Here is a 139,895-nt window from a genome sequence, read left to right as displayed (position 1 = left end):
ACCTTAGTTTTCTAACAAAACCAGTTTAAGTTCTACTGGGGAATACAAGATAACTTGCCCCATCTATTTAACATGGTTTGAATCCTGAACCGGAAGTCAAAGGAGATGTTAAGAATTGAATAAGAGATTGATTCCTCTGATTCTTTATAAGCTTGCAGTCTGATTTAAGGTAAGTGCGTGTATGTAACTTGAGTGAGACCCTTTGACACTCTGTGCTATTTCCCCTCAAAATGAACTAAGTTGTTACTGCACTTGTGTATTAGCAGATGGTTACAAGTATTTATGAAAAGTGACACTGATATGAATGAAAGCAATCAGTTGAAATAGTTATTGTGTTTACAGATAAGCTAATAAAGCATACATGAAACAGGAAAATACCTATTCAGGTAGTAATGATTGTAACCAGTAAAACATTGTATGATTAGTCTAATTCCAGAGAGTTTAAAAAGTCTTATAATGCAAGTGTCTTAAAATAATTTGTGGGGTTTAGTTTTCCTTAGCTCTTTGTTAATTTCATTCAATTACATTTTGCTTCCCTATAGCCCAGAAATTCTTTACTTATTTTTCAGCAATTGATTCATTTAGGGATTTTTGTTGATATAGCAGATTATTTTTGTTGACACTAAATGATTTAAAGGAAACTGTGCCTCAGCTCAAGAATATAAAAGTTTGCAAGATAATTCACTCATGGTGAGAAGTGCTTCTTAAGGAAAATAGGTATTTCTGATTCTAATGCTGAACTCAACCACATTGCTGAAAAGTGGTGAATTTAATTATGGTTGTATGACAGTGCATTGTAAGACTGTAAACTACTTGAGCATAGTATCAGAGGGGTAGCCGTGTTAGTCTGAATCTGTAAAAAGCAACAGAGGGTACTGTGGCACCTTTAAGACTAACAGAAGTATTGCAGCATAAGCTTTCGTGGGTGAATGCTTGCGTCTGATGAAGTGGGCATTCACCCACGAAAGCTTATGCTGCAATACTTCTGTTAGTCTTAAAGGTGCCACAGTACCCTCTGTTGCTTTTTACTTGAGCATATTTGACAAACACTTAAAACTATTATTTAAAACTCATCTTGGGACTTTTAAATAACTAATAAAGATTGATAATTGGTTTGCACTGCCCCTTTGACTGTTAGCCATCCTACTGAAAAATATTATGTTATATGTCCGGCTCTAGGATCAGAAACTAATTACACTAAAAACTTTAGTTGGGGCGGGGGGGAGAGGGGAGTCGAGAGCTAATTTATGTATAGTCACAAACAGTCCTTACCACCCTTTGAATTTTGTAAATTGGGTTGAAAGTGAAAATCAGTTTTTAATTTTCCTCTTTTTAAAAAAATCTGGCAATATTAGGATTATTTTGAATATTTTCTTCCTTTTTTGCTTGAGGTCTTTCTTGGAGGACCCAGACATGTAGTTTCAAAGCTTTCTCAGCCTTTAATGGAAGTGATGACAGTGGTAGGAAGCTGAATATTTAATAAACTTGTCTTCCAACTGTCCACTTTGTTTGTTTGACTTAATAAACACAAACCGCAGGCCTAAGTAAGCGTTTTTCTTAAATAGTTTTGCACAATGTGCAATCATCAAAATATGTGAAGCAGATTTTGAAATTGCACACTGAATAATTTTACTTAATTTATTTCATTAAAGGAAGTTAAAATCTCAACCACACTATTGTATTTAATTGATTGCATTTAAAGGAACTCTCCAATTAAAGCTTATTTTTAAAGCTTTCTTTAATACCGAGAGTACTAAAATGTAACAGATTTTTTAAAAACAACTTTACTTTTCATCATTTGTCATTTACTTTATACACTTTACTCAGAGTGGATAGTGAAAACAGAGAAGTTTTACCTTTTCTAGTGTGTTGCAGACATTACCAGTAAATGTTAAAGTCTAAACAGTTTTCATTGAAATTACACTAACTAAAACATTTTTAGATTTTGTGAAAACCTTTGAATTCCTTGAAGGGTGTTTAAAGAAACATTGTCAATTTGTCCAAAATTCATTATGGTTTTCCCAGCAAGTATAACTTGCTCGCACGGACAATGACGCATCCTGGAATTATACACCATCAGGATAGTCCATTTCTTTAGATTTGTGTTAAGTTTCTCAGGGCCACCAGTCCAGGGAGGAGGGTTTGGTCTGTGGTAGCTGGGGGAGAGCGCTAAATCAGGACTGCTGGGCAAAGCCATTCCCAATTTCCCCGCCCTCCCTCCATCTCTTGCCTACTTCTGCTACCACTGCTTGCAAGAAAGTGGTGAGAGCCTAAGGTCTGGCATGGATCTGCAGCTGGCTACATGCCATAAAAAGAGAGAGGCCAAGTGAAACACATCTTGGTAGGCTGGAATGTAACAAGCAACACCTGCGGTGAGATGTGCATTGGTAGATGGAAGCCTGCTGGGACCCATTTCTTCTTTTTTTCTCCCACTCCCTCCTCCAAAAAATTTTTAAAGGGGGCCCTTGCAACATAGTCAATGCTCCAGCCTCTGGGTGGAGTGGAGAAACTGCTGATGGCTCATTTGTATTTTCCTGTGCTCTTCAAACTGGTTCCTTCTTCCTTTTGTCGCCAGAGATGGCTGTTGTTTCACTGTCCTAGAAACAAAGCCTTGTTTCTACGTCCAATATTAGCTGAAGACTGTGGCTGTGGGAGCCACATAGCCTGTCTTTAGGTTATGGATGCTGACTCTACTATAGGCCAGTTTAATCAGGAGAAAGGGAAGTCTGGTACCTGGTACCCACCCACGCTGCCTACGTGCTAGGGACGTGTAACTTTTTGTAGAGGAAGGAGCTTCCACTCTTGGGCCTCTGCTTCCTGTCCCTCCCCCACCAGTGGATCCACTCTTGCTGTGAGAATTTCTACTTGCAAGGAGTATGTATCTGTAGGATGAAGTGACACCACCACGGAAGAGTGGGGGGCCATGTGTCAGTTTGCCTAGAAGCCACCTACAAATGAACAATAGCACTGTGGTTTCCTCCCCCTCATCTGCGTACATAAGGAGAGAGGCTTTGTCCCCAGTCTGAGGGTGGGAAGGAGTATAACACACCTCAGTATACACAGGGAATAGCCAATTTCACTACATTACGTTTTTGTCACTTTATCAAAGAATTTCAGTTTTCACCAGCTACAATGACCAAAAAATGCTCTTCACTGGCCAGGGAAGAGGCATGTAACTCAAAGATTCACAAAGTGACAGTATTCATGACTGTATGTGGGAGGCTTTTACTATATCATGATTACTACATTTCCCTGACTTCAGTCATGGCAGCAGTATATGAATCATTGCTAGGGAAAATGTGAGGCAAAAAGTTGTGCATATCATGTAAGCTGTGATATATGGAGGTAGAACGTTAGCAAGCAAAAAAGCTAACTGGCCGGAAGCGAACTATGCCTTGGCAGCATAATCCATGATGCATGTGCTACATTTTGTGCAATAACTGATTTCCATTGCTAAGAATTGGTTAGCACAGATACACCCTGCTGGGTTATGATTCAGTGTCCTTAAAGAACATCTTTAGAGAGCCAGGTCTTTTCCACTAACAGGTAATGCAACATTAAAGGTTCCAAGAGATTGACCCATTCAAATTCTCTTTCACAAGGCAGTATCTCATATCTATTTCTCTTTTCTGCTGAGCACCTGATAAATGTGTGTTTGAGCTGTTACCTCAAAACTGAGAACATAAAATAGTATTGACCTGAAAAATCTAATTTAAAGAATACACAAGCCCTAAATGAGGGTGGTGTTTGAGGTGGGGGTTTTTTAATGTTCATTATGCTGCTCTGCTGCTAAACTTACCAGCATTCTCTCAGGGAAGCACAGGCTGTTCAGACATTCGCCCCTCTGCTCTGCCTGTATTTTAGGGTCTGGTATCTCCATGCATTCATCTGTAGTCTACCTTCTAACATAGTGAGTTCTGAGACAGTTCCTTCTCCCTGCATATTCTGAGGAGGAATCTCTGCCACTCTATCATTGGGATTGAGGCAAGTGTTGAATGAAATCTTGTACGACAGGAGAAGTGATTGGCAGTGCTGTCCAATTTGGGGATGATGATGCCTGCTTGAGAAAACATTAATATCTGAGAGAATCCCATTTCTGTCTTGGATATAGGTACTCTGCCTTGCATCCATGTATCTCCTGTCCAGTCCACCACAAAGACAGTATTCTGTGATTTTAAAAATGGGAAGAATCGTGGGCATGCTAATAATAAGAAAAGCTCCAAAACAGGAGCTCTAGGAAAACATCTGTTTTGTCTTGTGGCAAACTTCTGCCCTACTCCGCTATTTTACACAAAGTGAGATGTACAAGGAGGGTGTGTGTGTGTGTGTGTGTGTGTATATGAATATGAACATTAGCATCTTACCCAAAAAGCAGTGAAGAAAAGTCAGCGTCCTTTACTGGCAACCTCTTGCAAGTCTTAAGGCCATATGTGGCTAGACACTACAGTAATGAGCATTAAAGATACCAAAGGTGTAGAGAGGAAGTAGAAATAGCTTGTACAAGCTCACCACCTATGAATAACTCTGACTTTTAGGAACCAAGTATCAGGATGATCATGATCTTTATATTATGAGAAAGGAATTTACATGTAAGTGGATGGTGCTGGGAGCCAGAGTACAGTATACCTTAGATAGCTTTATATAAAAGAACCTAATAATGAAATAGCAAAACATGAAAAAATAGAATTGAACTGTTATGATGCATCTTTCACAGTGCACCCATGACTATGGTGTAATAGGCGCACACAAGATACAATTCAGTTTCATTGCACCTTGCGCACTTCACTTGTCTCAGTTCTATGGCATATTAAATAGTGCTTCATAAAATAAGGAAGAATTAAATTCAGTCCTAGCATAAAAAGGTGCAACTCCTGTTGAGCCCAAATTTGATCTCCATTTACAAATCAGGGGTACAGTGGCGTGAAATTAGAATTGGGCTTCTTGGGGAGGGGGACGGGGGAAGGAGGGGATGTGCTTGCTTATCCTAAGGCTGAATTTGGTCAAAATCTTAAATGCTACTGTGTATTGTAACTTACGTTATCACCTCACAGACCAGGTAAATCATAATGGATTGAGATATCAGGCTAACCTCAAATAGGAGAGGACGTCACTCTTCAAAGTCACAAAGATGTATTGAGAGAACATCTTCACTGTGTGGAAAAGGGGACTTTCACTTATCTTACTTTCTTACACCACTCAAGTTTACATTGCCAGCTTTAAAGGTGATGCTGTGATCTTCAAGTTTCAATATACATGTTTTAACCACCTTAGTCTCTGTTCTCTCCTGTAAACTACCAATAAAGACTACAATTGTTTAATCTGAGCTGTACTCTGTTTTGACTGCTACTGAGGAAATTATTGGAGGATGTTCTTGAAGGAAGGATGAGAAAAAATGAACATGACAAACTAATGTGGGTCAGTGGCACTGTTGTCCAGGCCCTCATAACTTCCCTCCCCTGACTACTGCAGCTTCCTTTTTCTGACTCCCTTGAGTAGAGTGACCAGATGTCCAGATTTTATAGGGACAGTCCTGATTTTTGGGTCTTTTTCTTATATAGGCTCCTATTACCCGCCACCCCCTGTGCTGATTTTTTCACACTTGCTGTCTGGTCATCCTACCCTTGACCTCTACAGTGTACCCTCCTCGCTCCATCCAACATGCAGTCACTAAGACCTGGTCTACACTACGATTTTAGGTCTAATTTAGCAGCATTACCTTGATTTAAGCCTGGACCTGTCCACACGACGAAGCCCTTTTTTTTTTACTTAAGGGCTCTTTAAATCGATTTCTTTATTCCATCTCCGAGGGGATTAGCGCTGAAATCGGCCTTGCCGGGTCGATTTTACGGCAGTGTGGACACAATTCAATGGTATTGGCCTCCGGGAGCTATCCCAGCGTGCTCCATTGTGACCATTCTGGACAGCACTCTCAACTCAGATGCACTGGCCAGGTAGACAGGAAAAGGCCCGCAAACTTTTGAATCTCATTTCCTGTTTGGCCAGCGTGGCAAGGTGCAAGTGAGTGCAGATCTCATCAGCAGAGGTGACCATGATGGAGTCCCAGGATCGCAAAAGCGCTCCAGCAAGGACCGAACGGGAGGTACGGGATCTCATCGCTGTATGGGGAGATGAATCCGTGCTAGCTGAACTCCGTTCCAGGAAACGAAATGCCAAAACATTTGAAAAAGTCTCCAAGGGCATGAAGGACAGAGGCTATAATGGACGCAAAGCAGTGCCGCATGAAAATTAAGGAGCTAAGGCAAGCCTACCAGAAAACCAGAGAGGCAAATGGCCGCTCCGGATCAGAGCCCCAAACATGCCGCTTCTATGATGAGCTGCATGCAATGCTAGGAGGTGCAGTCACCACTACCCCAACCCTGTGCTTTGACTCCGTCAATGGAGAAGCACGCAACACGGAAGCCGGTTTTGGGGACGAGGAAGATAGCGCACAGCAAGGAAGGGGAGAAACTGGTTTCCCCAACAGCCAGGATATGTTTTTCACCCTGGACCTGGAGCCAGTAGCCCCTGAACCCACCCAAGACCCTGAAGGCGAAGAAGGGACCTCTGGTGAGTGTACCTTTGTAAATATTAGACATGGTTTAAAAGCAAGCGTGTTTAATGATTAATTTGCCCTGGCATTCGCGGCCAGTACAGCTACTGGAAAAGTCTGTTAACGTGTCTGGGAATGGAGCGGAAATCCTCCAGGGACATCTCCATAAAACTCTCCTGGATGTACTCCCAAAGCCTTTGCAAAAGGTTTCTGGGGAGGGCGGCCTTATTCTGTCCGCCATGGTAGGACACTTTACCATGCCAGGCCAGTAGCACGTAGTCTGGAATCATTGCATAACAAAGCATGGCAGCGTATGGTCCCGGTGTTCGCTGGCATTCAAACAACATCCGTTCCTTATCTCTCTGTGTTATCCTCAGGAGAGTGATATCATTCATGGTCACCTGGTTGAAATAAGGTGATTTTATTAAGGGGATATTCAGAGGTGCCCATTCCTGCTGGGCTGTTTGCCTGTGGCTGAACAGAAATGTTCCCCGCTGTTAGCCACACGGTGGGGGGAGGGGTGAAGCGATCATCCCAGAGAATTGGGTGTGTGTTGGGGGGTTATTTGGGTTTGTGCTGCATGCTAACCCGCAAACCGCAGCCCCTCCTTTTAAATTGCCAACCCTGGCCAGTCATGAAACTGGTTTTCAAAGCTTCTCTGATGCGCCCTCCTGTACTCTTCTAACCACCCTGGTGTCTGGCTGCGCGTAATCAGCGGCCAGGCGATTTGCCTCAACCTCGCCATAAACATCTCCCCTTTACTCTTAGATATTGTGGAGCGCACAGCAAGCAGTAATAACAATGGGAATATTGGTTTAGCTGAGGTCTATCCGAGTCAGTAAACTGCGCCAGCGCGTTTTTAAACGTCCAAATGCACATTCTACCACCATTCTGCACTTGCTCAGCCTATAGTTGAACAGCTCCTGACTACTGTCCAGGCTGCCTGTGTATGGCTTCATGAGCCATGGCATTAAGGGGTAGGCTGGGTCCCCAAGGATAACTATAGGCATTTCAACATCCCTAACAGTTATTTTCTGGTCTGGGAAGAAAGTCCCTTCCTGCAGCTTTTGAAACAGACCAGAGTTCCTGAAGACACAAGCTTCATGTACCTTTCCCGGCCATCCCACGTTAATGTTGGTGAAACGTCTCTTGTGATCCACCAGTGCTTGCAGCAGCATTGAAAAGTACCCCTTTCGGTTTATGTACTCACTGGCTTGGTGCTCTGGTGTCAAGATAGGGATATGGGTTCCGTCTATTGCCCCACCACAGTTAGGGAATCCCATTTCAGCAAAGCCATCCACTATGACCTGCACATTTCCCAGAGTCACTACCCTTGATATCAGCAGGTCTTTGATTGCATTGGCTACTTGGATCACAGCAGCCCCCACAGTAGATTTGCCCACTCCAAATTGATGCCTGACTGACCGGTAGCTGTCTGGCGTTGCAAGCTTCCACAGGGCTATCGCCACTCACTTCTCAACTGTGAGGGCTGCTCTCATCTTGGTATTCTGGTGCTTCAGGGCAGGGGAAAGCAAGTCACAAAGTTCCATGAAAGTGCCCTTACGCATGCGAAAGTTTTGCAGCCACTGGGAATCGTCCCAGACCCGCAACACTATGCGGTCCCACCAGTCTGTGCTTCTTTCCCAGGCCTAGAATCGGCATTCCACGGCATGAACCTGCCCCATTAACACCATGCTGTGAACATTGCCGGAGCCCGTACTTTGTGAGAAGCCTATGTCCTCATCACTCTCGTCACCGCGCTGCAGTTGCCTCCTCGCCTAGTTTTGCTTTGGCAGGTTCTGGTTCTGCATATACTCCAGGATAATGTGCGTGGTGTTTAAAGTGCTCATAATTGCCACGGTGATCTGAGCGGGCTCCATGATCCCAGTGCTATGGCATCTGGGCTGAAAAAAGGCGCAAAATGATTGTTTGCCATTGCTTTCACAGAGGGGGGGCCTGACGACATGTATCCAGAATCACCCGTGACACTGTTTTTGCCCCATCAGGCATTGGGATCTCAACCCAGAATTCCAATGGGCGGCGGCGACTGCGGGAACTGTGGGATAGCTACCCACAGTGCAACGCTCCGGAAGTCGATGCTAGCCTTGGTACTGTGGACGCGGTCCACTGACTTAATGCACTTAGAGCATTTTGTGTGGGGGGACACACAATCGACTGTATAAAAACGATTTCTAAAAAACCGACTTCTATAAATTCGACCTAATTTCGTAGTGTAGACATACCCTAAGACTTCCTTTCTTGCCACCTATTCTCACTTTGAATTGCTCTGATAACTCTCCCTTCTCCACTGTCTCAAATTCAAGCTTCTTATAATTGCCCTAAAATCCCTATAGAATTGTCCCTCCCTGCTCTCATACACTTGTTACTTACTCCCTCTGTAGTCTGCTCATGTCAGCCTTGACTTCCTGCTGATGTGCTTCTCTCAAAGCAGTCCCTCTGTTTCCTTCCGTGCTGCCCCTTTGTATGGAATGGCCCTTCCTGAGCTGCTGTGCAAAGCACATTACCTTCCTGAACACTGTCTACTTGAACGCTGGCTACAAGAAACCATAACACCAACCTGGTCTTGCCAGAGTCACATCTCAAGAGCTCATGGTGTGACCAATATGGTTTTATTTAGGAATATTCTCCAACTTCCTTCAGGATTTCACGCAGAAATAGCATATCCAAAACTTTGATGCGTGATCTCTGCTTATAAAATGTTTTATGGTGGAAATGAAGTAATATATTTTCTATATGATCCATCCCAAGAGGCAAAACCTATTGTTAATTAAAGCAATGCATACGTTACCAAGTTATACATTATGATACATTATGGAAGTAATGTTTATAATGGACTTGGTTAAGAGTTGCTAAATAAAATGTGATTTCAGTAGAATTATAACAGAATTTATTAGCGCAGCTTGCTGTAGATTTTAAAATGTGAGGGATGAAAAATTAGACATTTTATTTCAATTATCAATCTTTCTTCTGGCACAAGGGATCGTAGAAGGAAGCATTAGAGGTGAATTTGGCCTATGGTGGACAGAAGCCAAGAGCTTCTTCTATTTCTGTACTCAGAAGAGCAGCATTAGTGGCCCAAGCAATCGCTTCGGCGGAGGGGAGGAAGAGAATATAAAGATACAAAATAAAGACTTCAATCTTCTCTTGCGTCAGAGCTGGAAGCTCCGTCACTTGCTGCTTGTGACCTTGTATTCTTGTCTGCTTTTCCTGATATGCCATAAAGGATTTTAAAGACTAAGCAAACTTGATCGTTGGCTTCATATGCTATTAACATCAGACATTACTGCCTTGTTTCATTACAAACTACGTAAAGAATCCATAAGAGATGTAGCTCAAGTGCTCAGTGAGGGAGAAACCATGACCTGTAGTGTACACACCCTTGCAGAGCCATAAATTGCTACCTGCATTCCGGGCTACAGGACTGGTGTGGCTGATACTTCCCCCACGCCAGGCAGGTACCATATGGGAGTCATAGCTCTGAGAAGCCAGGGCAACTGAGCCAGCATGGTGGAGGAAGAAAGCTGTGCCGGGTAAAGGGCTGCCACACCTTATTTCCTTACCCTGCCAGCCCTGGAAGCAAGAGGAAACCAGGGACTCCCCCTGCAAGTCCCAGTAGCTAGTCTGCTATTGTGACAAGGCAACTACATGCTGCCCCTTCCTCAGGGGTTGTGCTAACACCATGATTTAGCCCTAAAGGAAAATACATCTATTATTAGCCCTGGTCTGGGTTCCATCTACAGAGCTGGAACTGAGTGTTTAGTTGCTAGCAGATGCTGTTATCACTCTCAGTCTAGCTTACTATTACAAGCGTGTGACTAAGTAGTACAAGGATTTTGCTAGGATTAACTAGATGTTTTGTAATTAACATCTATTGCTGTATTGCCTCTCTCCCCCTCCCTCTTGTATCATATCTTTACATGTTTATATTAGAAATTCCAGTGGTGGGAGGACTTTGTTTTATGTACAGTATTCCAGTAGGATCTAGAACTCTGAGATCAGTGTGCCATTGTGCTCGGCGCAGGAAAGGCACATACTAAGAGCATGCCTACATGGCAATATAAGCCAAGGGTTAGTGGAACTCGAGTCAGCTGACCCATGTCCTGGATCCATGGGTTTGAGCATCTACACTGCATTTTAACCCTAGGTTAAGGACTTTTTGACCTGTGCTCAAACCTAGGGTTCTGGCATCCATGCTGCAGTGCACAGACCTGAGTCAAAGTAACTGTATCCCACAGTGCCTAGCCCTCTCCCCACAGTGTCTACACTCTAGCTCTATGCATACATGGCAGTATGGGAAAACTACTGCCACCCTGTTCCTAGCTGTGGTGATGCTGTTGATGGGATGCAGCTGCCCATAAGAAGCACGAGTGCATAAACTGCATAATTAGCTCCTTTGGTGACTGTCTCAGTAAAATGACAGCAGTTTGAGAAGGCTTTATACTAAACTACCACCTAATGGGAGAATTGGGCTCTCCACCTCTAGGCTGAGTCACATTGGCAGGTAAATGCCCATGTGCACCTGTTGTGAGGATAATTAGGACATCAGTCTCCAGGGCTGTTAAACTATTACAATGAAACTTTGCAATTCTTAATTTTTAAAATGGGCTGTTCAATGAAAGGGTTTTTGTTGGTTGGTTTTTATTTATTTTTGTCTGTTTGGAAGTTTGACATAAAATGTAGGTTTCAGAGGAAAAACACAAACTCACACCCCAGCCTGGCTGCAGAGTGGTGAAGTGCATCCCCCGGGCTTGGGGTGCAGTCTGCTCCAGCACCCCCCAGGGCATCCCTTATCCCAGCCCCTGCTGCACCCTGGGAGGCAGGGATAAGGGATCCCTAGGAGGCTGTGGAGAAGTTTTGGAGCTAGTTCCCACTCACCCCCCTGATAGTGCACACTGACCAGGCGCCTCTGCATGTGCACCCCAGGAGAGTGGGTCGGGGCCAGGGAGCATGGTCGGTATGTGAGCTGCCCGTTCAGGGAGGCTAGCCCCCAGCCTCACCCCTTCTGCCTGAGGCCCTGCACCCTCCCCCACCGGAGCCCCGGGCCAGCCCCACCTCCCCCAGAGCCGCAGCTCCAGCCCCGGAGTGCCAGGCAGCCCTAGCGCCCCCAGTCCCAGAGTGCAGGGCACTGTGGCCCCCAGCACCTAGGGGCCCCAGCCAACCCAAGTTCTGGCCCCAGCCTGGCCCATCCTAGCCCCAGCCTGCTTCCAGGAAGAGGAGCAGCCTGTCTAGGCTGGGGCCAAGGGAGAAGCAGCAAGCAAGAGGGGGTCTTGGGGCGGAGTGTGGGCGAGGCCACGCAGGGCTGTTTGGGGAGGCTTAGCCTCCTCGGGCCTGTGATACCCGCCACCCTTGCCTGGGAGCAAGGGACAGAGAGTGGAGCGAGACCAACCAGCTCCCTTGCAGGGAAAGGCAGAGTTCCTGGCTCGGCTCAGCACAGCCAGGGGAGAGATGACTCCCAACATCCTGGCAGCTGGGAGCTGCCTCCCACCTGTCAGCTTTTCTCCCAGCTCTGGGCAAGCTCTTTGCAGCAGTGAGGAGGAGCTGGAGCCAGAGCCACTGATGCAGGAGGCTACAGATAGGTTTTGGGACTGGCTCCTATGCGCCATCCTGACACTGCACACTTCTATTTGCAATGGAGTACAATAGACTGCACCACAGATTGTTGGCATATAGAGGACTAAGGAAGTTGCCCCAAGGAACTCTGGGATACATATGGAGGACTTTTGGGACCCGAGTCAAGGTGGGATGGCATGCACACAGACAAGCAATAGGCTTGGACCCTAAATCCCAGCTTAACATGGGCTCAGACCCTCCAGCCCTGCAGGGACCTGGGACCCTAGGTTCAAGCCCTAGATTAACGCAATTGGTGTGTGGACACAAGGGGAGTTAGGCTTGAGCCCGGGCTTACATTGCTGTGTAGACATACCCTAAGAGGCAGCACTGCTCTGCAGAGTTTACACACTGAACAAAGAAGACTGAAAAAAAGTGGTAGGGGACCAAGGCATAGAGGCATGAAGTGACTTGGGCAAGGTCACACAGCACATCAGTGGCAAACCTGGGAATAAAACGCAGATCTCCTGACTACAGGCCAGGGCTTTAACCACTGGTCAACTGTTTCAAGCAGAGATAAGCCGCACTGCTGAAAATACTGGCTTTGCCTGTCCACACCAGGGGTTTTCACCACTTCAGCTACACCAATGGCTGTAATCAGGGCAAATCCTCAGTGGAGACAAGGAGTTACATGAGGAAAGGACAAGAGGTATGCAGATGAGCTGAGGAAAGTCATACCATGCATAGCAGCAGTGTGGAGTAAGATATAGAGCCATACTCTTAATGATATAGCTGAGACTCTACCTTCTGCAAAATTCAGCTACTAAAAGTAACAATTGCTCTTCCCTCACCCCTAGAATTTTTTTTCAAATGACAATGCATCAGCCAGTCTCCAAGTATTTAATAACAACAGGTTACCAACTTTAAGAGGCAAATACTTCAGGAGTAAAAGTCAACAAGAGACTCAACTGTGCTTGACCCTGAAGGATCACTCCCAGTACATGGTTCCAGACTGCAAGTCTGCTGCCTGGCAAATAATTAGGTGATGACTAAAACCATTGTTGTGGGTTCTAGTAAATGTAGCACAGATGGGTTCTTCTCATCTACAATTTTGAAACTGCCCCAGTGGATGGAGCTGCAAGGAGAAAGGGGAAGGGATCTCCATAATACATTTTAGGGCTCAGTAGGATTTATGAGCCAATCCCCAGTGCAAAGTTAAATGGCCCCCAGTCAAGGAAGACTGGGAAGGAAACAGCAAGGTGAACTCTGGGCATTTCCAATAGTCTTTTTTCCTAGACAATGGGTATTTCCATGGGAGAGAACATCGGGGGCCTGAGTTATTTAGTTTTATGCTTTTTAAACCAGTAAAGTGACATATTATTAAAATGGGTTTTCCAATCTGCTGGGTTTAAAAGCCAGATTACACAAAGAGCAGGAGGCAGTTGGGGCATCCAACATGCAGTTTGCCACCAGGGAAGGAAATATGTAACCAGGTTTCAGAACAAACAGGCCCTGTCCTGTAACTCAGTCACACCAGTATCCTTAATCAGGAGAGTAATCCCATTAACTTCAGTGAGGCAGGCTACTCAGGAATAATAACTAGCCCAAAGAGTATGGTGAGAGATGGAGAACAAATCACTTCTCCTGACCTCTTTTTCAAAGGAGAAGCGAGAACTAGAAAATCCCCTCTTTGTATTATATCCTTCAACGTTGGCTGCTGAAATGTGAGAATTTGACATATCAGTTATATGTGGACTTCATTGTGTCTGTCTGGCTGTGGTGTTCATAGGCCAAGAAGTACTGAGCTGTGGCAAGTCTGGTATGAGCTGCTTACAGATCTTCTCTCAGAGTTCAGAGAAAATATTATTCTCACCTTGAGATTTTTGGTACAGGGCCAGGGAATTACTGACCTTGGAATCCATTGTGAAATGTGGCAGTAACAAAACTTTATTGCATGCTGGTTATTCACTGTAGCAGAGCGATGCTCCAAGCAATGCAATAATCATTAAAAAGGTAATTTATAGAAAAGCTTTTTGAAAAAAGCCTCACTGTATGAACCATGTATGTAAATATGTAATTCACAGCCATGTTACAGCATGATAAAGTGCAATGTAGCCAGAGATTAACTTGCTTTAAAGTTTGCCCAGTCATAACCATATTTAAGCAGAGTTCAGAAAGAATGTCCTAGTGTCACGACCCAGGATCCTGGGTCTGCAAGGTTTATAGGAGCAACCACGCTCCAACCCTCCATCTGGCAGCCTGCTGATGCATGCTTACCTGGGACCCAAGAAGCCTAGCCCCAGTTTGAGGCTCCACACCTACAGTCCTATTGGCAGAGTCCCGGAGCAGCTGATTGGACTGCTGAACCTACTTAAGCCAGCAGCAGGAACAGGACGCTGTCTGAACAACTGGGATCCACCCTGTTCTGGACTGAGTGCTTCCTTCTCCCGTGGCTTGATTTCCTGGCATCCTGACCCTGCATGACTTCTGGTGTCTCATTCGTGGCTCTGACCTCCAGTTTGTCTCCTGACTCTGACCTCCTGGTATCCTGACCTGGTTCCTGACGTGTGATTCCGACCTCCAGTTTGTCTCCTGCTCTGACCTTTTGGTATCCTGACTCAGTTGACTCCTGTCTTGTGACTGCAGACTCTGGCTTTGACTACTAGGTCTGGCCACCCACAACTTGGCCAAGACAGCTTGTTTGGACCCCAGTTACCCTGAAGGGCTGAGCCTAGAGTGAGAAGGATGGACCCAGCAGTACCAGTGCAGTCACTAGAAGCATCAGACTCTCCCAAATAGGCCCACTGCCTTCAGGCGGATAATCAAACACTGCAGGCCCAAGTTGTGCAGCCGACCTCGGACAAGCAGCATCTGCAGGAGCAAATGAGGCAGCTCAACACTGAGAATACCGTGCTGCAAACACAACCTGCAATACCCTTGCCCCAGTGGTTTGGTCTTCATGAGCCAATGCCACCTTCTGTTTCTGATGTGCCTCCAAATCTATGCCTCTGACCAGGCCAAGGTGGCCCTGGTAATCAGCCTGCTGACAAAAGATGCATTATATTGGGCATCCAACTTGCTGGAAGGCCAGAGCTCGGTGCTGTCAGACTGGGAGGCTTTTCTTCAATCAACATCCACCCTCTTCGAAGACCTGCACCGAGCACAAACTGCAAAGACTGCCCTGAGGGGACTCCAGCAGGGGCAAGGCACAGTGGCCTCCTAAGCAGCGCACTTCTGTAACCCTATAATTTGGACCCAAGGCACTCCAATGCTGGCTTGCCTATAACCATAAATTGATTACCAGTTTAGTCGCCCCAAATGTGTAAAAGGTGATGGCCTGCCCTATAGGAATTGCCAAGAGGACTCCCCAGAGCAGGCTAATCCTGCTAACCCCAGTGAGGACGCGGATACAGCCCTCCCCTCAAAGGATTGACAAACGAGCATTTATTCTTTGAAAACAGAATCTTGTTTATTGAAAAGAAATAGGCAGGTACAGTATATTTAATAAAGCAGGAAAGAAAGCATAGTGTATAATAGATAGTAAAACACAATAATATTGTATGTAGAGATTATACATTAAAGCAGTTTAGTAGAATAGACACCAGTCATAAAGTTGCTACAATGTTGCAATATTGGTACACACTGACCCTTTTATACATATTTATAAGGCCCTCAATATAACATTAGGCTTGTTAAAATGTAACATATAAATTCCCCATGCATAGGTACAAAACAGTATTACAATGTAACACTAAAAAAACCCCCAAAATACATAATCAGCATAGCATAATAGAATAAATAGGAGACACAGATTATATATCTGTGATGGGTTGGGTCACAGAAACTCCCTCAAGACTGTCACTAGGTGTGCTGGGATACCACTGAAAACAAACCCCTCTGCCAGAGAAGGCTTTCCTCCACTCCCATCTTGCTGCGCTAGACACACCAGTAGGCTCCAGCACAGACCAAGAGGTTGGGCCATGCCCCTCTGCAGTTCACAGAAACTAAGATTCACTTAGCCCAGGGGCTTCTCAGTTAACAGGGACTTTCCCAGCACCCAGTATTCAGTCTTTCTGGGAGCCTAAACCCCAAATGAATCCATTTTACTCTGTATAAAGCTTATACAGGGTAAACTCATAAATTGTCCACCCTTTATAACACTGATAGAGAGATATGCACAGCTGTTTGCTCCCCCAGGTATTAGTCACTTACTCTGGGTTCAATAATAAGCAAAAGTGATTTTATTAAATATAAAAAGTAGGATTTAAGTGGTTCCAAATAATAACAGACAGAACAAAGTAAGTTACCAAGCAAAATAAAACAAAACATGCAAGTCTAAGCCTAGTACAGTAGGAAACTGAATATAGGTAAATCTCACCCTCAGAGATGTTCCAATAAGCTCCTTTCACAGACTAGACTCCTTCCTAGTCTGGGCCCAATCCTTTTCAGACCAACGTTGTAGTTTATGGCCTGGGTCCAGCAATCACTCACTCCCCCCCCCCATAGTTACAGTACTTTGTCCCAGTTTCTTTCAGGCATCTCTTTGGGGGTGGAGAGGCCATCTCTTGAGCCAGCTGAAGACAAAATGGAGAGGCTTCCAGGGCATTTTATATTCTATTTATATTACGGACCCGCGTAAGGTGCAGGCTGTCCACAACTGGGCAGCCCCCTGCAATGTTTTTTAGGCTTTGCAAACTTCCACTGGAGGTTCATTTTGAATTTTTTTCAAAACAAGCCAAGGCCCTCACTGCTCTACTCTGAAAAAAATCCAAGTTCCATTGGTTGCCCAAGGCCCAGCACACATTTGAGCATTTGAAGCTTGCCTTTACCACCTCTCCAGCACTGGCCCGCACCGACATGGCACAAGCTTCTGTTGTGGAAGCTGATGCCTCTAGTATGGTGATCAGGGACCCTAGCAAATACTGCAGCCCATTGCCTATTACTCAAGGAAGCTTAAACCTGCACAGTGAAACAGTGAGATCCTGGACAAGGAGGTTCTGGCAATTAAGACTGCCTTTTGAAGAGTGGCAACACTACTTGGAAGGGGCCCAACATCCAGCCCAAGTGTTTACTGACCACAAGAACCTGGAGTACTGTGCAGGGCAAGGTCCTGAACCAACAACAGCTCCGATGGGCCTTAGTCTTCTCCGAGTTCAACTCCTACCAGCCTGGAACCAGGAACAGCAAGGAGGATGCCTTGTCCTGAAGATATGGCCGAGACCCACAAGGCCCCAGTCTGGAACCAGCCCACATTTTCAAATCCCATAATTTTCTTAACGCAACTCACCCCCAGGACATGCTTGCACTCATTCACTCTGCCTCTGTTTCCAGAATTTCATCCGATGAGTTGGCCATTGTCAACCAAGAACTGCATGACACCCAAGAGGGGATCACATTTGTGAGGGACCACATTCCCCTGGAGCTGCAAGGGTGGCAGTTCTCTAACTGTGCCATGATTCCACCTTGGCAGGACACTTAGGGTGATATAAATCCCAAAGATTAATTTACCATTTCTTCTCATGGCCCTGAATGTGCCCCATGATAAAAATCTTTGTAGCTTCCTGTGAGGTGTGTGCCTGCACCAAGATCCTTTGTCAGAAACTCTGTGATCACCTCCTACCTCTGGACACCCCACTTTGGCCCTAGGAAGCCATTTCCTTGGACTTTGTGGTGGAACTACCAGAATCCAGTGGCTTAATGACCATCATGAGAGTGGGTGGTCATGAAACCATGAAAAGATAGCTTTTTTCTTCGAGTGCTGTCCCTGTGGGTACTCCATTTTAGGTGTCAGTGCATCCTGGTGCCATCAATCAGAGATTAATGGTAGCAGTGTCCACGCGGGTCGTGTGTGCGCAGTAGGCGTCTTGTGGTGCCGTTGGTGCTGCATCTAGCATGCACAACCCGAGCTCTCCAGTTCCTTCTCAACCGTCCTCAACTGAAGACAGAGCTCTGCGACAGTGTTTACCACTCTTCGCATACCTTTAGAAATAGCAGTTTATATAGTTAGTTAATCAGTTAGAAAGTTCTTTTTAGTCTTAGTTTTTAGTCCTGGTTTCCCCGCCCTGTAGTTTCCCCACAGCGGGGTCGGTTAACCGTTAAAGATGCCTGGCTCCCCAGGCATTAAGCAGTGCGGCTCCTGCTATGAAGCAATGCCCGTTTCTGACGGGCACTCATTGTGCATCTGCTGCCTCAGTAAAGAGCATATACCACAGAAATGTGCCCACTGTAGCAGCCTGAAGGCAAGAGCCCGGCATGACTGGGATTTCTGACTAAAAATGATCCTAATGGAGAAGTCTCTCCAACCAGAGACCGACCAACGGACCACCTCTCCAGGTACCCCCCTCAGGGAAAGGAGACATGCCTTCCTCTAAAAAACCGAGGAAGAGGGCACACATCTCCACAGACAGCACCGCAGAAACAATGGTGGTCTCCTGCCAAGTCGCTACCCCCAATGCCAACACACGCTTGGGTAAGCACCTACGACGCTCCAGGTACCTCCGGCACCGCCAAGTCCCGAGTGAAGGAGATGGAGTCGAGGCACATACCTCCTCCATGGCACCGACCTCACCTGTGAGGGACTTGGTACCGAGCGTCTCCTCAGGCACCATGCCTCCGCCCCCAGCACCGACATCTCAGTTGGCACTGGTAGAGAAAGTCAAATCGGTACTGACCGTGCTGCCTAAACTGCCACAACATCTGACAGCACTGGCACTAGCACCAACAAGGGCACCCCCATCGGCACCGACAGTACCAACAACTGAAACACCACAGAATCTGCCACAACAGAGTGACTTGGCTATCTATTCAGCACCGCAGTTCCCCTTACTCAGTACTGAGGGCTCTCCCGAACGTTATAGCGGTGATTCCCATACTCTTCATGCTGTTTTACATTCGTCCAGCAAAGACAAGGATGATGATATGCAGGTGCCATGCACCTTCTCACCAAACCACTCATCACCAAAAGATCAAAGACCACCTTGGATCCATATGGGGTCCAAACACCCTTATAACCAGATGGCTCACCCCTGGTACGGACTGCCATGGATGTACCCACTGATGGCCTTCCCAATGCAATGGGCTCATTGGGAACCCTGGGCAACTTACCGGGGCCCTCACTCCAGGCCACCCATGGCTCACAGAGGCGAACTGAGATCTCACCCCACTTCCCCCACCCCGCAGATGACAGAAGCTCAGAATGTCGGGGATGACACTGAGATGGGCACAGATCAGGAAGCTACATCTCCTGCACACAATTCTTCCTTCTCCCTGGATGAGGAGATCATGTCACCGCCACCTACCTCAGTGGATGACTTCAAGCAGTTCCAAGAATTGTTTAAGAAGATTGCCCAAAGCCAGGAAATCCCATTGGAAGAAGTGCAGATAAACCAGCACAAGCTGGTACAAATTCTACAACCTTAATCTAAGTCCAAAATCGCTCTGCCCATCAACAACGTGATTTTGGAACTAGCAAAGACAGTCTGGCAGACACCAGTCTCAATTCCGCTGACATGCAAAAGGGTGGATAGGAAATACTATGTCCCCGCCAATGGAGTGGACTTCCTCTTCTCACACCCATTTCCCAACTCCTTCGTGGTCAACGCCGCTAATCAACGCTGTAAACAACAACAGTTTAGGTCAGCCCCACAAGATAAGGAACACGAGGCTCAACCTCTTCGGACTCAAAGTCTACTCCTCGGAGACATTACAATTCCAAGTCACCAACTATTCAGCCTTGCTGGCTAAATACGATTATGATAATTATGGGAAACTTAGCTTGTTCACTGCGGAGCTTCCCAAGGAGAAACAATCACAATTTCAGGCCATTGTAAACAAGAGTCAACTCATTGCTAAAACAGCCCTGTAAGCATCTCTGGATGTCAAGGACACCATGGCCGTTGTGATGCACCGGGCATCCTGGTTGCAATCCTCGGGCACTCCTAAAGAATTCCAAACCAAGGTTGAAGACTTACCTCTTGACCAAGAAAAGCTGTTCTCGAATAAGATGGACGAGGTGCTCCATTCGATAAAAGACTCTCGAGCCACTCTTCATATTCTATGGATCTACACCCCACCTGCAAAGAGAAGGCAGTACCAACCTTATCAGAGGTCCGAGATTCCTCTTCTAACCAGCAACGGCCATACGAGCACCAAAGACAATGCCAGTGTTTGCAGTGACGGAGAGCACCTCAATCTCAACCGTCATCTTCTCAATCGGCTCTGCCCAAGCCACAATTTTGAAGTTTTGGTCAAGGGTCTGAACGACCTCCCTCACCAGGCAGTGCTTATATCCAATTCATCCTCATGCTTTGGTCATCACCTTTGCCCTTTCTACCGTATCTGGCATCAATAACCACAGACTAATGGGTGTTAGAGATTGAACAATTGGGATATACCATCCCTTTTACCTCCCGACCACCTACCCTACCCTTCTCACAAGCACCTGTTACGACAAGAAATCGATCATCTTCTACAACTGGGGGCCGTGGAACATGTAACTTTGCAATACAAGGGGAGGGGCTCTACTACTCTGTGACCCAGAAGAAGAATGCAGGATGGAGACCTATTTGGATCTCAGGAAGCTCAACAAGTTCATATGCACTCAAAAGTTCAAGATGGTCACACTGGGCATGATACTTCCAGCACTGCAAAAGGGGGACTGGTTTTCAGCCCTCGACTTCCAAGATGCTTATATTCATATTACCATACACCCCGCTCACAGGAAATTCTGCGGTTCACAGTAGGACATGAACACTTCCAGTACAGAGTACTACCATTTGGCCTGTCCACTATACCAAGAGTTTTCTCCAAAACCTAAGCAGTAGCAGCACAGCTACGCAAACAAGGAATAATGATCTTCCTGTACTTGGACGATTGCCTTCTCAAAGGCCCAACCGAACAAGAAGCATGGGACACAGTCCAGACAACAATCACACTATTCAGGGATCTAGGGCTACAGATAAACGAACGAAAATCCACTCTAATCCCTGTCCAACAACTGGACTTCATCTGGGTACATCTTGATGCCACAGAAGCCAAGGCATCCCTGCCCCTGAACAGATTCACAATGCTGACAAACCTTATCTCAGAGGTAAGAATCAGCCCTTAAGTACCAGCTCATACTGTCCTGCAACTGTTAGGACACATGGCAGCCACAAGATTCATGGTACAACATGCAAGACTACATATGTGCTGCATACAGGGCTGGTTGAGCTCAGTATACATACCCAGCAAGCACAGCCTACACAAACGATTGACAGTACCACCCTGTGTCTTGGACTCTCTATGCTGGTGGACAAGACCAGAAAATGTGTGCATGGGCATCCCGTTCCAATAGGAACCCCCATCAATAGTAATCACAACAAAAGCCTCGCTGCTAGGCTGGTGTGCCCACATGCATCAGCACATGGTTCAAGGCAAATAGTCTCTTGTGGAGACTCAGTTACACATCAATCTACTAGAGCTACGCGTGGGCTGCAATGCCTGCAAACATTTCCTACCTCACATACAGAATGAATCAATTCGTATAATGACCGACAACATTGCCTGCATGTTTTACATCAATCGCCAAGGAGGCGCTCGATCACACTCGCTATGCACCAAAGCCATGAAACTGTGGAACTGGTGCATACACCACAACATAAACATTTCAGCCTCCTACCTTCCCGGCTGTCAGAACGCAACGGCGGACACACTAAGTAAGTACTTCTCTCAAGACCACAAATGTGAAATGAACTGGGGAGTCCTGCAATCCATATTCCACCAGTGGGACACTCGCCTCATCGACTTGTTCGCATCCCCAACAAACCACAAATATGCAATGTTCTGCTTGAGAGCGGGGATGGGACCATGGTCACTGGGGGATGCCTTCCTCATCACATGGGATGCACAACTCATGTATGCATTCTCATCGATCCCTCTGATATCACACGTGATTCACAAGATACGAATAGACAAGGCCAGGGTCATCCTCATAGTTCTGATGTGGCCCAGACAAGCATGGTATCCTTACTTAATGTGCATGGTGATATGCGCCCCTTGAGTTCTCCCTCGCGTCTGGACTTGCTGTCTCAGTACAACGATCGCACTCTTCACCCCAATCCGGAGAAACTCCACCTTCAAGCATGGCTACTGTATGGAGCTAGCCTGCTCGGAACAAGTTAAACACATATTACTGAACAGCAAAAAAGTGACCACACATAATACTTACCTTCAAAAATGGAAGAGATTCTCCTCCTGGTGTCAAGAAAAACACGTGACAGCCTCCACTACACCACTGCCACTAGTGTTGGATTTCCTACTGGAGCTGAAATGCTCCAGTTTAGCAACGTGTTCAATCAAAGTCCATCTCGCAGCCATTACAGCATTCCATCATGAGATTGACGGGACCTCGATCTTCGCACACCCCATTACTAAACGCTTCCTCGTGGGCCTTTGGCACATTTACCTTGACGTTCACCAACCTATTCTGGCCTGTGACCTCAATCTGGAATTGAAATGCATCACCAGACCACAATTTGAACCTCTAGCCACCTGTTTCCTCCTACACTTATCCATGAAAGTGGCCTTTTTGGTCACTATTACTTCCGCCAGATGGGTGAGTGAGAGAGTCCATGTGGCCGATCCTCCCTACACAATATTCTTCAAAGACAAGATCATGCTACGTCCCACCCAAAATTTCTACAAAAGGTAACATGATTCTTCCATATGAACCAACCAATCCATCTTCCTATGTTCTATCCCAAGCCCCACGGGACTCCAACAGAGATGGCCTTGCATACATTGGACCTCAGGCGGGCATTAGCGTTTTACTTGGAAAGGACCAAACCTTTCTGGAAACCTCCTAGACTTTTCGTTTCAACTACTGAGCATTCGAAAGGATGCACAATATCCACTCAGAGACTGTCTAAACGGATCGCCACATGCATCCAAACTTGCTATCGTATTTGGAACATGGACCCTCCTGCGCACATCAGAGCATTCTACATGATCAGTTTCAATCTCGATAGCTTTCCTAAACAATGCTCCGATATTAGAGCTTTGTGGAGTGGCCACTTGGGCCTTTGTCCACACATTTACTGAGCACTATGCAATCACTCAAGACTCCATGGCTGATGCCATAGTTGGCCTAACCGTACTTACCTCTACAATTCAAATGAACCTGAAGTCCCTCCTGCCTTCCGAGGGGCACTGTTCTACAATCAGCTGAAGTGGAGTACTCACAAGGACTGCACTAGAAGAAGAAGAAGAGAAAGTTACTCACCTTGAGCAGTAACTGAGGTTCTTTGAGATGTGTGTCCCTGTGGATGCTCCTCTACCCATCCTCCTCCCCTCTACTTTGGAGTTTGCAGTAAGGACTCTGCGGTAGAGAAGGAACTGAAGGGCTTGGGTCATGCGCACATTAGATGCGGCACCATCTACCGTAACTGCATCTACTGCGGACACTGCTACCGTCAATCTCAGATTGATGGTGCTGGGATGCATCAACACCTGCAATGGAGCACCCACAGGGACACACATCTCGAAAAACCTCAGTTACTGCACAAGGTGAGTAACAGTCTCCTTTCTAAGATAGCTCACTTTATTCCCTGCATAAGTTTACCCTCTGTAGACGAAGCCACCCAGCTCTGGATAAACAATGTATTCCATCTTCATGGCATCCCAGATCATATCACCAGGGACTGCCCGTTTCTGGCACAAGGCCCTATGTTTATTAGAAGTCCATGTGCACCTGTCCTCTGCCTACTATCTGCAGTCAAACAGCCAAATGGAAAGAATCAGCAAGATCCTTGAAAAATACTAAAAAAATTAGGGCTGCAATATGAACCTTAACATAGGCACTGACTCTGTGGGTGCTCCGGGGCCGGAGCACCCACAGGAAAAAAACAGTGGGTGCTCAGCACCCACTGGCGGCCCTACCAATCAGTTCTTCCCCCTCCCCCCCACCATCCCCCGCCTGCTGGTGATCAGCTGTTCAGTGGTGTGCAAGAGGCGCTGGGAGGAGGGGAAGGAGTGGGGGCAGGAAGAAGCGGAGTGAAGGTGAGGCATGCTTGGGAGAGGGGGCGGAGTGGGGCGGGAAGAGGCAGAGAGGGGGCGGAGTGGGGGTGGAAAGAGGCAGGGCTGGGGGGACTTGGGGGAAGGGGTGGAGTGGGGGGTCAAGCACCCATAGGGAAACCAGGAAGTCGGCGCCTCTGAATCTTAATGTCTCCTGAAACAAGGTTGACATTTCCTGTCAAACTTTTTGAATGGGAAGACATGTTTTAATGAAGCATGCTTAGATGAAGTATGGAATTCACCTTTAAGTTTTCCTTCCCAGTATACTTTTTATTGTTTGTTGTAAATAGGATTTTCAAATTAAAGCCCTTTGGTGGAGATCATTGAGCATGCAGAGGAATTCAGTTAGTTTTTTTTCTTTCATATACAGCTGAGATAGAAATTTAAGACAAATTAGCTACAAAAAATAATGCAAGGCAGAGAAACTAGATTTTTGTTTTGACTCTCACTTGTTTGTGTTTGGCATGTGGATCAATAGGAAAGGCTCACATTACTGAAATATATATTTTTAGGTCCATTTCTTGAAAAAGTCATATTTGCATATGCAAATAAATATTTATTCATAGTAAGACAATTGGTGCCAAGAATGCTGGACTAGGACAGGCTAAAAACGCAGAGATCATGTAAAAGTCCCTAATTATTTATGGAGAACCATATTTAAAGAAGTTGACCATAGTGAATGTACAAGCAGAAATTAAAGGTAGATAGCAGTTCTCTGTGCCAAGTTTGCTTTTTATTTGAAAGCCCCTATCCCGTACAGATATATGCAGTAAAGATGTAGCCCAAGGCAATTTGCATCTGGAAATACCTAGGTACCTTTCAGTTTGATATGCGTGTTGTAAATTGTAGAATTTGGTTCCCTGACAAGACTGATATCAATAAAGAAAGTATTTTAGGATCAGGCTAAAAATGCATAATGTAAAGCTATGTTCATTATCCTCTCTATGGCATGATACAGCTCTGAGTGAATAAGTTTTAATCTTTCTCTCACATGAAAGTTTAGAAATGTAAAGTTGGGGTGTGAATACAAAGGTCCTATACTAGGAGGCTAACTTTAGTCTGTGTGTGAGTTAATACAGTAAAAAGACAATTTCGGCCTCCTCTATACTCTGAGTTGCGGGATGGGTGGAAGGGTAGCATGAGAGAATAAACATTCATAGATTTAAAAATTCAGATTTGGAAAATCCTGATCCATTGAACCCCATGTTCCTGTTTTACAATATTTTACTATAATTGAAGATCTATTTTCACTCTAGTAGTCTGTCAGTGAGTAACTGTTGTACAAAATGGAAGAAACATTGAAAGTATTTAGCTCACAGATTTGCCTTATCTCACTCATTTTAAAGTCATTCATGTCTGAGCAGGAAACCATAGGATCAAATGAGAAATCCTGAGATTACCTGTAATTATTTGTATGCCCACATATGAATAAAATAAATGGGGCAGGCTGACTAGAACCTACCTGTGAACTACCTCAAATTACTGTAACATTTTGCAGACCTTTATTTAAAACTAATTCAGTACTCTGCAATGATGGCACCAATACAATGGTACCAATACAATGGTAATACTTTTATAAGATGAGATCTTTAATCATTACAGTAAAATATTATAGTATTTCTTAAGGTTTTTTCAGGTATGGAGAAAGGAAACAGAAAATCTGGGGCAGAACCATGGTCTAGAGAGAGCTATAGCATTGTTTTGCCTGATCTATTAATCACTGCTCTACAGCCAAAATGCTTCTGAAATAAATGTAGTCAAACTTTACTAATTCTGGGTCACTGAGAACGAAAATGATGCTTAAAATTGTTGATTGGCTCTAGTTTTCAAGATATGCTATTGGGTCAGTATATACGACCCTTGACTTGGGAATGGCGGAGGATAAGTGAGTTATAAAGGGAAGGGATCTCAATTTAAACCAGAAATGACTAAAATACATCTTTGACTGGTTCTATGAATAAATCTATGAATGGGTTTGGACAGTACTTGCTTTTTAGGCAAAACAATGAAAGATGCAATCTGAAGCTGGTATTGCATCATACATGATATGAATTGCATCATGTTATTCCTAGAAGTCATGGATGATGCAATCATAACGAAGCTTACATCACTCTGCTGAACAAATTGCCCTATATCAGCTCTAGAAATCATACAGTGTCGTGCTCTCTTATTTGTCAGTGTTTGATTTTGCAAAGGGACACATTTCTGTTTAGCCAAAGTGAGCAGAGATGCCTCGTACTTGTGTGAACAGTGCAGATAACTTCTGCTATGTTTGTGGTGAAGTGACTTTTGCATCACAAATGCGCAGTATAACCACTATGGTTAAGAAAGCCTATCACCTTTATTTTGGCTGCAAAATTGGAGATCAGGACAAGAGGTGGGCCCCACACATATGCTGCAACGTTTGTGCAACAAATCTTTGCCAGTGGTTGAACAGGAAAAGGAAATCTATGCCTTTTGCAGTGCCAATGATTTGGAGAGAGCCAACAGATCATACCAGCAATTGTTACTTCTGCATGGTGCCTCCAGTTGGGAAAGGTGTGTCAAAGAAGAAAAAGTGGACTGTGCATTATCCAAACATTCCATCAGCTATACGCCCAGTACCCCACGGAGAAGGACTGCCGGTTCCTGATGCACCAGAATCATTCTCACTTGAGTCAGAAGAGGAAGAGGATGAAACTTCTGGTCCTGAACCATCAATGTCACAGGACCCACATTTTCTCCCATCCTCCTCCTCTGAACCACACCTCATAACACAAGGTGAACTGAATGACCTTGTCCGGGATTTGGAACTACCCAAGAGTAAGGCAGAGCTGTTGGGCTCCAGACTACCGCAGTGGAATCTCCTGGCAGGTGATGTTAGGGTTTCCATGTTCCGTGACCGTCAAAAGGATCTTGTCCCATTCTTCTTCATGGAAGGTGATCTTGTAGCCTGCAACAACATCGATGGTGTGATGGCAGCCCTCAACATCGTTCACGATCCAGATGAGTGGAGACTGTTCATTGATTCATCGAAGACGAGTCTTAAAGCTGTTTTACTGCATAATGGCAATGTTTTGCCATCAATTCCAGTTGGGCATGCAGTCCATATGAAGGAAACCTATGACAACATGAAACAACTTTTGAGGTGCATAAACTATGACCAACATCAGTGGCAGCTTTGTGGCGATTTGAAGGTTGTTGCTCTCTTGCTTGGTCTGCAGACTGGATACACAAAGTACTGCTGTTTTCTCTGCGAATGGGATAGTCGTGCAAGAGATTCCCACTACATCAAGAAAGATTGGCCACTCCGACAGTCATTGGAGCCTGGGAGGAAAAGTGTTCAGCATCCACCACTTGTTGAATCAAGGAAGATTTTGTTACCACCCTTACACATCAAGCTGGGTCTGATGAAGAACTTTGTCAAGGCCATTGACAAAACACAAGCAGCTTTCAAGTACCTCCGTGGAAAATTTCCAAGTTTAAGTGAAGCTAAGATAAAGGAAGGTGTCTTTGTTGGTCCTCAGATTCGTGAACTTCTTCGAGATGATGCATTGGACCATGCACTGCGTGGCAAGGAAAAGACGGCCTGGAAAGCCTTCCAGTTAGTGGCAATACATTTTCTCGGAAACAACAAGGCAGACAACTACAGGTTGTTGGTGGAAAACCTCCTCAAGGCATACAAAAGCCTTGGTTGCAACATGTCACTAAAGATACATTTTTTGCACTCTCATCTAGATTTTTTTCCACCGAACTGCGGAGCAGTGAGCGACGAGCACGGCGAGCGATTTCACCAGGACATTGCAACAATGGAGAAACGCTATCAGGGCAAATGGAGCCCATCAATGCTTGCAGACTATTGCTGGACAGTGACAAGAGATGCTCCATTTAATGAATACAAGAGACAAGCCAAGAAGCGCCGAATAGACACTGAATAGGACTAAACTATGTACAGAATAGTTTTTTGCCTTTTGTTTCATAATAAATTTTATTTATATAACCCTTTTGCTGAAGTGTTACATAAACAGGACAGGTGAAATATTATCATGTAAAGCAACCATAAACACATGAAAAGACCTAGGTTTACAATTTATGATTAAAACTCTACTATCTACACAATATACATAGACATAAAATGTAAAAACTTAAATATCTTAGAAACAGTAGCCAATCAGTTGTTTTAATTGTCATATTTGAATTCAGCACATCAAAATACATAATAAATAGCACATTTTATCTCTGAAGCAGACGACTTCTCAAAAATTGTAGACCAGGGTTATATATTGATCAGATTACTATTTAGTTTCCCTAGTTAACACTCTGATATTTGGTAGATTCCTGTTCCAAGACCAAGCCCAGTATTATCAGAATTACTGTTCAGTTAGGAGCCCCAATGTGTACTGTTGCAACACTCACACTTGGGAAATCACACTATATTTATAATAGTTATATTAACACAGCAAAGTCACAAACACTCCAGCACAGCAAGGCAGGTAGAGAGAACGCAGAATGAGATGAGCATCCATATACTTACACCACTCCTTGCACAACAACCTGAAGTGTTTGTTAGTTAGTTATCATCTTCTCCCTCACCATCACCAATGGTTGTCATCCTGACATCTTCCCAGACTGGGATACAGCTTTTATAACATGTTATGCTAATGCCACTGTGCCTAATCATAATCAATAGGTGTTTCAGCCCCTTCTCCTTATTTGTAATTCTGTGCCCTTCTCCCATAAGTTATTAATCTTTTTACCTCAAGCTTATTAGCACATATATCAATTAGTTACCATGGCATTCTTGTGGTCCATAACTAAAAATATCCCAAGCTGTTTGTGACGATGTACCCCATAATGTTTTATGGGAATATGACATAACGGGATTATGTTTTATGCTACATGTGCCATGTAACATATCTCTGTAAAGGTTATGGTCTACTGAATCTATTCATCCTATTTGTACACATATATCATTTTTGTACTTGAAGTTATGAATATTGGCTGTATACTTGCTTGATTTCTAAGTAAGTTTGTAAGGCATTTGGTCAGCTTCTTTAGAAAGGAATTTGCAAAGTTAAGTGCCCAGTCAAGAAGCACTTAAGGAACAATGGATCTTGGAATGCTTCAATTCACATAAGAAGTCTACTTGAGGACGTTCAAGGTAGCATGTGAACAATGGCTGCTACCTGTAGTTCTGAGTCATGCATGGACATGTGGCTTACCCACGTGATTCCAAAACTCCATTTTAGAGCTGGACTTTGCATAGGAGAGAGGAGGGGGTCTCCACCCACAAGAGAAAGTCTATTCAAGCCCGTGGGAGACCCCTCCATTTTGTCTTGAGCTGGCTAAAGAGAGAGCCTCTCCACTCCAAGGATATCTGAAAGAAACTGGAACAAAAGACAATAACCACAGGGGGTGAGAGTGTTTGCTGGACCCAGACTAGAAGGAGACTAGTCTGTAAAAGGAAGCTTACTGGTGAGGTTTTTATCTGTACTCAGTTGTATTACTGTATTAGATTTAGATTTGCGTGTTTTATTTCATTTTACTTGGTAATTCACTTTGTTCTGTCTGTTACTACTTGGAATCACGTAAATCCTACTTTCTGTATTTAATAAAATCACTTTTTACTTATTAATTAACCCACAGAATGTATTAATACCTGGGGGGGGGGGGCAAACAGCTGTGCATATCTCTCTATCAGTGTTATAGAGGGCGAACAATTTATGAGTTTACCCTGTATAAGTGTTATACAGGGTAAAACGGATTTATCTGGGTTTAGACCCCACTGGGAGTTGGGCATCTGAGTGTTAAAGATAAGAACACTTCTGTAAGCTGCTTTCAGTCAAGCCTACAGTTGTTAGGAGACGTGGTTAAGACCCTGGGTCTGGGTTTGCAGCAGGCTAGCGGATCTGGCTCAAACCAGGCAGGGCACTGAAGTCCTAAGTTGCCAGGGCAGGAAAGCAGGGGCAGAAGTAGTCTTGGCACATCAGTTGGCAGCCCCAAGGAGGTTTCTGTGATTCAACCCATCACAGTGGCATAGTCGGCAGGATCTGTGCATAGCTGATTGCTTTGAGTTACTGGTAGTGATTTTAAGTGAGTTTTAAGTGTGGTGGCGGGAGAACAGACAAAGTGGTTACTGGTTTGTTGTTTTCTGTTTGCTTATTTCGGGTAAGGGAAGTATGGACAGAAAAGGAAGCAAAATAAATAAGATTGAAGATCAGAAGAAGCTAGAACTATACAAGTTGCAAATTGCCCAGAAAGGCTGAACACTGGGCACTGGGAAAATCTCTGTTAACTAAGAAGCCCCTGAGCTGAGTGCATCCCAGTTTCAGTGAACTGTAGAGGGGGTTTCAGAGTAGCAGCCGTGTTAGTCTGTATCCGCAAAAAGAACAGGAGTACTTGTGGCACCTTAGAGACTAACAAATTTATTAGAGCATAAGCTTTCGTGGGCTACAACCCACTTCTTCGGATGCATATGCGAAGAAGTGGGTTGTAGCCCACGAAAGCTTATGCTCTAATAAATTTGTTAGTCTCTAAGGTGCCACAAGTACTCCTGTTCTTTTTGTAGAGGGGGTGTGGCCCAGCACAAGAAAGCAGGAAAATGACTACCAGTGAAGCAGCTAACAAACTAGAGCTGGCTAGACTGGAAGCAAAAGAGAAAGAAAATGAACATAAAAGACTGATGGAGAGGGAGGGGGCTGCCCACAAGAGAGCTATGGAAGCAGAAACAGCAAGGGTGGAGGCAGAGGAAGATGCCCACAAGAGAGCTATGGAGGCCCAGAGGGAGGCCCAGAAGCATGAACTGGCTGTTATGGAGTTAAAGAGACAAAACCCTCCACCTGCTGGCTCCACGTCCCCAAAAATCCACAAATGGGAGCGACTATGTCCACAGTATGATGAATCCAGCAATATTGCTGAATATTTCATCACCTTTGAGATACTGTGCACTCTCCATGCGATCCCTGAAGACCAAAAGATGACCACATTGATAGCAAAATTGACTGGCAGAGCTCTGGACATATTCAATAAGATGCCTATTGATGATGCTTCAAACTATGGTAAATTTAAGGAACTGGTTTTGAAACAGTTTCAGGTTACACCTGAAACCTACAGGGTTAAATTCAGGAGTCTGAAGAGGGGATCTGGTTTGAGTAATGTGGCTTATGTAAATGAAATGAGAGATTTGGTAGATAAGTGGTTGAGGGGGAAAGGCATTACAAGCCTGGAAGAAATGTGTGATTTGGTTACTCAGGAACAGTTCCTGAATATGTGCAGTGATGATGTAAAACAGTATTTGTGGGACAAAAAGGTGAATGCAGTGGGTGAATTAGCTGGTGTGACAGACCCAGACCAGTGGGGTACAGGAGTCTGGTAGAGGGCAAATATACTGGTCAGTGGATGAGTAGTTTTCTGTTCCCTGAGTGACCAGAGCAGGGGCTGCACTAGAGTAATCAGGAACCTGCTAGAACCAGTTAAGGCAGGCAGGCTAATTAGAACACCGGGAGCCAATTAAGAAGAAGCTGCTAGAATCAATTAAGGCAGGCTAATCAGGGCACCTGGGTTTTAAAAGGAGCTCACATCAGTTTGTAGTGTGAGGAGCTGGGAGCAAGAGGTGTGAGGAGCTGAGAGTGAGAGGGTGTGCTGCTGGAGGACTGAGGAGCATAAGCATTATCAGATACCAGGAGGAAGGTCCTGTGGTGAGAATAAGGAAGGTGTTTGGAGGAGGCCATGGGGAAGTAGCCCAGGGAGTTGTAGCTGTCATGCAGCTGTTACAGGAGGCACTATAGACAGCTGCAGTCCACAGGGCCCTGGGCTGGAACCCGGAGTAGAGGGCGGGCCTGGGTTCCCCCCAAACCTCCCAATTGACCTGGACTGTGGGTTCTTCCAGAGGGGAAGGTCTCTGGGCTGTTCCCCAACCCACATGGTGAATCTCTGAGGCAACAAAATCCGCCAATAAGCGCAGGACCCACCAAGATAGAGGAGGAACTTTGTCACACTGGGTATGTAGACTCTTATGAGGAAGCACAAGCTGCAATTAAACATAAACCACTGGCAGAGGGGTACAGGGTTGGGGGAAAGCAGAATCACCATTTTACCCCTGGGAAAAAGGAGGCTGGGCGTTCACCTCCCCATTCCCCTGTTACTCATCCCAAATTTCCTGTGCAAGCAGAGGAGCCCAAGAGGTGTTATCATTGTAAGTCCACTGAGCACCTGAGGAATAAGTGTCCCTTGCTGAGTGGGAACAAGCAGCAAGTAACACATGAAACTGCTACTTCTCAGAGCCCAGCTGCTGCCTCTTTCCACACAGGATGTGTAAAGCTTGCTTCCACACAACTAAGCAGGGAGCATATGCATGCTGTTAAATTGAATGGAAAAGTGCTTCTTGGCCTAAGAGATACGGGTGCTGAGATTTCTGTGGTCAGGAGGGACCTGATCCAGGAGAAGGATTTGTTGCCAGGGAAAATGGCAGAATTAGAGCTGGTGGGAGGTTACAAAGTCCTTGCACCTTTAGCCAAAGTACACATGCAGACTGAGAGTCTGCAGGCTGAGCTGACTGTTGCAACGATGGCACACAATTTTGCACCGTTTCTACTGGGGAATGATTTCTTTAATGTGGCAGAATCTGTCCCAGAGTTGGTTAGCAGTGAGAAGGGATCTTGTGCTAAAAGCCCTGGAGGTGGGGGGGTGAAGTCACATGGACTACTGGGGAAATAGAAGGGTGGCTCTTGGATTCCCCTGTAACACAAAGCATGCAGCTTTGGGGGCGGGGATGGCTGTAGCCAGTTCCTGTGGCCCCAGGGCTCAAGGCAAGTTCCAGAGGGAGGGGCTGGATGAAGCCAGCTCCTGTCCTGTAATCATCTCCCCAGGGGAGGGGAATGATCCACCCCAGCTGCTGACTGCCAGGAAGTTGCAGGTCAGCAGGGGGCAGGGCCTGCCCTGGGGTGCACAGAGGCATGTGTCCCAAAGGTAGAAGTTGGGGTCCTGGTGACCACTGTGGTGGGAACAGACCCCAAGATCTCTGTAGCTGGAAGCAAGCCCAACCTGAGTGAAAAGGGTGGAATTTTGCTGGCCAGTGAAGGGTCTGCCATAGCTGGCAGCTGTGAGCCCACAGCTGGATCAGGGTCACCTTCCCTTTTAGGGGACACAGGAGTGTCTGACCCAGAGGGAAGCCCAGAGAGGGAAGCCCAGACGAAAGGTGAGGGGGGGGGGGCAGAGAGTCCGCCCACCTTTTGTAGGGAGGAGGTCCCTTCCAACCCTGATATTCTATGATTCTATGATTCTAATGGCTGCTACCTGTAGTTCTGAGTCATGCATGGACATGTGGCTTGCCCATGTGACTCCAAAACTCCATCTTGGAGCTGGACTTTGCATAGGAGAGAGGAGAGGGTCTCCACCCACAAGAGAGAGCCTATTCAAGCCTGTGGGAGACCCCTCTATTTTGTCTTGAGCTGGCTAAAGAAAAAGCCTCTCCACCCCAAGGATATCTGAAAGAAACTGGAACAAAAGACAATAACCACAGGGGGTGTGAGTGATTGCTGGACCCAGACTAGAAGGAGACTAGTCTGTAAAAGGAAGCTTACTGGTGAGGTTTTATCTGTACTCAGTTGTATTACTGTATTAGATTTAGATTTGCGTGTTTTATTTCACTTTACTTGGCAATTCACTTTGTTCTGTCTGTTACTACTTGGAATCACTTAAATCCTACTTTCTGCATTTAATAAAATCACTTTTTACTTATTAATTAACCCAGAGTATGTATTAATACCTGAGGGGGTGAGAGCAAACAGCTGTGCATATCTCTCTATCAGTGTTATAGAGGATGAACAATTTGAGTTTACCCTGTATAAGCGTTATACAGGGTAAAACGGATTTATTTGGGTTTAGACCCCACTGGGAGTTGGGCATCTGAGTGTTAAAGATAAGAACACTTCTGTAAGCTGCTTTCAGTCAAGCCTACAGCTGTTAGGGGACGTGATTCAGCCCTGGGTCTGGGTTTGCAGCAGGTTAGCAGGTCTGGCTCAAACCAGGGAGGGCACTGAAGTCCTAAGTTGCCAGGGCAGGAAAGCAGGGGCAGAAGTAGTCTTGGCACATCAGTTGGCAGCCCCAAGGGGGTTTCTGTGATTCAACCCGTCACACTGTTATAAACTAGCATCTTGTGATTACCTACCAGCAATTTGCAACACTGGTAATTATTACAAAACAATAAACAAAGCCTTATGCCATCTTGTGACTTAAGGTCACTGTTCGTTTACTTATTGAGCAACTATTTCTATTCAGGCTATAAGGCATTATACTCATGCTAACTGTTTAAGCTACTCTTATAGGGCTAGCCCTATAAGTCTCGTGTTCTGCTGTCAGTTCCTTACCCCTTTATCATTTACTTACTATATAACTATACTCAGTGCATGGCTATATACTCAGTGCATGGGCTACAACTGGACTGGGAATCAGGAGAACTGGGTTCAATTTCTAGCTCTTCCTGAGACTTCCTGTGTTACCATGGACAAATCACTTAGGGCTGGTCTACACTGCCGCGCTAGTTCGGCGGCTGGGGATCGAAGTTCCGAGTTCGATTTATCGCGTCTGGTCTGGACGCGATAAATCGAACCAGGAAGTGCTCGCCGTCGACTGCGGTACTCCAGCTCAACGAGAGGAGTACCGCGGAGTCGACGGGGAGCCTGCCTGCCGCGTGTGGACCGCGTCTGAACCGCGGTAAGTTCGAAGTAAGGTATGTCGAATTCAGCTACGTTATTCACGTAGCTGAATTTGCGTACCTTACTTCGACTTGGGGGGTAAGTGTAGACCAAGCCTCAGTGTCTCAATTGCCAATCTGTAAAATGGGTTGAATGATATTTCCTTGGTTCTGTGGATTTAAATCCTAAGAGGAACTATCTCTTATTTACATGTATGAACAGCCCGTAGTACAATAGGACTCTCATGTAGGGCCTCTAAGCACTCTTGTAAAACAAATACTAGTAATCTAGTTGGAATAGGAATGGGAATCAGGAATTCTGAATTCTATTCCTGCTATAATATTGCTTTGCGCTCATTTATTCTCTGTGTCTACAAAATTAGAATAATACCCCTCATCTATAGAGGAGGGGCTTTGTAGTGTCAGGCATTTGGGATCCATGGATAAAGGTTGCTACAGAAGTGCAAAATACAGCATATATTATAAAAGTACTGTAATTTAGAAATATAAGATTATTACGGTGAAATGGACTCAAACCACAAAAATTGGATTCTGAATCAGCTTTTTATCATGCCAAAGTTCAGCAGTATTATGGTACTATTATACCTGACAACAGCTGAGTACTGTGAAGATTAATGCATTTATAAACTTCAGCAAAATATATTGCACTAATAAAAACTTCTGGAGAATTTCTTTCTCTGAGCATGAAACGCTAAATATTTTTTCTAAAACCAAGGCCATGCCTTGCAAAATAGGGATAGCTGGCATATATATTCTTATTTAATACAATAATAGAAATATTCCTGTATCTCAGAAAGATTGAGTGCTTCCTTTAAGAAACTGAAATAAATTGTGGTAGTGGATCATTGATCATCTGTTTTTGTCAGTACTTAAATGCCTGTGAAATTTAATGCATCATCATAAAAACTGAAATAAACTTAATCTTGTTGCAGTGTGTAAAGGATCAGCTTGTGTGTGTACCTTTATGGAATATTCCGCATCAACTAAGTATGTACAGGAACACAGCTATTTAACATATCAGGGCATAATCCAGAGTAGTGGGGGGTTGCATCACCCCTGCCATGCAACCTTGGGTGCCTTACAATGCCTTGTTGTAGTAGCTCCCATCTGGGCTGCTCACAAACAACCTTCCAGCACGCAAGTCATACACGGACTGTCTATGTGTAACTGCAGGCTGCCAGCTACTCCGTCACTCTCACAATCTTCCCCCAGTACTGTATGTCCTGTACTGTCCAGCCCTCTCCTGAACAGTACACATATATTAAGTCCATTATTCCTTTAAGGGACTAATATGCCAGTTTAATATGCCAGACCCTTTAAACACACTGCATTAGATAAAACCATAAAATAAGTTTATTAGTTACAAAGAGAGATTTTAAGTGAGTACAAGTAATGAGGTATAACAGTTAGAATTGGCTACAAGAAAAATAAAGATGAAAATGCTTACTGCTGCCTAACTTAACAAATGATATTTGATTCAAGCAAGATTTCTTAGCACATGAAAGTCAGCAAAGTTACTGACCAAACTCTTCAGGTTAGGACCCCTCCCCCAGAGTCCAATGGCTGTTTCCTTTTGTTTTCTCAGCTGCAGAGAATAAGGGGCTGGAGGAGAGAGAGGGATCCCTTGGGGGTGTTTGTCCCTCCTTTTTATACCTTCAGTCTCCCCCCCCCCGAAAAACATTTCCAAGTGCGAACCAGGAGCCAAAGTGCCTATGGGGAAGTATATTCCCTGCTGGGTTTCTTTCTCACTTGTTTGATTCCTTTGTTTTCCCTTCCTGCTTTAGGACTCAATTTGCATTTAAGCAATAAATAAAGGCAAGCACTCATCCCTTTGTCTAGGATAGACCTGTTTGCTGACTTCTGCTCCCCCCCATACAGGGAAATCTTATAACTTCACATACAATGTTGCCACACACATTTTATCAGGACACTACTGACTGACAAATTATGAGTTTTCAAATGACACCTTACAGTACATACCAGTACATACCTTGTACAAAGCTTATAATAATTATCACAATAGCGTGCAGGGTGTGAACACAAGGGTGTATTCCATCACACCATTGTTCTACAGCAATTTACTGTAGTATCTTTATTAGAACAAATTGTTATAATTAAATAGCACCCAAAAGAAAGTGAAGTGGTTTACCTGGGTATTTCGATGGTAGAGGCTGCATTGTGTCTGATCCAGCCAAGCATCTACATTTCCTATTCCTAACAATGTAAACATGCACACGGATCAGTCAGCCACTGTTAGGGTGACCAGATGTCCCTATATTAGGGGCTCTTATACATGCAACTATTCCTCCCCCCCCAGTCCCAATTTTTCACACTTGCTCTCTGTCACCCTGACACTTACACTGACTGCATACAACGCGTTTTTTCAAGGCAGATGACTTGCTGGGGAGCATCACTGAGGGCTTTGGTCACGTCCCCTGGCCTGGTGCTTGGAACTGTCACAGCAATTGAATTGCAGGTATAAGGAGAGAGAGAGACACCGGAGTCAATGGCAGTTGCCTGCCGGCACGTGTCGTGCCCGCTTTATCCATGTGGGAAACCCCCCCCCCATCCTTCCGCCTGGGGCGCGCGCGGCCCGATGGGTCTCTCTCTCTCTCTCCCAGGGCTAGAGATTTGGTGACGTCATGGAACTGGGGGCGGGAGGGGGCAGCTGATGGCGCGCGCTGCCCACGCGGTGTCCCTCCCTCCTGCGCTCGGTGCTCAGCCGCCGCAGTGCTCGCGCGGCGATTCGGCCCCACAGAAGCTCCAGCAAGCGCCGCTCGCTGCGCCCCGGCACCCTCGGGCGGCCCCAGGGGGAAGCGGAGCTTTGCGCAGGGCGGCCGCGAGGCGATGAGGACGATGAGCTCCCCGTGGGCTCGGTTCTACTCCAACAGCTGCTGCCTGTGCTGCCATGTGCGCACCGGGACCATCATCCTCGGCGTCTGGTACCTGGTGAGCGAAGCTGACAGGGAGCGGCCATAGCCCAGCACGTTAGCCAGGGCTGCACCCTGCGGTGGGGCTGGCGTGGGTGTCCCGGGGCGGGAGCTGCCCCCTCCCCCTCCTGAGGGTCGGGCTGGCCTGGCTTGGGAATGGGCCCCGGAGCTTGCTCTCTTGGGAGAGGGGTGCAGGAGACGCTCCTAGGAGAAACGGGGCGCGTGGTGTGAGGAGGTGGGGGAGGCACAGGAGACCCCTGTGAAAATGCGCTTCCTTCCCTTGGGTTTGTCCCAAGAGTCGGGAGTGTTAGAAGCCGAACAGCCAAAGCTGGACGTGGGCCCTTGTCCTCTATGGTGCATGTGAAAGGGGCCATCGCTTGGGTCTGGGAGGGGAGCATGGTTGAAAGTTAGACCTGCCAGTTCTGGGCCCCAGCACCCCAAATTCCAGAACTTGGCAGGATCCAGATTCCAATGTTTGTGTTGTTGTTGGTCATGGGCACATCAGATTTTTGAGGTGCAGTAGGAGCCAATAAATAGGTTCTCTACTTAGCCAGGGAATTTTCAGAGTTGGGGACAAAAATTAGCTGATCCAGGGGCCAGATAGAGGATTTTGCAGTGCTGTTGTGGCAGGATGCATCAGGGCATCGGGGATTTGGTGCAAAAGCAGCAACTCGATTTGACATTAGCTCTGTTAAACAGTAGAATTTTTTTGGGGGGGGGGGGGAGTTGGGACCAAATATTGTCAGGGCCCAGATTTTCTCTTTTTTGTCCTGCTGGGGTCTTCACCAATGTCCAATGAGAGTATCTATGGAAAGGCTAGGCAATGTGGTCATTGTGGTTGCTTGAAAAAGGAGGTTCACTAAGTCCCTCAGTGTTTCATACTTATTGGCTTTCCTTTAGTAGAGACTTCATAGAGGCTGGCAAGTCAAAGCCCCGTTTTGCGCTTTGAACAGGCAATGCGCATTTGGGCCTGATTCTCTTTTCAGTTACACTGGTGTAAAGCAGGAGTAGCTCCACTGAAGCCAATGTGGTTCTGCTGGTGCAGGTGAGAGGAAGTGGGCTCAAAGATTTCAGTGCATGCTAATAAAACAACCCATGACACTGTCTAGTGGAAATATCAGTAAAATAAATAAATGTCGGCTTCATGTAAAAATAGCTCCTGAAATTGTGCCTACTACCAACAACCTTTTGCTTTGGACAGCGTAACACAAAAGTTTCCAGAACAACACTGTCCAAAGGGAAAACCTAACTGCTGTTCCCCTCTGAGCCAGTCAATATTTGTATAAAATAATTTCTGTTATATTGAAATGGAAGGTGATTCCATTGACTATCAAAAGAAACTGTTATAGTATCATAAACGGCTAACCACTAATGGCTTGACAGAGGGCTAGATGGGGATAACCGATTATTTAAAATTTACAAATTCTTCGTTGTCTAGGTTTCATCTCTCCCCTATTCTTTCATTTGTTGTTTGTTTCTTAGATTTTAAACTCTAGTTTGGGCTAGGGATTGTGTCTGTTTCTGGGTTACACCTTGCTACTGATTTTTAAGCAGCGACTTCAATGAGTTCTGCTTCAAAATGTCCAGAAAGGACCTGTTCATTGTGAGCACTGCTGTAACACAAATAATAAGAATCCCCAATCTCCTGCCTGAGTCCATGTTTATTTCCAGTGCTTTCATACTTTGCCTTTTATAATTATTGTTCTGCATCTTCGATTGTTGCTGGTAGCTGGTGTGGAATACTGATTTCAGCTGCTAATGCTGCTTTTCAGGAGAGTGGCTATTTCTGGGGAGAGAGCCTCTAAAGGGTTGTATTATTAGCAACATAATCCTTATAAAATACAGTAATTCCCTCTAGGCTGCCACAATCTGTAAATCTGCAAGCAGTTTCCTTCCTAGACTGACCATAAAGAACTCAGAGAATCCCATTTAGATGCTACCTAATTTAGAAATAAACAATGTTCATGACATGAAAAAAGTGCACTTTTAAACATTGCATATTAAATTGTCGTTTACGTGATTCCCTGTTTTAATTTGAGGCTGGATTGAATGGTCACATAGCACTAAACTAATGACGCTAGAGTAACATTAAACAAAAAGTAGCCCTGCTGTGCAATGAAATTATGATAGTTAAAAAAACCAACATTTGCACATTTTTAAATAAATTTCCAAAACCAGTGTTGAATGTAGGGGTAGCAAATGGTAAATTACAACATTAGCCAAATCAAGGTTTATTTTATTGATGGTATATATTAAACATATACTGGTATTAGGCTGGAAATCTTTCTGACATCCATGGTTAGTGTTCACATGAGGGATTTGGAAGGTTTTTATAGTCATTAGTAGTATTGCAGTTCTTTATTTGCCAGATAATTGAGTATTTGGACTTTTTGTATGTTTGATGAATAAATTAAAAAAAATACATGAGTGTTCTTACCAGAAAAGGTTCTTCATCCCTACCGCTTTTATAGGAAATTAGTGAGGCAAACTGCACTAGAGGCATGAATCCACTTTCTGACTATCATGTCTCCACTTCTTGGGTAGCAATGCAGGGAAATCAGCTACGCAGAGGTCAGTGCTGACATTGCAGGATTTGCAAACATGTTGTTATAATAAAGAAATCTGGTTCATTGCTTCAGACTATGCAGATGTATTTCATGCCATGTTCAGTCTTCTCCAGCTCTTGATACAAGAGACCAGAGTCTGAATCTGACTCCAAGACTATCCATTTTTTTTCAGATATGTGGTATTGCAGATTAGACCCAGACTTACTTACTAACCCCTGAAATTTCCTTTGGAAACAAGTGGAAATTGCAAGGCTGTAGTTGATGTAGGGCATCTTTGATGAATTTATTTAACGAGTAATTAAAAGGCTAAGTTGACATTGATCTGTTAGAATTCATATAAAACAGTCTGTGTCCTATAAAACAGATGTTATGCTGCTGAGTAAATTATACATTGATTTAGCTATGTATTGCTTTTACTTTAATATAATATAGTTAAATGAAATCATTTGCAGGCATGTACCATGGTATCTGGGATATTTATAGTGCTGAAGGAGAGTTCCTTTTTCGTTGTGGTCATGTGTTTTAATTTCATTTCCTAAAAGCTTTTGAGCAGCTCTTCCAGGACGCATGGCTTTATTCAGTCTGACTTCAGTGTGCAGGGTTGGATGAAGCCTCTCTATCCTGGCTTAAGAAAAGCTAGGTGAAAGACATTTTGGCTTTCAAATAATTTTTTAAAAGAACATTTTAGATAAGAAATGGGAACTTAAATGCAACAGTTAAACTTACATATGAATAAATATATACTTGTCATTTTAATTGAGACAATGCGTAAGACATATTATCTCCATACTATTGCCCTGGTTCAGCAAAGCATCTAAGCGTATGCTTAAGTCCATCTCCATTCAGAAAAGCATTTAAATACATGTCTAATTTTAAACGTGCTCAAGTCCTATTGACTTCAATTAGTTATAAGACCGTGCTTAAAGTTAGACAGGTACTCAAGTGCTTTGCTGAATCGCAGCCTGTATTATCTAATCCTCCCAGTGACTAAAACTTGTTTGGCAACTCTTTTCAGCAACAACTTTAGTTTTTATCTTATTTTCTTGAAATCTGGTTAAGGAAAATGTAGTTTCAAATTAGCTACTTCTTCTTAAAACTCACTAAATCATCATTTGTATACTGTTAAAATGTTTTCTTTTCTTTTTTGTCTATAAAACATTCCTTAACTTGCATTATATCCCTCTTTAGTTTCTTCTCCACTTTTTGCACAAATATCCTTCAACATGAATTTTGGAGTTATTCAAACTGATATTAAATCATGACATTCATGGAGGGGGGAGGGATAGGTCAGTGGTTTGAGCATTGGCCTGCTAAACCCAGGGTTGTAAATTCAATCCTTGAGGGGGCCATTTAGGGAATCTGGGGCAAAAATCTGTCTGGGAATTGGTCCTGCTTTGAGCAAGGGGTTGGACTAGATAACCTCCTGAGGTCCCTTCCAACCCTGGTATTCTATGCCATATGGTTGTAGATCATTTAAAATTAAAGTTGGAAGGCTGTAAATGCAATAGTAATTCTTGATGAATGGGGGTAAGAGTTCATGAAGAAATTTACCACTAGCAAATATACAGAGACAAATTACTTACTGATTTATTTAATAATCAGCTAACCTGGTTGAAAAGACACAGGTTATTGTCATTTATGAAAAGCTTTTTGTATCTCAGGATATCAACTGTGACTTTGTAATTCATAGAATGGTGGGTATATTTATAAATAGATGATGGTAGGTTTATCTGCCTGATTTTGAGACAGTTGTATTACTTATGAATAGCAAAGCCACAAGTGAATTAGGCAGATTATCTCAAATAAACACCAAAAAATGTTGATATTTCCCACATCGTTATGCACTCTGCAGGACAATATTTTATGGAAAATGGCTGTGGAAATATTTCAGAGAGCTGTAAAAATGTTTTTACTGTCACTATTTTTAATATCCCTGACCAGTAAAGGCAGGTTGCTTGAAGCTGCTCAGCAGTCTGGGATACTGGAAGTACCACTGGCAGAGAGTTTAGGGAGCAGAGTGCAGGTGATGTGGTCAAAGTGGCATAATCAGAGCATTTTGTTACATGATATTGCTAGAGCCTTATGACATTATTTTAAAGTTTTCATTTTGTTTTTGGGGCATTTTATTTTATCCATTAAAATGTTTTATTTTTTTATTACATTTAAATTAATAAAATACACAGATGACTGTATATAAATGAAAACCGTGTATAAACCCAGTTAATCTATGCTACATCATTTTATTAAGTATAATGTATTATTCCACGCATTGAGTTGTTTAACAACCCCCACCACTATTCCCCACCCAGACAGCTACTTAGGTTCCCCCCTTGAAATTTACCCAGTTCTGTAGCCCCCAGATAATCCCTACTTCTCCATCCCACTCAGTGACACAAACCTCCTGGGACACCACGGATCTTCCCAACCCCTACTGCTTCCTTTTGCAGTCCCCACCCCACTCCAGTCCCCTCTCTGTTTCCCCAGGGACCCCTTACTGGGCACTCCCACCCCCCTTAAGTTGCCCCCTTCCTCACTGAGACCCACCCAGCCACCCCTCCTCCCCCCCATTAGACCCAGGGAACCCTTCCCTATCCTCTTTCCTTAGTTGGGTGGGAGACCTGGGGTGTGGGACGGTTTGCAGAGTGAGACCATTCCACAGTGGCAGCTTCTGTCCCACAGGGCTGGGCCCAGCTCCCCGCTCTGGGCATAGCTACCTGCCACATGAGGTTGTAGTCCCGTTAAAATGTGGCCTGGCCACCCCCTTCATCATGACTGGGGAGGGGAGGGCAGGCCAAATGTGAGTGGTTCTGCAAATCTGTGAGCCTGGAGTGGGGAGTCAGGCCCAGCCCTGCTCGACAGGAGCTGCTGCTGCAGGGAGAGTTTTTCATTTTATGTAGTTTATGTTCTTTTTCATATTATTTTGTGGTGTTTCGCATTTGTGAAATGTAGAGGATATTACTGTCACATGAGGAAGGGGCAGTGTCTGTGCACACTCCCAACACACACACAATGCTGTACAGAATACTTAACATAGTTTCATATAATAGGATTAGCAGGGAAACAAATATGTAACATTGCCTTCTCACATTAGAATGTGATGGATCAGAGAACTATTATTTATTATTTGTGTTACTGTCATGAACCAGAGTTCCGTTGTGCTAAGCGCTGTACAAACACAGAACAAAAAGACTTTAAGTTTTTACAGCCACTGTGTCTCAATTTCCTTTTAGTAAAACAATATGTTCTATAGGTAAAAACAAAGTACTTTAATGTAAAAGGTAACTTGTGGGGAGTGGAGTGGGTAAATATAGTGGGATGAATATCAGAAAAACTTCCTGACAGCACAGTCTATTGGGCTGATGCTGAATAGATTCTATTTAATTATTTAATTAATAATACCAAATACATTTTATTTCCAGGACTGAATCATGTGCTGGGAGGGGAAAGGCTCGTGGGAGGAGTTGGGATGTTCAGTGCAAACATTATCTTCTGTAATAAAGTGGGGATGATTGTTTGGCTGTCTGAGCAGAGGGGAAGGGAGTAATGGCTATTCATAGTGTTAGCAACCAGTTCAGTTCAGAAGTTTGTTTTAGTTTTTTGCACTGCATGAGGGCTTTAAATTTCACCTGTAATAGCAGACATGAAATATGAGGTCAAATATAAGCAATCACACTTATTGTGTGTGCAAACTAGCTGCAAGTATTATAAATTAAAAATGAGAAAACGACTTCTGGGTAATTATTCCTAATTAAATTGTTATGACAGTAATCTGTCCAAAACTGCATTGGGACTGAAACCAATAGATTTCTATTTTGAAATTATCATAGCATTTTAAAAACGTAAGAAATGATGCTTGTACGAGTCCTAGTAGTCCAGTTAATGTTGACTAATCAGTAATAATATCCTCTTTGCAAAGCTCCGTAACAGCAATTATTAATGCAAGCTATCAGTAATCTGACTGTTCCTTGTTTGTTTTTTAAATAAATAAAACAGAGTCAGATGTACTGCCATTCGCTTTGAAGGATTTTTCCATTACCTAGATGCATAGTGAGGGATGTTTATGTAAGCACGAAGGACTTGATCCTGCACCATTCAAGACGGTGAGAATTTTTCCATTGCATCGAACTGGAACAGGATCAAGCCACAAGATGAAAATATTAAGCATGTGTTTAATTTTAAATTCAGTGGAGTTAAACATGTGCTTAAGTGTTTTTTCCATCAAGACCTAAAAGTCTATACTGAAACATAGATTCTAAAGGATGAGAGGCATGTTCCCCCCCCCCCCCCTTTTTGCTATCCTGTATATGCCATGCCCCTCCATGTAGCTTTAGCACTAATGCATTCTCATTCCTGGTCCCCTACTGACCCACCCCAAAGCTTTCTTTAATGTGATTGCTTCACTGTGTTGAAGGGAGCTGTCCAACAATTCAGCATCAGCCTTTTCTTTTTCCTGCAGGTGTGGTGCTTGCCAGCGGTCCGTTCCATTTTTGAACAGGGGTTCTAAGAGGAAAATGTCAAAGGAGAATATAATTTAAAAAAAAAATCTATAGTATTTAATGAAAAGCTAGCTATTAAGTTGCACAAATACCACAGTGAGGGACATGGCATAAGAACATAGAACAAATCTCTGAGTTTGTAGCTTTGCATACTTGTACTTGAATCTGTTATTTGGGAGAGACACTTAATATGAATTTTCAATCTTAACATTTGACTCTTGATTTTATTGCAGTTTATCACTAGTTGGAAACTTGAGGCAGTTCAGTCTAGTTCAGCATCAATTTTTTCACAGCAAAGCACAGTGCTAATTTTCTGAATTTTAATGGCACTAATATTTTTGTAGTTGGAAGGCAAAACAAGGTACTTCTCACAAAGGCCACATTGTGCCATTGATTTTTAAGCGGAGCACTCCCCATTGAAGTTAGTGGGATAGAAATCAAAGCCAAAATAGATGCAAAATATTTTCTTTGGGAGTGTATCATGTCACTTTCATTCTCGCTCCGTTTTTCAAATCCAGTAGAAAAATAGCATGAGTGATCCTGTGCTTAAATACCTATTTAAAGAGTACTATTGTCCTCATATCTTAAGAATTTGATTGTATTTAAGTCATAACAATATTATAGCAAGGAGTTCAGATAGATATGATCAATATTGAAGCTATATCCTGCGCTGGAGAACTTTCCAAGCAGCTATGGCCTGATCCTGCCGGTCTTAAAGTGGCAAATTTTTACTTATGAGTAGTCCTGTTAACTTTAATGGAACTACTCACACTGGTGAAGGTTTGCAGGATGAAAGAGACTTTTGTGAAAAACAGATCGGAGATTCCAAAATGAAAATGTCAGTAGAATTAGTTTTCCTTAAATACAAATAAATAAATATATTTAAAACTTGTAAAATGGGGGGCTATGCTGGATATAAGCAACGAACACAGTAAAGTGCTGTATTAGAAAATGGGGAATAACAGCACCCAGTGCTAATTCATGAGAGTTCCAGGTGCATAGTGAATGCAGTATGGAAGGGGTAATGTGTTTGTTACAAACCATAAGATTTCCATATTTTATATCAAGAAAATGGATTCTAGGACGGCCCTCCAGCTTCTCTCAGTTTTTATAAGCTTATTTTGATAACTATTGTGTGATGATGAAGGGCTGGATTCCCCTCTTCTGTAATCAGATCCATGGGAGGGAACCAAGGGAAGAAATCTCAGTAAACGTTGCCCATGGAGTTCCCCCTCATACTGTGGTGTTGGGGTTTCTTTGCCCCTGCTGAATGAGCTGTCTGTCTGGCCCTTTGGGATTTGCAGGACACACAGGCAATCCCTGTGGCTGCTCTGCCAGCTGTGGAGACCCAGTATCTCTTCCCACTCCTTGGCAGTGTGGTGCCAAGAGATTCTCACTGTTAGGTTTCCCCCAATGGTCACAGCTGCCTCCAACAACTCCCCTAAAGAGGTCTCTTCACCCCAGAGCGAGCCTGTGGATAAGCTAAGAGAGCTCGGGGCTGTATTACTTTTTCCTGAGGAAAGTTCACAGGACTGGAACCAGTTTGTGCCCACCAAGTGGCTGCCTCTCCCTAGTGTATGGTAGCCCAAAACCCAAGGTGAGCCCTCTGCAGGATCTTGGGAAGAGTGGAATGGAGCCAAAGAGGTGGCTAATTCCCCATTCAGTGCGTGATGTGGTCCACAGGCAGATCCGTGGGCCATGATTTGGCCTGAAGGTAGGAGGAAATACAAATAATTGTAATGATGATGGTCACAGTGACTCAATATTTGTCTTTAAAATTCTGTGTACATTTAAGCAACTTAATAATAATCTCTCCTGCTAGGAACATGATTTACAAAATGAACACTTAGATTCTGCAGAAAACTGGAAAATCCACAAAGACCCTCAATCCATGGAGTTTGCTTGTTTTCTGTGAATGCTGAGTTCTGTTTTCCCAATGTATGTTTTTTTGAGAAAGGGAATTAAATGAATACACCTAGGCCTGCCTGTTAGCACTGTAGAGAAACAGTTTAAAATACAAAATTACTTGCTTCATGAATTGCCTTCCAGTGGAAAGACTTAACCACAGGGAAACCAGGGCTGAGACTTGTCACGGTCAGATTCTGCTTCCCTTAACTCAAGCTGGATAGTATCTAATCAAGGGAACTACCCACAAAATGAGTATTCTCTACAAGAATTGAGGCTATACAGTCAATGACATAGTAAGCAGTACCTCCCTGGCAAGCAGAGTCAGAGGTGACAGGAGCAGGCCCTGATGGTCTGAGAATGATCATAGGGAAGAAGGTTGAACTCATGCAAGGACAATTTAAAAACGTCTCCAAGCATTCTTTCATACAGTTTCCCCAAACATCTGTTTTCCATTTTTAGTGCAGATAATCAGGCTAGCGCATGTGCTATGCTAAATTTGAACATAGGAGCTGTTCTAGTGGAAATGGACTTTGTTAGTCCTAACCAGCTCTCACTATTTAAAAAGAATATTTTTTTAAAATGTAGGTGACGACTCTACAACCTCTTAAGGAAATGGGGGACTGAAAGTTAGCCTGTAACACACCACAAGGATTTCAATGTTGTTTTTTCAGCTCTAACCCTCTCATCTACTCATATGCAAACATCTCCAAAATGTCAACCCATGATTTTTTTTTTTAAACTGTATATGAGTAATCGAAAAGGATGACTGATGCAACAAAGCTCCAGGTTACCTTTTAATAAGCATGCTGAGACAAAGTTGTCTGTCACTTTTATATAATTGTTTATTCATTGGTAGAAGTTTAGAAATCAACAATCTTAAACGTTTCTATTTTCAAAAAGAGGCTCTTTAAATCTGTAGTAAAGCCATTGGGATTATTTTGAATAGTTTGATCCTTTTTGTGAGAAAACAGATGATTGATTATGAGTGTGACAAAGTTTACACACACTTGTGAGGGAGGCAAAGATTGGTTTAGAATATAACAAACATGGATATTTACATTTGTTTTACATAAAAATGTAAGATCTTATATAATCTTGACCGCACTTATAGCAAGGAGTCCATGTATTATATTAATCAAGTGAACTATGTTTAGAGGTTTTGATTAAAGGTTGCTGTTAATCTGCATTCCATGGTGAACCAGAGATTAACATATTAAGCTTTGTAAATTTACTATTGGCGATACTGACGTCGGGCAAAAAACAGTTACTGTCTCATCCTGGACATACGGAGTTTATGTGAAATACCAAAAGAGTGTAATTTACAGTATTTTTTTCCCCATTCCTCATTTTATTGCCTGAGACATATTTTGACTGCAAAGATCCTGGAAGTTTAAATTAGACTCTTTAATTATTTCTCTAGGTCACGCATGTGTTCTAAGTTTGGCCTGGCAAGGCTTGTAAATGGCCTGGCTACTGGCAAAGCAAGAACTCTTTCCGGTAAGTGGGTAAGTGTTGGCAAGTATCTGGTTGGATTCACTGCTGCACCCTGAGCTTCAATGCTTGAAAGCTCCCATTAAACCCGGAAGCCAGGAGTAGGGGGATAGAGGTCAGAGCCAAGCTCCTTCTCACTCACAACAAGAGAAGGAGGGTGCTCCAAATTGATCAGACATTTAGGAACCCTGGCAGGGTCAAGAGGCAGTGCTTTGCTGGCAGGTGAACAGTGCCCCCCTTCCTAGCAAGTTCTGGGGTAGGAACACACTGGGCTTCTAACTAGGGCACTGCTCTGGTCCCTGCCATAGGTCTCCTATTTTTCTTATGGCTACAGCAGGGTTAGTCCTTTAGCTAAAAGAGGGCTGTTGGTAATGTTTTCAAGCTCTGGAGCTCTCTTTCATTTTGCTTCTGGTTTTTATTGAACAAGTTCTTGTTTTATCAGGAGATACTTTGAACCATTTTTAAATACTCAGGACAAAAGTTTTCAGTTGAAATTCAGCTCTGCAGAAATTTTTGCTTTTGCAAAGTTGCATGTTTCAGCTTCAGGGATAATTGCAGCTGGCCTAGGGCCTGTCAGATTAATGTGGGCTTGACATTTACCAAGTTAGGGATTATCAGGTTCAGCGACTGTACCATACAGTCTGCTGTTCTCGGTTTCCTTATATAATTAATTTAGTACAGAGGGTTGCACAATGATGCTAGGATAGGCTTCTTTCATACAAATAGTGGTCCCACTGGCATGTCACAGGGCTTTCATAGGGATTGCATATCTCTTTTGATTGTATAAAATAATTGATCCAAATTCTTGGATTAATAAGGTTTACATGGTTTGATGTCGAACTGTGTGCCTGTATCTCACTGGAGTATTAATGCATAGTGTAAATAAGAAAAAAGCCAAGGTAGGGAATTAACTTTTAGTGCAAAAAGCCATAGCTCAGACTTTCTCAGACAGAAAATTTAGCTGTCCCATCCACCACCCCGATTTCTGACGCATGCATTACTTTAAACACATGTTCTTGGGATTTCGATAGATGTAAGAGGAAAAACCAACTATATCCAAAGACTTCAAATAATATAAAAATAATCAGAATGAAATTGTTGTGTAAACCAGAAGTCCCAGGAATGGAAAACTCAAGGACTAGTGGTAGAATACCACACTTTTTTCTTCCCTGACGCCAGTTTGAGTCAAGCCCAGACAAGCAGTAATCTTTCAGCGGCCTTCTGTGAAATTAGTTGATGATCTTCAAACAATTACTAAGTGTCCACATCACAAACCCCATAATCACATATTATACTAGTTGGCACTGTTTGTCCTCAGTCATAGCAGAGAGGCTAAGGACTGAATGACACCTATATGATAGTGTGATGGATGGTTTAGAAATGCTGATGGATTAGATATATGGATAACTACTCACTCTTCCTAAAGAAGACGGGAGAGATTCCAGAGGACTGGAAAAGGGCAAATATAGTGCCCATCCATAAAAAGGGAAATAAGGACAACCTGGGGAATTACAGACCAGTCAGTTTAACTTCAGTACTTGGAGAGAGAACGGAGCAAATAATTAAGCAATCAATCTGCAAATACCTAGAAGATAATAAGGTGATAAGTAAGAGTCAGCTTGGATTTGTCAAGGAACAAATCATGTCAAACCAACCTACTAGCTTTCTTTGATAGGGCAACAAGCAGTGGCGTAACCAGGTTATACCAGCAGGGGGAGCAAAAAAAAAAAAAAGGCGCCAATGCAGCGGGGAAAAGAAAAAAGAAAAACCGCTGAAGACTGAAGCACTTGCCACCGAAGACCCAGAGCGGCTGAAGGACCCACCGCAAAATTGCCGCCGAAGACCCGGAGCGGCTGAAGGACCTGCCGCCGAGGACCTGGAGCGGCTGAAGGACCCACTGCCAAATTGCCGCCGAAGATCCGAAGCGGCTGGGGTGAGAGTAAAAAATTAAAAAGGCGCCACTTTTGAGGAATGTGCTCAGTGGGGAGTGGCTGCTCCCCCTGCTCCCCCCCCCCCCCCCGCTACGCTACTGGCAACAAGCCTTGTGGATGGGGCGAAGCGGTAGATTTGATATATCTTGACTTTGATACTGTCCTGCATAATCTTCTCATAAACAAACTTCGGAAATGCAACCTAGATGGAGCTACTTTAAGGTGGGTGCATAACTGGTTGGAAGACTGTTCCAAGAGAGTAGGTCTCAGTGGTTCACAGTCACGCTGGAAGGGCATATTGAGTGGGGTCCCGCAGGGATTAGTTCTTGGTCTGGTTCTGTTCAATATCTTCATCAACGATTTAGATAATGGTATAGAGAGTACACTTATAAAGTTTGCGGACGATACCAAGTTGGGAGGGATTGCAAGTGCTTTGGCGGATAGGATTAAAATTCAAAGTGATCTGGACAAACTGGAGAAATGGTCTGAAGAAAATAGGATGAAATTCAGTAAGGACAAATGCAAAGTACTCCATTTAGGCAGGAACAAACAATTGCACACATACAAAATGGGAAATGACTGGCTAGGAAGAGTACTGCAGAAAGGGATCTCGGGGTCATAGTAGATCACAAGCTAAATACGAATAGTCAACTCGTGTAACACTGTTGGGGGGGGGGGGGCGGGAAGCAAACATTCTGGAATGTATTAGCAGGAGTGTTGTAAGCAAGACATGAGAAGTAATTCTTCCGCTCTACTCCATACTGTTTAGGCCTCAACTGGAGTATTGTGTCCAGTTCTGGGCACCGCATTTCAGGAAAGACATGGAAAATTGGAGAAAGTCCAGAGGAGAGCAACAAAAATGATTAAAGGTCTAGAAAACATGACCTATGGGGGAAGATTAAAAAAGCTGAGTTTAGTCTGGAGAAGAAAAGACTGAGAGAGAACATAAGTTTTCAAGTATGTAAAACGTTGTTACAAGGAGGAGGGTGAAAAAATATATCCTCCTTAACCTCTGAGGATAGGACAAGAAGCAATGGGCTTAAATTGCAGCAAGGGCGGTTTAGGTTGGACATTAGGAAAAAACTTCCTAACTGCCAGGGTGGTTAAACACTGGAATAAATTGCCCAGGGAAGTTGTGGAATCTCCATCATTGTCTCACCTGCTCTTAAAAATTTCCAAACACCTGTCAGGGATGGTCTAGGTCAGTGTTTCCCAAACTTGGGATGCTGCTTGTGTAGGGAAAGCCCCTGTCGGGCCGGGCCGGTTTGTTTACCTGCCGCGTCTGCAGGTCTGGCGATCGCGGCTCCCACTGGCCAATGGGAGCTGCTGGAAGCGGCGTGGGCTGAGGGATGTACTGGCCGCCGCTTCCATTGGCCTGGAGCAACGAACCGCGGCCAGTGGGAGCCGCAATCGGCTGGACCTGCAGACGCGGCAGGTAAACAAACTGGCCCAGCCCGACAGGGGCTTTCCCTACACAAGCGGCGTCCCAAGTTTGGGAAACACTGGTCTAGGTAATACTTAGTCAGGGGACTGGACTAGATGACCTCTTGAGGTCACTTCCGGTCCTATGATTCTGTGATCGCCGGTCACTCCAGAACAGAGTTGAGGAACGGCACTGCAGTAATAACACACTTCCACTAACTGTTGTACATGTTCTGTGGACAACTAAAGGGCCTTTGTTACAAGTGTTTAGTTTGCAACTTTTCCTGAAACGAACTTGGTCTCTCTCTGTTTATCCCCGTTTGGTCTAACTCATTTGTTCACATCACAAAAACACCACAGTTGGCAGCCTTTGCTGAAAAGAGGTGTCAGAATTGAAATATAATAGGTGTTGGAGGATAGGAGTATGTTTGCTGAACAGTACGTTGAAGTCTGCAAAGCACTTTCAGGTCTCGGTATGAATGAGGGAACAGATTTTAAATTCTGTATACCTTATAACTGAATTTTTCAATTAATCTTTTCCCTGTAATTTTATTTCTATTGCAAAGCAATCTTTGTTTCTGATAGCTTTGAACAAAAGAAAGTGTCATGAAGTACCTTCCTTATGTTGTGAAGTGTGTTCAAATTAGTGGGAAGTCTAGTTTTCTTTGAATACCTTTGCATCTTTTTTTGTCTGTCTCAAATGGATCAGTTTTTTTATCACGTAAGGTCATACCCTACCCTCAGTCTGTGTTTGTGTCTCTCATTAACATCTTTCCACTCTAAGACTGAGAGTAAAAATTCCCCTTAAATGTTTTCATCATGCTTATTTAAGAATCACTTGTAGGGTACATGAATCCATTTTTGGAAGCTGAGAACTACAATGGGAGAATCAAACCATTCATCATTGTTCACTTAAACAACTAACCCATGTTGAATATGGATTTAATAGATATCAGCTCTTTATATAGCTGGCTTCTCTGTCTAACTTTATGAAGTCTCTTTGATTAGATATCTTTAAACAGGAATTCTAGCTTGTCATAACAATATTCTAACTTGAACACACACTGCATAATGGGATGGGTTATATTTCTCAGATTCCCAGTCCACTGAATAGGTTCTCGGTAGCAACCATCCATCAGTGGTAATTTTCAGGTCCCTGCCCAAGTGCAGGTACAGCTCTTTCCCAGTACAGTAAAAAAAGTAACACAGAAACCATTGATACATTTACATATGAATATTCTATTTATCAAACTGTAAAGGATTAACATTACGCTTAACTGTCGTACTTATCAAATTAAACTGATGTCCCAAGGGAGGCAGAAAGATATTTAGTGTGCACCTTGCATGTTGTATCCATCTAAACTTTCTTGTACAAATTCTGTAATTTCTGTTTTTCATTTGAACAGGTCTGTTGTGAAGTGTGTTGGTTGGACTTCAGAGCTTCTTAAAAGTCTGCCAGCAGGCAATAGCAGAGTCATTTGCAAAGAAGAGTGGTTGTAAATCATGCTAGATTTCCACAATCAGTTTATTCGGCATAGACTTAAAGTTCAGTACTTAGTGTCATTACAATAATCAAAATTAAGATGTATTTAAAGAATAACTAAAATATTTTTTGCACCTCTAATATGCCAGTTTGAATCTGCTGGACCACTTGCTGTCATCACACTGATGACAAGTTGAAGTAACAACCTGGCAATTCTTACGAATTTGTCTTAAGCGACAAGAATTCCAGATTGCACTGTTTTCTCCATGTATATAGCTAATCCTTTTTGAATCCTATTAAGTCAGTGGCTTTCAAATTTTTTGAGCTGAGCACCCCCCCCCCCTTGAGTTACAATTTTTGGTTGTCTCCCCCGACCCAAACAAAAAGAGGGGAGTTGGGGTGGATGTGGCACTCCCTTGTTGAGCCCTACCATGTGGGGCTGAAGACTGAGCTTCCTGGCATCACTGCTTTTCCTCCTGACTGTTCCTCCACGCCCCCCTAGGGGAGGCATGCCCCACAGTTTGAAAACCTCTGTGCTAAGCTCTTGGCTTCAGTAGTATCTTGTGATGATGAGTTTCACAGGCTAACACTGTCATGGAGGGAAAGGGTTTCCCTTTTAATCCATCTTTAAATTGCTGCCTTTCCATTTCCCTTGTTCTTTGTTGAGAGTGGATATGGGCTGGGTTAGATGAACAGTTAGTGCATGGCAAGCTGGGGTGTAAAGCTACAGCACATTTGTGTGCCATGTACTAACTGTTCATCTAGACGAGCCCTAAGTACTGTAAGAGAACCTGGTCTACCTTCTTTATACAATGCATTAGTTTGCATATCACTACCATGTCTGCCTTGCTGTGTGGTCAGTCCACAGCAGCAGCTCCAGATACTTTGGTCCAAAGAGGATATATGTTTTACTCAGCATGAACCAGATGGCTTGAATACAGGGAAGGAAGAACAAGAAATATCTACTCTGACAGTCAGGTTAACATATGGGTTATATTGCTGCTGCTTTTCCCAGAACTTTCAACTGCTGATTGACACATTCTCTGATATACCTGTTGTCTCTGAGCTGTTCACCTCCCATTAGTTCTGACAAACCTATTTTGATTGCATAAACCTCGGTGGAAAATGTAGGAAAATCCTGAGTCCATCTTTCTCAGAGGGAGAGGTAATCTTGCTTGACCTGGTTTCTCTAATAGTAAAATGTCTTAGAGGCGTAGTACCAGCTAGCCCTTCAATTCTCCTTCCTCCAAACTGAAACAGATTTGTTATTGTGGCTAATAATAACTACTTTGTAATTCTATGGAAGGCTTCCAGTCTACCCTGACACCAAAGGTCAGGCCTTCTACCTCACTTTAGTCCTCTGATCACTTTCTGAAAATGTTAATCTCAACCCCCTCGAAAGCTATGAAGGGAGACTGTTAGCCAGACCCTTTCTCTTCCTACTGTCTTATTCCCTGTTGTTTGGTGTGCTGACAAGCCTCCTTCTCCTTCACTAACTCAGTTGATGACATGGATGCATATTTCTCCCTGTCAAAGAAAAATCCCAGAGGAAGGGCTTGATGCCTCTTGACACTATCAGATAGTGCTTGTTCCCATCTGCTACTTAACTCTAGCCCATTGCTACTTTTGCCAGCTTCCCACCCCTAGGCCCCATGTCCTCTGAGGCGGATGACCCTTAAATTACTCTTCTTTGTTGCGATAGTTTCTGTGAAGAGGGTCAGACAGTTGGCGAGCACCCTGTCTACATCCTTACACCAATCTGCTCCAGTCTCCCGCGACAATTAGGTTGGTTCAAGAACTAAAATGGCCTCTTGCTTTCACTTGAATCAGAATATGAAATTACTTAGTTCTCCTTTCCCCTTCTAGTGACCAAGAATGTACCTAAAATTCTACCTGTAAAGGATAAAGAACTTTAGGTCTCCTGACCCATTGTTAATTCCGTGGAAGGCGCTAAAGTGTATATAAATCAAACTTAAAATTAAAAGTGCTGTTCTGCTGAAGGGGTCAGGTGTCCTCTCAATGTACAAACTGTCCTCTTTCAGATTCATAATTAAAACCTTCTGGGCCAAAAGCTGCACAGAACGTATGGGGTGGAAGGGCAGAGGGAGAGGGGACAGAATTAAGATAGTTCAGGTGATCTGTATGGTTGTGTTTTCTGACTTTCTCCAAGTGTCACGATAACTTTGAATATCAAGGTATTATAAAATATGATTGGACTTTTTAATTAGTTTTTTGGGGGGTTGTTTCTTTTTAGAAAGAAACTACGGAGTTCAAAAGTGTTCAATTAGTTCTTAACTATTCTATAGATATTTTCAGCCATAACATTATCTTAACTCAGTTTTTTTTGTTTGCCTGAAAATTTCCTCAGCTTTATTAAAATGTTTATATATAGGGAAGCTCATTTTAGCAATTACTATGGATAGATGCTAAATTAAGCCCTTTGGGTTATGTTAGCTATTGTTATGTATCAAATAATTTTGCTTCCTTTACTTTTTTTTTTGGTTGTTTTTGTTTTTTAATGTTCAGAACATGTAGCACAGAGGTTTGTCTGACACAGAATTCAAATAGTATTTCACTACTAATCATTGCTCAGCCAGAATCATCTTCATTCATAAATATCTTCTGTTTCGTCTGGTAGATTAGTATTGTATGAGGCAAAGCATTCTAAGATTTCCTGAGCTCCAGGAGCGTCTTATGTAATTATGCCCTTTCACTGATGCTTTTTGAAAATTTTTTTTTTTAAAGATTCTATGTAGATTATAAATTGAAAGCTAAAATCGAGATTACTGTTACATAGTTTTCTACCTGCCTCCTCCACCCAGATTAATGTTGTTTATTTTTTATATACTTAGGTGCTCATCACTGTAGTACCTGAATAACTCGCAACACCCTTCTGAGACAAGGAAGAATCCCCATTTGATAGGGAAACTGAGGCAGAGTATACATCCCCAGTTTAATAAAACATTTTTAAGCAAGTGCTTAAGTGAATCTCTGGTTTAAGTACATGCTCAAAGTTAAGGATGTGCTTACGTGCTTCGTTGAACAGACAGAGACTGCTGAATCAGGGCCTACGTCACTTGCTCCACCTCATGGGGTGAGTCTGTGGTAGAGTCAGGAATACAATACACTTTTCCTGATTCTTAGTGCTATGACTTAATTTTCCATTATGCACAATCACAGGGCTGTAGCTTAGCACAGTGGTTCTCAACCAGGGGTACACAGAGGTCTTCCAGGGGGTACATCAACTTATCTAGATATTTGCCTAGTTTTACAACTGGCCACATAAAAAGCACTAGCAAATTCAGTACAAACTCAGCCCTGGTCTACACTACAGGACTAAATTAAAAAAGGACTCCTTGGATTTTGTCATCCTTCTTGTTTCTCGCTATTCTATGTACTGTTTTATGTTCTTTCAATATATATGAACCTTATCAAATAAGATATTGAGATGATAAAAATCCAGTGGCAGAGGGGATCAATTCCAGGGATCAGAAAGAAATAGTAAAGATACCAATAGAGGCCAAACTTAATCTAACAACACTTAAGTAAACAAGAAAAGGATCATGACAGACACTATTAGCATGAAATAGATTAAGAGGGGATGATTTGTAGTCCAAGACTGTTAACTGTATCAAGGTCTGTATGCAAAACAAAATATGCCCGATTCTGATGAGGTTATATACAGTATGCTAAGCCAGTGGCTCTCAATCTTTCCAGACTACTGTACCCTTTTCAGGAGTCTGATTTGTCTTGAGTACCCCCAAGTTTCACCTTATTTAAAATCTACTTGCTTGCAAAATAAGGCATAAAAATACAAAAGTGTCACAGCACACTATTACTGAAAAATTGCTTACTTTCTCATTTTTACCATATGATTATAAAATAAATCAGTTGGAATATAAATATTGTACTTACATTTCAGTGTATAGTATATAGAGCAGTATAAACAAGTCATCATCTGTATGAAATTTGAGGGTATGTCTACACTACGAAATTAGGTCGATTTTATAGAAGTCGATATTTAGGAATCGATTTTATACAGTTGATTGTGTATGTCCCCACTAAGTGCATTAAGTCGGCTGAGTGCGTCCTCAATACCGTGGCTAGCATCGACTCAAGGAGCGGTGCACTGTGGGTAGCTATCCCACAGTTCCCGCAGTCTCCGCTGCCCATTGGAATTCTGGGTTATGCTCCCAATGCCTGATGGGGCAAAAACATTGTTGCCGATGATTTTGGGTACATGTCGTCAGTCTCCTCTCCCTCCCTCCGTGAAAGCAATGACAGACAATCGTTTTGCACCTTTTTTCCTGGGTTACCCAGGCAGATGACATAGCACGGCAAGCATGGAGCCCGCTCAGCTCACCGCTGCTGTTGTGAGCATTGTAAACACCTTGCGCGTTATTCTGCAGTATGTGCAGAACCTGGCTAGGAGACGCAAGCACGAGAATGAAAAATTTCATTTTTCATTTAAAAAATAAAAAAAAAAGTTTAGCGTTTCAAGCTAAAATTTTTGTTTTTTTCTCCCCTCTCTCCTGTGTTTACATCCCCTCCTTTTCTCAGGTTATAACCTCTTATTGATATATTTTGATTGGTTAGAACTCACGGTATTGCACTGGAAACAAGGGGGTGGAGAAGGAAACAAGGGAGAGAAAGTGATGGTGGGGGGAATTATTTTAGAGAGGGGAAGAAAGGAGGTGAGAAGCAAACTTAAAAACTTTACATTGAAAAACAAAATTTTTCAGTTTTCAATAAAACAAAAACAATGAAATTTTTCAATTGGAAACAAATTTTTCACTTCATTCATTTTGAATTTTTTTCATTATAAAAGAAAACATTCACCAAAAAAAATCAAAATATGAAATTTTTGTTTCTTTCAAAAATGTAAAATACTGTATTGAAATACTGTTTTTTTTTTCTAGCTCTGCATACCACAAAACAATGCCTCTGCTCCCAAGAGCTGGTAACGGCACTGAATGATTCTTGCTCTGAAGAGTTCTCAAGTTTCTCTGCAGATAAAATCCGTTGGGTTTAGGCCAAGATGTCTGCTTCCATGGTTGCAATATCATGTATGGAGAAGGAGGAGAAAACCAGCTTTCTCTGCTTGAATTTCAGATGGTGTCACTCCCTGAGACATGAGAGGAGCTAGAATTGCTAGAGCTATGACCTCTGCATTAGAATGTGTTTTCTTTGGCTAGAGAAATCTAGCAGGAAGATGTTGAGAATGTTTTTAGAGTTGACTGTCCTCTCTTTGGAAGGCAAGTTGCCTGGTATAAGTGATTACCCCCACATAAGAAACCATATAGGAACTGACAAACTCTCCAGTTGTCTCAGTGTCTAAAATTTACCGTATTTAGGAAAGATTATTGAGAAGGTTGTGGTGAAGTAGCTATAGCAATATCTGCATTCCTCAGATGGTTTCAATCCTTCTCAGTTTGAGGTTTGGCCTTTTTATGGTACGGAGATTTCACTAGTTAATTATCTCCTTCTGGCAATATATGATATCTGTTCTGATTCTTTTAGATCTGTCCTTTGATTCCATTGACTGTGGGTGTTGTGGACCTGCCTATGGAGCCCTGCATGGATTGACAATCAATTTTTTTATGAGGAGATGCTGGGGAAATTGCTCATCTGTCCCAAAAGCACTTTGTAACATTTCCGTTCTTTGGCCCCTTCTCTTCTGCATGAGGAGAAACAAATGGAAGAGATGGCAGAGATTATTTTAGTGCTCCAGTTGGGGGAGTGTGCCAATTGTTCATTTTGCTGGATCACAACTCGGGTGTCACATCTGCTGGATCTCTAACTGTGTCTGGATGGCCAGCTAACAGTAGTTGTCAAGATTTTTTTGGGGGGGTGGTTGTTTTTCCCCATCTGCACATGGGTAAGAGGATACAACCTTTTTATTAAAGTTGTGAGTTCCCTACAGTTATGTACATGTCATTTCCTTGAGACTGGATTGCCGTAATGTGGTCTACATAGGGCTACATGTGTTCAGAACATTCAGCCTGTGCACAATACAGTTCTTAATGTTGCTTCACACCACTAGCACAGTATATGTGCCCTCAGATCAGCACTGCCTTCTGATTGCTTGCCTTGGCTTCCAAGGCACTCACTGGAGCAACACGTAAATACTTTTAAAAATCTGAGCCTCAGATACTGTGGTGATGATGGCCATATAAGTATCTAAATAGGTGCTTTGCAAATGCATTTAGAGGTGTTAGTTTTGACTTATAAGGCCATAAGATGTTTTGGTCCTGAATAACACCACCTCTCTCCTTGTGTGGTACAAAGCCGTTTGATATTGGCAGCGGTCATTGAGCTAACTGCTGCCTGGTTTAAATGGGAGAGGGCTGGTGGTGGGGCATTTTAGTGATAGGACCTTTACTCTGGGACTTGCTCCCCTTTGATGTGACAGCTCCCGCATCTGTATTCCATTAGGATAAGTTGCAATGTCTGTCTATTTTCCCAGGTTTTGCAGAAGGGTATATTCGATTTAGCGAGTGGTTATTGAGAGTCCTGATCTTTCAGTTAAGAAGGTTCAACCTCTTTCTTACATCAGTGTATTTGATAAGATTCGTAATTGTTTTGACTGTCATCTATCTCATCTTTCTATCTAATTAGACTAAGGTATTTCTAGGGTATCCATTGCAATAGTATCTTGGTATCTGGCTGTCTAACCATATGGTTAAGGGGCAAAGGTTTCATTACTCTAAATGAGCTGGAGTCAAATCAAGGCCACCTCTTGTGCCAGTGCAGGATGGGCAGCTTAGCAGAGCCCACATTTTGTTCCCCATTCCTCAAAAACTCATCTAATTCATACTGTGCAGGTCATCCAGAGCCACAGAGGAGTGTGCCTTGGCAGGGCGTAGATTTAAGGGAATGGTCTATATGTTAAGTGGTCTACCTAGGGCATTTTGGAGGCAAAAGCAAAGAGGGCTGAATTTGGCCCCTTAAACCTGTGTCCCCATCCTCCTACCTTCTTCCCAGCACTTGTTGGGTAGCACTGTATTCATAAGAAGCAATGTAGTCTAATCACTAAAGCACTGGCCTCATAGTCAGAGACTTGGGTTCTAAGCCTAGTTCCTGACACTGACTTGCTTTGACTTCAAGCATATCACAAAGCCTTTCTCTATCTCTTTCTCCATGTGTAAAATGAGGATAATATTTTTATTTTTATTTATCCGCCTTGCCGGAGTAATGTGAGGCTTAGTTACTTAATGTTTGTGAAACAGTTTGAGGAAAAATGCTGTCTAAGTATTTTTGTTATTCATTACACTATGCATTAGCTGAAGAATATGAAATACCTCGGGTGAAATCTTGGCCCCATGGAGGTGAATGACAAAATTCCTACTGGCTTTCATGGGATGAGGATTTCACTCCACATGCTCATTACCAACCTGGTGTTTGCCAATCCAGGGAAGTGGTGTAATCTTCTCTTACTCTTTTCTAGATCATGTTGTGACATTACGCCCCATAGTCTTCATAGAAATATTGTTATGGTATGAATATGGGATAACTAAGTTATATTTTATGCAATATGGGTCATGTGAGGTATCCTTGGAAAGGTTATGATTTACTGAATGTAATTACCCAATTTGTATGGATGTATCACTCCTGTATCTGAAGTTAGGAATATTGACTATGTAACAATTACAACTGTGTGTACTTGGGGAACGCCCCCCAGACAGTATGCAATCAGCCTGGATGGGCCATTAGGAAGGCCAATAGGACTTTGAAGATACTAATCTCCCTCCTTCCTGAGAAGTTTCCTGGGATGCTGCGTTGAAGCTGCAGGGTCATGTGATCATGTTACCTGGTACAGGATACCATCTTGAAATGCTGATACTTTTCCGTGGGAAGGGGATGGGGGTCAAAAATGGGGAACAAAGGATTCCCATCATATCCAAATCCTATTTAAGGCTGGGGAGTGAGTTAATCTGGGCTCTTCTCCACTGCCTCCCCACCCAAGAAGGAAGACTGCTGAAAACACCTGAAGAAACAAACGAACTAAGCTGTGGGGAGGGAGCGGCAGGGGCTAAACCTAGGCGAGAAAGGTCAGCCTGTAAAAGGAATCCCTGGAGATTTATGCTGTAAGCAGTGCAGTTTACCTTCAAGAAACTCTGTAACCTGCTTGAAACAACATTTAGGGTGAGAAGTTATTTGTAGTCAGTAAAAAATTTACCTTTTGTAGTTAATAAACTTGTTGTTGTTTATTCTAAAACAGAGTTTGTGCAATTCATAACTGGGGGGAGGGAGGGAAAGCTGTGCATATCTTCCTCCACATTGAGGGAGGGAGCGAATTTCACGAGCTTACACTGTATACAGGGACGTCTTTAGGCATACGCTGCATACACATATACATACCATGAAATTTGGGGCACCAAATTGCCTCAAATTTCATGGTGCCCTAGGCAGCTGCGTGCCGCATATGCGGCAGCATCAGCCCCAGCGACCAGCCCTATCCCTCGGCCAGCCCCGCCTGCAAGGGGCAGGGCCATCCCTAGGGGGGTGTGGGGCCCCGGACAACTCCCTCCGCCCTGCCTTTTACCCTTCCCCCTGCCCCGCCCCCATTCCACCTCTTCCCCCAGCGACCCCGCACTCACCGGCAGTGGCAGGAAGTGGAGGGCACCCAAATGGCTAGGGATGGCCCTGACTGTATCGATCTCTATATCGCACAAGACAATATAATTTTGGGTTTACACTCCAGAGGGTGTGTGCACCAGAGTGCTGGGCAATTCCCCCAGCTGAATCTTCCCACGCAGCTGATTGCAGACTGTGTGATTCTACAGCTGGGCGTGTCCCTAACTCTGTGTGTGCACAGCAGGACAGGGTGAGGGAGCCCAGGCTGGTTGAACGGGTGGGTTCAGTGGGACCCAGGAAAGGGGGGTCCAACCCGTCACATGCTTTTGGAAGGTATTGCAAAAATCAGTTATTTGACATCTGTATTTCAGTATCAGATAAAATCTAATCTTTGCATCTGATTCAAAGCTCATTGAAGTCAATGGAAAGATTCTCACCGAGTTAAATAGACTTTTGATCAGGCAATTAATTATGTATTGATTGGTACCTACAATGCTGTGTTAGGGAGTCTCAAAGGGTTGTTCCATCATTTGTGAAATCTGAATGTTTCCAAATGGAGAAAAAAAGAGTGCTCTCTGAGTACATCCATACAAAAGGATGATGCTTTCATACTTTTAAATAGCATACCACATGCATCTTAAATTCTTCTATATTTTTTTCTCCTCTTGAGTAGTATGTATTTGTTTCTATCATCTGTTCTCTACTTTTCTGTGAGAGAGCATGAAGCAAATAAGTGAATTCCATTATACTGTTAAAATAACGAAGTTTAAAAAAAGTAGGTCATTGTGTAGGTCTCCTTAATACTAGAAAAGAATCATGCTCTCTGTCTTATAATTTTTTACATTCTTCATTCGTGGGCCAGGTTGTGATGCTCTTACTCACTTTTTCCACAAGAAGTACCCTTCACTTCAAAGTGGTGTCTAATGTGCTGTTCATCACATGTAAAGGTATGACAATCTGGCCCTTGGTGACCTTTTTAGTTCTCTAATACTTGATGTTTCATACCCTGCATACAACCATTTCTTCCTCCCTTTGCTTATGTTGGCCTTGTGTTATTACACCTAGTTTAGATGTTACTGCTCACAGAACTCTTCAGCATACATGAACTGATCTTTCAAAGTCACATGGCACAGAAGTGCATGCAACAGCAAATATCACACTAATATTGCAATCTGTCCCTGCCCTGGGCCCCCTCCTAAGGCTTCTGCTTTAGCAGCCAGTGTGAATCAGCTTGAATGTTAGCCTCACTTAAAATCCAGCCTCTTCCAGCGGACAAGCACACCTACAGCCACCTAGCAATTTGCCAGGAAGTGATCTCATCACTCATCAACTCCAGCTCATCATCATTATCCAGATTAGTAATCTGTGAATGGAGACTGTTCAATTATAAGGCTCTCAGTTAGGATTTTAAAAATAATTGTAATTCCGGGAACGGAATGAACTATAAATAGATTATTATCATGTTTTATAATCCAAAAGAACAGGATCAGTGAGGTAGGTGGAGTGGCCTTGTCAGGGATGACTTGTTCTTCCCTCCCCCCCCCCCCTTTTTTTTTTTTTTTTTTTTAATAGCAACAGGAAGGAAAATGGAAAGGGGGTTGATCAGGTTTTGTGTCATTATCCTGTAATTTGGGGCTCTGGTACAAAGAAAAACTATACTTTCTCCCCATTTGAATAGATTGTATTTATAGTGGCAATTAAATACATTTCACATTAGGAACACTGTCTCTGCAGCAGTTTGCATATCCCACTCTATGGTATTTTCATTAAGAAATTACACATCCTGACCTTTCCCTTTCTCCTTTCTGTAGATCATCAATTCAGTGGTACTGCTGATCCTGCTGAGTGCCCTGACTGATCCCGACCAGTACCACTTACCAAGTGCTGAATTAGGGGGAGAATTTGAATTTATGGATGATGCCAGTAAGTATATAGCATTTAATTATCAGTGTTTCATTTCTGTTTCTGAAGCAGCAGTATTTTTTAGGCAGTTTGGTAATGATTATGTCTCCTAAATATTGCTTCACTACACTATCCTAGCATTTTGACTTTTATGGCAAAAGGCATATCTACGGCACAAAACCACCACCACACTGGAACTGATTGTGCACTTTTTCAGTAGTCTTATCCAATTGCCTGTTAACTGAATGGGTACAGAGACCAACTACCCCTTCACATCGAGCAGAGATCCCTCCAGAATAGTGGGGTGGCCTATTGGCAAAGTGTTTGGAAAAGCCTGCACTACCATTGGCTGTGATGTAGCCACTCTGAGGTGAACAGAGAGAGGACTAGAGTCAATAGAGATGCAAATCAGCATGTTCATTAGCACTAAAAAAAAAAAAATGGAGTAAATAAGGATATGAATGGTATTGGTTCTGAAATAATTATATTTATAATAATACATTTGCATGGAGCTACAGAAACAGGAGTCCTTGTCTTTTCTCAGAAACTTTCAGTATCTCTCTCATGGCTAATAAATGGCACTAAATTCATTGATTAATGGTAACATAGGGCTGCCTCTTTCTCCCACTAAAGGCTATGGCAAAACTTTTATTGAATTCAGATCCTTTAGGGACTGGGGCATGGGTGGTCATACCTAATGGTTAGAGTCAGGAGCCTGGGATCGCTTCAGGGTCAGGAGCACATCAAAGATTAGAGCCGGAGGCAGAGGCAGGGAATAGGAACAGGGACCTGGAGCAAGGCAGGAAAGCAGAACAGACAGGGGTCTGGGATAAGGAGGACAGGAACAGACTGGGAGGCAGGAAGCCCGGGCTCTGGAGTCAGGAAAGGTCCATAGTAGTAGCCAGCCAAGGAATCCTCTAGTTGTTCAGACAACTTCCTGTGACGTTCTGGTTTAAGTAGAGCTTCTCAGCTAAGTGGTGGGGCTGGACATCTTCCCCAATCAGGAGCTTCGTGGGGGGGGCATTTGCAAGCTAGAGCTTTGCTGGCCCCCTTCCCCAGCCATTCAAGTGAGCTGCTGAGTGGTGGCCATGGTCTGAGCACTGCCTGGGGAACTGTGGGCCTGGGTTTGAGGCCCATGATCCCTCACATCACCACCTCCCCAGTGCACCCTCTGGGCGGTAGTGGGCTAGGTATTCCAGGGTGGCTTTCATGAAAGGCGTTTACCAGGTCAGCAACGTGGACATTCTCTGCCAGTTCCCAGGAGTGTTCTTCAGGACTGTAGCCTTCCCAATTCACAAGATACCAGAGTCTATACCATCTGATTCTGGCATCAAGGATTTCATGGACAATATACTCATCATGGTCTTGAACATGGTGGGAGTGGGAGGGAATGGGTCCTGAATGCAGGACTTCAGGAGTGATATATCAACAACTGGGTGTATGCAGAGAGAACGGGGTGAGTAGAATTCAAAAGTGATTGGGCTAATTTGCCAGCAAACTCAGTAGGAGCCAAGGAACTGGTAGTCCAATTCATGAGATGGCCTGTTCACATGTAGGTTTTTTGTTGAGAGCCATACCTACTGAAAGGGCAGGCCCCTCCTGTCGTCGATAGTCTGCATATGGTTTGTAGCTCTTCTTGGCATCCTCCAAGTAAACTTTTAGGTCATCTTGGGTTTGATGCATCTGTTGTATCCAGCCCAGGGCTGGTGGGTTGAGGGAAGTGGTGGGTAACTCTGGGGAAAACCAAGGTGGAACCCATAGTTCAAGAGAAAAGGGCTTTTCTCTGTAGAGGCATGTTGTGTGTTATTGTATGCAAACTCTGCCTGATATAGAAGCAAAAATCAGTTGTTCTGGAAGTTTATGTAGCATCGATGTTAGCACTCCAGGATCTTCTTGGTTCTCTCCCCGTGACAGTTTGTCTGAGGGTGATAGGTGAAGGAGAGGCAGAAGCAGATGCCCAACATCCAGAGAGCTTCTTTCCAAGAGCAGGAGATAAATTGTGCACCATGGTTGGAAACTATTTACTCTGGAAGGCCATAGTGGTGGACGACTTCGTCCACCCAATGCCAGGGAATTTCTTGAGGTGAGGGTAGTCCTGTACAGCGGAAGATGTGTGCCATCTTTGTGAGGTGGTTGTGAACCCATTGGACTTGGGTAGTTCTTCTACAAAATCTAAGGTGATGACTGTCCAAGGGCCAGATGGAGTCTAAAGGGAACACAGGAGTCCAAGGGATTTATTGTGCGATGCCTTGGAGCGGGCACATACATTTCAAGAGGCCACGTAGGCCTGAACTGTAGCCTGCATGCGAGGCCACCAGAAGACACGAGAGACAAGGGACTGAGTTTTAAAGGAGCCAAAATGTCTTGCCAGGGAGAGATGGGGGTGGGTCATGGCATACTTGTAGGGTTGTAGTCCTTGGAGGCCTGGGGATGAACATATATATGCCTTTTATGTAAGTTACCCCATCTTGGACATTCGGGTTCCCTATTATGGCTTCCTGTTTGACTAGAGGGATCCTGTGTTCTGAGACTGATTGTATAATGGTGAACAGATCTTGGCAGGGAGCCACACACAGAAAGTTATGAGGCTTAAGGATACAAAGGTTTTCAGTCGTTAGGTTTAGAGTCCTTTAGGCCAATGTAATATTTACCCTTCCTGGACAAAGCATTAGCTTTGCTATTTTTGGTTCTTGGAGGACAGGCGATTGCGAAACCAAAGAGCAAAAAGAATAAGGCCCATTGAAGTTGTTGCTGGCTAAGGGCCTTGGCTGTACACAGATATTCAAGGTTCTTATTGGTGTACACCTGGACAGGATACTGGGACCCTTCTAGACAGTGGCAACAAGGTGGTCTTAATTTGTTCTTCAAGTGGGTATTTCCTGGAAGAGAAGGCACACAAATGTAGCAGTTGTTGAGTACCATGCCTTGGGGATAGCACTCTGATTGCCAAGTTGGAAGTCTCCACTTCAGTGATGAAGACATGTGAGGTGTTGGGGTGGACCAATATGGAAATGGTGGAAAATGTGAGTTTTAATTGCTTGAAGGCCTGCTATGCCTTGGGAGAGCAGAGGAACTCGGAGGTTTTGTGGAGCATGGCAGCAAAAGGGGCAATCTGCTCCAAGAACTTTGGGATGAACCACTGATAGAAGTTTGCGAACCTCAGAAAACTTAGTTCACAAACATTCCGTGACGCCACCTACTCAAGGACTGCCTTTACCTTGCACAGGTCCATTTCGATACCAGCAGGAGATAGGATGAACCCTAGGAATTCTATGGAGGAGTAATCAAAGGCACATTTTTCTAGCTTAGCATAGAGGCCTTGTTGGCATAGCTGCTTCAGGATGGAATGGATGTGCATGTTTTGTTCGGCACGGTCTGAAAAAATAAGTACATCATCCAGTTATGCTACCATGTATTGGTCCAGAATGTCCCAGAATACCTCATTAACAAAATACTGGAATGTTGTGGGTACATTCATCAAACCAAATGGCGTCATGAGATATTTGAAGTGACCATAATATGTTTGAAAGGCAGTCTTCCATTTGTCTCCAGCTCTAACACGTACTAAGTTGTATGCCCTCTGGAGGTCTAGTTTTATGGATACCCAGATGGCGCTCATGTGGTCCACTGGCTCAGAGATTAGTGATAATGGGTCTCTGTTTCTGTTAGTGCCCTGATATAGGGTCCGATAGTCCACATGTAGTCAGAGGCTTCCATTCTTTTATAACAAGGAAGACTGGCGCCTCCACAGGCAAAGGGAATTTATGAATAAAGTCCTGGGCTAGGTTCTCCTGAAAGTAGCTGTGCAGCTCGGTTGGTTCAGGCTCTGACGTGGCGTATATCCACTCAAACGGAGTGTTGACCCCTGGTTATAGCTCAATTGGGCAATCATAGTCCCTGTGCGGGGACAAGGTGTTTGTGGGGTTTTTTTCAAAGACATTTTTAGTTGGTATTTTGATGGAAGTCAAGGACCAGAATTAGCAGGCAGCTCTGCCTGGGGGCAAGCAGTGCTAGGGGCAGAATTCTGAGAGAAATTCAATTTTTAGTTTGCACCAGCCAATAAGGGGGTTGTGGCAGGCCAACCACAGGATACCCAGGATCAGAGGGAAGTGCGGGGAATGGCTGGCACTGAACTGTACGGTCATTTGATGCCCTTGGATAGTAACTTTGAGAGGAACAGTTTCTGTGGCCACTGGCCTGGAAGATAAAAGTGGCTCGTTGATACTCTCTACCAGGTCTGGAATGGCCTTGGGCCACAGAGGAATCTGTAGTGCCCAGGCTGCCTCTGCATTGTTAAAGTTGTCTGCTGCATGAGAGTCGGTAAAGGTCTGCTGCAGAGGGAGTGATTGGCGAGGCTCCAGGATTCATAACTTGACTGGTACTTGTAGGTGCAGTGCCAGTCGACAGGAGCCAGCATGTGCTCCCATGGGGACCTCAGTTCGGGTTTCAGGGGGATACTCTGTCAGGATGCCCAGGCTAGCCCTCTTCACCAGCCCTGGGCTGTTTCCTGGGTTCCTTGTGGGGCAACTGGAGATAGCATGGCCCAGCTCCCCATAACAGTAACACACATTAAGGCTTTGCCAGCACGCGCTCTCTTCAGGGGCGAGTTGCTGGTGGGTCAGGTCTGTCTGCACTGGCTCAGCTGGTGAAGCAGAATCCAATAGCAGGAGGTACAGTTGTGACACCCCTCTCTTTTCTTCCTGTCATTCATGTAGGCGATTTTCAATATGGATTACAAGATCTGTGAAGATGTCCAGACCCGCTAGGGTCCCAACTAGGGCAAGTTCAACCTTAACCTTGTCCTGCAAGCTCCATCAAAACTAACATAACTAGGCCCCCTCATTCCATTCCATGTCCAATCTGAGCTGCTGGAAATGAGCTATGTAGAAGGTGTCTATTCCCTACCCCTGTGGAGTTTCCACAGGGTGGCTTCAGTGGGGGGGGGGGGTGGTTGGGGTCGTTGAAGACTGTGGATATTGCCCCCTGGAAGGCATCCTAGTTAGATAGAACTGGACTGTTGGCCTCCAACAGGAGAGAGGCCCAGTTCAACAACTCCCCTGTCAGCAGGCTGACTACCAAGCCTAACTTGGTACAGCCAGGAGCATACATTTGTGGTTGAAGCAAGAACAAGAACTGGCATGGTTTCATGAAGCCTCAAAATTTGAAGTGGCTCCCATCAGAATGCTTTGGCAAAGGGATAGCAGGTCCCAGCTCAGGTGACAGCACAGCCAGACAGGCTCACAGCGTTTTCCATGTGATGTTGATGGTCTTGCTCCCACAGTGCCTGATCCTCAATGGCCAGCTGCACGTTCTGCACCTGTGGTGCTCTGTTATCTGCCTGTACATGCAGGGTATTTCAAATTCCACCAGGTCCAACCTCTGGTGGGCCGACTTAGAAGTTGATAGTGGTCTGAGGAAGCTGTAGGGACTGGATGTGGGTGGTCATGCCTAATGGCTAGAGTCAGTCACCTGGGACCAGAGCTAGAGACAGAGTTAGATGCCAAGCCAGGGGTTGGGTAGGGCACAGAAACAGGGACCTGAAGTGTGGCAGGAAAGCAGGAACCAGGAATAGACCGGAGTCTGGGATAAGGATGACAGGAACCAGGCACAGGCAGAAAGGCAGGACTCTGAGTCTGGCAAGTAGGCAGGGTCTGTAGTAGCAACCAGCCAAGGATTCCTCTAGTTGTTCAGACAACTTCACCTGTGACTCTTTCTGGTTTAAGTAGAGCTTCCCAGCTAATCGGTGGCACTGGACATTTCACTCTATCAGGAACTTTATGGGTGGGGCCCTTTGCTTGCTAGAGCATTGGTTTGAGTACTGCTTGGTGACCCACAGGCCCAGGTTTGAGGCCCATGATCCCTCACAGATCCAGATCAATTTATTTTACCAAAACCTCCTATCCTCTTACGGGGTGTAACGGGGCTCACTCACCTCTTGCAAGCATCCCCTTGGCCAAGTGCATGTACCTGCACACTTTCCTTCTGTGGTGTGTCTTCGATGGCTCAGCCCTCCCGCCGAGTCATACAGTGTGTGATGAAAGCAAAGCAAAACCCTGTCCCGGGTACAAGTCCAACAAGGGTGTCTCTCAGTGCCCTCTGTAACATCTCCTACAAGTTGTCCCTGCTCCGGGATAGAGCAGTGCCCCAGGGCTCCCTCCCTGGTGACAGTCTTCACCCTCTTAGGGCCTTTCTGGCCGCAGCTCTCCAGTTGGGCCGCTGTAGTTCAGTTCCCCTTCTGGAGTGCCTCAGTGTCCAGGCCACTTCCCCCAGTGGCTAAAGAGGATGGGGGGGAGGGGACTGGGCCCACCCACTACTCCGGATCCCAGCCCAGGGACCCTGTAGATAGCAACTGTCCACTGTGTCCCTTTATCTAAGTTGCACTGCTGCTCTAATTCCCTGGGCCACTTCCCTGCAGCCCTGTGCCATCTTCACCCTTACCTCAGGGCCTTGTCCTGATGGAGTCCCCGCAACCAGGTCAGGGATTCTTCTTGCTCTCCCTGGTTTCTGGCAGCGGTACCTCGTCGGAGGGCCTGCAGCTTCCTCAGCCAGCCACACACCATCCATGCTCCTTCAGCTCTAGCAAGGAACTGGAACTTACTCTGGCCCTGCAGTTCTTCTTATAGTGACCTTCTGGGCCCTGATTGGCTGTGTCCCACACAGCCACTCTAGGCAGCTTGGAGGACCCTCTCCACTGCCCTTTTCTAGGGTGGGGGTGGCAGGGTGACCAGGCCTCTAGCAGGGGGCCTCAGAGGATCTGATATACCCTGTCACATGGGGGGAAACACTTTTTCCCTCCATTAATATTTGTGAGTTTTTAAAAATTAATTTTTAAAGTTGATAGGAAATCATCTTAAGTGATAGTTTTAAAACTAAGATCTATGTATCCATATTTCTGTAGCTACTTTCCTGCTGATTCGTAAAGCAATATTCTGGATCTAAGTGATTGACTATTACACTAAACACTTCACTGCAATAGGGAGGAAGCTGTTTTCATACACTAAGCAGATGGGACAAGGTGTATATATTGTAACACAAGTGCTTATAGTAAAAGGCCTAGGCCCTTGCATTGCTCTGGTTGAATTCCACAGGAATTTTCCCATTGACTTCAGTGTCTCTGAATGTGAAAATTAGAGAGAGTTTTCATCAGAGCCTCTGTTGTGTCACTTCAAATGACATATCAAAATGATGTTTATTTTCACACATTCTTTAAGGTTCATATGCCAAAAGTTAAATATTAGGGGCTTACTACTTTTTTAATGTGTTTTGATTGGAAAAAATCTTTCTTTTTATATGATTGGGTTTAAGATAGTAAGGGCTATAACAGTTTCAAATGGAACCTAGCTGAAATTGACATATTAAAACTGACTATTTTGTCCTAATTCTTCGAGATTAACCTTGCAATGATTGCTATCAGTGTGTGGTTTATATAGCTGACATTAGAGGTCTGCCAGTGCTGGAGGCTTTAAAATAGTAATTCTGTTTTGTAATACTGTAGCTGTCAGACCAACTACATTTGGGTTTTTCATCTAGATTTGAAAATCCCGTTTTCTCTGTGGCCTTCAGAGATGAATTCTAAAAGAGTAAAAGGATGGCTTGTAGGCTGAGTAACCTCACATCCATTTGAGAATAACTGAATGTGAAATGCTTCCTAATTACGAATGGACCTTGAGAATTCTCCTTTCATTCTGTTCTTTTGCTTGCTTGGTTTTCACGCTTTATGAAGTACAGGCGGATAATTTAATTCATTTGCTATTCAAATTACTTTCAATCTCTGTTCAGAGAGAGGGTTTTTTAAATTTATGACTAGGATTGTTTAAACCTTGGTATTTTCTGTTTGAGATAAAGTACACAGGCAAATGTTCACATTAATATTCTCATCACACCTTGCCCTTTTTTACTGGTCTTGTTCAAAAGAAATATTTCCTATATTTGTTGCATGTTTTATACGCAAAACATGCACAATACATAATGTGTTTGAAAACTACAAAATCCATCAATTGTCATGTTTTTTAGGGCCTTGCGTTCTGTTGGGTTTCAACCAACCTGTTTTTGTGAGTAAAATTTTGCATTCCAAAATCATTGCCTACTTGTTTTTGTTTTTTTGTTTGTTTTTTTTGTTTGTTTGTTTTTTTGCTGGCAATGAATTCTAGGTAGAAGTATGATAGATTTCTAATTATTAGTATTTGAGACCACATTCTATTGCCAGCACAAAATTGAAGGCACAAGTTGTGGGTGCAAAATTGTTGTTCCCCGCCTCCCAAAACAGACGCCACATCACTGAAAATCAAGCCTTCAAGTTTCAGGTAGATACAAACCTGTCCATGATTAGTCATGATGGGGGAAATCCTGGCTCTATTGAAGTCAGAGACGGTTTTGTCATTGACTTCAATGGGGCTAGGATTGTATCTTTTTGTATTTGTAGTTGGGAGTAAGTGTGGCTTATGGAGCACTTTCAAACTTGCCTTTACAGTAGTTGAGAAAATTCCTATTGCACTCAGGACACACTTTCTTCAAATGTTCTAACTTTGTAAACATCAGTATGACATAGTTGCTCCTAATGAATTGAGGAAACATTTATAAACTGCGGGATTGTGAAGGACTATTGCATGCTGGAGGGTCTGAAGTGAACAGGGGGAGGGTGGGGTTCACGTGGCCAATTGCGGGTGATGTTTCTCCTTTCCATTTTGGAGACAGGAAAAGGACGTGATAGGAAAGGAATGTAATTTGGCAATCTGTAACTCTCTCACACACATTCCTGAGCTAAAGGTGACCGAGGGAAAACTCGAGGCCTCCTATTTGCACTTGAGATTGGCACTACTGGGTTCAGTAGACTGAGCCCTTGAGAGAAGCACCCCTATTTTTAGGGACCCTGTGAACAGATAAGAATTTGCAAACTAGATCAGGGAGTGCTGGAGATGTGAGTGCTGCCCTGTGTACTTGTTTGGGTTTTTAAAGTCTGATATGCTGCATAAAGGGAATGGAAATACCTGTAAATAAACCTGAAATTCCAGAGGGTTTTGTTGGCTTAACTTGAGACTCCTGCTCAGTTTGCCTATCTCCATAGACCATGACCCTGACATGTTAATAGCACAACAGTTATGTTGCTTCTCCTGTCTTGTTACTAGTATTGTCTAACTGTTATAAATAAAAATGTGTTATTTATTTATGTATTTGTTACTTATACAGTGCCATATATGTACATGATACTTTACGAAGCAAATGAAGATGGAGGGTGAAATCCAGGCTCAGTGGAAGTAAATGGGAATTTTGCCATTGACTTCAGTGGGGCCATGACTTCCCCCGTGTCTCTGCCCCAAAATGCTTACATGTCTAAGTTAAGATGAGAACAACAGAAAACTATTTAAATGGCTTCAAAATAGTAATATTAGCTGAAGTAAATAACCAGACTTGGTTTAAAGAAAAAACAACATCCCTATCCTTCATGTTCTCTCACCATTTTTTTCTTCCTTCTTTCACTGGTGCTCTGTGCATAATCTTGGGCAGCTTCCAAGCAGTGGGTCTGTCATGACAGGGAGCAGCAGTGCAGAAGATGCACACAGTTCAGAGCTTGGAGGAAAGGGGTACTGCTTTTGATGGCTGGAGTCACCCTTAGCTGTGAAGTATCAGAGGGGTAGCTGTGTTAGTCTGAATCTGTAAAAAGCAACAGAGGGTCCTATGCTACCTTTAAGACTAACAGAAGTATTGGGAGCATAAGCTTTCGTGGGTAAGAATCTCACTTCTTGCATCTGAAGAAGTGAGGTTCTTACCCACAAAAGCTTATGCTCCCAATACTTCTGTTAGTCTTAAAGGTGCCACAGGACCCTCTGTTCCTTAGCTGTGAGTCAAGGAGGAGATCTAGGACTCCAGCAAGTGATGAGACAGTGGATTAGAGTTCTCAGTGGCTGTGTTAGATCCAAGCTCAAGGATTTGAGATTTTCCATGTTAGCTGCCATCATCTGTTTACTTCTCCCTCTTCCCTGCACCTGTAGCACTATCTGCCACTCTCAGGCCTTTTCGCCCATCTTCAGGGTAAGCAATCCTGTGAGTGAGATAGGTAGTAAGACCAGGAGAGTGAGTGGGATGGTTACTGCATTCAGGACCCTGAAGGAAGGTCCAGTCTCAGGGGCAGCTCCTGCTGTGCACCTGGATTGCAAGCCTGTGCTTCCTGCAGGTGCTGTCTTTGCATTTTCTTTCCAATTTCCACTCCTGGTCTCATTCCCAGGACTGATCATGTTGCAGACTCTCCGGATGAATTAGGCTGAATATGTGCATTGTTGCAGTGTGTCGTGACAGAACTCCTGGCAGGAATCTGCCAGCAGTCCTGGGTAACATCAGCTGTGTCTTCTCCCTAAAGTAGGAAGTAAAGACAATCCGAAAAATACGATCTAATTTCAAAAATTAAGGCGATTTCTTTTTAAAATGCACTGATTGGGTCTCCTACTGCTTGTATTAAAAAAGGGCTCCAAAAATCTACTTTAGGTTGTCAATAATAAATATGACACAGAAACAGTACCAGTACATCTCAGCTGATAATCACTAACACAATAGAATGTATTGCATGGTTAGTTACTATGGAAGAGCACTCAAGGGTACTTGTTAATATGCTAAATATCTAGTTTTAATTCTAATTAATTTAAGCTGACAGAACTCAAAAGAGCTGATGAGCATTTGAATAAGAAAGAGCCTGCATGAGCCAACTAGGGCTTGATGTAGCTCGAGAGAGAGAGCGCGCAATCAGATCAAAGCAGAAGTGTCACATTTTATAACAGTTTCTGGGGCTCTGGCATTGAAATGACACTGATGTCACTAGTAGAACAAGTCCTATCACAGTGCTACGTTGGTCATAAATTAAAACTAAGAACAATTTCTGCTCAAAACAATGAATGAGTGATTGGTCTTTGTGATGGGGTCTACAGGCCCCACAGTGAACCAGGGCTGGGAGTAGAGCAATACTGGGCCAGGGTGGCCCCACCCCTCAACAGGTTCAGGGCATGCTCCCAGTGGAGGGACAGTTTTTAAAAGGACCCTGGTTGGCCCAGGAAGGGGAAGGTGCGATTTGCTGCACCAGGAAGCAAGGCTGATGCTGAGAGCTATGTCAGAAGTGGCAACAGCTTTGTGAAGGTCGCTCTAGGATTTGGATTCTCCACTCTTTGGGAGCTAAAAGCACTAAAAGAGATTAATTGATTGAATAAGATGCTGAAAGACCAAAGATTGTTCTCCTAAGCCAGCGACCGTCCCGCCCCAAACTGAGGAGCTCCAGACTGGTAGGAAGTGACCTAGGGGAAAACATAATTTGGGGTAGCTCAATAACTGGGCCAGATGTTTTGATAAACCCTTAGGGCCTTGGGTCAGGACCCAATAGAATGGGTAGGCTTGGGTCCACTTCTGGGGGAGCAATCTGAGCATGCGGAGTGAGGGGTTAAGGCTGCAGCCGGGGCGCCCTCTGGGATGACGAGGCTGGCAGAAACTGTACGACCACGCCCTGACCTCTGGTCATTGGACCTTCCTGCTACAGTCTTGAAAATGGATAAAGTGACTTGGCAGGGGATGGGTAAGAGCTTGTCCTGGGAGATGGGCACTGCTGGATCCAGATTGAAGAGTTTCAATAATGAAAGTCTGCGACTGATCAAAGAAGAATCAGATCAGGACAGGTGAGGAGCACTATCACAAAGTCTAAACCAATCCCTTTCCTTAGTTAGTGTATTCATACCAAACTCAAAGTCGTTTTTAGTTTAAAGTGATGTATTCACTGGCATGGTACTGAGTAGTTTGTGTAAATGAGCAAAGGTAACAGCAAAAGGAGGAATGCAGGGTTGTGGTTCCTACTTAACATGGCCGTGCTTTGCTGGGTGCTTTTTTCTTCTTGAGTTAATCAGCATCTCTATAAATAAAATATACCCCATGGGTGAGTCAAGATCTCTAGGTGTTGGGTTACCTGCATATCGTATTCCCTCTTCTTTCTTTCCAACCTTTGCTAGTGCCTCGGAAAAATGGATGCAATATCCACACATTCCCCATCTTGCATTTAAACTTTCTTAAAGGTGGGCAAGTGAAAAAGTGTATCAAAAGGTCTGGGATTAGGGAAGCAAAAGATGGATATCCTTCTTGCAACTCCCATCAAAACCTTAAAATATGTCAAGTTTCTAACAGTTCTACTTGTGCCACCTTTTCTGTTGTGCGTGCACGCACAAAAACACACAGAGATCTTTTCAGGTAGTTTCTTCCCAAACTTCTGCTATTCATAAAAGCTATATTAGATACATATACATCTGAGTTTGTGTGGTGGTTTTGTTCTGAGTGAGGTTTTTAAGTTATTTCAGCTATAAGATGCCTTTGGCTGTTTTGCCTGGTTTTATAAAGTGCTTTTTCTTTTCTTTAAGTTGCCAGCGACCTTTGAGCATTGGTGTATTCATTATGACAAAAACACGGAGGACAGTAGCTGTGTATTCATTTTTATTTCTTTTCAAGATCAATGTTAGCCTGGCCATCCTTTCTCTGAGTTGCAAAACAGAATCTGAATTCCATAGGTAAAATCCTGGCCCGAGGGGAATCAGTTTTTGAGTTTGATTGCATTTGTCATGAGCTGTTCGCTCTTAGACTAGCTAGTGCCTCCGCATAGGCAACATATACTCCACTAATCAAGTGTTCCCCAAACTCTTGAAAGCTGAGCCCCCACTTCAGGAAAATGAAATTGATCACACCCTCTCTGTAACATCACTATATGTTAAAGGCCTATGTATCTTAATGTGTACATCATCCGTCACGGGATGGGCTATGCACATTTCACATTTGGAAGGCTTTTTTAGCAACTATAATATCTACAGCAGGGGTGCCAAACTCATTTCATGTGGTAGGTCTGCCACTTGGCATTGGACACATTCAGCAAAAATAATTGAAATAGTAATAAAAATAAACCATGTTGGTAAGTACTTACATTCACCCTTTGACTTATTGATATTTCCTTTTCTTCAACTTGCCAGGTTGGGGTATCTGCTCTCCAGCATTTTTCAGTGCCATTTTCCCTCGCCTGGACAAGTCTTTTTCTGTACGACTTATGCCTCTCTAGTGCCTCTTAAACACGACCAAGTGGTTCTATACCTGCACGTGAGGCTTGGCTTGATTGCTGTGCCAGAGTCTGAGATTAATGCATGCAGCAATTTACATGCATTTCATAAAGTCTAACACTAAACGCTTTGTTATAAGTCCAATACCTATCTTAACCCTACCAACGCACAGGTGAAACAGACTGGTTTCCAGCAATGAATTTGTCAGTGCTTGGCCAAGGCCTAAAGCCTTGGAAAGAACTGGCACTTGATCTGCCACATCACAATGTGGACTCTGGATTGTGCAGACAAGCCCAAAGATTCATGGGAAGTCCTTGGGCTGGATGAAATTGTTCTGTGGGCAGGATCCTGCCAGAAGGCTATACATTTGACACCCCTAGCTAAAGCTGTGCTTTTGGGGGGGGCGGGAAACCTGAGACAATGGTATGGTGTGTCAGCACCTCCTGCCTTCCCACCTAGTCTTTTGTCCACAGCGGCATGCACAGGGCCGGCTCTAGGATTTTTGCCGCCCCAAGCAGAAACAATTTTGGCCGCCCCCCTCCCATTTTTTTTTCTTACCCCACCCCCGGCCCCGCCTCAGCTCCGCCCCTTCCCCAAATCCCCAGCCCTGCTTCCTCCCCCCAGGCTCTCAAGCCTAGGAGGGAGGGGGAGAAGCGGCACGCGTGCCGCGGCCGCTCGGGATCTCCCCCTCCCTCCCAGGTTTGAGAGCCTGGGAGGGAGGGCGAGCAGCGGCGCGCGAGTAGCAGCAGCGGAGGTGAGCTAGAGCGGCCGGGGCACATTTTTAGGGGCGGCATAGTGGCGCCGGCCATGCCGCCCCTAAAAATGTGCCGCCCCAAGCACCAGCTTGTTTTGCAGGTGCCTAGAGCCGGCCCTGGGCATGCAGTACACTGTGGGAAATGCTGCATTAGGCAGTTGGCAAAATAGCAAAGCAGAGCTGCATGTTTACCTGCAATCACTTTAATTTATCTATTTCAGATATGTGCATTGCCACTGCAATTTCTCTCCTTATGATTCTGATCTGTGCGATGGCTACATATGGAGCATATAAGGTAATCGATCAACTTTTTTGTTTAATCTGATCTTCATCCACCTGAATCATTCTGCCTATGAAACTCCTAACAGGCAGAAATTTAAAACCCGGTCTCCTAACATTTTGTTGTTGTTTGTTGTAAGATTTATATAACAATTTCATTTCTTCTGCGAGATTATAGGAAACCACTATGTTTGTTGAGATCTGATTGTGTCAAGGGATGCCATGCTGACTGGGGGAGTGCCAGACTAAGGCTGTCTCTACACTATGGAACTTAGTGGCACAGCTGTACCGCTGCAGCTGTGCCCCTGCAAGGTCTCCCCACGTAGCCGCTCTATGCCAGCAGGCAAGCTCTCCTGCCGGCACAATTAACCCCCCCTAGCGAGTGGCAGGAGCTATGTTGGCAGGAGAGCGTCTCCCACTGACATAGCACTGGTCATGCCGGTGCTTCTGTTAGTGAACTTTTGTCGGTCAGGGTGTGTGTGTGGTTTTTTTTTTTTTTTTTTTCCCACACACACCCCTGACCGACAAAAGTTTTACCAACAAAAGTGCTAGTGTAGACATAGCCTAAGATTGTCTAACTGTATTCATTGTCTGCAGCTTCAAATGTGAGATCTTTTAGTACATTATGGGCAAACTTTAAATACAAATGGCCAAATCTTGGTTTTTATAAAAGTGAATGGAATTTTTTTCCCATTCACTTCCCTGGGACTGGGATTTGTCCCAAAGAATGCATTTATATTAATCCCACTCAAAAGTTTGGTATTTTAGGAAGCCAAGTCAGTACTGTTCGATTGATTGATTGAAACCTGTTCCTGTATAAATTCTCAGTAGACTCATACACTTTAATTTATCTCAGCTTTGCTGCCCAGCATCTTTGGCTGCATATAATAATTTTAACAGATTTAAGTAATTTTCCCCCTGGGAAACACAGTTAAAGAGTATTTCATTGCATTGTGTGAGTTGCACTGTGGATTTTTGAAACATAAGGAAATAATAGTTATGCTTTAACCTGCAACATTTTTTTTTTTTTTATAGCAACATGCAGCCTGGCTCATCCCTTTCTTCTGTTACCAGATCTTTGACTTCGCCCTCAATACACTGGTTGCCATCAGTGTGCTTGTTTATCCAAACACAATTCAAGACTATCTACGACAGCTGGTAAATCACTTGAAGTGAACAGTCATTTTCATGATCTAGAGAAAAAGTTGGAAACACATTTCATCCTCTATTCCAATCCAAGGCTTTTCCACTGACTTCCTGGGCAGCCTTTGGCAAGTCGTGCCCCCTCTCAGCCTTACTTTGTCAATCTGTAAAATGGGGTATTTGTTTACAGAACTGCCGCAAGGCATAAGCAGATTAGGGCCCCATGCAGCTCAAGGGGACCCCCTATTCGCTTTTTATTATGTGTTGTGGGGGGGGCAGGGGGGCAAAATATTCCTTGGTAGGGCCCCAATGGGCTAGCACTGCCTCTGCTCATTTAATTACCTCACAAGAATGTTGGAAGGACTAATTAGTTAAAATATTTGTATACTGTCTTGAAGTTTTACATGGCTATATAAGTGTGAACATGATTAAAAGGCAGGGTTGCCTGCAATAGCAGGGGACTGGATTTGATGACGGAAGCCAGAAGCCAAATAGGGAGATATCTCTGTAAGAGATCTAGAGAGAAGGGGGCGAGAGGAATGAATGGTGTCTGGGTCATTGGTAGGCTGATGCACAATTATCATTCCTCACCCAGAAGTTTCTGGAGGGCATGGTGGTTTTGGGCATGCTCAATAGGTTCCCTATAGCTCAGGGGTCAGCAACTTTTCAGAAGTGGGGTGCCGAGTCTTCATGTATTCACTCTGATTTAAGGTTTCGCGTGCCCGTCATACATTTTAACGTTTTTAGAAGGTCTCTTTCTATAAGTCTATAATATATAACTAAACTATTGTTGTATGTAAAGTAAATAGGGTTTTTTAAATGTTTAAGAAGCTTAATTTAAAATTAAATTAAAATGCAGAGTCCCCGGGACCGGTGGCCAGGACCCGGGCAGTGTGAGTGCCACTGAAAATCAGCTCGCGTGCCGCCTTTGGCACACGTGCCATAGGTTGCCTATCCCTGCTATAGCTGGACTCCTAGACTCCAGGGCAGCTGCTTTATAAAAGGACATGTGACCTGCGTGGGTTGGGAGAAGCAAAGCAGGTTGTTTTCTCTAACTTTGAATCATTTTGCAGCTGTTGGTTAACTTTCCAACGCAAAGAAGCACTGGCAGTGTTATAGAAAATTTTCCCTCACAATTTCCTCTAACTTCTTCCATTTTAATTGTATACCTGGAATGTAGTTTGATTTTATCCAAATTGTCTTAGTTAAATTGTTTTCACCGATCTAGTTCACCAACTTTTTTTTTTAATTAATTAATTTATTTATTTAACTGTGATGATGGGAATAGAGTAATCTATATTTTGCTAGTCTCAGTTTTGTATTTTTCTTGTAACAGGGCTTTTCATTTATATACTTAATACTGATTGGTGGGTTAATTAGTTAGCTAACTAGAAAAAACAACGAGGAGTCCTCGTGGCACCTTAGAGACTAACAAATTTATTTGGGCATAAGCTTTCGTGGGCTAGAACCAACTTCATTGGGTGATTCCACAGTCCAGCAGACGAGGAGAAAAAGTCTGCATGGATTCCATTTGGGGATTTCTGCAAGCAAGAGGAGAGAAGATATTGTTGCACTGCTTTTGACTCAGCAGACTGTATAGAGTTGGTGAATAAAGACTAATTTGGGGGGGACTCAATCTAAGCTTTTGGAACTCTGAGTTACTTCTCACTGTGTTTGTGTGGATTAACCCCTTTAGATTTACTGTTTTTGTTTATATTTATGTATAACTGTGAAGATAATGTTTGTGGATGATCAAGTAGCCTGGTTATGTAGTAGAAATTAAGCCTCTATTATTATTTCTTTAGCATTATAAGATCTTATAAAGTTGGTACTTAATTATTAAAAGTTCATTCCTTTTTGTTCTTGTACAGTCTTTGCTGAAAACCCTCAATTGCTGTATTCTGAGTCACCATGTGCTTTTCTGTAGGAGTTGTGTTTAAGCACTAGGACAGTGGTTCTCAAACTTTTGTACTGGTGACCCCTTTCACATAGCAAGCCTCTGACTGCGCCCCCTCCTTATAAATTAAAAACACTTTTTTGTATATTTAACACCATTATAAATGCTGGAGGCAAAGCTGGGTTTGGGGTGGAGGCTAACAGCTTGCGACCCCCCCCCCCCCCATGTAATAACCTCGTGACCCCCTGAGGGGTCCCGACCTCCAGTTTGAGAACCCCTGCTCTAGGAGAAGCGCGGTGAAGTAAGCTCTAGCCACCAAAAGGTTACAGGACTGGAAGGGGCACCTTGTCATTATGTTCCTAAACATCGTTAGCATTATTTTATGTTGGAGAAGGAGTATATTGAGAGAAGCAGATGATTAGAGGATTGATACTGGATTCAGAATCATTGGTTGAAATCTGCCCAGTTCAGTTATCATTATTTCATGACTATTTGGTTGCCTGTGTGAACGGACTTGGTGGTTTCAGCCCAGATTCTAGTTGGCAAGAGTTTGCATCACAAAAAGCAACTATTCCATTTGGCAACTTCATTGTTAGGTATCTCAGGAGAAAGTCCAGGGGCAGAGGGCTGCTTGTTACAAGAAAATGTTATAGCAAAGTTTAACTGGCTGAACACTATTTGCCCTGATCTGTGCAAGACAGCCAATCAGCCAGCATCAGATGAGCCAATGTGCTTTTCAAACACACTGTTTTCTTGTGAAGACAAGCCTTGAATGGGCTGACCTATCCTCACCCCAAGAGTTGGCCCCTTCCAGGTCAGGGTTGAGACAGAGTTACAGAGCACTGAGGGGAAACTTAGTTTGCATCTGTCTCACAAAGTTTACCTGGAAAAATTGAATTCAAATTGGCTTGGATATGAGTTCTGTCATGTAGATGGAAAACTAGCTAGAGAACTGTAAATAAAGAGTAATGAGAAGCAGCAGGCAGAGTAATGATAAACACTAGTGTATCAAGTCAATGAGAGTGGGGTATTGCAGGAATCTTGCTCTCCTAAATATCCTCTGTAGTGATCAGGATGCAGGAGTAAACAGGCCATTCTAAAGAAATTCACAGATTTTTTTTTTTTTTTTTTTTCCTATGGAGATATCACATCTCCTAGAACTGGAAGGGACCTTGAAAGGTCATCGAGTCCAGCCCCCTGCCTTCACTAGCAGGACCAAGTACTGATTTTGCCCCAGATCCCCAAGTGGCCCCCTCAAGGATTGAACTCACAACCCTGGGTTTAGCAGGCCAATGCTCAAACCACTGAGCTATCCCTCCCCCTTGGGAGTGGAAGTGAAGGCAGAGGAATAAGTCAAAAGACAAATAGATTACAAACGTGGGTGGGAAATAACAAAATAAGATTCAGCTTGGAAAAATTGAAGTCAGTGCATCTATGATAGAGGAAAAAATAATCCAAATCACAGATGCAATGGAGGGGAAGTACCTGGAGAGAGACGTAATGATTGAGAAAAAAGACTGTCAAAAGAGAAAGAAAGAGAACTTCTATCTGTTCTCCCTCTCTTTGATTTAAGAGAGACAAAGCTATTAATTGTGTGGGTTATTTTACAGAAAAATGGATGCCAAAGTGTTACAAACAATGCCTGTACATGCAATATGTTTGTCTTTTAAAATTATGTATCCGGGGATGTGATTTTTGTGGATTGAGAGGGCTTGGCAAACATGGTTAGGAGAAGGGGCATAGAATAGCCTGTTTAATCTGTGTTTTTTATTACAGTGTTGATTTTTGGCTCTCTGAATATTTTCATATCTGTTTTTGTGCATGTCTGGGTGAAATGCAAAGGAACCCCTATGGTCTTGGTGCAGGCTTAGTAGTATTAGAGAATTCTCTTACAGAATTCCTGAAAACTAGCAGGGAACATACTTGTGCTTTTGCTGTTTTCATCGCATTTTAGTTACAAAAGGATTTTTGTCTGCATTCCTGGAAATGACACTGTTTAAAAAAAAATTTTTTTGGAGAGAATCTTCAGACTCCCTCCCCTCCTGAAGCATCTAGTGCTGCTCTTGGAGAGACAATACTGGACTAGATGGAGGATGGGTGTTATACAGTGTGGCAATTCCTACCTTTCCTCCACCTCCCAGCCACAAGAACTTCATCTCTCTTGCTTGACTGGCTACAGGTCTGGCTATAGATAAAAATGATAGGATAAAAAAACATAATGCCACATCATTTTTGAATCAAGCAGTCATGCAGTCCAATAGACTACATTCAGTGGCTGTACCCCTGTTTGTATTGCTCTGGTGAATTGAAAGGTGTGGAACCTGCAGGTGCACAGGGCCCACTCTTGTGAGGTTCTTAGGGCTCCAAGTTGCCACTCCCCTCAGATGAGGTTCAAAGTTTGTAGCTGGTTTGTGGGATTCGTCCCTGGCATCCCCCTCTGTGCCATTACCTGTGGACAGTGCTTGCTTTTTAGGTTGCATTCAGTGTGACAAATATTCTGAGCCTGATTCTCATTTATAGTAAGGCCTCTCTCATAACTGTTCTGGCAGCATAAAGGGTGACCTTAATGTGGCAGTGAATTCATGCTCACTTTAATGTCCCTTTACACAGCCAGAGCAGAGAACAGGTACTTTAATATAAATGAGAATTAGATTGTCTGTCATATTCCTGCACAGGGAAGCGGCGCGGGCTGAGGGATGTGCTGGCCACCGCTTCCCACCGCCCCCATTGGCCTGGAGCAGCAAACCGCGGCCAGTGGGAGCCGCGATCGGCCGAGCCTGCGGACGCGGCAGGTAAACAAACCGGCCCGGCCCGCCTGAGTGCTTACCCTGGCGAGCCGCGTGCCAAAGGCTGCCGATCCCTGATATATAGACTGCATACAGAGCTTGCTTCTGAGTAAGATACCACATGTGTTCATCCTAAGATCCTTAATCACTGCCAGGTATGACTCAGGTTAGTTTAAATAAGGTATTTTTACACATACTGCCACCTAGTGGCTGAACAGTATAATACAGTTTAGCATTGCATCACATCTCCGCTTAAGTTTTACATCCCTACCATTTATGCTTTCATGCTCTTTGTCTGTTAAGTGTCTCGGAATTGTACTAGCTTTCTAATTATATGATTTAAACACATAACAACTTGGTTATCTGGCTATCCATTAGTTACAACAATTGGTTGTGGTTGGTTTGGAATCTTTGAGTCGTTGTCTTGTTCTGATCCACCATCTTTAGAGTTGGCTCTGATTGTTCTTTCTGAGGAACAAACTGTAGCTATCAACTGTTTCTGCTGAATTCTCTGCTGTTGGTCTCAGCTGCATATGATCTGGGCAGTGAATTCTTTTTCTCCATGACAGCTGGAGTTGTCCATCATTTGATTTTTGTCCAGTTTGACCCAAACACAGTCACCAGGTTCTAGACCTGGCAGTCTGCTAACTAAGCAATGTCTGTTGTAAAAGTGGGAGGGGGAGGAGCATGCTCGGGCAAGGGGGCAGAAAGAGGCAGGGGTAAGGGTTTGGGGGAAGAGGTGGAGTGGGGGAAGGGCCAGGGTTGAGCACGCCCGGGCAAAGGAAAAAGCCAGCACCTATGTGCCGGACTATATCCAGTAGCTTCTGCTGGTATTGATCTCTAACTCAGAAGGGCAAAGAATGGATTTTCCTGATGCAAGATTTTCTTGGCTGTCTGTACAGCTCTCTCAGCCTCTCCATTCACTTGTGGGTAATGTGGGCTACTAGTAAGCTAATTAAAATCATATTTGTTTGGAATGACTTAAATTCTGCTGCAGTGAATTGTGGTCCGTTGTTCTGAAATACCAGAGTGAGCAAAAGTGCACTTCAGTTTCTTGATAACACTGTGACATGTTATGTCGTCCAAGTACATTATTTCTATATACCTGCAAGAATAGTCCACGATGACCAGGTAATGATGTCCTCTGAATTCACAAATCTGTAGTTAGCCTCTTCCAAAGTCTCTCTGGTAGTGGTGTTATTAAAGATTCTTTGTGTTGGTCTTTTAGCTCTGCAACGTTCACATGTATATACTTTATTCTTTGTCCTTGCTGATGCCCAGCCACTACACTGACTTGACTGGCCTGTTCACAGTATTTAATTAATCTTTGATATCCTTCATGGATGAAATTTAGGATTTCTCCTCATTTCATTTGGAATTAGACTCCAGTTGCCTTTAATCACGAGTCCATTTGACTCACTTAATTGTCCACACACTGCAAAATAGTCTCTTGTCCCTTTCTTAGTGTCCTTTAGATACTTGGGCCAGCCGGACATAATGTAACTTTGAACTTCCTGAAGTTGCATGTCTGTTGATGTTGCTTTTTGTAGCTGGGAGTAGTCTCTTTTCTGACACTGGTCTGTATGCATCCACGTATGCTTTTGTCATCTTTGAGCTCACGGGTAGTTGAGAATGAATAAGGGCTCCATGGCAGTCTGCTGCTACCAGATTTTTCCCAGGAATGTATTTAGCAATTGGGTTAAAGCACATTAACCTTATCAATAAATGTTGGCATCGCAGCGATGCTTGAGCTGAGTTTTTTTTCCATTGATGAGGGTTACAAGCATCTTATGCTCTGTTATCAGGAAAAGCAATTCAGTTCACACAGAGATCTGTCAAAGTTCTGACAGGTCCGCATGCTTGCCAGGCACTCCTTTCAATCTGTGCATATTGGGTTTTTTTTTCGTGTGTGTGTGTGTGAGAGAGAGAGAGAGAGAGAGAGAGAGAGAGAGAGAGAGAGCAAAATGCAGTTGGCTTTCACTGAGAGCCATGCTGTTGCAGCAATACACCACCTAGGTCATAGCTACATGCATCCACACTGACTGTTGCGGGTTTGTTCACAACATAGTAGTTTAGAACTGGAGCTGTTGAGATAATTTATTTTACCTTTTTGAAGGCAATGTAGTGACTTTGCCCCCATAGCCAAGGTGAGTTGGACTTTAACAATTCATTCAGTAGTTCTGTCACTGAAGAAAGGTCATGTAGGTATTAACCAAGGTAATTTACCATCCCCAGTACACGTCTCTGTTCTGATACATTAATTGGTGCATTGAATTCTCAAATTGCTTTTACTTTTTCAGGGCTAGGCCTGATTCTATTTTTGTGTTTATCCCAAAATATCAATTTGGGGTAAGTTTAAAAATCAATTTTTTTCCTTGTTTAGTTTCAGTCCAGACTGAATGATTAGGCTAAGGACTTTGCGGATTGTGTTGCGTTCTTCCTTTGAAGATCCCTGTGTCAGAATATCATCCATGAAAACTACAACTCCACTTGTGTTCATAAACAATTCCGCCATTTTTCTTTGGAACCTTTCAGGTGAACTGGTAATCCCAAAAGGCAGTTTTCAAAAGCAAAATCTCCCGAAGGATGTGATAAATGTAGTCAGTTTAGCATTTTCTTTGGCTAAAGGAATTTGCCAGAATCTGCTCGAGTCATCCAGCTTAAAGTATATTGTAGCTCCTTTCGCTTTGGGGAGGAAGTCATCCTGTGTTGGGAGGTTATATTTTTCTCACAACTGTTTCATTAAGTCTTCTGAGATCCACACAGATTCATATTTTCCCATTTTTATTTATAACTGGTACCATTGGGGCACATCGTGCTGTTGGCTCAGAGATTTTCTTGATTATGTCAATCCGCTCTATTCTCTTTAACTCCATTTCCGCTTTATGAAGTAATGAGAGAGAAATCCTGTGAAGGGTATGTACGCTATATAGTTCAGCATGGTCTCTTAAGGTTATTTATACTGGATCTCCTTTCAAAAGTCCAATTTCAGCAAATATTCTATTGACTTCTTCCACCTTTCTCGCTAGGCCCATCATGGCTGTCACCCTGTGGATGAGAAGCTTGTTGGTCTGTGATCCTTTGATCACATACACTCTGAATACATAGTTTTTTGTCTTTGTAAGTTGTTTCTGTGGTGAACAGGCCCATGCAGTTGAGAATACCTCCAGGGCTAGTCAGAGCTGTCAGGTGACTTCAACTCTGGGAGGAGTTGAAGGTGATTGTAAATCCTGTGGAAGAAAACAGTCTTCACTCTCAGGTTGGTTGCAACATGTCAGAGGCAGTTTATTCTCAAGCAATTGCAAAAGGGGGAGAGTGCACAACGGCAGGTCTCCCAAAAGATAAACAATTAAGGCAAGCATTTATACCTTTTGTTACATACAGTAATGATCAACAACTGCATTTTATTCCTTCCTGATATCTTACTTTTCTCAGCAGTTCTTGCTATAGTCTGCGTTCCATTCTTATCTAACACAAGGTCAAAACAACCTCTCTTACAGTTCTTTTCTACTCGCCCAGGCCTTGCCTGGAAGTCTCGCGTTATTAGCTGTTAGAGTTAGCCTGACTCTTGCTCTTTCTAGAAGACTAAGATGTCTGCACTTTTTTCCACTTCCACAATCCCTTCTGAGATGACTCTGATGTCAGTGCCTGAGTCAATTTTAAAGTGAATTGTTTTGCCATGAATACGAAATTTCATTCTCTAGGCAGGATCTGTGTCCTCACAAGTGCTAGATCCCAGAAACAATGGTTCCTGATTGTCTGTAATATGAGTCAACTTCCTGATCACTTTGGTGCTGCAAATAGCTGCAAAATATCCATATTTTGTGCATTTATTACACTTTTTCTTCTGGCTGGACATACATCATTTCTTGAGCTGACTTTTTCCACACCTTGTGTATGCATGCTGGAATTTTTCCCTTGTAATCTGGGAGTTCTCTCCTTGCCTCAGTGGCTTTTATGACAAAGACTTTTAACACCCAAGTGTCTGTTTATAGCATCGAAGCTAGCTTACGGTTTTTTAACTTGCTTCTGCCTTTGGTTTGACTAGTTCAGACTGGTTTGCTTTCTGTATGGCTGTGGTGAGGTTTAGGTCTGTCTTCAGTTGTAGCTGCTGTGAAAGATTTTTATCTGTTCTCCCAGTAACCACCCTGTCTCTATTTTCATGTTTTGCAATCCCAAAATCAGTTTCAGCCAATGTATGCAGCAGAGCTCTTATAAAACATTCAACATTTTCTCCTGGTTCTTGAATTCTCTGGTGAAAACATGCTCTTTCATAAACACATTTCTCTGCATCAAACATAGCCAAAACCCTTTCATAGTCATCATTGTAACTATCTTCAGTAAAGTCAAAGGGTTTAAAGATATGCTCTGCTTGCTTCTCCATCACATAAGTTAAAGAAGATACCTGTAGATCTCCAGTTTCCTTGTGGAGTTTGTTTACAATGTGAAAACTTGCAAAATACTGCTTCCAATCTGTTCACTGTGAAGGTTTGTCAAAGCTGAAGTTCTGTGGGGCGTTGAAGAGTGGCATGTTGATGAGATCCTGCAACCTTTGTTGCTTTATTCATGTTCCTTCTGTTTGCATCCTTTGTTGCTGTTTTCCTTCTATTTCAGTTCTCCTCTGGCACTAGTTTGCTTTTGACACCATGTCATGTTCCTGTACCAGATATGGACTGGCTACAGAGCTTGTTTCTGAGTGACATACACACCAGGTGTGTGCATAATAAGATGCTTTAATACAGTGGTTCTCAAACTTTTGTACTGGGGACCCCTTTCACACAGCAAGCCTGAGAGCGACCACCCCTTATAAATGAAAAACACTTTAAAAATATTTAACACTATTATAAATACTGGAGGTGAAGCGGTGTTTGGGGTGGAGACTAACAGCTTGCGACCCCCCCCCCCCCCATGTAATAACCTCATGACCCCCTGAGGGGTCACAACCCCCAGTTTGAGAACCCCTGCTTTAATACATAGACAAGGTAGCTTACAGTGCCTCCTAGTGGCTGAACAGTATATTACAGTTTTAGCATTCTGCTACGCTGTCTGTAGCCACATAGGAGCTGGGCTGAACAATTTCCCCACAATATTGGTTTCCCAGTCACTTTGAGTCCCCTTCGCCTGCCACCACCAAAAGCATTTCTGCAGTTTGAACTGCATAGTGGACTGCCTTGGCAGAAGCAGCAACCTGCTCTCTGCAGTCTACTCTCCATTTCTAAAGCACCTTTGTAGTGCCCATGTGTCATACAAGGATATAAACCCAGTAAGGACTGTCGAGGAGGACAGACAACGTCTCCCTCCTGCTCTTGGTCTAATCATTGGCTGCTTCCTGAACACAGCTGGATTTTTTCCTGCTCTGGCTCTGTGGGGTATGCTGTGGTAAAGCGGTGAGTCTTAGAATGACCTGAAAATGGGAAGAACTGGATACTTCCTGATCTCCTCTGAGAGCTTTGGTCTGTGGTTGAGGAGACTTTACCTCTGGTTACCTCAGGTTTATATTGGGGGTCTGTTAAACCTAGTGTGCTAGGCAATTATTGCCTTTGCGGTGCCAGAAGGAGAGACAGTGAGTTAGCAGTGGTCTATCCTATGGGCTATATAAACTGAAATCAGGACTTTGAAGATGATCAGGGTATCAGTGCAAGTAGCAGATTACTGGCGTACTGTGCTCTTCTGAGCACTCCCACAAAGCATACAGGCACAGCAATAGGATTTTGAAAGTAACTCCACTCTAGTTGATAACATTGTCTGCTCTTTGCAAGGGAGAACATGGACCAGTTTTTAGCTGATGGACCTGCTTGCAAAATATTGATGCAATTATTTAGAGAAGGTGGATGCGATTTTTACTTTGGATACAAAGTCTTTAAAACAGGTTCAGGCTCAAACATTACATTGTGTTGTTAACGGTAGGTATTATCAATGGGAAATGCGGATTTGTAGTTGCACCTAATTCTGTGAGTAGTTTCACTGAAATTAACTGGAGTACTTGCTTAGTAAAGTTCAGTGTACGTAAGGCTGGCAGATTTGTGCCCAAACAGGATTATTTAATTCATTCAATTTGACCATGCAGAAGCAAAAGGGAGAGGTGAAGGTCACCTTATCGAAGGTTTTTGATCTCCTTCATATTTTTACTAGACAGATTTTGTATTTTTTTTAGCATTATGGTTAGACTAAAACGGTAAGTAATACCTTTGTCTCCTGGAGGTGAGAGAGAGAGTCATGCTGGACAGAGTGTGACCCCTCAAGATAAATGATAAATAAGCCCTGAAGGGATCTTGGCCAGGTTCCTTTGGCCAAAAGCCTGGGTAGACCTCAGGGTGGGAGGAGGGTGAAGGATTAGACCAGTGATTCTCAAACTTTTGTAGTGGTGACCTCTTTCACATAGCTAGCCTCTGAGTGCGACCCCCCCCCCCCATATAAATTAAAAACACTTTTAAAATATATTTAACACCATTATAAATTCTGGATGCAAAGCGGGGTTTGGGGTTGAGGCTGACAGCTTGTGACCCCCCCACCACCATGTAATAACCGCATGACCCCCAGTTTGAGGACCCCTGGATTAGATTTTGTGAATTTACTTCTAGGCATCTTTATGGCGTTTATCACTGTGGTATCATTGTAAATGTGGGGAGTGATGCTGCTAGGAACACAGCTCTTTCAGGGAGATGGACAACCCTCAGGAGAAAGCCTGACCCTAAGAACCAGCCCCTCGATGCCAACTGGCAAAGGGTTTCCAAGAATATCCTGACTCTGGTATGTACATTCTGGTTCACCAAAGAATGCCACATGAGGTCTTAAATGAAAGCCAGAATCACGCTGGTCATTAGTATTGCTGTGAAACGTAGGGACAGATACTATATAAGAAGTTGCGTATTTATATTGAAAATATGCTCCTGAAGATTTTATCAAGGCAGAGTTAACAAACAGGCTTTCTATTAGACAAAAGATGTTCTTTTCACCTGCCTCTCGGTCGACATGTAAATAAGCAGTGGGAGACAACACAATGGAAGCCCCATGTACATACAAACTCAAACTGGTGGATGTGAAATCAACAGGGAGGCAGCACACTGGAGAGGGGGTTATCTTGACCGAGGTAGAGACCATGAACTTTGGGGGATATAAGGAAAAACCAAGGAAAACACTCCTTTATCCTTCACCTGGGCAGTAGTTGGGCAGTGCAATTACAGCTATGAAAATGGGATCACAACCAGGCTTGGTTGAAACGCCGCAAAGGACATTTGGGGTGAGAAACTTCTTTAGGCAGGAGGTTACCTGTTAAGTTTAATCTCTAGAAAGCATGTTATGCTTTTGTTTTATATGTAACATTTTGTTTCCATTAGCCTTGAATCTTTGTAATAAACTTATCCTTGTTTTCAGTATCAACAGATAAGTGCTGTGATATTAAGTTAGGAGCTGCTCCTGACCACTGGCAGCAGAACTGGTATTTCTGTCAGTGTTCAGGGGATAAGGGGTTGGATATCACAGGGGAATATTTCAAAGGGCTTGGGGATTAGGGTGCACCTGTTTTTTAACCTGCAAGGCAAAGCAAGGGCTAGCATAGCCCAGAGGAGAGTGCTTGGGTGGCTAATACGATGGTGGTGTCAGGGATCTGACACCCAGTTAAGCACAAGCAAGTCTCCCTCTTATCAGAGGCAGAGGAGGGATAACCAGGTGACTCACAGTTCTGGGTACCTTAAGAACTGTCTCTCAAGATAACTTATAAATTAAGCTCTGAATTGATCTTGGCCAGATCCCTTTGGCCAAAGCCTGGGAAGACCTCCAGATGGAAGAAGGGGGTGAAGGACTAGGGTTTGTGTATTTACTTCTAGGCATTTTTATGGCACTTGTCACTGTGGTGTCACTGTAAAGGGGTGGGGGAGTGACGCTGTGTGGAACACAGCTCTTTCAGGGACAATCCTTGAAGAGACTTTAGTAATAGACATCTGGAAAAATGTACACATCTGCTAATAGAATTTTTTGGCAGTAACCCAAAGACATTATTAAAACGGCACTCCTAATTCTCTGCTGCCTGTGGTCACTGGTAGGTCAAAAACCAGCCCATCTGAGCTTCACCTCTTCTCTTTGCTTCTGTCTGAACATGCAGGATTGTTAAATCTGCTTGCTTTGGGCATAGATCTGCCAGCCTTAGGCACATTGAATTGGACTTTACTATATAATTGCTCCAAATAATTTCCATGGAACTATGCATGGAATAAAGGCACCATTCGACATAGGAGATGACAGAAGTAGGCCTTTTGTTAACATCACCATGTATCTGAAACGTGACATTGTTTCCACATGCACTATGCAATTTTCTGATGTCAGCCTGCACTGAATGTTGCTTTTTAGCAGTTTGGGTACCTTTTGGAAGCCGGTTGTCATTCATGTGTACTTGCACACAAATATATCCTTTTAAAATGTTCCATAAATTGCAAGAGCATCACAGCACAAAGAATTATGTAAAATAAGCAGTTAGTCTAACCACAAATCTGATGGTTGAAATGTTCTATGGTGGTTGTCAGCCCTAAACCAATGGTTCTAACCTACATTAGACTCCCTGATCTTTAGCACTGTAACTATTTAATAGAGACTATTTAATTCATATTAAATTTGTACTTGTATTGCACTTTTAAAACAAGCAGCACCCTATTTATTTTAATAGTAATTATTTAAAGTAGTTTGACCTAAAGCATACTCCTTTTCTTTATCCTCACTAAAGCATTGATACATGTACTTTCTAAAACCTTAAAACTAAACTCTTAATCTTCTGTCATCTCGTACAGTATATGTAACGAATTAAGCCACAGGCATGGAAACGTGCTACTCCGAAAACAACATATGCAAGCTTGGTTTTTCCTAATGTATGGAAATGGTAAAGCTCATCAGCTAATTTAATGGTACATTTCAGATCAAGTGTGTTAAATAGCTTCACTGTGTATCTGATTGGTGTTGCTTTGTGACACTTCAGTTAAGGCTGTCAGCTTTTATTATAAATCCTTACAGGAACGTCCTATAGGATATAATAGGGATGAAACCAATAAATAGAAATTACTCTTAAAAACCTTTAAATCAAATAGAAAATATTTTAGATTTTCTTTTTTAGTCATCCTATAGAATTCTAAAGTAGGGATGTAATTATCTATTGAATTCATAGCACGACTTTAAAAAACCCTATAAAACAGCTGGTTTTCTGTTAAATTCTAATGGACTTTTATACTTCAAGGTTTATAGCTGTTCAATAAACATTCACTCCATATTTAAACATGGAGTTCTTGAGTTATAAAATTGGGGGCAAATATAAAAATTTGGCTATGTAAGGGATTTGGGGGAGATGGGAGGGAGGTTGTTGCAATTGTAGTTTATAAAATAAATTTTAAGCAATTAGTTCTTAAAATACGTTTATCACCTAACTTCTTCATCTTTAAAGTGAGTACTGCTTACACATGCCAAAGCTGAGTTTATTTTATAACTATTATTTATACGGAACTATCAATGCCCACAGTGCTATATAAATAAAACATTCATTATGCTTTTAACATGCAAACACTTATCATAGAATCATAGAATATCAGGGTTGGAAGGGACCTCAGGAGGTAATCTAGTACAACCCCCTGCTCAAAGCAGGACCAATCCCCAACTAAATCATCCCAGCTAGGGCTTTGTCAAGCCTGACCTTAAAAACCTCTAAGAAAGGAGATTCCAACCACCTCCCTAGGTAACCCATTCCAGTGCTTCACCACCCTCCTAGTGAAAAAGTTTTTCCTAATATCCAACCTAAACCTCCCCCACAGCAACTTGAGACTGTTACTCCTTGTTCCGTCATCTGGTACCACTGAGAACAGTCTAGATCCATCCTCTTTTGAACCCCCTTTCAGGTAGTTGAAAGCAGCTATCAAATCCCCCCTCATTCTTCTCTTCTGCAGACTAAACAATCCCAGTTCCCTCAGCCTCTCCTCATAAGTCATGTGCTCCAGCCCGCTAATCATTTTTGTTGCCCTCTGCTGGACTCTTTCCAATTTTTCCACATCCTTCTTGTAGTGTGGGGCCCAAAACTGGACACAGTACTCCAGATGAGGCCTCACCAATGTCGAATAGAGGGGAATGATCACGTCCCTCAATCTGTTGGCAATGCTCCTACTTATACAGCCCAAAATGCTGTTAGCCTTCTTGGCAACAAGGGCACACTGTTGACTCATATCCAGCTTCTCGTCCACTGTAACCCCTAGGTCCTTTTCTGCAGAACTGCTGTCTAGCCACTCGGTCCCTAGTCTGTAGCAGTGCATGGGATTCTTCTATCCTAAGTGCAGGACTCTGCACTTGTCCTTGTTGAACCTCATCAGATTTCTTTTGGCCCAATCCTCTAATTTGTCTAGGTCCCTCTGTATCCTATCCCTACCCTCCAGGGTATCTACCACTCCTCCCAGTTTAGTGTCATCTGCAAACTTGCTGAGGGTACAGTCCACGCCATCCTCCAGATCATTAATGAAGATATTGAACAAAACTGACCCCAGGACCGACCCTTGGGGCACTCCACTTGATACCGGCTGCCAACTAGCCATGGAGCCATTGATCACTACCCATTGAGCCCGACGATCTAGCCAGCTTTCTATCCATCTTTATAGTCCATTCATCCAGCCTATACTTCTTTAACTTGCCGGCAAAAATACTGTGGGAGACCATATCAAAAGCTTTGCTAAAGTCAAGGAATAACACGTCACCTGCTTTCCCCTCATCCACAGAGCCAGTTATCTCATCATAGAAGTCAATTAGGTTAGCCAAGCATCACTTGCCCTTGGTGAACCCGGGCTGACTGTTCCTGATCACTTTCTTCTCCTCTAAGTGCATCAGAATTGATTCCTTGAGGACCTGCTCCATGATTTTTCCAGGGACTGAGGTAAGGCTGACTAGCCTGTAGTTCCCCGGATCCTCCTCCTTCCCTTCTTTAAAGATGAGCACTACATTAGCCTTTTTCCAGTCATCCGGGACCTCCCCCGATCACCATGAGTTTTCAAAGATAATGGCCAATGGCTCCGCAATTACATCCGCTAACTCCTTTAGCACCCTCAGATGCAGCGCATCCGGCCCCATGGACTTGTGCTCGTCCAGCTTTTCTAAATAGTTCTGAACCTCTTCTTTCTCCACAGAGGGCTGGTCACCTCCTCCCCTTGCTGTGCTGCCCCGTGCAGTAGTCTGGGAGCTGACCTTGTTCGTGAAGACAGAGGCAAAAAAAGCATTGAGTACGTTAGCTTTTTCCACATCCTCTGTCATTAGGTTGCCTTCCTATTCAGTAAGGGGCCCACACTTTCCTTGACTTTCTTCTTGTTCCTAACAACATACCTGAAGAAACCCTTCTTGTTACTCTTAACATCTCTTGCTAGCTGCAACTCCAAGTGTGATTTGGCCTTCCTGATTTCACTCCTGCATGCCTGTGCAATATTTTTATATTCCTCCCTGGTCATTTGTCCAATCTTCCACTTCTTGTAGGCTTCTTTTTTGTGTTTAAGATCAGCAAGCATTTCACTGTCAAGCCAAGCTGGTCACCTGCCATATTTACTATTCTTTCTACACATCGGGATGGTTTGTTCCTGCAACCTCAATAAGGATTCTTTAAAATACAGCTAGCTCTCCTGGACTTCTTTCCCCCTCATGTTATTCTCCCAGGAGATCCTGCCCATCAGTTCCCTGAGGGAGTCAAAGTCTGCTTTTCTGAAGTCCAGGGTCCGTATTCTGCTGCTCTCCTTTCTTCCTTGTGTCAGGATCCTGAACTTGACCCACTGTCTCCCAGGTTCTCATCCACTTTTGCTTCCCCTACTAATTCTTCCTTGTTTGTGAACAGCAGGTCAAGAAGAGCTCTGCCCCTAGTTGGTTCCTCCAGCACTTGCACCAGGAAATTGTCCCCTACACTTTCCAAAAACTTCCTGGATTGTCTGTGCACCGCTGTATTGCTCACCCAGCTGATATTGGGATGATTGAAGTCCCCCATGAGAACCAGGGCCTGTAATCTAGTAACTTCTGTTAGTTGCCGGAAGAAAGCTTTGTCCACCTCATCCTCCTGGTCTGGTGGTCTATAGCAGACTCCCACCATGACATCACCCTTGTTGCTCACACTTCTAAACTTAATCCAGAGACTCTCTGGTTTTTCTGCAGTTTCATACTGGAGCTCTGAGCAGTCATACTGCTCTCTTACATACAATGCATCTCCTCCACCTTTTCTGCCCTGCCTGTCCTTCCTGAACAGTTATTCCACCAGGTCTCTGTTATTCCAATCACGTCATAATTCCTTGAGTGTGCCAGGACTTCCAGTTCTCCCTGCTTGTTTCCCAGGCTTCTTGCATTTGTGTATAGGTACTTAAGTTAACTTGCTGATCGTCCTGCTTTCTCAGTATGAGGCAGGAGTCCTCCCCTCTTGCGCTGTCCTGCTCGTGCTTCCTCCCAGCATCCCACTTCCCCAGTTACCTCAGCGCTTTGGTCTCCTTCCCCGATGAACCTAGTTTAAAGCCCTCCTCACTAGATTAGCCAACCTGCTTGCGAAGATGCTCTTCCCTCTCTTCGTTAAGTGGAGCCCGTCTCTGCCTAGCATTCCTTCTTGGAACACCATCCCATGGTCAAAGAATCCAAAGCCTTCTCTCCGACACCACCTGTGTAGCCATTCATTGACTTCCACGATTCGACGGTCTCTACCCGGGCCTTTTCCTTCCATAGGGAGGATGGACGAGAACACCACTTGCGCCTCAAACTCCTTTATCCTTCTTCCCAGAGCCATGTAGTCTGCAGTGATCCGCTCAAGGTCATTCTTGTCAGTATCATTGGTGCCCACGTGGAGAAGCAGGAAGGGGTAGCGACCTGAGGGCTTGATGAGTCTCGGCAGTCTCTCAGTCACATCGTGAATCCTAGCTCCTGGCAAGCAGCACACTTCTCGGTTTTCCCGGTCGGGATGGCAGACAGATGACTCAGTCCCCCTGAGGAGATAGTCCCCGACCACCACCCGCCTCCTTCTCTTGGGAGCAGTGGTCGAGGAACCCCCATCCCTAGGACAGTGCATCTCATGCCTTCCAATCAGTGGAGTCTCCTGCTCCCTTCCCTCAGATGTATCATCTAGTCCACTCTCCGCATTTGTACCTGTGGAGAGAACATGAAAACAGTTGCTCACCTGTATCTGCATTGCTGGTACATGGACGCTCCTCTTTCTTCTTCTGGAGGTCACATGCTGCCAAATTTCTTCACCGTCCTTCTGTCCCCACTGTGCAGCCTGCTCTGATCCTTCAGAATGTTGTGCCCGTAGAAGCATATCTTGACGTCTGTCCAGGAAATCTTCTGCACAGGCCACATTTTAATGCACCAATAGAATATCCAGCTGCAAACTCGTGAACTAATTTTTGCCACAGACAAGTCAAACCTTGTATGACATTTCACATTTTTTCCCCCCGAGTTCTACCCCATCAGTTGTGCACCCACCAAGCTCTTGTTCTGAAACTTGTCTCCCAGGCCTTTTCTGTACTGGATTTTCAGTTACTGCTATAGCTGCAACACTAGAAAGCCCTAGTGTGGATATGTATTGTATATGTATAGCTTACCCTGCCAGTGCAAATCGCACTGTGGTGGTGTAAACTGTGTGCCGATAAGAAACTGGCAATGGTGAAATCCCAGTGTGGACAACAGGAAAGCTAACATTCGTCAAATTGATAAACTGAATTTCTTTGAGTCTCATCATGTTTCTGCTTTCTATCTCATTACTGTGCATTAAAATACGGCCCTCTGGTCTTATTTCACATATTAATTCAGTCTTTAACCGTATCACCTGTATAACATGCCTCATCAGTGTCATGATTCTAGCTAAGAATAATGCCCTTCAACATACAAATAATCTCTCCCCATACCTACCTTTCGTACATGGAGACCTTGGTGCTATCTTCACAGTCTTGTTGCAACACAACATTTCTTTCTCCCAGGTTGACATGTTGATCTTGTGCTATCGGTTAGCCTTCAAATAGCCTTTTCGTCATAGGGAGCATGTGGGACTACCAAGTGGGGGCATGGCTTGAGTTTTCACACTAATCGGGAAGTGTTGAAAAAGATCTGACTGCACAGTACTGCTGCCATAGAGCTAAAATTTACCTGAATGAGGCATAGCCCACATGGAAGGAGACCTACGGAAGTCCATCCTGAGGCTTTATAGTCAAAACAGTGGGGAAAATGTCATCTGAGAAGAAATTATCCTGACTGTCATTCTGTAGAATTCCCATTAGATTCAACTCTTCAAAAAATCACCTATTTTATACTTATTGATGCTTATTGTAGCTTGCTCTGTTATTTCCATAGAATCTGAAATTTCTATTGACTGACACTTAAAGACAAGCCTGGACCTGATGAATAGCACCTGCTGCTGTTGAATTTGGCTAGCTAATGGTTCATGGCTCTAGCAGATGTTCCTGCTCTTTAAACAAGTAGGAACTTTATTGGTCGTTTCCTTTTTCCCACCTCCCCACCCTCTCTCTCTTTCCCTCAGAGGAACAAATTCCAGCACAGTTGAAATCTGGAAATATGCCATTTGGGTTTGAACAAAATACGGACTTGACACATATCCAATCTCAGAACTGTGACAGAGGTTCTCTGATATCAGAGAGTCTAACATGACAGAAGTGTCAGTCTGAGTCTTCATTCCAGTTACAAATTGGTTCTAGTTGTTGTACTTTAAAAAAAAAAAAAAAAAAAAAAAGTTCAGTAGCAAAGAAATTATATTCAGGAAATTTTATTGTAACTGTTCATAAGTCTGTCTTCAGCAGCCAATAAGGTAGACTATCTAACAAAGTACAAGACCCCACAGCTGTAGTCATGAAGTACATACCATGGCATGAAATCTTTTAAGTTTCTGCATTTTTTTAAAGGTTTTTTTTTGTTTTGTTTTTTTGTTTTTTCATCAGGTCTCTTATCAACACACTTCTAGCTCCTTTTGGGTCTCTGAGTAACTACAGTAGAATCTCAGAGTTACGAACACCTCGGGAATGGAGGTTGTTCCTAACTCTGAAATGTTCGTAACTCTGAACAAAACATTATGGCTGTTCTTTAAAAAGTTTACAACTGAACATTAACTGAATACAGCTTTGAAACTTTACTATGGAGAAGAAAAATGCCAGTTTTAACCAACTTAATTTAAATGAAATAATCACAGAAAGTTTCTTTACCTTGTCAAATCTTTTATTAAACTTTTTCCTTTTATTTTTTACTCATTTATGCTTAATACAGTGTTGTACTCTATACTTTTTTTGTCCCTGCTACCTGATTGTGTACTCTCCGTTCCAAATAAGGTGTGTGGTTGATCAGTCAGTTTGTAACTCTGGTGTTCATAACTATGAGGTTCTACTGTTCTTCCACTGTGTTTGCGATAAGGATATTGTGTGAAATAGCATACTGTTAAGTAAATTCTTCTGCAGGCAATGAATCAATTAATTTTAAATTTAGCTAGACCTCTGCAAGAAGCAGGAAATTTTATAATGAAAATAAAGTGATCAAAATATTAGTCATGAAATTCAATGAAAGAATAATAACACGTCTCTCAAGGAGCTGAAAATGTATTTTTGTAGCAGTTATTTCCAATCTGTTGTACCATCCATGATCTTAAGCATTAAAAACATTTCATGGAAATTCTAAATAAAGAAAATTTCTTACAAACAGCTGACAAAAAAAGAGAAATTCCTCAGACACAGGGCTAACTTCTGCTCTAAGTAACAACAAGGAGTTACGCTGGTATAAATCCAGATTAACTGACAGAACAGTTTGGTTCATTTAATGCCTCAGGGGAAGGACGGGGCTAATTAAAATGTAAATAGAAAGGGTATTCAAAACTGTTGTGTACAAGAGGAGGTATACAGTGAAGTCCTCTGAGTGAAATTCTTTTGCAAAGAACTATTTCATTTATAAGTAGAGACTTACTCCAACTGCAGTTGCAAGTTGCACATTGCAATGCTTCAGAACAATTTGATGATCTTTGATGATTTTCACTCTTTTTTTATTTTAAAACAATGCAGCAGATCTAACATCTTTTGTCTAATGATCTTAAAGTGCCTTTCAAATGTAAGATTTTATTCATTAACAACAGTTTTCCTGTGAAGTAGGAAGAGTATTATCTGGTTGTATGGATGAGGAAACTGAGACCTGGTCTACACTGGGGGGGGGGGGGGTGTTCGATCTAAGTTACGCAACTTCAGCTATGTGAATAAAGTAGCTGAAATCGACGTACTTAGATCTACTCACCAGTGTCTTCACTACGGTGAGTCAACTGCTGCCGCTCCCCCGTCGACTCTGCCTGTGCCTCTCGCTGAGCTGGAGTACAGGAGTCGACGGGAGAGTGCTTGGGGATCGATTTATCGCATCTAGACTAGACGCGATAAATCAATCCCCACTGGATCGATCGCTGCCCGCCGATCCGGCCGGTAGTCAAGACATACCCTGAGGTCTAGAGAAGTTAACTCGCAGGTCACAAAGGAAGTCTGACAGAGCTTGGAATAACACTCAGTACTCCTGATTCCTAAGACTGTGCTTTTGCCCCAGGACCATGTGTTGTGTTGCCAACCAGCTGTTCCTGCCCAAACTGAATGGAGAGTTGTGCATAGGACAATAGGTGCAATCACTGTGAGAGAATTTATTCTTTGCAAACCTTGCTCTGACTTTAGAGAATGCCAGTGATGGCAGACTGTCAAATTTCCCAAAGTTCTGTCCATTCTCCCTTGGCTTAGTTATAAGGCAAACAGGCCAAAAACACAAAGAAACCCCAAACCTAAAACAGCCCTCCAGTTTTCTCTTCACTAGGATGTGCATGTTACATTGAATTGTCCTGTCTTCTGAAGTATGAAGATATCGCTGTAGTTATAATTCTTATTGTATCCAGATGTGCCAGAAACTAAAATACAGGTCCAAAGAAGAGCTATCAGATTTAACTGCCTTCTCATAAATTATTAATTAAAGAGCCTGGGGAATGGCTCCCTAATCTTTCAAGAAATTTATAATGTTTTATTTATGTTTTTGTTTCTGCAGCCTGCTAACTTTCCCTACAAGGAAGAGATTATGGCAGTAAATCCTACTTGTCTAGTTGTGATTATTCTACTCTTCATAAGCATCATTCTGGCTTTCAAGGTGAGCATGTGTATAAAATTCATCTTCTATATATGGAATGTCTTTGGAATAGCCCTCCCTCTTTCTCTCCAGAACAACTGTATTTTGTTGACTTAACAAGGCTGAATAACCAGTGGGACATTAGTTACAACTAGCATGGATTTGACAGCAAGGAAGGAGATGGTAGATAATTGCAGCAGCTTTTAAAAAAACAAAAACAAAATATGGAAGTGCATTAATACCCACACGTGATTTAGTATGTTGTTCTATGTGAATAAATCAGACCAATATATAGTACAGTCAAATGATATTAGTGATATTTTCTTACATTATAAGGATTAGCTCATGTCATTCTCAAATGTGTTTGATATTTCATTTAATAAATATTGCCTTTAGGTTTTTGAAAGGATTAATCACAGGCCTGAATAGAAAAGTGACAATGCTAGGAAATTCATAGTACAAAAAAACCCTTGGGTTTTAGTTTGTCACATGCCAGTGTATATTTGCTCCAAGAGTGTAAATGACTAATGCAATTGAGATCAATTAATGTCCCTTTCTTCTCATATTTAGCTGATTTCCCCTAGACCTGGCATTATTACAAACTCTCACTTTCCTTAATGTTTGTTCTAGCAACATATAATTAATGCATATGTGTCTCAAAATATATGACTCACTAATAGTGGAAATATATACTAAAATACAGTCAGCATTGGCATTTTCATTTGAATTGCTTGTTTGCAAAAGAGTTGTTTTGCAGATTTATGGAACCTGCTTAATGAAAAGAAAGTTGCCTAGTATCAAATGCATCGCACTATTTATCACTTTGATAGATATAACAATTGGTATCACATTTGTGTATTGAAACTGAAAGGTACTGAACATAAAAAAAAAAAAAAAAATTTGAGTGCTTTCATGAATTGGAGTTCTACTGTTAAAAGTAGACAGAGGCACAGCATAGCCTAGCAAACATCGCAGGAGGGAAAGGTGATTCATAGACTAAGAACTATAAAACAAAATAACATAAGTAATTTAAAAAACATTTTGCAGCATGATACTCTTACATTTGGGTGGGGGTCTCTGTATCAAGCAAACTATTTTAAAGGAGGAATCTAAATGGGGGGCCATTTGTGCTTTGCAAATATGGCAAAAACCCAACAACCCCAAAGCAGTAGTCCTTTTGGCCTTCAGTTTTCACCAGAAATGTACTATTTCAGATGTTTAATCTCTCCAAAGAACCAGCTTTAGGGCAAATCGACACTTGAAGCGCTGCATTGGCACAGCCGCACTGATGCAGCTATGCCATTGTAGCACGTAAGTCAGTGTTTCTCAAAGTGGGGTCGCCGCTTGTGTAGGGAAAGCCCCTGGCGGGCCGGGCCAGTTTGTTTACCTGCCCCATCTGCAGGTCCGGCCGATTGCAGCTCCCACTGGCCACGGTTCGCCGCTGCAGGCCAATGGGAGCCGCTGGAAGCGGCAGCCAGTACATCCCTCGGCCTGCGCCACTTCCAGCAGCTCCCATTGGCCCGGAGCAGTGAACCACGGCCAGTGGGAGCCGCGATGGGCCAGACCTGCGGACGGTTCAGGTAAACAAACCAGCCCGGCCCGCCAGGGGCTTTCCCTGCACAAGCGGAGACCCCAGTTTGAGAAACACTGACGTAAGTGAACGTGTTCCTATGCCAATGGAAGAGCTTCTTCCGTCGGTGTAGTTAATCCACCTCCCCAAGAAGCTCTCCTATTGACTGTCTACACGGAGGGTTAGGTCAGTATAACAACGTCACTCGGGGTGTGGATTTTTCACATCCCTGAGCAACGTAGTTATACAAATATAAGTCTGTAGTGTAGACGGGGTCCTAGACACCACCAAATGTAGGAGTTTCCCATCTGGCCAAGGGAAGGCATCCAGCACCATAGATGTATTTATTAGAGCTGTGTTAATATCTGACTTTTTTTTTTTTTTTTTTTTCCCCTGTTTGCTGGCAGTTCTGAAAAATTGGGGAAATAAAAAAAAAAAAAAAAAAGATTTAGAGTCAAATGAAACACCATTCAACATGAAAGGAAACATTTTGTTTTGATTCTGAGCTTTTTAAAAACTTTCTAAATGAAGTTGAAAGAAATTTGGAAACAAAAGTTTCACATCTAAAGTTGACATTTCAAAAATGCCACAATGAAACTTGATTTTTTTTAGGGTCGGGGGGGGGGGGGTGGAGGGTGGGAGCAGTTTAATTGAAACAATTCGCTGAAGAAAGTTACAGCCAAAAGTTTCACCTGGTTCTAGTATTTATACATTAATGATTAAACATTAGTTTTGACATTTGAGTGTACTACAACAGAATACCACTGTCTCCTGCATGAAGACCCAAGCCCAGATTCTCGCCTGTGTTTGGGTTGCTCTGCATATTACTATTATTTAAAGCTGGCACTCTCGTCTGAGTATGGAGGGAATCTCTCATGGCATAGAATCATGGCTCCTAAAACACCTTCTTCCCTTCAGCTGGCTTAGGGAGCGTGGCCACGGCTTCCTGGCAGTCTCCAGCTGCCATGATGAACATAGGGGAAAACCATTCAGACTGCTTTAACTTCCACTGGGGAGACAGGCTTGGTGTACTACTGACCCAGGTGACCAAGTGAGCACAAAGGTAGCAGAAAACCACCTTTGCAACCCCTCCTCCGACAATGTACTGGGTGCTCGTCAGCTGCCTGGGCCCTAGATTTCTTTTTTTGTTTGTTTTTTTTGCAAATGGGGCAGCAGAAAAGATATTCCAATTTTTGCACATTTTGCAGAATAAGCTGATCTCAGCACTAGGGAGTATTCCTGTAAGTTACATGTATACATCCCTGTGCCCTGATATGAAACTGTTCTCTATATCTTCGTACCCTAGGGGGACTCTAGGGGGGGACAGGGCTTGCAGGAAGAGATTTAATAAGATTTCTAATAGCTAAGTTTGCTAGCCCACAGACATTTCTGGGTGTACTGCAGTGGGAAGGTGAGGAGCGCAGAGCCTCTCTAAAGCATGGGAAGTTACTTTAATTAAAGATAAATTCAAATTTTAATTATGTAGACATTTTTGGGCCAGCAGATCAAGCCCTTTTCCATGTCAAATACAACTGAAACCTTGTAAAACCAAACCACTGGATCATATTAATCCTTGGCAGTCAGTACAGCTTTGCTTTGTGGTTTTCTGGATATGGAGTGTTTGGCCACCCTTACTGTCTGAAAATGTGTATTTGTATTGTGCTCACAAGATAGATGTAAGTGCAGATTGTATTTGCATAGGCCCCTGTGAAATGGCCCTTTCAAGGTACATCTTCACAGTGACTGGCAGCCCATTGCAGTGAATCTCAGAGCCTGGGTTGACAGACTCAGGTTTGCGGGACACCACTGAAAATAGCTGTGTAGACATTTGGGCTTGGGCTCTGAAGCCTAGGGAACAGGGTGGGCTTCAGAGCCCGAGCTCCAGCCTGCACCCCAATTACCACACAGCTGTCTCTAGCACCATAGCTCAAGCCCAGGTCAGTCAACCCAGGCTCTGAGACTTGTTGTCCTGGGCTGTGTATAGGTACCCATTGAGTCTGTTGTATTTCTTCCTATGGCACTAAAACAGCTAAGAAATAGGAATTGCTAATCTTTTATGCTGCCCAGTTCTATGGTATTACTGTGATCTGTGTTGCTTAACAAATAGAAATTAATTTGGGGGTTTATTAAAGTTTTGTCAGGATGGAATGTAATGAATGTTAGTGTTCTTGAAATGGAGATCATCAGGCAATGTGCAAGTTTCCCCACTCAGTTCTTCCCAGGCACCTTTATCCTATCTTGCCATACCTTTGTGACTTGACCTTGCGCCTCTTCTGAGCAAAGGTTACCATTCCTACTGAATGGGTGTGCATGCATGTGTGCAGCTTGGTATGTGATGTGCATAAATACCATTAAGGATGGGCTAGGCTGAGATCATTGAATTCCTTTCACATGGGTCTCCAGAGATGAGACTAATGTATTAATTCACTATGCTGTCCAATGACATTTCTTAAAGCTCTAATTGAAAGCTCAGTCCAAGGTTGGGGTTTTTTTTTGGGGGGGGGGATTAGTAAATAGGTCAGTGACTCAGTCTAATGATGCTTCAGCATAAATATCAATTGAGTTCTTAAGAACAAATCTAAAGGAAAGTTGCTGGACTTGCAGTGTACCGTGGGCAAAATGAATTTCCATTACTAATGTTGAGCTGGCCAAGAATGTGTGTGTCCAAATCTCTTGGCCAGTAAAACGACACCAGCTGCTTATATTCTCAAAGGAGTGTGGGTTAATGTTTCAGTAACCAATTGCTTTTCATTATGCTTTTTATGCTTCCTATTCTGTGTTCTGTATAGACTCTTATACTGCAGTCATCACCATAGTAGCTGAATTCTGAAACCATAAAACCTACAGTGAAACCATGCAGAGCTACTGAAGTACTTAGTATTTAATCATCGGAAAGATCAAATTCCTCAGTATATACTTTGATATCTCTAGAGCATCTTTTATTTTGCTTTATTCAAATAACGTGAGGCTGTGCTTCTTCACAAGGCAGTGATCATATTCTGGTCTTCATAAACTCCAAGGGCAAAAGCAGGAAGCTTATTAGATCAGGATACAATTATTAGTGAGTTAATATTAGGCTTTTATTATATTAAAATTATATAAATATCTGTAAGAATAATAATTTGAAACAGCATAGAAACTGTTAATCTGTTAAATGAAGTATATTGGTTAATCTGTAATATTATAACAACTTAATATTTGCAGTAATAAAGGTTAACTAATTTGGGCCAGATTCTGAATAAGAACTCTCCCAATATAATTTTAAATGTATAATGAAAAAAAATTATTTAGAGTTTTTGTGAAATGACCACTTCCAACCCCACAAGAGATGTAAAGTGTGTGGCAGAGGGACAGAATATTAAGACCGAAGTAGTTAAAATATTTTTTTAAGAAAAAGTGACATTTTATTGGTGTTTACATATGATTTTAACTTTTTTGTGGTCTTTTCTTTCCTTTCCTTTTCTCATGTAAAGTTTAGCAATTATGTATATCGTGTGTTCTGATTGGCTGAGGACCATCTTTAGCCAATCAAAGTTCAGGGATTTTCACAAAACTGTGGTAAAAAAATATATATTTCCTATTTTCTTTATGTAATAACAAGCACATTCTCTTTGCAGGGTTATCTGATTAGCTGCGTATGGAACTGTTACCGGTACATTAATGGCAGAAACAACTCTGATGTGCTGGTGTACATTGCTACCAATGACACTGCGGTAAGCATGTCTCTTAACATTTTGTGTTTTATTTTACCATTCCTCAGTGTTATTGACAGCTTCTTAACCTTTAACCCAAAATTCTCTTTGTGCACTAAACACTTACTATCGACATCCTTGTATCCAAGTTCCAACTCATGGTGAAGCAGATCAGTCTGTTGAGGAGAATGTTTGTTACATAGCTCCTAGTGATGTGTGTGTATATATATATATAATATATATATGTGTGTGTGTGTATAGTATCTGCACCACTGCAAAATGCTACAGTTGTGATTTGGTGCTCAGCAACTGAGAATTAGGTATGATATTTGTATGACTTGGCTGTTGTTTTTGTATTATACGAACACTGAGTAAAATGAAGACTATATTGAAATAAATTAGTAGACAAGTCTTGATCATAAAGGACAGGAAGTTGTCAGTTCTTTCTGCAATAATTTAGTGTTGCTGTTATAAGATATGAAGAATCTGTGTGCTGTTGGGTCATTGTAAACACAACTGAATGAATCAAAAAAATGGGTAACTTGACACAGCTGATTCCGCATAGTATGACATTTTTGTGGAGATACTGCTCACATGGAACCAAATTCTGCTTTGTTACATCCAGGCTATCCCACTGAGGTCAACAGGTCAAATTCATCTCTGATGTAACTCCACAGACTTTTAAGTGAAGTGGAATTGCAATTTAATGCTTTAAATTACACCAGGATGAATTTGGCCTGTTGGGCTTGCATGAGTAGAAGGGAGGGCAGATCCAGCTAATGAAATTTCAGTATTGCCAACCTCAGATATTCAAAGATCATGATACAGGCTTCCAAAATTGAGTGGTTTAAATATCGCGAGACTTAAAAATAAAAAATAAAAGTTGGGGTTGAGAGGTTGCCCTTTGGTTTCAGAACCTTTAGGATGAACTTGAGTTACATTTTTCAAGCTTTCCTGTGCAGCCATGAGGACTTGAACGTTACTATTTATCTTAAATGTAAGCTGAGATTCTCACGTAATTCATTGTCTTCAAGAGGTAGGACTTAAAAAAAAAAAATCCACAATATTGCAAGACCCAGATAAAATCATGAGTTGACAACACTGAATTTTGAACATACAGTTATGGGTTTATTGAAAGCTAAATGAAAGAGGGAGGAATGCATTTGGAACCTACATTGAGTAAAACCAGAAGTTCTGCATGGAAAAAAAATTGATAGCTGTTGTGAAGTCCTTAGGTAGTTGTAACTCAACTTAAAATGCTGCAAAATATATAATTCACAACATTAAAAGGCTTGGTTGCAAGATTCTGCAAACTGAATTAACATTGAAACTCTAGTCACACAGGCTTTATATACCTTGCATTGAAACCATTTGCTTCATCAATGGCCCCTGGGAAGCAGAGAATTTCAGTTTCGAGTGCTACCTTTTTCTATTGAAATGATTTACCGATAACTTCTCAAGGGAAAAGGACAAGAAAACAGCATGTTCTGAATCTGCCGTGAAAGCAGGATAAAAATGTAAATCGTGTCAGCAAATGAAGTTGTAATTTAATGTACATTTATACAGTACATCAGTAGGGTTAAAATCTTAGGTACGTCGGTAATGGGGTTGATTAGAGGCAGGGAAAGAACTACCTTCCCTCCTGTCTGGAAGAAAACCTGTTTCTTCCTGTGTTTGGTTACTGATATTATGCTTTTAAGAATGTAAGTTTCCATAATTCTTCTTGTAGTGTTAATATATACATATCACTGTGGTATTAGTGACAAGTGTGTCACCGGCTTTCATTTGATACCTTACAAGACACTTTTGGATAAACACTATGACAGCAATGTGTTAGGTGTAGTGACACAGGCTTGTCAGGCTTGCTGACACAGGGTTGTAAACCACCAATGGGCCTCTGTGTCACAGCTTCCTGCACAGCTGCAGGGCCAGGGACACTGGATCCCTGCAGGTGCAAGGTGTGGGGAAGGCTGTGGCCCTGGCAGGGCAGGGTAGAGACTCCTGGCCAGGGCCATGAGGAAGAGAGAGAGCCCTGGCCCCGGGGGAGGCACCCTGCTGCTGAATGGCTCCTACTTGAGGACCAAACATTCAGAAGCAGGGTAACCTCCCCTCTAGTGCAGGGCTTGTTCTCATCCTTGCAGCCCTGTGGGAGTCTCTGGTTTGCCAGGCCAGGACTGCAGCGTCCCCTACTCCTGGTATCCAGTTTTCGAACTACATATTAAGTCACCTACATTGTCTCTTGTATCCTGGGACCAATATGGCTACAACAATACTGCAAACAACAATGTTAATTTTATATCTTCCTAGTTTTTTAATCAAAATGTCTTGTGGTATCATGTGAAAAGCCTTACAGAAGTCTAAGTGTATTACATCAACACTGCTACTTGTCTCAAACTTGTAATCTCATCAAAAAAAGATATCCGGTTAGTTTGACAGAACCTATTTTCCATGAACCCAGGTTGATTGGCATTAATTATATTACCCTATTTTAATTCTTTATTAATCGAGTCCTGTATCAGCAGTGCCATTAGCTTGCCCAGGATCAATGTCAGACTGACAGACCTATAATTACCTGCCTCATCCCATTTAACCTTATTTAAATACTGGCACAACATTAGCTTTCTTCCAGGCTTCTGGAACGTCCCCAGTGTTAAAATATCCCTTAGTAGAGAAGAATAAATAATCAAAAAGGAGAGAAAATATTGTGCTTGAACTACAGTTGTCATGATTGCTTATTATTATGCTTACCATTTTAAAAAAGAGGTTTATATTTTATAGAGAGTAAGAAAGATTGACAAAGGAGTATAGTTCTGACCAGTTCAAATATTGGCAAAACTGGGTTCTTAGATGTCTAATTGATAGAAATGGGTAAATTACCCATATATTTATCCTGATCATTATCTGCCCTCTAAAACTTGGACCAAAGATTCCAGAAAACATTGTGCCTTCTCTGAATTCTGGAAAATCTATCTGAGACTTGCAGATTAATGGCATATATTTCCATTTAATGACAATGTTCTTGAGTACTTCCTGGGGAAGACAGTTATTCCATTCATATCCAGGTGAGATGCCAAGATGTGGGAGACAATAGGGATCCACAGATACTCACTGGCTGAAGTGCCTATAAACCCTGTTCAGACCAACTCTGGTCATAAGTCCCTTTTAAAATACATTCTGACTGGGCTTGAATTCAGAAGAAAGGCAATGATTGGATGTGTGGTCACCAAAACCTGAATATGACCCCCAAATGTACAAAGCAAATTATTCATTGATTTTTGGCATACATTGGCTTAGCACTGGCAAGGTGCATATGCACAGTTAAATATCATATACAAAGCAGATTAGCAAAGTGACAATTCCTCAAGCTCTGTTTTCAGTACAGTTACATTTGTCTAATTTTCCTCACTTAATAAAAAATGTTTTAAATCCATACCTTTACAAGCTTTGCCAGCTGGTACAAATGAACTTCCTTTTCATCATGCACAATGAATGGGATGTGCCAGATGCACACATTAGGCCATATTGTGTTTCCATATCTTCAGTCTTGGGCTTCTTTTCCCCTTCTAGCTCCTTTGAGCACATTGTAGACAAAAGAGCAGTATTCTACATCAGGTAGGAAATTCAAGGCAGTGTAATGGAAACAAATTTTGCAGGCTGGATTAATCCATCTCCTCTGCCAACCTGGACAATGTCTCAAGTTAGACATTGTGCTCTGAACAACACTAAGGTCCTAATTATGGTCTTGAACACTTAGAGCATCTCATTTTGTTTATTGTTAACTCTTAAATCTCACTGTAGCTAATGAGATGGAAGCTTCATCCACAGTCCTGCTGTCATTGAGAATAAACTGTGAAGTAGTGAATCTCCCTTCTAAATGGGATTTAGATCCTTACACATTTTATCGAGAAACTCCAGTGGGGCCATAGCTAACCATGACTTTTATATAAGTACAATGGGGTTTCGAAAAGAGTAAGTTATTTTTAGAAGAACTGGTGCATGAATTTATAGATACTATATCACATGCATACAATGTTGTCTGTTAATCAGACAATTACTCTTTTATGGGCCATATTGTCCCCTACATCATTCCACAAGAATTGGAATTTGTCCTGTGAACTGGACTGGGGTTTGGTCCCTGGAAACCACAAATTCTCTTTGTCCCCTTCCCTGGCCCCTCCCCCCAAAGCCAGGGCCACCTGCGGAGAGGTCCCCTGTGTCTCTGCTGCAATGCCCCATTTCCCCCCTTCATATTGGAACCAAAGTCCCACAGGGATTTAGACAATAGAAAGACTGATGAAACCACAGAAGAGAACTGGCAGATTTTTTGCCATATCCACCTCAATAGACAAAGAGGGCAGTTTGGCCTCTGTCCAGTTTTTTGGCTTGAAATGTTGCTCAAAGGAATAACTTGCTCCTTAAGTTAAATTCCTTTGTGGTATCTTTTCTCCTATCCCTGCACTATTTAATGATTTGCACCCAGTGCACTGAATTTAGATTTTAGGCCACATGCCAAATTTGCAACAGGTGTGGATCATTTGGGCCTGGATCATAACCGCTAGCAAAATCCTGATTTGAAATGTTTAGCATCATTTAACATAATCCCAGATATATGGCAGCCCCCACCATATCTTGGTGCATACAGCACTGCCACTAAGCCAGCAAATCAGAGGTGTCATTTTCTAATGAAGTAATAGCAGTCATGGGCCAGGACTCCATTGTGCTAGGTGCTGTACAAACACAGAACAAAAAGACAGTCCCTGCTGCACAGCGCTTACAATCTAAGTACAAGACGAGAAAACCGATGGATACAAACAAATGACTGCCAAATACAAGGAAACAATGAGAGCTATTAGTCAGCATGGTAGGCCGTGGTCTTAGCACTCCAGCAGCCTAGCCGTTTTTTGTAGGCATCGAAGTAGAGCTGTAAGGAGGGTTTTAACTTGAGAAAGCACAAAAAACTAATACCCACTCATTGCCTCTCTCTGTCTTTGACCTTTTAAAAGCAGCAGGTGCCAGAGGCATTGGACTCCCCCTTGTGGGGTAACCGAGAACAATCCAACAGAAAGGGGGAAAGGCAGACAAAATAGGGGCAGAGAAGTAGTGGCAGCGACAGCAAAATGGCAGTTACATGATGCAGGGGCCTGGACTAAAGACCTCTTTGAGGTCCCTTCCAGTCCTAGGATTCTATGATCTAAGCAGAACTGTGCAGCATGTGTGGTAAAAGATGATTATGTGGCCATTTGTCCAGCCACATACTCTGAGTACATGGTGCAGCAACCTGCCCAGAACTTGAGGCACTTCTCAAGGGTTAGATCTAATTCTGTCAACAATCTCTTCCATACACTGGAATCATGTGCCCCACAAATTATCCTTTCTTTAATTAGGGAATCTTTAATGGCTCCTGTGTTACTGGTGGATGACAGTTTTCAGCTCTGAAATCTAAGTATCTAGTCCTCCTCCTGCTTCTTAGTTTCAGGTTAAACAACAACAACAAAAAACAAAACAAACAGTACCTCTTTACAGTCTCTCTAGCATGAGCTCATTCAGCATCTTCAGAGGCTTCTTGCCTGCATACCTCTAGCAACAGTCATTTGTATCGTGCATCTCCTCACCCCATACTCAGGATGGGGTGGGGAAGGCCATAATTAAGCACTAGCCCTTTGCAAATGTTTAAATGATATATTTAGGCTAGCTCTACTGAATAGACTGTAGCTAATTATGCACTAGGATGGCTGATTCGTTTAATTGGAGTGATAATTTTACAGTAATACTGCTATCGTATGTGCTGCTGGGCAAGTTACGTAATGCTCTGCCAATGTCTGTTCAATCTCTAAAGGCAGTGTACATGCCTAATGTGGATCTCTTCTCGACTCTGTAGTTCGAGGAATATTACAGTTAGCTTGCAACAGTATGTGATCTGTATTAGTCATCCACCTGCAGTGACCGCTAGCTTACCTGAAGGACCATTTTCTATCTCTGTACATTTCTTTACCTCTGAAAAATCCTATGAAATTCGATATTCCAAAGGGATTTTTATTCAGTATTCGTAATATCATTTATTCACTCAAGAGGCTCATCTCAGTATCAAAAGTATCGCCACATTTTCAACATCATCACCTGCAAAGAGGGGCCTAAACCACAAAATTTGAGTCTGGATTTTAAACACTCAAGGGTTCAGGGGTGATTTCATCTGGGACTTTGCTTTGTCCCATTATAGAAATGCAGACCATTTGTGAAATTTGGATCTGGGCTATGTCTACACTAGCAATTTTGTCAGTCAGGGGTGTGAAAAAACACACCCTTGACCAACATAAATGTCACCGACAAAAGAGCTGGTGTGGACAGTGTTATGCTTCCCCCAGGAAAAGTGCAGACTGGCACCAGTTCCAGTGCACGGGCTGGCATGGATACCTCTGATTCCCTCCCCTGTACCAAGTGTGACGGGCAGAACCCCTGTAGTGTTGTCTCTGGTTCCAGCCTCCAGGCGTCCGTTGAGTCCAGTACCAACAAGGGAGATGCCAGTACAGACTCTGTCCATGTTGTCAGCATATCAGGCAGCTGCAGGCCTCCTACCTACCTTTCAATCTCCACCTCACCGTTGGGCCAGGACTTTCCCAGGGCTGTGTCTCTTCTAGCCCCTCAAATGGAGTGAGCCATTGAACCCTCATTTCTGTTGGCACCACATACAGCCACTCCCCTTCCCGTGGTGCGGATGGAGCCAGTACTGGAATCGGTATGGACCCCAGCTCCGAGACCCTCTTCAGCCCTGCTGCATTCAATGCCACAGATGCTCCTATGGCAGCTTTTGCCACTCTCAATGTTGACACACTCGGGTGCTCCAGGACCGCTGTTTGTGCTGGGACTGACACTGCCTATGCCACTGGCATGCTTGGTACTGACAGAACCACCTTCATCAGGGGCTCTGATTCCTGCCTCGTTCTGGGTGAGGTGTTGCTCCGCCCATATTCTTAACCCCAGGGTGGTTCTGAGTCCGAGTTAAAGTCCTCATCTTCTTGCTCTGCATCCTGACAAGCTCCAAGGGCCGCCAATGGATCAATATTATTCCCAGGGTTGGCGTGTGACCCATGGCTGGGATGGAAGTCCCTGGCCTGGCCCCTACTGGCCACCAATGCTCTACCCATATCAGTGGCCTCCTTGAACTCAGTGGGAAACTCCTCACTCAGAGATCCCACTTCTCATCTCCCTGAAAGCCAAAGTCACCTGCCAGCTCGACGGTATTGACTGCAGATCAGATGCAGGACCAGTCATCAGCAGTCTTTCTCCCTGCGGAGCCCTCCTTCCAGGGGACAAAGAGTCCTGTGGCACCTTATAGACTAACAGAAGTATTGGAACAGAGTATTATGCTCTAAACTTCGGTTAGTCTATAAGGTGCCACAGGACTCTGTCACTTTTTACAGATCCAGACTAACATGGCTACCCCTCTGATACTTTACTCCTTCCAGGATAGGACTTCCCAGGAATGAGGGCCAGATGTGGCTCAGCCGAGGCCTTCATCCTCAGTGCCAGACGATGCTGTGCAGCTGGGTTCATCCTCCCCTTCTACTCTGGAGGACTTTAAGGCGAAACATTACCTTTTACACCATGTAGCTGCATCCCTGGGCGTCCAGGCAGAGTTTCTCCAAGAGAGAACACACAAAGTGATGGACATTTTACAGCCTGCCATCCCTGGGAGAGTGGCCCTCCTATGAGTGCATGGCACCAGGGGGCGCCAGGGCCGAGCCGACTGATACCACTGGGGGGAAATTTCCGACAATGGTGCACAGAGCATGGACACACCTACATTGGAATGGACATGTGCAACACATCTCGAAGAACAACAGTTACAGAAAGTTAAGTAACAGTCTTTTTGCAGGGCAGCCACATGGTTGTCTATACATATGTTTATGGACCATTATGTTGTTACTGCATCTTCCAGAGCAGACGCAGACCTCAGAAGGGCAGTCCTGCGATCCCTATTCCAGGGGACTTAGAGCGCCGCCTCCAGATTGGGGTATTGCTCATGAGTCACATAAGTGGAATACACATCTGCATCTCCTCAAAGAAGAACAAACAGTTACTGATTGTAACTGTGATTCAAGATGTAATGCAGACATGTATTCCACGATCTGCCCTCCGTCTCCTCTGTATCAGAGTCTCCTCTCATGGGCTTTCGTTGCAAAGGAACTGAGGGGGGTCAGGGTGCCACCGTCTCATAGCCTGGGGAGGGCCACAGCCATGAGGTGTGAGCACCACCCCTCTACAGGTACTGCTAGGTAAAAGTCTCCAGCTCCAGCACACTGGGAGCGCACACACCTAAGCGGAATACACGGCTGCATCATGTCTCAAAGAACCACAGTTACAGTAAGTTGCCGTTTCTTTTGGTGTGATCCAGGTTTGTTTGAGGTATATAGCAATTTAAGTTTCTTAATTTTTTTAAATAGCAATTGTGTCACGAAAGGAGCTGGATTGACAGTTTTGGAAAGTAGTCATATGTTTATACAAAAATCTGTTAATGTTAGTGCATTTAGAAAGCACCTGCCATCCAGAAAATCCCAAATATTCTGCAGATTTTACAAACTCATTACAAAGGGAATGACCCAGTCCTGCTTCTACTGCAGTCTGTGGTAGTTTTGTCATTAAATTCAGTTGGAGCAGATCTTACTTTACTTGTCACTGAAATACAGCCATTCCTGGGGATGGAAGATCCAAACCTTAAACTCTACATAGTTTAGGACAGAAAGTGGAGAATGCCTTCTTAACACTCACTCTGGCTACCTTCTGTATTTCCATTTGAAGACTGCAGTTGCTCATTTAGAATTTGTTCACCACACCAGAACTAACATAGAAAGGGTCTGATCCAAAGACCACTGAATTCAATAGAAAGTCCTATTGACTTCACTGAGCTTTGGATCAGGCCTTATGAGATCTTTAATGACCAGTACAGCATTCAAGGTTTTGGCTTTGTTATACCCTACAGAAGGCCTCCAGTTGCACACTTCTCCTTAACATCATTAAGGAGCATTAGTTTAGAACAGACTCAGAGAAGACGGTGTCCAGAATTGAATCATCAACAGCAACATTTTCCTTTGGTCATAATTTTGATGGGAGACTAATGTCGTTCCTACCCTTGCTTACTTTATGATATCAAGTGTGGTCAGAGACCTAGGTATGGGGTTATAGGATTTCAGGTTCACCATGTCCCAAGTTTTTTTCCCTACACTGTAAAGCCAAAAGGACTTAAACCTGACCTGGATAGAGCATGTGGGGGAAGGCAGTTTAGTCTTTATGCCCATTTTAGCCGTGGCAACTCTGCTGAGCCTACCAACCAGGATGCACATTGTCAGTGGTTTTGTTGTACGGACACTGGCACACTAGGAGTCAAACTGAAATTTTCACTCATTTTTCTAAGACCATAGAACTGCTGCTATCATTGGGTAACAAACAAGCCCTGTCAGGAAAAAATGATTTAAAGGATCGCTGCCACTTTACAAATATTATATTTTTCTTTTCCTATGTTGTGACACTTTAGATTACTGAAATCAAAGGATTTGAAAGATGTAATTTACTTGTCACTACTGTATGACAATCGTCTACTTTTTGTATTTATCTCATTTATTCTTTTCATATGCATCACAAGTCAATATTTAGATTGTTCAGTCATCTTATTGCTGCATCATCAAGGGTAGTATTGCAGTCCACCCTCTAGTCTTCTAATTGTGCACTCCACCACCATGTCTACTGCCTTCTCGTGGTGTCCCTGAGAGTAGCATAAAGTGAAACGAAAGTAGATAAAATGCAGAATACACTCTTACATTCTTGTTTAATGGGAACAGATAGAATCACTTTCAGGTTTTCATGTACTGGGATAATTTGACAATCTTTGGGTTCCAAAAAGTGCAGGAGATTGTCTGTCTGTTTTTTAAAAAAACATTTCTATTGTAGATTTCCCATGAATAGTTTCTATCTTTTGATCCAAATTTGACTTTATGGTAAAATGTAAATAGGATGACTCCAGTTACAAATGAAAATGACCCTAAAAGTCTCATTCCTAGGCCTTAGTGGGTATTTGCCCAGAATTGACATAATTGGCAATCTCTACCAGTGTTCCCTCTAATTTTTCCCATGCATGTGCTGAATGAATTTTGTTATGTGCACCAATATGGAGGTGATGTGTGACACACAACAAAATTCATGTGGAGGGGGTAGGGCTGAAGGGTTCGGAGTGTGGGAGGGGGCTCAGGGCTGAGGATTGGGGTCTGGGGTGTGTGAGGGCTCTGGGGTGGAGCTGGGGCAGAGGGTTGAGGTGCTGGGGGGTGAGGGCTCTGGGATGGAGCTGGGGATGAGGGGCTCAGGGCTGGGGCAGAGGTTTGAGGTGGCTGGGGGTGCGGGCTCTGGCTGGGGGTGCGGGCTCTAGCTGGGGATGTGGGCTCTAAGTTGGAGCTGGGGATGAGGAGTTTGGGGTGCAGGCTGCCCTGGGGCTATGACAGGGAGAGAGGACTCCCTGCAGCAGCTCCTGGGCTGGAGGGGAGAGGCGCCTCTCCCCGCCGCAGCAGCTCTGAGTCTGAGGTTGTGGGATAGGCGGCAGGTCGGGGGTTGGGTTGGGGCCAGGTGAGGGGTGCCTCTCCCCCAGACGTGGCAGGTTTGGGGCTGGGGGAGAGGCATCTCTCCCCACTGTAGCCCTGAGGGCCTGTACGGTGCTTAATAGGCTGCTGTGCAGCTTAGAGGGAACTTAGGTCTCTATCCAAAACCGTACAACTGGGTTCCAGCAGCGGTCTGGTGAGATCTACAACAAGGAAGAGTGTGATTAACAGGCAAACAAAGCAGCATTTAGAAACAAAACAAACAGTGATCATGGAGGGACTTAGATTACTGGGAATGCTGGGTTTTGAGAGGGGAAAAAAAACCTTGCAGAAGCTTGGAAGCAGTGGCAAGAACAACTGAGATTGTGTACAGAACTGACTACGGGGATAAATGTGAGAAAATGAAGGTAAAGCTTTTTTTACTATCTCACTGGGGAAAAAAGGACAAGAAGTGACACTGTTGCCAGGAATAATGCCATGAACACTGGACCAGCTGATAAACGTGTTTGATGAATACTGTGACCCCTGACAGAACGCTCCTTTTTAAAGCGTGCACTCCCTCAGTACCAGGTGGTCATTCAGCACTGAGAGCAAAGAAATGGAGTGGGACCCTGGCCAAGGTGTGATTCACCTCGGGTTGCACTAGCCCTCTCTGTTGCTCCACTCCTTTGCATGCAGAGTGTCATTGCTCCATTATTGTGGCTGACTTCTGTCCAGCTGCACACGGGGGAGGGGGGAAATGGAGAAATAAAATTAGTGCAGGAAACTTTCTTCTATTCAAGCAGCCATAATCTGACCCTAAACAGGGCAGTGTCCTTGTAATATGTATGCTTATGCATGGGCCTGGAGTGCTGAATGAATTGTGTTTACGGCATGGAACTTCATGGCTGTTGTAACAGAAATTCATAAATCTTATGCTATTTTCTTAAAACAAATCTCTTGCTGTTCTAGAAATGATTAGTAGCATGAATAAATGGTGATCTTTGTCAAAAATAAATATGCACCAACATGTGCCTTGGCACGGAGTATTTTGCATCAGGGAGGCCTAATTTTTCATTCCCTTTCGTTATAAATTATTTCTGAGCCATGCTGCTTCCAGTTATTCCATCTGCAATCATTCCCATGTGGTTTCTAATGGAAGTGTGTGCATATAAACATTGGGAGGCTTCCTGGAATTTGTTTGACAGATACCATATCGTGAAACGCTTAACCAAATGGTAATTAAACAATGAGGTTCAGCCAGCCTGTTCAAACAAACTCCTCTCTGAACAGAGCACCGAGGAACATTTCACTTTAACAAATGTAACGTAGCTCTGAAGTGAAGCCTCAGGCCCATAGTGAGTTTACTAGAAGATGAGGTTCCTCTGTTTTGAATAAAGATTAAAGATTTCTCTTAAGCTCCTTAGAAGGAGACTTTCTCTGTCTGTAATGTGTTTTTAACATGCCTGCTCTTGGAGCCCTCCCCTTGCTATAGGCCCAAGGCACTCTCAAATAAAGTGATTCCAATTTTTTTGGGGGGGGAGAAGGGGTGCAAAGTGTGCAATATGTTGCGCAACAACTGGTTTATGTCCAGGAAACACTTATGTAGAACAACACAAAGATCTGTTATACCTAGAGCAGCAGTACATTAGCAACTTCACACAATCAGTCAAACTGCTTAAGTCATTATTCTTATGATTGTTATCTTGGCCCCCTCCAATTCCTCTCTTGTCCAACTTTCAGGCCTTTCCCAGGCTTTGGACTGACCTCGTCCACCCGCACCAGATGGGGGTAGACCCTCCTCCCAGTCAGTGTCTTAGGCCTAGAACCTGACTGGGTGTGACTTCTCCTAAGAGGCCAGAAGATAGTTTACCTCTCCTTGAAATGAGCCCCAGTGAATTAATCCCCAAAAAATTCAAGACCAAAAGGGTGTTAAATAATGAAAGTATATTTAGGAAACTGCAAGGAAGTCAAATTAAGCCAACAATAAATGGTACAAAACATGCCTGCATGCGACCTCACTTAGGTGGGCCCTACAGCCTTTTAAATAAACTAAAAAGTGGTCCCCTCTTTAGATGTCCTGACTTGTATCAGGTCCTTTAGACTTGTTACTGTGCTCGTTTCTGTGTCATTAACATTTCAGCCTCTCTGGTGTAGCATGCTCACCACCCTGTCCAGCTACTCCCTTTTCTGTTCAGTCACTCCTGGTTTATACTTGGAAGTCAAGGAGTGAGTCTGTATTGCCAAATTAGCCATGGAGTTCTATGCACACATTTGTAATCGTCACATGCTGGTTTAGGTCCAATATAGTGAGAAGAGAAATATTCTCCATCACTTTTCCCAATTTTACCTCATACAGCACATTTTAATGGATGCTCTCCTCTCCAAAATATCCTTATTTTCCCCATTCGTTCTCTATAAGTGAAAAGCTCCCTTTTCCCAAAAAGCTGGTCACATTCATATCCCTTCTTTGTATATAGTATAAAATTTGTTTGCATGTTTGGGTCGCTCCACAGAAGGACGAGTGTCCTGAAGTTTGCAGTTGTTTCCTGAAGTATCAAGCAATAGATAGAGCCTTAAAAGTTCCTACATTTTCCAGTCGGTTCCTATTTCTCAGTAACTCCAGTCTGTATCATAGACGTTATCAAGTCTTTCAGAGTTATTTATTAAAAGATGAGGGTGTTCAGTGCTAAAAACACAGCCCTCTCTCAAGACTCTTACAATTTATAGCTTACATTTTCAAAAGTGACTAATGATTTTGGGTGTCTCCGGTTTTGTCTGCCTAACTTGAATCATGTTGGAGGGCCCTACTCTCTTGAAAGACCTTTAAAGGACTGGATTTAAAATTACACTTTTTTTGAACATTTAGACCTACATAATACCACTATGGTAATTAAATAGCCAAGTTCTGTTAATTTTGTAGAGGAAACTAAGTTTATGATACACTAGTATACTTATTTCATTTCATGTAAGATTTATTTATGTATCAGTGTTACACATAGTGCCTAAGGCAACAGCTGCAAATTTTTTTAATTGAATTTCAAAAAAAATTCAGCAAAAACTGACAATTTGTTTGAAAATATTTTTGTGAAAAAAGTTCCCATTTTGCATCATTTCTACTAAATAGACTAACAGAAAATGTCCAGAAAAGTTCTGGTATAGAGATTTTTTATGCCCTCTTCTAATTTTAATTTCTTTCTTTCTTTCTCTCTCTCTCTCTCTCTCTCTTCCCTCCCCTCCCCCCCTCCAGAATAGAGTGGATCAGTGGATTGGTGCTTGTAGGCTTCCCACAGAAAATGCATTGGCAAACTTGTCTGGGGAAAAATAGCAGAGCAAGAGAATAATTCTCTGCCTTCCCTATACATAAAGTCAATCAATTGTTAAGAGTTTTTATTTGTGATGTAGCTGCTCATGGTCCTGCTGTAATGTCTAATCATCCCTGAGTGGTCTTAAAAATGTGTAATCAAGAACACAATGTTATGAGAGGACTATTGGGACAGGCTTAAGTTAAGCAGGTGGTCAATACCATGACCTTCCCTTCAGAGCCACTCCTGAGCTAACAGCTTGGTTTATTGCAGTGTTTGGCTGAATGTAGTTTAGGTTGCAGCTAGTGGCTCCTAGCACCACCACAGCTGTGGAAGGAAACACCATTATTTCTGTCTAAATGAATGACATGAGAAATAAACGTGATTAATAAAACCTGTATATTGATTGATGAAACGATGAGGAACCTCTAAAACACACATTTGGCAGTGCTGCAAGTTAAAATGAAGGGGGTAGCTGATTAATCTCTCACTGAAATGGCAAATGACTGAAGGTGAAAGTAACCCTTGTGTAGAAGGGTTAGTGCAAACACTGTGCCTCGCTTAAATCCTTAGATTAGATCTCAAGTAGTGCATAGGCTCAGTGCTGGCTCTCTGCTAAAGAGTGAATTTCATCCTGAATTAGCAAAGTGAACAAGTTCCAGACACAAGCAAGGTGGGAAGTAGTAACCCTGTCATAGATTTAAAGGGTCTGTGCTAAGCCCTGGCCTTTAAACAGTCTCCTGGAAGCACTGCTTCCGTGTGCCAGACCCCAAAGGGGTCACACGTTTTTCCATAAGAGCAGTCCACGCAGCCTTCAGACTACAGCACTCCTGTTTCTCACCGTGAGACCTGCCCAGTGAGTTGAACTGGGGTAGACTCCTGTTCAGAGACTTTTACTCCTTTAGGGATCAATGCATCTCAGCAAGTATCTGCAGGCAGCCTTTTCAAAACAGAGGTAGTTTCAATAGTCAAGTGGAATACAAACTTGGGAAGCCTTTAGGTGGACGTACAGAAGGTTAAGGTGGTGTTCAGACTGGCCAAAGCCAGAACTCTACCAAACCATGTTGCTGTAGGGCCAATCTTGACTTTTTCTCTTTGTCTCCCAGTCTCAAGTGAGAGCCCCGTGTCTCTCGGAGCACAGTTCATAACACCTCTGTCCATTGTTCTTCCACTGCAAAACTATGCTGTGTTCACATGTTCAGCCTGCTAGAGCCTCCTGTCATTGTGTTAATGTTCAGTCATTGGGGTTCCCCTTGTCTTTCCAGATCCTCCATTGATATGTATTGATTCCAGCCAGCCCTTGGTGGCTAATTCATGCCACCCCAGACAGCTGTGGGACCCAAAACACCTCAAGTCTCCTGCTCTGTCCCAGGGGAAACATTTAGCTCTTCTGTACCCAGTGGGCAGCCATACCAAGCTAAATAGGTCAGATCATTCATAAAAATAGTACAGAAAATCCCCACTACTGTCACACTGTAATTACAGGCTACAGATATGTAAGTATTCTTTACTAAGGTGCAGTTGAAAACTCCATAGAAAGTGCTAGGTTCTGGCTCTTTCAGCCAGAGGGCCCCTATTGAAATTCAGGCTGGCTCAGAATTCCTCTGAAGTCTACCAGTGAGCAGCAGCAGCTCCACTACCCTTGTCCTGCATACAGCATGTGTTCCTCTCTGTGATTGGCCAGGCCTGCTCACTTCATAGCTCCCCACCCATTTTAGGTAAGAGCAAGAACAGGGAGCAGGCTGTAAGAAGATAAAGCTGCTTCTGCTCTCCTTCTCTCTCACTTCCCAGCACAACTGCACAGGGCTACCTGGCCCTGATTAAACATTCCTATAGCTCTTGACTATCTGAGGTGTAAAAATAATTACTAAAATAATAATCTATAATTTGTACTGTTTGGAGGGAAGTTTAAAATTCATAAGTATATAGAGAGTATGATACAAAATTATGTTCAGCTTGTAAATATGTTTCCAGAATTTGGTATCTATCTTGGTTAATAATCATTTGCACACTTCATCCCAAAGTGCTTTACAAACATAATTTGATGCAGGGAAATAATGTACCTGTTTTACAGATGGGTAAAGTGAGGCATCATCAAGTGACTTGCCAAAGTCATACAGTGAGTCAGTGGCAGGGCCAGGATTAAAACATAAATCACAACTCCTAATTCCATGCCCATCATCACTTGACTGCACTACTGTGGTCAACTCTCATCATTTAAATAGTGTATTTACTAAGATTTGTGTCCTATAGCGTATATTTTTACTTAGAAACTCTAAGGTAGATGTGTTTACTGTGACACTCTAAAATTAATTCGCAGCTGCTCAGTGGAATCTTCAGCAGTAAAGTCAGGGATTACCGCACAATAGAAATGTTCCTTCAGATATAGATGGCTCATAAATAAGAGATCATCTTCCTACTAGTTGAGTTCAAGGATGCACTCCTCCCAAATTCCTCAGGAAGGAATACATTCTGCTAAGGGGGGTTGATTCCAGAGCGCACACTTGTTCAAATGCAGAACATTCATTAGACTATAGGTTGAACCTTTCTAATCCGGCACTCCCTGGTCCGGCAACATCCGTGGTCCGGCATAAGTGCCGACTCTGTGGGTGCTCCGGGGCTGGAGCACCCACAGGGAAAAACTTAGTGGGTGTGGAGCATCCACCGGCGCCAAGCTCCCTCCTCTGCTCCCCTTCCCCCCGTGTCTCTACTAACTCCTCCTCCTCCCTCCCAGCACTTCCAGAGCGTCGTGAACAGCTGATTCATGGTGTTCAAGCTCCGGGAGGGAGGGGGAGGACCCTGGGTGGCAGCAGGGCCCCTGGGTGGGGGGCCACGCTGGGCGCAAAGCCTGGGGGTGCTGTAGCACCCCCTGCACTCCTACTTCCCGTGCCCATGGAGACCCGCTGGCACTCTGCATTGACCTTCCATGGTTCAGCAAATTTTCTGGTTTGGCACAGGTCAGGTCCCCAGGGTGCCGGACTAGAGAGGTTCAACCTGTAGTCCCAGAATAAACTGTATTGGGAATGGAGTCCCATTCAGGTTTTTAGGCAGACTCCTGGAACTTAATGCTGGGTGTTTGGTTTCACTTTGATTTATTTCACTTGTCAAAATTAGTTTTAATTATTTTATTATAAATCTTGGTATTGGTCTTGTGATTTAGTCTGTTTAAAAAAAATTCAACTGTGTGTCAAACTTATTCCAGGCAAGGGGAACTTAAGGCTGACTTTCTCAACAGATGATTGAAGAGCTGCTGCCATAGGGCCTCTTGGAAAGGAAAAAATGATAAAGCAAACAGGATAATGCTTACCACTAACAGCTCTACAATGGAGATCTTTAAACCATAGCTTCATTCTTGTCTACTGCAAAGTGTTCCAGAAAAGCTTTTCTTTAGACCTGGACCAAGTAATGTTTTGGCTGATGAGTCTTTTGCCATGGGAACCACAAAGGTTCAAGATGATGGGATGGCATGCCGTTATTGCATGCCAAAACATTAGTCCAAATCTAAATAAGCTTTTCTGATTCAATGCACCTTTTACTGTTCAGTGCACTTAGGGCCTGATGCAAAGACTACTGAAGTCAGTAGAAAGATCCTTTAATGATGCAAGAATAAAGCCATTCATTAAACATTTCTTCATTATATGAATTGATGGTGAGTGACAGCTGGTTTAATTTATTAAGCTTACCCACAGTTGGATAGAGCACCACTTGTGCTATAAAATTAACTGTAAACTGAAGAGAACTGGGGCCTTATGTTCACTAGGGAGTAAATGCAATAATGTAAGAGTAAGCATATGTGGTGGGGAAGGAATGTATTCTATTGGAAGTTCAGGTAAATGTGGAAACAGCTGCATAGATGTGGGAGGATCCTTGCAGTGGTATAATCCCCAAGTAGACCTGTCGAGAGCCAAGATTAATACCAAAATGTTTGAATAATAAACATTTGCCTTAGTATTTGCAGAGATGTCTGAATATAAACAATCTTAAGGAAGTCATCTAGCATCCCCAAGAAATAGTAGCATTATCTAGGGAGTGGAAAAGTAGGAAATGGCATATGGTTCTTGTTAGTTAATACACAATATAGCTAATGAGGAACTAATGTTGTAATTGCAGCCTTCCTGGGAAGAAATACTATGTGATGTGGTTTGTGTTTATAAAAGATTTCTATATAGGCTTGACAGAATTTGATTTTTTTCCCTAACTTTGACACTTTTTATTGATTTTAATTTTTTTTTATTTGTAGCTTTTTGTTTTTACATTTGTGGGGGGTAGGATTAGGGCAGCGCTGACAGCAGGGCTCCCTGTGCGGCCAAGGGGCCCAAGATCCCAGGGCTACAGGGTGCAAAGGAGGTTGCAGCTGTCCTGGCTCAGCAGAGCAGGGACCCTCGGCCAGGACTGTAAGAAGGAGGATGAGCCCCACCTTGCTGTGGAGGAAGCTACCAGACTGCTGAACAGTTCCTGCCTGGGGATGGCTCCCACAGTCCTGGCTGGTAAATGATCAAACAGGGCCGTCACAGCGAAGCTGCAGAGAGCTCCTTGCATGGCTGTGAGGCACAAGGTGTGGTGGAGGCTGCAGTCTTGGCCAGGAAGAGCAGAGGTCCTTGGCCTTGGGGGAGGCCACCCCACTGCTGAATGGCTCTTGCGGGGGGATGGAGCCATACAGCAGTGGCTTGGCCTCCTCCATGGCGGGGGATAACGACTCCTTGCCAGGAGTGTCTGCTCCGCCAGGCCAGGCCTGCAGCCTCACTCCCCCACACCTTGTGCCTACAGAGATTGGGTGTCCCAGGAGTGAGGGAGCCCTCTGCAGCTCTACTTTTGCGGCTGTGCAACCTCACTCCGTGCATGGCCACAGGGCTGGTGACACCTGATCCTGTAGCCACAAGGAAGACTGTAGTCCTGGCAGGGCAGAGCAGAGATCCCCAGCACTGCCAGTGGTGAGTGAGAGAGCAAATCCATGACAGAGGGGCTGCAGAGGCTCCCTGCACAGCCACAGGAGCCATTCAGCAGTGGAGTGGCCTCCTCTGTGGCCAGGGGCTTGTCCTCCTCCTTCTTGTCGTTCTGGCCAGAAGGCTCTGCTCTGCCCCACCAGGACCATAGCCTCCACCCATACCTTATGCCTGAAGGGATTGGGTGTCACTGGCCCTGAGGCCGCACATAGAGCCCTCTGTAGCCCTGCTTTCAGGACCCGCTCACTCCCTCCCGTGTCAGCAGGGCTGCAGAGGGCTCCCTGCAGGGCCACAGGACCAGTGACACCTGATCCCTGGAAGTGCAAGGTGTACTCCTGGGGGAGTTCTGTGCCAAAAAATTAAAAATTCTGTGCACAATATTAAAAATTCTACAAAATTCTGCATATTTTATTTGTCAAAATAACACTATATTTGTCAATATAATCTCACCAGTTTCAATTATGTTGGTAATTTATTTCAAAATACCTGTCAGCAAGTATGTCTGTAACAATACAGACAATGAAAAAGATTCAAGAAATGTTTTTTGACAAATAGATGCCTTACTAGGCATATAAATACAAAACTTTGAGTAATTCGTTTAAATTACAATATAGAACCATATTTCCTGCACCCCTCAGAAGCAGAGCAAAAGCTTGGGGAAATCAGGAGTAACAAAGGAGCTGAGGGAGAGGGAAGGACCCTGAGAATGAACATGGAGGGTTGTTGGATGTGGGTGGGAGAAATATGGAGCAGGCTTTTTTGTGGGGTGGAGAGGGATTGTTAAGGAGCTTCCCCCATGCAGACCCTGGCTGACCCCTAGCCTTTCCTGTTCAGTCAGGCATATCTGCCTCTGTCCCCATGTGTCCCTCCACCCCCTCAGCCAGCCCTCACATCCACATGTGTCCCTGCACCCCCTCCCCATCCACATGTGTCTCTGTGCGCCCACACAGCCACCCCCCTTCCCCATGTGGCCCTGTGCATCCACTCCAATTCAGCCCCTGCCCCAGTCTGTCCTCCCCCACTAGCCCTTATGAATCCGTGTCTGTGACCCACCCCCAGCAGCCCCATGTGCCCCACACTGTTTGTCTCCCCCCCTATTCTCTGTCTCCTGACCTGGCCCACTAGCAAGGCACTGCCTTCAGGATGGCAGCCTCTTCTCTTCCCTGTCACAGCTGGGAAGGGCCCAGGAGTGGCTGCTCTGTTCTAGCGCCACAGCAGCCCCTGGTGGCCAAAAGGAATAACTGCAGAAATTTTCCAGCAAGAAGTTATTTTCTGCTGAAAAAAAAATTACACACTGCACATGAATTATGCACATGCACAGTGGTGCAGAATTCCCCCAGGAGTAAAGATGCAAACACTGATGAAATGAAAAAATACCAATGTGTCAGCTGAAATTGACACTGACTGACAGTTATCGATTAAAATCTAAGCCTGCCAAGCCTATTTATATAATACAGCAGAATCCAAGTTACCCAAATAATGGGTGACACCAGTTAGGATAATCAGAAGCTTGGCGATGGAGTTTTCAAGTTGCAGTCCTGTATGGCTCCTACATTTTGCTGGACTGAAGCTTCTTATCTTAGAAGTTCTGCAGGAATTTAGGCCAGAGTTTTCAAAATGATTCAGCATCCACAATGGGGGCCAGAGCTCAGCTTCCATCTAGGCACTTCAGCAAGCACCCAATGTGATGGGCTCTTTTCAAAATATTGCCATTAGTGTCAACCATGCAGATGTTAAAAGCTCCTCAGGCCAAAACTAAATCCATGTGGAGCTCTTTTAGGCATTTTGCAGGAACTGAGGAGCTTCATTCCTGTGAATATTATGAACTCCGCAGGTTGGAGCCTTCAGAACTCCCAATCTTCTAAACTCCATGTATTGGTCCACCAGTAACATGCTAGTAGTTCAATGAACAGGGAGAGGCAGGGTTCATTAAAATGGGATTGTACTTTGCATTTACACTTATCTTTCATATAAGGATCTCAAAGCACTTTACAAACATGAATTCAGCCCCAGTTCTTCCCTGAGGGATAAGTAGGCATTCTACTCATGTCACACATAAACAAAGAGCAGGTAATTGACTTGCCCAAGGAGGGCACAGAGTAAATCAGTGGTCTAAATGTTTATTCTGGATGTATGATTGAAGGAGGTGTTTGTTTGTTTATTTATGTTACCATAGTGCCTAAGAAGCCTAGTCATGGCCAGGACCCCATTGTGCTAGGCACTGTACAAACACAGAAGGAAAAGGTGGTCCCTGCCCCAAGGAACTTACAATCTAAGAATCATATTAAACTGTGTACATATTTCTTCTGTCCTTCATGGTCCCGGTAGGAAATATATATTCTATTAGATGCTCAAATGGTGTAATACTAAGGATATGTCTACACTAGACATGCTACTATGTACAGCTGTAGTGTAGACACTTTCTACAGTAATGAAAGGGGTTCTTCTGTGGTTGTAATAAATCCACCTCTCTGAAAGGTGATGGCTAGGTCACCAGAAGAAATCTTGCATTAACCTGACTGTGTCTACACAGGGACGTAGGCCGGCTTTTTCACAGCCCTGAGTGATCTAGTTAAACCAACTTAATTTTGCAGTGCAGACCAGCTGTGAGTGGTGAGCTTCCATCTATTTCCCCAGTAGCTGAATTCATTGATGAGTGAAGTAAATCCAGCTTCTTGTATAACAGCCTCTGGGGGTCATAAGGAATTTCTTGAGTAACAGAACTGTTTTGTGTCCAAGGCATTTATCACTTTCCATTAAAATGCGTCAGGATTTAAGGTTAACACAAAAGTAAGAAACAACTATTTATGGGCCAGATTCGTATCTCAGCTACACTGGTGTAAATCCATTGATTTTAATTCTAACAACCAGAATCTGAACCCTTTTTTTTTTTTTTTTTTTTTTTTTGAGATCTTGTAATTTATTCTGTAAATAGTTAAGTACTGCACTTTTGTCCCCTTTGACTGAAATAGACTTAATCTTTCAGCTTTTCCTCAATTATTATGGGCAGTGAAAGCCTCCCCATAGTTTAAGTTGAATTTCTGTCTCCATCATAAGTCTATAATTATTAAATTATTATTGGTAGCATTATTTATTATTATCATTGTGCCTTAAAATGTTAAGTAGCCTTTGTGGAGAGAATGATGAATTCTAATCTTGATTTATAATTACCCTATTTTGACAGTTTTCGTTGGTTGGGTTTTTTAATTTATTTATTTTTTGCAAAGCTACAGAATTGTTAGGTTTGTAACATTAGAGTAGTTGATGGGTACTCAGAACTTTAAGTGCAGCTTATTGATATTTTGTTTACTGATTGTTCAAACAGCACCATAACCTGCTGAAGTGACTGGCAGCAAAACAGTTAAAGTAATGTAAATATTTTTTCGTGTATTACTGTAAATGAGGAAATGTAATGAAGTTACCCTTAAACCCTAAGTGACCCAGCTGTTCTGGTTTTTATTGCTTTCCTCCAGGTGTTGTCCATCATCCTCATTCTTATTTTTCATTAATGCATAACATCCTCTGATACTTAACATCCTTGTGATACTGTAATATTGAATTATGGTTATGAATGGTTTATGTCTGACTTTTTTGCTCCATGGGGAAGAGTTGCCACAACTTGTACATGAACTAAAAAACAGTTGGGGGGAGGGGGTGATTAAGGCCATTCACTGAGGCTAGGTCTACACTAGTGGGGGGGGGGAGGGCGCGACCTAAGATACGCAACTTCAGCTACGCGTAGCTGAAGTCGGCGTATCTTAGGTCGATTTACCTGGCCGTGAGGACGGCGGCGAGTCGACCGCTGCCGCTCCCCCGTCGACTCCGCTTCTGCCTCTCGCCGCAGTGGAGTTCCGGAGTCGACGGCAGAGCAATCGGGGATCGATTTTATCGCGTCTAGACTAGACGTGATAAATCAATCCCTGATAGATCGATCACTACCCACCGATCTGGCGGGTAGTGTAGACGTACCCTGAGACTAAACAAGTCCAGAGAAGTTCCACCCCCTGGGGTAGTATGCATATACTGGCTCAGACTGGGTTTTCCAGAGACTAAGAAACAAAGAAAGGGCTTTTGGTATAAAAGGGTGAGCTTGAAGTGACTTATGGCTGCCTATCTGATCCACCAAAATGGACAGAACATTCTGTCCAATGGGTGTCCCAATCCCTGGGGAAGGGCTGGAAAGATGTAGGCCTACTAGGCCCCATGAGATTGATGGCTGACTCCTGGTATGTTTAGCCCATGTTTAAATCTGTTAAGTGTTTGTATTATATTTTTCTTGTATGCCTTTACCTTAAGATATACTGGTATATTTTAGAAAATATGCAGACATTCCTCATTTGAGTATTATTATTATTATTTTCTCTCTAGTCTGGCTAACTCCAATAGCAGTCGTGCACTTTGAAGTTTTACTGTACAGCTACTATATAATCAGTCACTGATGCTGTGCAAATTTGATCAGTAAATTATGGTCAAAATCATCTTCTGGGGCTGTCATGTTTAGGGTTGTGATTAGGGATTGTAAGAAATTACAAAAAATTCAGTTGCATTTCATAATGGAAACACAATATAAAATTGCAATGGCCTGTGTATTTCACTAATCACATTTTATTTGCTAACTGCTAATCTTGAGGCAGTTTTTATTTTATTTAGTCATTTAATTATTTTGCAGAACACGGTCCTAAATTCCTGTCTTATAATTTTAGCCAGCTGACTTCAAAAAATATATATATATATTTTTTTTTCCCTTTTCCTCAGGTGCTGTTGCCGCCTTATGAAGATCCTGCAAATGCAGCTGGTAAAGACCCACCACCACCTTATGTATCAGCATAAGCAAGAATGTGAAGTGTACCTAAGAACAATAGCTTTACTTTTCAAACATTTGAGCAATAGTTTGTTTATTTCACTTCCAGGCTGTAACTCTAAGATTTATGTGTTGCTGTTTAGCTGAAATTTTGAAATGTAGATATTGTGTTCAAAATGCTGTAGATAGTTTTAATAATGTGCTTCAACTGAAACAATATGTTGAATTGGTTTCAGGAACTTTTTTGGGGGGGAAGGGGGAGTTAGTGTTAAGGTGACAAGAATCATACAGTAGCTTTTATTCACCTCATTTTGACATGCAGTGCTAGAGAATTTAGAACTTTTGTGTATGTCAGGTGTAAATTTCCTTTTTTATCTACAAAGCTTCCAGATCAGTAGAAACAAGTTTCTGAAATGCCCATTTTCCACCTTTAGAATGTATTGTACAAAATGTAGTCTGTCAGTCCCAAAAAACTGACATTCCACTTTGCTCCAAAAAAGCTAACAAATATTGTGCTGAAGCGAATGATCTCTAAAGGAACAGGAGTAAGCTATGGTGTTCTCGCTAACCAGGTTCATCACAAACATTTAGTTGAGGGGAATGAGCATGGGAAAGCAAGGTTGCTTAGCTCCCAAAACTGTGGCAAGTCAGGTCCATGTTCTAAAGTATACCTACTCTGTACCCTGCAGCCACTCTTCTCTTCAAAATAAATAAGTAAACATAGCTGCCACCGTTCTGCTGATATTCCCTTCCTGCCTATACAGCCCCTCCCCTTTTAGCAACCTCAAAAAATACCCGTGCTTTTAAAATCACATGGCTTGGTGACTAAAGATGCCTCCTTGGTATCCAAAATGTGAAAGTTTCTATGGGAGTGTGCCTGTAAATAGAGCAAAGTTTTGGAGTGTGAATTAAGTTATACAAATACGGGGATAAATTCTTCCAGCCTATGGGGAAAACGTGCATGTAATTTCTCCTAACATTTTCAGAAATCTCTTCTGAATATCCTATATGCATCAAAGGGATGCAGCATATGCATCATATGGGAATATGGGACTCCTTTGTATGACAACTGTTTGCATTAGAATTCATTCTAGTGGGACTCACCCATCTGTGCTGATCCTGCTGTGTATGTTTGTGTGAGGTACTCTCTTTTCCCCAAAAAGTGCCTCTTGCACATGTAACTTTTTTGTTGAGAGTTCTATTTTTAAAAATTGTTAACTTAAAGATAATCATCTATACTATATGAATGGACATGTTTCTACCTCTCATCTCTTCTCAAGTGTCATCTCTGGCACTTTTTGGATGTCAAAGCATGTTTGGGTGCAAAGCCTTGTGCAAAGGGACCTTGTGGAGCTGCACCACCCCTGGGGGAGCCTCAGGAGAAATTGTCCTTCAAGGAGCATGATCTCTTCTGAAGCTGACCAGGAGTGCTCACACTGCACTATTCATTAGGACAATGCAGATTTCAGTGCACTGACTCCACCCTACAGGCTCATGCAGAGTGTGGGCAGGTCTGTGGTCCTACCTCCTCCCTGCCTTTTTCTGAACAATGACCAAACAGCCCCTGTTCAGAGACCGCTATTGTGATCTGTCCTTGTGCAGGTCATGAAATGAGGGAAAGGCTTTTTAAAATGACCCTCCCCGCACACTTTTGCAAGAGCAGATCCCAGTCTAGCCTTTGTTATTTTGTTTCGTGGTTCAGTCACTCTAAGATCAGACCAGGCAATACCTTGATTGGACCAGTTGCTGATACTGATACGTAGCAAAATCCCATTGTTTTCTGCAGGGTAATTCTAGTGTTTTCCAGTGTTGGCCTCATAACCATTTACATTCCAGAACTGAATTTATTTTTGAGGTGGGCTGCCTGGACTTCTGATCCTACTGGCTGTTCACTTTCTTTTAATTCTTGACTGATTTTGAAGAATTTTTAATCATTCATCTGTTTGACAATAAGCCGATTGTACATACTTCTAATTGAATCTACTCTGTATACTAGCTAGCCTCTCTATAATAAAAGGGATGTTTCCTTGTGCCTATGGCAATTTCTTTTGCATCTCTTCACTAACACAACATCCACACAAATCCAGTATTGTCAATCAAATGTGACAGTTTTTCTGTGTAAATAAGAAATTAAAAACTACAACTTCTGTTTCATGCAGTCAATACCCACATCTTCCTTCTTCCTAGGACATAGAAATGCAGAAAAGAATAGTTATTAGGCTGAGTATTTCTTACAGAGCAATGGAAATTAGAGATGGAACAGACTTATTTTGTTAGCATCCAGAAATGTTGTCTGAGTTTGGTCTCCAAAGTGCCAAATAAAGAAGGACTGACCTCTCTGGTCTATTCTGTGATACTTCCATAGCCTGGTGATGGCTTTTTTTTTTTTTTTTTAAACCATTACATTGTATAAATTCATATTTAGTTTGCTGTAGGTTTTTCTTAGCAGAACTTTTCTCCCAGGTATCTCTCATCCACGTATACATTTTGTTTCTGTTGGTTCCCCTCCCCACTCCCTTCTGCAGATGTTATCAGCATATTATTTTTCCAGGTTGCATCTCATTTTATTTTTTATATTAGTTCTACATTCTGTGGTATCATTATTAATAGTTGCCAGATCATCAAAGACTGGAATGAAAAATACTAAAAAGGTGCACTCAAGTCAGACATATAGGTCCAGATCTACCAGCTAAGGAGCTGGGCCTTGGTTTTACCAGATGTGTAAATATATACTTGGCTGAAATTTTCTGAATCATAGAATATCAGGGTTGGAAGGGACCTTAGAAGGTCAACTAATCCAACCCCTTGCTCAAAGCAGGACCAATCCCCAACTAAATCCCTAAATGGCCCCCTCAAGGATTGAACTCACAACCCTGGATTTAGGAGGCTAGTGCTCAAACCACTGAGCTATCCCTCCCCCCAAATCTTTTTGTGTCAACTGTAGAATTTTGTAGGCTTCTTAAACTCAACAGCTACTGAGTCTAAACCCCCAACTTTCTCTTCCTCAACTGCAGCTCTATTATTACTGCTGTATTTACATAAGAACTATAGAAAATAGTATTCTCCCACATACTAAGGGTACGTCTACACTTACCTCCGGGTCCGACGGCAGGCAATCGGTGTTCTGGGATCGATTTATTGCGTCTTGTCTAGACGCGATAAATCGATCCCGGATCGATCCCGGATGTGCTCGCCGTCAACGCCGGTACTCCAGCTCAGCGAGAGGAGTACGCAGCATCGACGGGGGAGCCTGCCTGCCGCGTCTGGACCCGCGGTAAGTTCGGACTAAGGTACTTCGAATTCAGCTACGTTATTAACAGCTGAATTTGCGTACCTTAGTCCGAAGTGGGGGGGTAGTGTGGACCAGGCCAAAGATATTGCACTGTAGAGGGTGAGCAGAAAAGCTATGGTGGTGATGTGCTTTTGATGCTTCTCAGTGCTTCTAACATATTGCAACAGTTATTAACAACCACAGTTTTGAGTGATACACTGCTCAAACTGATTTTCCTTTAGGAAAATCTCTGGTTTGTAAATATAACTAAAATGCTCTAATAAATGCCTCTAGAACGTATTCCTAACCACAGATCTATTGTCTAGAGAATGCCAGGCTGGCGCAGTGCACAGGAAGTGTTAAGGTGTTTTGCCAATGTTAAAATAAGGTCTTTTCTAAGTCTATGATGTGGGGGAATGGTTGTGAGTAGAAGCAGAAGAGAAGAGATGAAGTGGTGATGATAGAACGGGTGAGGGGAGGTTCATTAATCTCATTGAACGGCACAAAGAGACTAATATTTTTACATTCATAAGGATCAGTGTTAGAAGAAGAAAGGAAGTTAATTTTCATGCTTCCTTTCTCCTGTGCCACAGTCAGACCAGAGCAAACATATGTAAGTTCTATCTTCTAGTCTTAAGCAAACTATCAGCTGTATCCCAGAACTTGAAATAGATGACACCTTGGCCTCACCTATTGTAAGATTGCCTGAGACCCTGCAGACCTCTGCCCTCCATATCTAAAGAAGAGTTGGTTAAATTCCAGCCTGGTGGTCAAGGTTGCTGGAAGACTCAGAGCATAGTATCCCTATTTCTAAGGAGATCTATTAGAAATCATATTTACATTTTTATATTAGAGGCTGGATTTGCAATCGTGTATACTGTAATAGCTTTCCCTGCAAAGATTCTACACCTAAAGTTAAGGGGATGTGCAGCACTGTTTCAGCTCACAGCTCTGAGAAACCAAAAATAGCATCCATAAATGTAAATGGAGGATCGGCTCTGATAAATCAGGCTTAATGTTCTGTCAGGGAAGGAGAGTGGTATTTATAAAGATGTCTCCGCACCCAAGGATTTGACCCACAGTGGTTCTGCAACCTAGCCAAGTTTTCAGATGAATAACTCAGCTGAATGTGGAAGCCAGATCTCTGACCTTCTGCCTACAAGCCCATATCTACCTCCTGCAGAATAGGATATTGAAGCAGCAGGGGCAAAGAACTTCATTGTCACCCATCCAATAAATATAAAGTTACTTCACAGCAAAAGACTGTTCTACAAACATTCATTTGATCCTGGACAATTAGAACAGCTGCTTATTTTAAATGAGCAAGCAAAGTGCAATGTAAAGCAGTTGGAGTTGTTGTTGTTTTCTTCACTGTATCCAAACCTTTCAAACAGCAAAACAGTATAACCAGGGCTGGGTTATGTAAGAGTATGTCCTATACTGGAAATGAAGGTGCAACTGTTGAATGGGAAGGCATTGTTTTAATCACTAGCACAACAGCATGATATGGGCTAACAACCTGAGTACGTACCTAGGGCATGGCCTGGGCTAAAAACCTGTGTGACATACCCAGGGTCCACAGTGGGCTTGTATTTGGATGGCTAGCCCTTGTTGAAGTCTGTGCTGTTACATCTTCTCTACTGTTCCCCATGCTAGTTATATTAAAGCTATCTTGGGTATGCCTATACATGCTACAATCAGGCCTCCACTTGCAGTGTAAACATACCCTAATAGGCATGAGACTAGGGCACAGAGATTTTGGCTTGTCATTTGGGAGTATGGGTAAGCATGGTAAAGATATGAGTCGGGCTCCTCACTGGCCTACGGGAGGAGTTGTGTATGAGCAAGTGAGGGTAAGCACTGCAAAGCTACACTCAGAGCCCACTCGGAAAAGAGAGAGATTGCAGCATGGAGGGTTTGCAGCCACTTGAGGTTTCCCTGCCACCACTTTGATTCTAAGTGTTCAAAAATAGGGGAACTGGCAGACACACAACTTTAAGACCTATAGATACTCATTGGGTTGAGCTCTCTGATTATAGCAATGCAGAGACTTTCTGTGGCACTGTCACATCAGTCTGAGACTCTGGATATTTGGCTTCCATAGCAATAGAAAAGCGCCAGTCAGGGTGCAACAGTTTTGTCAGGCTACCATCTTATTCCTGTTCTGTGTCCCACTGGATTTCCAGTATTAGCTGTGCCTTGAAGAAAGTTAGTTACAGAAGTGTGGTACTGCTCCTGTGTGACAAATATTTAAGAACAATGTGTTGGCTAATGTAATACAAAAATCTAATAAGCCAATAGGAAAAGGCAATAATTTTATTTATTTACTTATTCATGTAGAGTCTACCACAGCCACCAGACTTGTCCTTTGGTTCCTTTCCTGGCTTTGGATGAAGGGGGGATTTGCCATCAAGTTTTTCATGGCTCTTTTTTATAGCAAAGCCCCTTGAGCAAAACTTTTAGAATTTAGCCAGGAATGAGGCTCTGTTCCAGCATGGACGGGGAAACCTAAATCCATTTCATTTTATCCTGCTAATAAATCTAAGTGGTTTTCTTCTTATTCTTTTGCTTCCAGGGTAGGTATTGCTCTCATTCCAGCCACTTTTATTGGTCTAACTCCTGCTTGCAGCAGGCATCAAGAACCCCAGGACCTGCCTTTTCTTAGGGTAGGTCTACACTAGAAGCACTACATCAATGCAGCCGCGCTGCTGTAGCGTGTCTGGTGAAGACACTATGCCGATGGGAGAGCACTCTTCAGTCAGCATAATTATTCCACCTCAGCTAGAGGCAGAAGCTATGTTGGCAGGAGAGCATCTCCCACCGACATAGCGCCGGTGTGGACAATACTTAGGTCACTGTAACTTGCGTTGCTCGTGGGGGAGAGGGGTCTTTTTCGCACATGTGCGTGATGCAAGTTAGATCAACTTAAGCAGTAGTGTAGACCTGCTCTGAGATTCCTTCCCACTAAACTCCAAAACCAGAAACTCAAGGTATGGGGCAAGCTTCTAGATTTCTGCATCGATTTTCCCTTTAAAAATTTCCAAAGTCACTACCACTAGTTTATGGTTCAGCTTCCCCAGGGGTAGCAATGGTACAAGTGCTATTGTAGCCAGAGCTCCAGGCACAGATAAATTTAAATTTCCTGCTATTATATGAGGGTGTTTTGCCTTTCCTAAGCAGAGAGCAACTAAATAAGAGGCATTGAACACTTCCAGTGAAATTGTGAGAGTAGCTGATGTAGCAATTTGTTGTTTTTAAAAAAATAATTCACAATTTACAATTTAAAAAAAAATTAAATGAGCTATGGATGTTTAGTCCAAGGTTCTTGAGCCAAAATGTCATCTGAGGATGTGGTCTGGTTTCAAAGTTTTCATACAAATTTTTGCTAGTATTTCAAAACATACAACAAACTCTAGTTGCTGGTTATCTCCTGATTGTTTTCACCTCAGCGTGTAATTCAAATTTTACTATTGACAATAGTAAATGCCATCTAACTTAATTAATATCTGTAGCATGCCTTTGAACATATAAAATGTTATAAAATATATTTTATATATCAACTGATGAGTGTAACAGCCACCTGTCATTCAGGATAAATGTAAGGAACAATAGGAGAGTCCACCCAAAACACAGGCACATGTCACCACCAAAAATAAATTAGAACTGTGTAGGTGGGTGGGGGTTCACTGAGTATTGTTTGGTGGGAGAGGTTTGTTTGGAGGGGTAGAGGTTTGTTTGTATGTGTAAGTGAGAAAGAAGTAGGAGAGAGACTAGAAAATCAGCAAAAGGTCAAGGACACAGTCTGAACAAGCACTGGAAGCATGGGCCTGAGAAAAACACCTAGAGCGAGAGAGCTTTGGGGCTGAGTGCTGGCTAAAAGAGTCTTGAAACATTCAAACAAAGAAGATCTCTCTTGTGGTTGTTTGATTCCTTCTGTTTTCAGAGAAACAGGACTTTGTAAATTCTTTGAAATAAACAGGATTGCATCACAGATACCTAACTGTATCCTCAATTTATTCTCCTAATCAAAACAACCTGAAGAACTCCAAATTTTGTCTAACCGCTTGCCTGAAAAAGGGATAACTTTATCACCATAAGCAGTGCAAACAGTTCAGGAACAAAGTAGTCCTGCAAAACATTAAAATGGACACTAAGCAGTTGTAACAGTGAGAATCTAAGGGTGCGTCTATACTGGAACGTGTAATTTCCAGCTTGAGAAGACATACCCGCGTTAGCTTTGATCAAGCTAGCATGCTAAAGATAGAAGTGTTAAGCGCAGCAGCACAAGGGGTTAGCCACCCAAGTAAGTACGTAGCATCTTGGATGGGCTCAGGCAGTTAATCCCTCTTACTGCTCACACCGTCGCAGCTACAGGTCTATTTTTAGTGTACTAGCTCAATCTAGCGTGGGTATCCCTCCTTGAGCTGGAAATTACATCTCCCCCCGCTCGAAAGTGTTGGATTTCACATAACCAAAAGTTTTGTATGTTGATACATATCCATACCCCTCATGGGGCACTACGTGGTCGCCAATGAAAAAGGGGTTAATCTCAGCTCAGATCAGCTCACCCATCTCCTTCCACAGGTTGTAAGAGGAAGGGATATAGGAGCTGGTGCTTGGGAAGGGGAAGAATGCTTTTGGGAAAGTTAGGCTTCATACCCAGAGGTCATAAGATTGGATTGAATCACAGGCTGGGATGTTTTGAATTGAGATATGATCTCTGATCAAAGAGCTGTGCTTATGACATTATCTGAATTCATCCATCATTATATGTCAATTTTGGGTTCATCTTTCAGACAGTTGACCTTTCTGTGTTGTTTGTGCTGATCACAGATAATAGAATGCATGCTTGATTCAGATTTGCTTTTGAAATAGCAGGAATTTATTTTTTTTCTGATCTTATTTTTGATCTCTAATAATAGAAGTTTCCAGGCTCACATTGCTATTCTTCCAATTTTATTGGACTAGATCAGTGTTTCTCAACCTCTTTTGTGCTTGCAACTCCCTTTGTATTTAAAATAAAACTGTGACCCCGCTCCCCATACTAAGACTTGTAAAAATTGTGACCCCCTATCTTAAATATCAAGTACATTACGAATAATACTGGCTTACCAGCATTAATAAACTAATATTTCAAACCTACATAAATAAGGGAAGGTAAGAAAAAAACATTTGTGTGCCAAATCAAAGTTTATTTTTGCATAAAACAAACTATAGATTCACTTTTTTACAAATTGAGTTTTACAGAGTCCTTCAGTGAGACACTTGTGCTTGTTTTGTACCAGCTAATTTTTTTATGTTGGGTTGAACTGAAGAAACACTCAGCAGCAGGTCATTCTCCACAGATAATTTATTTCATTGCTTTGTTTTTATCGCAACTCTCGATGAGAATCCCAATTCTAATAAGTATGACATTGCAAACAGGATTGAAACTTTCAAAGCTTCAGTTACAAGTTCGGGATACTCATGCTTCTGTGCTATCCAAAACGTGCACAGCATTTTATCAGATGAAAGCTCGATCAGTTTATCTTGCAGGCTTCCTGTAAGTTTGGCAGACTCGACTACTCTTTTGTTGACCGGATTAATTATCCACCTCTTGCCAAGTTCTACATCATCACCTGGGAAATAATCCTGGAGCTGCTTAAATGTAAGTATATGTTCAATCATAATGTTTTTTAATTGTTTAATGTCCACTTCTTGTCGTCAGCAATCAATTTCATGAACTCGCAATTCAGAGGAAATGATTCAAAGTTTCCACTCTGAAGCCAAGCAGACCAGGTTCCCAGCCTTCTTTCCAAAGGCTCTCACTTTGTCTCCCAACACAATTATGTTTTTGTGTCATCCTTGAAAACTCATATTCAACTAATTCAGATGACAGAAGATGTCTGCTAAGTAAGCTAACTGAAGAAGCCACGATGGGTTACTGGTCTGCTTAACACTTTTCCCCATGAGAGCTACCTTGCTTCAGTGTGCAAGAGAAGACTTTTATAAAGTGCGGCCATTTCATCACATAAAACTGCAAACAGGTGAGCTGATAGAGGCCAGCTTTTTATGAAATTCACAACTTTTTCAGACTCATCAAGCACCTGATGCAACTCAGAAGGCATTCCTTTTGCAGCAAGTGCTTGTCCATGTAAAAAACAATGGGTCCAAATTATATGTGGCATATTGGTTTTTAATCTTGCAGCAAGCCCACTGTTCTTTCCAGTCATTGCTTTGGCACTATCACTGCATAAAGCAATACATTTTTCCCAATTGATTTGAAAATAATTGGTAGCTTCAACAAATATGTTGTGGGCTAGGCAGCACTTTACAGAAGAGCAAGTTTTCCTCAACAGTAGCATCTGAATTATATCGCACGAAAGCTAAGAAGTTGTTGTTGTCGTTATCTTGTCCTTCAGTAATTATATCAACCCATGAAACTCAAAAATGAATTTGGCAACTTTTACAAGGTCCTTTGTAAGGGCTTGATCCAAGGTGTCAAATCTTAAGAGCATCACTTACCTTACAATATTACATTCAAAAGCAGCACATCTTGCAGAGTGGATTTATCTTAGTCTCATATGTATTGATTTTCATTCCTGAAGTGTGTTCTGTCTGCACTGTCGTGATAGTGGATGTTATTTTCCAAGATGCTTTAATACCAGTCAGAAGTTCTTTTATCTTTCAACCATTTATTTTAGCTAATATTTTTCTTGATAGGGTATCAGTATCCTCAAACATCGTCATTCCAACCTGAGTTTCCGGGGAAGGCACACAGCCCTGGGAAGTCCCAAGGGCGGGGACACAGCCAGGGCAGCGCACCCCTGCCAAGCCCAGGACGCCATGGGGCTAGAGCACACAGCCCCGGCTGCAGCCCCAGGCAGAAGCGATGGGGCTAGGGCATGTGGCCCCGGGTGTAGCCCCCGGTGGAAGCTGCAGGGCTGGGGCTGCAGGGTCCTAGTTCCAGCCAGCCCCAGTTGCAGGGCAGGGGTGCACAGTCCTGCCTCTGCCTTCTAAAGCCCTAGAAGTCACAGAGGTCCGGTAAAGTCACGGAATCTGTGACTGCCGTCACTTCCGTGACTAAATTGTAGCCTTATCTTTAAGTACCAACATGGGGAACAGAAATTTGATAGTTGAAGGCACTGTAATCTAGCAAACAAAGGTATAACAAGAT

General features: G+C 43.2%; 1 protein-coding gene across 1 annotated transcript; it reads left to right on the top strand.

Annotated features, from left to right (window-relative positions):
• Positions 1 to 37,533: 37,533 nt before the first annotated feature.
• LAPTM4B (lysosomal protein transmembrane 4 beta) lies at positions 37,534 to 129,497 on the top strand. Its single transcript, XM_065399795.1, is given in 8 exon segments — positions 37,534 to 37,701; positions 37,704 to 37,811; positions 63,479 to 63,590; positions 77,609 to 77,682; positions 78,702 to 78,824; positions 100,521 to 100,619; positions 105,786 to 105,881; positions 129,423 to 129,497. Coding segments are annotated over 8 exon segments (855 nt in total).
• Positions 129,498 to 139,895: the final 10,398 nt, after the last annotated feature.

Source organism: Emys orbicularis, chromosome 2 (genome assembly GCF_028017835.1).
Source record: "Emys orbicularis isolate rEmyOrb1 chromosome 2, rEmyOrb1.hap1, whole genome shotgun sequence".
In the NCBI taxonomy this organism is placed as follows: domain Eukaryota; kingdom Metazoa; phylum Chordata; order Testudines; family Emydidae; genus Emys; species Emys orbicularis.
The sequence above is the reverse complement of the archived record's forward strand: the minus strand, read 5'-3'. Positions and strand labels throughout refer to the sequence as shown.